The following is a 144179-nucleotide window of genomic DNA, read 5'->3' on the forward strand; positions in this document are numbered from 1 at the left end:
AGCTCCAGGCTGAATTAGCTTTGACAGTGTTTCTGCTCTTGTGGAATCCCTGCTTCACAAGAGTATCTTCCAATGTAGCTTGTTAAAAGAGCACAAATGCTTAAAATTCCCTCAGGGGAAGCAAGTCTTGAAGTGAGCCAGGCAGAGGTTTCCTGGGAGAGATGATGATTCAGTGCAACTTCTGCCACGCGTGCCTCCCCCGTGCACAATCAGAGCTGAGCGCCTCAGACTGGAGGTCAGACAATGTTTTTTTGGACCACCTGTCAAACTGAAATCTCAGATGTCCTACAGGAGAACAGGTGTTTCACGGGGTGGATCAAATTCTTTGTGTACAGCAATGCTAATAAATTGATCTTTATCAACATGCAATAATCTTCTTGAAGAGTAAGGCATTCATCGCCAGGAAACTTCACTGCTGCTAGGCTTCTCAAGCCTCCTACAGAGACACAGTGATTTGCTTCTCCACAACACATCCCAGGAGTGAAATGGATTCTTATTTACAGCTGGGGATTAGAAGTCATAGTATTTCTGATTTGCAGAGATCACTCCTCTTCGAGCTTAGCTTTGAGATGAAGGCAACTCCTTACCTTCTCTATGTTACAATGCCAGCAACAAATCATCCTCTTTGCATTTTATGTTGACCACATCTTCTCCATGGATGCCAGGCTCTACTATTTTACATTTTAGTAGCACTACACTGGAGAGCACAGGTTATAGAAAATAAACATTTCATATGCCCCATCAGAAAGTATAAAACTATCATAAACAGTTTTCTGAGTTTGTTTCTTAGCTGAACACGTTAAACAGTGCCACTACCTGAAAAGAAAACAGGTCTTTGTAAAGACTATGAGCAACACACTCTCAAAAGAACTCAAGAACAATAAAGCATATTGTTGAAAAATGTCTTAGTATTTTTCAGTAAGTATTGCTAGCTCCCATAAAAATAAGTAAAGGTGGGTTTTTTTTCCAAAACATACAATAATTAGCTTAAAAGAAGCCAATCATTTGTATTTATTCTCACATTTTTGCACTTCAGTCCAAATGGGGAGTTACTGCATGCATGAAAGCACAATGGGGCTTTTTTATACAGAGGGAAATAATTATTGATTTTTAAAAGCAATGCAGTAAGAAATATAACTAAAATCATCAGTGATCAGTGCATTAACAGGAAACCAGAGTATGATGACACAAGAAATGTCAGGACATATTCAACCTGGCAACCTTGTGTAGATCCAGGCCTGGAGGTTGGTGGCCCTGCCTGTGGCAGGGGGATTAGAGGTCAATGATCCTTGGAGTCCCTTCCAACCCAGACCAGTCTATGATTCTATGATTCTAACTGAAGAATAATATGCAACAGGGGTGTGGATGGAATGTGCACAGAAGGCCCATTTATCTTCTTATGATTACAATAATACAAACACAAAAATACAGTTTATCAAAGCCACATAACTTAAAACTGCTAATTCACAACACTGTGAAAGAGAGGTCTTCCTTGGGAAGAGGCTAGAAAAACAGTAGAGAGGTCTCAGCTTCCCTCCTAGTTTCCTTCCTTACTAGTTTGATGTTCAAATATCATATGGAAAAGCCATTTCCTCATACCGTTTTATTGACCCTCAACTATCTTGGTGTTCCAGTGGTACCTACCTAGTTAAGTCCATGGCACAGGGAAGAGCAGACAGTTCTGCCATTGCCACAGTCTCCCAGTGCCCAGGCAGGGCTCTTCCCAAAGTGCTGGGGTTACAAGGCTCAGGGCTTATTGTTAGTGGGTCATTCTCACTGCAGGATTTCATCTTGTGAATACAAACACTTCAGAACCACAGGGCCACGTACTGCCTATATGTTAATGTGGCATAACTCAAATGGAAAGTAAATCACAGCCCATAACAACTACCAGGTGCAGTCTGGTGCCATTTATGAACATGGTTCCCAAGTACTACACACAGCAACCGTCTTTCTGCAAACAGAGTACCAGCCACTAACAAATATTGACCAGTGCCAGCCCTCACAGGGTTATTGTACAGTCTGATAAGCAGCACTGATCCATTACAGAGCAAACAGATCCCTGTTTTCCTGGGGAGAGTAGATCACAATGTGAAGAATAAACACTGTGGTGAGTCACTTCCTGTGTTAGGGACAGGCAAATGTAGAGTCTAAAGGTTTAATGCTGTCAGAGTTTAGGGTGTGACTTTACTCAACAGCAGATCACAGAATGAGTTTGGAGTTCACACAGGAAGTGGACACTTCCGTGGTACTGTCTGAATCCTGCTGGCTCCTCCAGTGTCAGCGTCTGCATGTGCTGAGTCAGGAATCTGGGTTCAACAGCTACATTTCCATAATCCTTAACTGTGACAACTCACGCACTTCTCAAATATCCTCTGCATTTTATCCAGTGCAGATCATTATTGTTCCCATGCCAGCGAAGATAAGGTTAAATAAAGATATTAGTACAGAAAAAAAACCCAGAGCTTCATATTGCTTGAGTTTTTATATTCTCAAAATACAATTAGTGCTTGGTTAGGAGAGTTCCAATCTGACTACCGAAATTATGTCCAACAGGGACCTTACCTCACAGGGACTGTAGGTCCTGAAAACCAAACAGAAAATAAAGAACAACTGCATTGTTTGTTATTTTGGGATTTTTTAATAAAATACATATAATCCCACTTGAAAGCATGAATTTCCCTCCCTCTAGGAGCCCCTGTACATAAATCTTTTTATCTGACCAACCTACACTGGTAAAGTCCTGGAAAAGGAAAGGTGCAATACTTTGTATAGAAAAACATTGACTGGAACAGGATGAATCATCAGGTCACTGTATGTTAAGTTCTGTAAAATAATTCAGTAAGATATTCAAAAATGACTCCTTGGTTGTTGGTATCACCCCAGTGTCAGCAAAAGTCCTTCGCAGTGATTAAGCATCTTGCTACTGCGTTCCACTTCAGCTCCAGTGGTAAAGACAGCTACAGCGCTGCTTTTGGTTAACCACCACCCTGGGGATGGCACGTGGTCTCACACAAAACAGACTGAATACTGAGACCTCCCGTTTCTCAAGTAACGTTCTGTGGCAACTACTTGCCACTGCTCTTGTAAATACATGTATGTCAGTTGCTTCCTTAACATGCAGAAATGGTGGGTTAAACAAGGACTCCCGATGCTGTGCAGAGATCTGAGGAGTCTGTCCTGTCGCCTTTCTGAAGCGCCAGCATCAACATTTTCCCAGGGTGCCCAGCCCTGACTGAACATTTCTGGCAGCAGTGGGACAGACACATTCCCCATTTTATTTCTGACAGTATAAATGCTTTATTTCCTTTCACATGGCAGGCACATTTACAAACTATTAAGACATCCCCTGCTTTGCCCTGACCCATCTGCCTTCACTAAAAATGTCATTCCGTTTGTATTTTTTGCTGTGCCAAACAAATTCCTGTTGCTTCCTGGCATGAGGTCATTCCAGGCAAATACTGGTACGTCATCCCTCTCCCCTCCTGTCACCTGCCACTGCAGATTCATAGTCAGGATTCTGTACACAGACACCGACGGCGAATACTACTACTATTTGTCTGAGTCATATTCTCTGTGAAAATGGCAGAGCTTTTCAGCCAGTGGAAAGCAATCCATTTCAACAGCAGAGAGTTCCTCCAAATATCTTTATTACTACTGCTGCTTTCTTTAAAACAGTGCTTTAAAAAGTGTAAAAATAGGAATATTTTAAATAAATTACTCTAGTGTGTACCGTTTTCAATGTTCACGAGCTACAAGCTCTTAATAATTAAAAGGCATTTTATCAGCAGTTTCATTTTGTATCAGTGAGATACATTTCCCATTAGGGTAACAAAACCAACAACATTCACCGAGACAGTGATTACAATTTCCTACATTAACCCAACAGGGAAGAAGGCATTCAGCATCAAACAGCCCTGTCATTTCTCTCTCTAGAGGAATAACTTTCTAGATGCCTTACCAACAGTCAAGGCAAACTGCTGTAGAAAAAGAGCTTTATTTACACTGCAGAGAAATTAAGCCAAAAGTGAAGTAGCAGCATCTGTGTTAATAAGAAATGCGTTTGTAAAACACACGCTTATAAAAACGTGCAAACAAACAACAAATTCACAGGCTTTCTGAAAGCTTAGGGTATTAAGGCATTACAAAAGAGATGCCAGTAGTGCTGGCACTCACAAGTAAGTGTGGGTTTATTAGACTCAGTGCTTACGAGGGACATTTCCCCAGCCTTTTAACACTTGGCTTGAAAAGTAACTCTGCAAAATAGCCATTGGGTCCTATTAACCTGCAGGAGGAAGTGGGGAGCGGGAACCCAAACCTTCCCAACTCCACCTGAAATGTAATTAATGAGAGGCCCCAAGGTATCACAGACAAAAGCCTTTTTATATGGAAATTCCTCTGAAGAGAGACATGTAGAAACTTCCCAATTCAGCAGATAAAACAGCACATAAACTCATCCTGGCCTGTCCGACCAGCCTCCAGACACATCTCACGCCACCCTCAAGCAGCTTAACTGCAGAGAGGGAAGGTGTTCCTGGCTCCTCAGCTTTTCTTCATTTTAACAGTTTCCCTTAATGAGATGTAAAAATATTTGCAACATTTACACACCGGAGGAACACTCCAAAATTAAATCTACAGACTTATGGGCTTGGCTTAATAAGATAGTTTCTCACCCTGTTTATTTCTCCCAAACATGCAGCCAAACTGAGCTTTAAAAATACATTATACATTATAGGGTTTTTTTCAATACTAATGGAGGGGGGGAATCCCCAAAAGGAAGAAGTATGCATAATTACTATTAAAAAGTCCTTATAAATAAGCTAACACTTTTCAGAAGAAGTAACTAGAAGTCCATATTCTTAAAAGAGCCCTTGTTTAGTAGTGCCAAGCATACACAGGGGAGGTAAGTGTGAAGAGTCTCCTGTCTCCCTCATAGAAAACCTCTGGACCACAGGAAATAACACAAGTTTTATAAAATCCCAGAGGTATGAGTGAAAACACTTCAAATAAATCTGTAAGCCCTCAAAACGATTTTAAAGGACAACAGATGTTCTTCTCCACCCCCACCCCCCACCCCCCCCCATCACCCCCCAGCTTGTTCGAAGACTCATGTACTCCCCAGGAGAAGTAATTTATTTGCATTGATTAAAATGGGTATTCAGATCCAGACTCATACAAACAGAAACTGAGAGGAATAGCTGCATGAGAAACAACAAGCTGTGCCTCTTCTCTGCTTGCTGAAAAAATAAAGCCTCCCTGAACAAGGGAAGATAATGGAAAAATACAGACCTTTGAATATACCTTTTCTTCAGACTTAATATCTTTATAATGTAAAGCAGAACCCACAAAAAAAAAGTATTAAATATAGGCTGAAAACTGCTTTCAGAATAATTTTTTTTTTCTTTTGCTGTGTTTGTGTGATATGTGGCTGACATACCGGTGCCTTTGCTGATACGCTGCCAAAATAAAATATAATCATCATCATAAGTCCTGTCATTATAAGTCAATTCTGAAATTAAATCAGCAATTCAGATTCAACTTATTGCCAAGCGTCCTTAAGCAGGAGCCTTTCCCCCTAACCATCTCTGCCAGGAAGCATTCCTGTTAAATAAAAGCAATGGCAATAGAGGCCCAGACACGGCCATGAGAAACTGAAATGACACAGGGGCATCAAAATCCAAAGGCAGAACTTCCCAGCCTTTCCTCAAGTCTGTGAGCAGGTACTATGGCAGACACGATCCTAAGAATTGATTATTTTATTCACAGACTCATTAGGTAAAAACCATCAATAAAGCTGGGAGCCAGGATCGAAGTCCAGCCTAAGTCATTAGGTTAAAAAATAATTAGCTGTGATTCAGTGTTCCTTACTCCTTCCACACGCAATGCAGCTTTGCCAGAAGTGGTGAATGAATGCTCCTTGATGGTCCTTAGCAAAGACTAAGCCATGTGGCTCAGAGCCTCTCCTAGGTTTAGGAGCTAGGGATATTTATCTTCTCAGCAGAAGCCAGGCATAGAACAAGGTTCTTGCACCTTAGGGGTAGGGTGGTTTGCAGTACTTGCCCGACGATGAGATCTGGAAGGACAGGAGCAGCATCTGTGACTTGGGTACCACTCTTGGTATGGAGCTCATGTGCCAGTCCTGGGGTTAGTGATGCTCTGATAGCAGCTGTACACAGCTGGAATAAGTACAGAAATCCCCTCTCTATTGTCACCCAGTATCTTTGGTGCTTGAGCCTTTGCAAATCAGTTCTGTAGCCCACAGAGCCTCTCACAGCTCTTTCATCTCTCACCTAAGCAATAGAAGAGTCTTCTTTTCTCATTGCTCTCCTGCTGGTCTTCTCCCACATATATTCTCACACCCCAAAGCCCAATATTGTTATGGCTGGGTCTCTGGGATATTCCCACTGGCATAAGATTCACCCCTTCTTTACTCCCTTTTCCACCCTTGATGGCAGCCTTTGGTTTACAGTAACCACCTGAAGCTTACCAACCAACCAGCATGCAGTGCCTGCCTCAGAACAAAGCCAGTTCTAAGCAGCACAAACTGCATCACTAGCAGGAAAAACCCAACAAGGAGTTTAAGTACATCCTAGTGAAAACCACATACTTACTAAGGGAAAGATAAGAGAGGGGGGATTCATCTGCTGCATTGGGCCCAAGTGAGTCCAACTAATGTGAAGCAAGTTCAGATGTACGGGGGGGAATGGTTAGTATACTGAAGATGAGCTGCTTCTGCCATTTTTTAATAGAACTACAGAATGGTTTGGGATGGAAGGGACCTCAAAAAATCATCTAGCTGCAGCCCCTGCCACTAGACCAGGTTGCCCAAAGTTCCACATCGTTATTTCATCACCATGATCACCAGTCACAGCAAGTGAAATGCATTTAGTTTAAACCTAACATGAATTAGTAGAGAAGAACTGATTTGCAAACTACTTTCTTAAATTTCAAGTAAGAATCAAAAATTTTGTCCTTGTTATGAGAAAGTGAACACCTGAAGGACTGCACAAACCATTGTCTCAGGGGCTGAACTTTGCAATGACCTGAACACAGCATTAAAAGTTTTACAGCAAAATACTTCCCTGACACAACCAATTCTGTACCCTCTTTCAGTTTCAATTTCACCAAAACTGAAACTTGTGGAAGCCAGGAAATGCAGAGTGTAAAGACAGAGCCCAGATGCTCCCCACCCAAGAAGCCATGGGAGTTATCTGCAGGCACCACCCACTCTGGTCACTACACAAAGGGCCATGCTGTGAAAATGAAAAGGACTCTGGCAGTGATGCATGGCCACCTTGGGAATCTTGCTCTTCACATACATGGGAGGTAACCTGGACTGACATTCATCTCTGTCCCTGCTCCTGACTGCCTTCCCCATTCATTCTCTTCCTCTCCAGAACTTTGCAGCGTGTAACTGCAGCTTACCAGACCAGTTATTCTGTGCTGGTGGCCCCCCATCACAGCAATTTTTCAAGGAGTCTCCATTGCTCCTGAGCAAAGAGCACCTACCCATACAGGTCAGGAAATCCAGGTCCTATTGTTAGGATTACCATGTTCAGAAAAAACGTAGTAGTACACTAGGAAATATCAGAGAGATGAAAGTAAAATATTGGAGCTGAAAAGACCAAACAACACTGTGTGTCAAGTCTATAATCTGTATTTATAAGCTATGGGTAAATGCCACTCTCTCCTGCTCAACCTCTGTCTGATCCAACTACCACTACCCCCCTAATTCAACAATTTCCATCAGGGATTTTATGAACTACGATTTCAAATCTAGTCCTTAGAGTAGAATTCATTAATATGTATTTAACAGTGTAGAGTGTAATAAAAATAAAAAGAAGTATCTGTTTCTCTAACATTACGTAGCAATAACACTGCCAATGCCCTTCAGTTCCTTTGGAGAAGGTCTGGAAAGCATGTACTTTTTCACTCATGAGAATGAGGAAAGTAAAGCAAATATGTTCTCATTTTAAATCTGGTTTGACCACCACTATCCTGACATGCAGACTTGTCCTACCTACTCTCTACAATATATCCTCTTTTGGAAATGCCTGACCACTTTTAATCAATGAATCAGGCTTCACCCACTACATTGTGCAATCTCTCCACAAAACTGTTAATTAAATATGAATTTTCAGCATGGTTCAGAAACTGGATTTCATCATTATAAGCAATTTCTTAATAAAAACATTCAAAATAGTTCTGCAGGTGAAAGATTCAACAGAGCAAAACTGCAGTACTTAATTAAAAGGGGAAAAAAGTAAAAAGGAGTAAAAATAAAAGGACATTTGAAAGCAAATTTCATCGTTCAGCTAACCCAAGAAATAATGAGAATGAAAAGGGAAAACAACCAACCATGTATCTGCGTACTGATTGTTCACCCAGCCTCAACACAAACTGCATGTCACAGCCCTTCACAAACTTAACTAAATTAAAATAATAAATATCAAAGTTCAGAGAGAATCAGTCTTGCTAAAAAACTGTCAGAAATCCCAAGTTTTCCACTGAAATTGATGATTATACCATTCATACATATAATTTAAGATTATACTAGACATACATGTCAACAATCACAATATATAAAGCAGAAGTTAATAAATAATATCTGTAGAGATAAAACTCAATTAAAAACCTCAATAAGTTACCAATAAAATATGAAAGGGCAGAACACTAAGGCAGCTTTAATTTTTGTAAAATATATTAGACAGCTGAAAGGAATTGAGCATTGGTGTCAGTTCTACAGGCCTGGGATAATATGCCACTGAAAGCTGAACACTGATACGAGATCTCATGGGATGAGTGTTGTGGGTGAGGAGGTTGAGAGACTGACCTGAAGCAAAAAATTAGCAGTTTTGGACTATATAATGTACATGTTTACAAAATCACCTAAGCCTGAAATTCAACCCATAATTTGTGTGTAGCTTTCCCATGTAAATTCTGGGTACGTATTATTTAAATAGTCTTAATGTAATGTAAATGTATATGCACTTTTTATGCTGTATCACTTTACTAAGAAAAAAACCAACTACATACAAAATGATGAATAATTATTTGGACTACAAGGGAAATCTTGGTCCCACAGAGGACAACAGCAGAACTCCCTAGTATGGTTACATACTCAGTATGGTACAGTTAGGAGGTGTGTTTAAGATATCCATACTTGACTGTGTAAAAGAAAAAGCCTAAATGTCAACTCAAACATCTAATTGTAAATGGAAACTCATTCCCCGAAGGCATATTCTTACAATTCCACACACCAACTCAAAAATAATAAAGACTGCACAAGTATAAGGCAATGAAAAAACAAACCAGAAGGCCACGCAGCTTGAGGAGCAATTTTTTCTTTATTTCAAAAATATATCTTTACATTCAAACTCCAGTTGACTGCATAGTAATAGGAACACGCGCTCCTAAATTTAATTTATCTCAAACACGTGCATCCCGTGGCAAACTGAGCTCAGGCACAACATCTGCTTTCCAGTGAAGACCTTGGTTACCTAGTCTTCTGTCTGGGTCCATTATAATGCAAAGCAGTCAAGAAATAAGCCTCAGGGTCATGAAATCCATTCTCCACTAAACTGTGAATTGCCTCATCATCGAACATTATCCAGTAATGAATGGATTTGCTCATGATCCATCACAAGAACTCTTCGGAGGATTTGTGGATATTTTTTTTAATTTTCTTTTGAGATGAACACACCAAAGTGCTGCAATTACGTAACTGAATTTACTACTTAAAATTCTGCAGAACTTAAGGTCAACTTGGTAGCTAACCAAGTAAAAAGCTGAACCCAAACTGACAGAAATTAGAGCACTGCAAATGTCATTTCTTTAAGCAGGACTTGTGTCTCGGCACCCCTCTCTTCATTCTGCTTGGCTGGAGCAGATGCCTTTCATTCTTGACCTTAAAACAGGACACATGAAAAACGTACTTCATCTCTTCTTGCTTGATGTTGTTACAATTGAGCAGTTAAGTACTGTCTATCATCTTTTGCATACTTCAATCCATGACCAAACAGTGATTTGAAAAAACAGTAAATATCACAAACATAATTTAACCTGTGCTAAATTAGCTCCTAAGAAAGTTCTTAGACCTAAAGTATGGCATCCACATCATTAGGTAGCAGGACTCTTCTGCCTTGGTTGCACCAAAGGATCGCTTTCTGGTAAGTTTCAGCAATAAACCCTTCAAGCAGGAGGTACTGGCAGCCGTCTTACTATTTCCATAGCTACCTTTAGATAGGCTTTAGCCTGTAAAAACAGAAACATGTATTTAGAACCTTTCATTTTATATAAAAAGATGTATTTTACATCTCGTTAAGTATTTATTCTTTCACCCACCCTCAAAGAACAAGAAAAACAAACCCCAAAATGTTACAGTTCAGTTTAGCCAGTTTTGTGTTCAGGAAAAATGATGTGTTAATACATAAGTATTAGTTTACATTATTTAAAATACTGTAAAATTGAAGTTTGGTATTATTCTGAGAGTAGAACTTGACTGAACAATCTGTCTTAAACAGCAAATGGAATCAATATTCTTCTGGAGGAGAAGTGTTGAGAAGGAAGGACTAGAGAGTTCTAGTCCCACAGGTACTATTAACTACAAGCTTCCCTCACCCTGAAGACTGAGCTGCACCATGCACGTGATTGAGACAAAGAATCAAAGAAAACAACATTCAAAAAACATTTTTTTGAGATAATTAATTCATTGCAGACTAGACTACACTACAGAGTTTCATCTGTAGACATTAAAATTTAAAGTATTTTCAAAAAAAAAAAAGGGACATCTTTTCAAAAGACCTAAGTGGATGTTGGAAAGAACTACTTCTGTCACACCAGAATTCACACAGCAAAATCTCCCTCACGCCAACCTGTGGCATCTGGTCAGATACCATCAGCTGGAGGGTTAAAGAACACAGAACTGTAAGACTATCAGGGGTGACCCAAATAAACGTACTTCTTTTAACATCTCTAAAAGCATGACACAGCTAGAACTACGATCAGTCTAACATCAAGTATTCAGAGATTTCATGTCAAGAGTCATGTATAAAACATTGCCTAAGGTTCAACACAGAACAAACCACAAAATGAAACCAAATAATTCCTGTACCAAGCACAACAACTTGTAGTCGAAAGGGAACATGCCTTTCAGAAAGGTCTCCGATCTTGACACAAAGATTTTCAACTGAAAGAGTATCTCTCTGTGTAATATATATAATCTCTTGTACGTTGTTGCAGAGGCATATTACTTCCATTGTTAAAAATGTACACCTTATCTGTAATTTGAATTTGTCATGCTTCAATTTCCAGCTTGTGCATTGTGTTCTGTGTTTGTCTAGCACAATAGAAAACTCCCCTGCCATTCAGCTGGCTCCTACTCTGTTAGGCTGTAACCAAGCTACTTCATCTGCGCCAGTAAGTCTGTACAGAGTCCACAATGACATCCTTCCCTGTTCTACAACGAGAAATCCCCAGAATATTCCCTACTGCAGTGATGCCTCCTGCCTCCTGCAGCACACTTAGATGGCATTAACCTCCAATTAGACCTTGCATGCCTGATGAGCCTTTAAAACACCAAACAGGCTGACCAATGCCTGAGGCCAGAGCTTGGGGTGCAAGAAGAGAAGGTCTGTCTCTCACTTGGGCCACAAGCACCAGCTGTTGTTGGTCTGAACTTTTTGCAGGCCACGATACCCCTAATATGTCCTCTCTCTTCTACTTTCTGGCACTCCCAGCCTCAGCACCTTGTAGTGCTCACATCACTTTAAAACTAAAGACACATCCTTGTGTGAGTCTGTAAGGAATGCAGACACCAAGCTAGAACCGCTTTCTCCCGTACGCATGACGCTGTGGCAAGAACTATAAGAACTTAAGTCACAAGCATGAAATTCAAACTCCTCTTATGGGCATAACAGCTGTGTCCTTCCACGTACAACACCCACCACCACTTAGCTATTAATTCCCTGGGTGGTTCAGCTACTCCCCAGATAGCCACCTGCCTAGATGAGATAATGGACCAATGTGAAGTAAGGCGATTGACTGAAGTCAAGCTGCTGCTGTAGTTAAGTATTTGATTAATCGGTGTAGGAGGGCTCCAGGTGGGAATTCTGGAATATCTTGAAGAGTCTTGCAGGCAGCTCCCCCTTTGCAGAGACGAATTAATGTGTTTTAATGAGACAATGAACAACCTGTGTGGTAAATCTGGCCCCTTCTAGAGAGTGGCAAGGCTGTTCCTGCTTCAGACTTGATCAAGTTACACACAGAATATAAACAGACCATAGAAACCATTCCTGCAGGGGCAGAAATACTAACAGCAGAAATAATGTTTCTGTACATAGTGAAGACAGGAGGTGTTTTGTATATACATCAAGAGAAACACCAGCAATAGATCAAGCATATGCTGTAGCAGTCACACAGGACATGGACTAGCTGTGTTGTTACACACACAGCCAAACAGCACTTCAGGGAGTCTCATTCGATCCAGCCAAAGACACCCTCAGCAAGGGTCCTTGGATGACAGAGTTCTAGGAGGTTCCTGGTACAACTCCGTAGCCAGCATGCCAGTGTTAACTAGCCCCAGTGCTACCAGCAATCAGTCCCACATGCATACATCCTTTGTTTTCTTTTCCTAGATCACTACTTCCTATGCTGAACAGAGCAGTATCCCAGAAGTGTCCTTACAGAGCTCTACCTGTCTGACAAAAACAAATGCTTTGAGCCTTAGCTTTCTATCTTTGAACAAATCATTCATCTATGATCAGCAGTAACATACATCAACATCTGTAAAAGGTCTAAATGGAATCTCAGCTAATGTGAATACACCTTTCATTACACTAAAAAAACCCCCAACAAACACCCTACATACATGGAATGGTTTCTCCTACTCAAGATCTTTTCAATGTGGCATCTGTAGACAGACAGCATAGCTCAGTTCAGCTCTTTATCATCACTAAACAAAAGAAGATGGGTTGCAAATCAAAAGGCAAGGTGGAAAGCCAGAGGAGAAGGATAACTTCTTATTCATCATTCACAATCACTTTAATTTTAATATGATAAAAATGAACTATACTGACCAGATTTCCCATTTATGCCTTGGAAGCTGCACAGGAAGGGTTTAATAACTGTCTTTCTGAAAGCATTTATTTGCAGATGGACATCTTTGTATTTAACAGTAACATAACAGTTAGCTAGAAGCCAAACATTCTCCTTGCTTTGAGAGGATGAAGAAGAGGCGGGGTCTGAGAGCAGCACTGGGGAAGGGAAAGGTAGAGGTGGAATCTCATGTTCATAGATGAAAGAGCTGGATAATGGCCATGAGAGACTGTTTGCCTCTCAAACACTGGTACAAACACTGCCAGAAAAGACTGCTGCATTCTTTAAATCAGAAACCTTCTTAGGGCAGAAAGGGCATAGTAGATGATGAAGTGACTAATGACAGCATTAGATCTTGAAGTAAGAAATGGAGAACTTGTAATGAAGTTCATCAGGAAAAGGGCTGAAAAGTCCTGCTTGGCCTAAATAATCAGAACATCCTGATTCATTACTCTGTCATGGGATAATAGACATGAGGTAGATTTAAACTGCAGGTCTTTTTATTAGCTCATCTAATTAAGCCCTACGGTAATCCCAGAGAAATGTGAGCCCTTTGGTTATGGCACTTCATTCTTCTTAAAAGTCTTACCCATGAGGGAAGTATTTATCACTGCTATGATTGCTGCAAACTGACCATACAGGTCATAGCTGACTCTGCCCTGTTCTCATGGATTCAATTGTCTTGGCCTGACCTGCTTGTTTGCCCTTCACTGAAGTGCAGATCTTAGCCTGCAAACAGCTTACCACAGTGGCTTCCAGTATCTCATGCAATGACCAGACAAAAACAGAATACAATTTACCCATCAACAAAGTCAAAACAGGTAGGAGCCAGTATCACATTTGCCTCTACCCAAAGCACCACAAACAACTTCAGACCAGCAACTCAGAAAAGTATACTGATCCCATGACTTGGTTGCAGGCCAAGAACACCACAGAGTGTAAATTCCAGTACTAACATGCTTTCTAACTTTTATTTGGGATTGAAAGACTCCAAAACTATTAAGATCTAGCACAGCAATCCAAGGGAGAATCTATGCAAGCCCTGACTGTCTGGAATACGAAATGCTGTGGATGCTACTATAGCTGTAAAGAAGGATAAAGTATTTAAATCTGCTCAGCTGAGTTGTTAGAGGTTTATACTTTATTCATTGCTAAAGGAAACTAGCAACCACGAGAAATGAGCAACTAATCAAATAGTGACTATCACAAGGACAAACACTAGACTTTATTCCCATGCAGATGGTAGCTATGATAGGTGATAGCTTTTGTTCAAGCATTCTCTTTGCTCAACCACAGTTCATTTTCCAGTTCAATTATATTTTTAAACAGCTTTAATTTTTATGTAAATTGCTTGTTACTTCGACACATGCCTTGTGCATGCCTTGGGCTTCCCTAAGATGTCTGTATTTTGCAGTGGTCAAATCAGAAGGTCCTAAAAGCCCAATGATAAACCAAGGTTTAAACAAACTTCCACGTCAAATAAAAGCTTCTTGTCACCCAGAGACATTTTTGATTGCTGCAGGAGGCCCAGAAACTCTCCACTGTGTCTTCCTCTAGGCAGTTCTACCATAAGGTGCTTCTTTGCATACACTGGTAAGTCCAGCCCAGAAAGGGGATGGTCAACTCACAGATTACAATTTGAAATAGAGGAGACAGGCAAGTAAATTGTATGTTTCCTGAATCTAGTTTCCTAAAAAAAAATAATTCCTTAGAGCCCACAGGAAATTTCCTGTTAATCCTGTATATCAGCAGTTGCAAAAGCCAAACCATCCTGAGGTAGCCTCAGCTGGGAAACACTGTTAGCCCCAAGGTACCATTATGCATCTACATCACTCAGGTGCTATTATGTACATCAAAAAAGACATCCTGTCCTGAAAACGTGGTTAAGTAGAACAGTGCAATTCAAATGCAATATAGTGACATCCTTCACACAGACTCTCTCACCACTCAGCATTTTCTTTTAAGGGCACTGCATCCTGGAGAGACCACTCTTTAAAAGGAATTATAGACAACCGCTGACCAACAGCAAACATCATTTGCTACAACTACTTCACATTTTTCCTCCATTTCTCTCAAGCTTTAAACATTGTGCATTTCTACCCAGCTCACATTCTTTCAAAAAGTTCCATAAAAAAAGTAATTCTGAATACCAATTCCACCTGTTTCTTTGGATAATATGACAGTAAGGCCTGTAACGTTTCTAATTGAATTGAAAAGGGATTTTTAAACAGACTTGCTCTTCTCTGCTACGTCAGACATCTGATGCTTTGTGCCCCTGCTTTCCAGCTGACTGAGCTTTTTCTCTCCCCTTATGGATATGTCTGCAATTTACTGGTCACAAAATCCTTCACCAGTATATATGAAATCCAAAAGGAGGCTGAATAAATTTCATATTATTAAATGTGAACTAGACAGCAACAGAACCTCCCCCAAGAAGCACGTAGGGTTTCCATGTTTCTATCGTATGCTGGGCTTTATTGCAAGCTGGAGAGATGACATTAAGCATGTTTTTCAGCCACAGGTCCTGGCTTCCTTGCTCCAGGACAAGTTTTGGCTCTCCTCCTATCCAAGTCATAAAATGCCTCATCACACTGCATCCAAGTTTGTGCATACTTGCAAAAGGCCATGCAATGTGAGGATCTGGCACTCTAAGCAATACGTGATTCACCGGGCTTGCTCTCTTTCATTTTCTCCTTCCAAGGTTCTCAGTTATCTCCAGAAGGGTCTGGTAAATCCTCACTGTTGATTAAACTAAGAACTTATTACCTTCTTGTGGAGGATCTTAGATCACTCCCAGTTGCTGTGGTCTGTCTGCTCTTTCTGCCAGGCTAGCCCCTGCCAGTTGTGCTAACATGAAGAGTGTTTAAAAAAAAGATTCCCAATTTAAACAAGTAAGCTGACAGAAACACTAACTTGGACGTTATACCAAGAGCAAAACCATTTTACCAGCACCGTTTATTATTAGGGACTGTCTGAAGCTTCACCAGAAGAGAACCCTGACCATTAAATCTTCACATCCTTTAGCTATATAGTCATCCCTTTCTGCCAGTAGACAGGTCTTATGTATTCTGTGCTTTCCCTGAGGAAGAACTAAGTTCACACGTGCACAATTCTACAAGTAATTTTCTTTTTTCTGGAAAGGTTGGTTTGGTTGTTAGTAATTTCCTTGCCAGTTCTGAAAAGGAAACATCCCTTTACAACCAACTGCATGTAAGCTTTAAAATAACAAATTTAGACAAGTTTGTTTACACATTTTAAAATTCTAGCATAGAGTGACAGCTCTACTTTTATATACCAGCAAGGCACATTAAACTCCATTGCAGGTTTATAAGCAAAAAAAATGTATTATCTAAGATATCTTGGAAACACCCTTCTTTGTAGTCTTGAAAGTGCTTAGAAGGTGTGACAGCATGCTGGGTTTCTGAGAAGTCAATCCCCATCCTTATTCCCCACTGTTTGAATCAGCTAGGTATTATTTCAGACCTGTGATTCTGTATTTGATTTGTGTGTTCTAACAAAAACAGCACAGAATTTTGTATTAAAAAACCTTGTAAATTTAAGGGACAAGAGAAGAGATAGTTTCAGCAGCTCTATGCACATTGTTCTCAGTCTGAAAATTTGTGACTGTTGATGCATGAATAGCCACAACTTTAATTTATTTGAGAAACATGGTGATGGGTGTCATGTATTAAAGATTTGGATCTGACTTTATCTGACCTCTCCCACTATCAGTTATGTGCTAAGATTTTAATTTTTCTCTTAAAAGGTAAGAGAACAACAGTAATTTTCTGTCTTTCAAATGAGAAACATACTGAGGATAAAGGGAAATTATTTTCATTCTGTAGAGATTAGTGACACCTAAAAATACTCTTAATTCTCTGAGAATGATTCTCTCACAAACATAATGGCAAAGAAGAATATTAAAAGATTTCCCCAAAGTCACACATATTTGTCAATCTTTATTCTTCTTCATATTTAACTTAAGAGCCACAAATGGTGCTCATAACCCCTCCTTTCATTACCAAGAACATAGTCCAAGGAGGAACAGATGGCAACACAACAGACTTTCTTGTCTTTTTTAATTTTCGGAACACTGTCCTATATGTCTTAATTCTTAGATTGATAATCCTACAGGCTACAGACTCCTGGTTATTACAGATTTCAGATACTGTGAGCCTTCCTTCTTGGTTTACTCAGCTGTTCTGCTTCAACTTTGACCCAAGACATACATCTATTCAAACCTTCACACTGCCGATCAAGCTTCCCAGATAGGAACTACTGTATTGATTCTAATGATTCCCTTTCACAAGGATCTAGACTCACGATCAGTACCTTATTCACACAGCATCAGCACAGGCTTTCCCCTAGCCTAGCAAAAATACTGCATTCAATTAGAAATCAACAGGCCCTAGGGCTGCTGCTTCTTTTTCAAAACAAAATGATATAGGACAATTTTAAGACTGTCACTGTTGCTCCAGAATCCCAATCAGTATGTTAATAATACTAGATTATCCTCTTTTTTTTTTCTTCCTCTTTTAAAAGACTGGGAAGGAAATAAATATTCCAGCACGTGCCTAGCAATCACGATATTAGAAAGGTTACCTTATGTGCAAATTCTACCTTATCTCTAATCGATTCTATCATCTACTATCAGCATTAATAACTTTTTTTATGGTAATATCTAAGCAGCAGTGAAGAGTGAGGCTGTATCATGCCATACGCTGTGCAAACACAATGTAGCAGATAACAGCCTGCCCTACAGAGCCTGGCAGGCAAACTCCAGCAGAGGCACAATGGAAAATACTAGCCAGGAAGAATCTTATCCTATCAGTGTTAATGAAGTTTTATACATGCAACTGCTTTTCTTTACAGACTCCCTCATATTTGCATATTTGACTCCCATCACCTCAACAACTTTTCCTTTGGCAATAAAATGTTCTGGTAAAGGCACAGAAAAATCAGTTTCCCCATGTGTATAAATTGCTCTACTTCCTGCTGAAAACAACCCAGGTACTGACAATATACAGGTTTTGTTCCAAACATCTTTTGATAGGACTCTCTCATAGTTTCTAGGCTCAACTACCAAAGGGTACTCTGACAGTTTTAGAGGGCCCCCATTAGCTGCAAGGTCTCATGAGGCTTGAGACTGACCTTCCTCTTCTCAGCATGCCAGAACCTGGACCAAATCTTTGTTGTTCTGAATGATTCAGACTAATTAAACAAAACCAATCCCACAGAATCAGAACAGATGACCAGCAGCCCAAAATGAAGGGCCTGAGTTACTTGATGATACTTTCCTCTTTTTTCCCTAAGTCACATTCAGATACACATTTCTTCCCAAACAACAATAATAAGAAGTGCTCTCCATTCACTGTTGGGGGAAGGCTTGTTGTTGTTGTTGTTGTTGTTTTAAGTGAATTGCACCAAACTTACAGCATCACTTTGAGGCTGAGAGATCACAACTGGCTGTCCTGAATCACACGTCTCCCGTATATTAACATGCAGTGGAATGTCTCCTGTATCAAAAATACCAAGACACAATGTAAGTGAAGACCTAAAATTTCTTAAATGTTTCATTAAAATAGCCCTAAAGCAAATTGAAATCCAATTCCAGTTTGGTATATTCTTAGAATTATTTAATCTTTAAAAATTAGCATTTGAAATGAAAATTGGCTGCAGTAGTTTCTGTACATCCATAATGATTAATGCCAAACATATTTTTGATTTTTCATTCTATGAATAGGAAGGCCTATGCTTTGTAGTCATTTATTAGAGATGGCAATTTGCTTTTTTGCCTTGAATACACAAAAAAACCCTCAACAAACAGGGTGAGATACAAGTTATTTTGGGTACATAAAAATTTGTTTGAATATTAGGCAAATGCTCATCATGCAACTTACTGTTCCATCTATCTCCTCATTGTATATTCTTTTAAATGCTGTTTTAAGATTTTAATCACTGTTCAAAGACTTCTTTGAATACTTAATTTCCAAACAATAGCGTTTGTTATTGTCCTTATTAGGCCTTGGATCCAATTAAAAGGTAGATGACTATTCAGTTCCCTCTTCAACAGAAATCATCTTTATATTCTGCTTTTATAACAAGCAGGAAACTGTTAGAGGGGAAAGGAATGCTCTACAGGAGAATCATTCAGCAGCCCTATTCCATTCTGAAATACGGTTTTTTGGCACTAAAGAAAACTTGGAAGTTCCCATGTTTCATTCATTGCTGCATATATAATGATGAAGTTAACCAAAGGCTAACTTTCTTTTTTAATGGAAAAGAGAACTACGTTGCACTTCATGGATGGATGTAGACAGAACAGCCTGCCTTAATTCAGTCTGGACTCATCTCAGAAACTCGAGCAGTTTGAATCAGTGTAGCAACTTTTATTTAACCCAAATAAAGGCCAGTGTAAATTACTGACGTTCAATATAGTCAGAAAAAGCAAAACATTAAGAAAACTGTACGAAAATTGACACAGCTTAAGAGGTAAAAAAGCAGAACTGAAAGCAAGCAGGAACACAAACAAAACCCCAAACAAATAGTAAACACAACAGCTGGGGCTCCACAAATAACTAGCTGAATCTTTGGCAAACTTCAGTTTTGTTATTATGATGATTACAGTCCATTTCCTTCATATTTAATAGTTTCTTATTTGTTTTAGTCATGGATAAATGTCTTTAGGCATGAAAGTTGGGGGTTGGACCCGATGATCTCTCGAGGTTCCTTCCAACCCCTACAATTCTGTGATTCTGTGAAGTCTGTTTATTTATTAATCAAAAAATATTTAAGGGGTCTTTTGAAATTTTTTTTAACCTTAAATGTTCTTAATAATGGTGACTTACATCTCCTAGAATTTAGTTCCTACCACTATTTTATGCAAAAATTAATCTTTGTTTTTTCTCAAGGATGCTTTATTAATGAAAAAAATATTTCTCCACTATCAGCTTAATAACTGTCGCAGAGTATTACAAAAAGAACTGCTCAATTAAAAAATGTCAGCCTCTCTTCTTCCACATACTTACAAAGATGGTCTGGTACTACAGGAGCTTAACAGGACACGTATGAACAAAAGTGCAAATCAGAATACAAGGCAAAATGCAATCTTAGTTAAAAAAAAATCAAAAAGTTTTAAATTAAGCAGAAGCATAAAGACAGCAAAAGCACATGCACAGCTGTTTGGGTGATAAGGGTTTGAGGAAGTCAAAGTTTTTGTGCTATTCTTCAGTACAGAACATGATGGGAACTTGCCATCGTATGTCTGCCTCATACTAAAAATTACTGTTGACTACAAAGAAAAGTAATTCATGAGAATAATTTGAATTTATTATAGGAAGTAAAAACATAAATAATTTTAAAAATCTAAGAGTCATTGCTGATTCTATCAGCAGATAGTTTGAAAAGTTCAGAACTGCAAACATCAGGATGAACTGTACAGAAATTATCTTGGTATTATGTATATATATAGCAATGGTATAGTTTTCTGGTCATAGATATGGTCATTCAACTTAAAAAAGATAGCTAAATAGAGGAGTCTCAGAAACAAGGAAAGAAACAATCAGCAGTACAGTCTCTCTCTCAAACTTTGGCACACTTGCCTTTAGAGAACAATAAAGAAACAAGACAATCAAAAGTATATGCAATAATGAACTACCCTCAAAGGTGTACTGGCAACTGCACACTGTCTGCTGTCATAAACAAAAATAAAGGAGGTATTCAGTAATATAAAAGGCAGCCAATCCTCTTCCACCCTGTACACTGTTAGCTTGCAGAATTTGTCAGATGTTATCATGGAAACTAAAACATTGTTAGGTTTCACAAGAGGACTGGGCACTTAGTGAAACAACCAGAACAACCACAGGTGTTGCACAACAGAAGCAGAAAAAATTCAGGAATACTAATTTTAAATATATACATTTTGTATACATACATACAACACAAAATAAGTTCTCAAGGCTTTTAGGCAGAATCCAAATAACACGGGGATAAAGCTTCCATTTGGGATAGATTAACACAAAATCTATAAGCAGTGGACCTTATAATACCATATGGTATTATTATATAATGATCATCCCTGGAAGGAGGAGCATACTAATCAGAACAATGTAGTTCTAAATTTAACCCTTGAGGCATTATTCCTAATCTAAGTCTGGTCTTTCAGTGACAGTTTGAAGGTAAACTTCACTGTTTTCCTTCATACATCTCATCCATCCCCTGCTAAACCTATAAATGTCTCACATCAATCCTGATTAAACACCATCACACTCAGCTCCACCTTCTTAGGGAATAACAAAAACCATCTATGGGACCAATGGCATAGATCATCATTTGTGCCTGCACATCTAAATGCATATTTGATTCAACTGCTTGCAGAAGATTTGCATCCATCCACATAACCCAAGGCTGTAGAAGTCCCCTTGGGCTCTGATCACAACTCATTATATATTCAGAAAACTGAGAGATAGCCCAAAAGCATGTCTTTAATTATGTGTTGTCTTGCTATCTTAAATTTATGTCAGACCTTGATGTTTCTGTGTTGATCTTTCTAAGTGAGCTTCCTGGTTCTTTTTAATGAATTAGCTCTGGAAAATCATTGAGATAATTATAGCAATACATGGAAACACATCATTAGCACATGCAATTATCCCATTTACCAACTTAATTATGCTGTGTTATATTCTGTATTTTTTTTTACTGACAGCACAGGATGAAATATGCTTTTTCAAAATAGCAATGTATACTTTAAAGATCAATGTATACTTCAGCTTATAGGCATGCCAGGTTGTTTAATCATGGCTAATTTTTATTTTCAATAAGAAATAAATTTTCTTTTGAAACAACATTTTGCAACTCAGCATATTTATTATATCTCAACACTTACAAATCATCACAGTCTGCTTGCTTCCACACAAGAGTCAAGAAATCTTCACATGGGCGTAAACCCAACCACCCAGAGTTTAGGTCTGTTTTACATGACAAAATAGAATTCTGGGCTATTTGTAAAAATTGTATGATCAATAACAGTGAATTTCAGGTAACACAGCACATTGATCAAAATATTAATCAAAACAATTAATGTTGTGGATTGTTTAAAAATCAAAAGAGATTTAAGATGCAATTCAAGAACTATCATGTCCAGCCCATATCCCATTTACAAGAATAATTCTGATAAGGAACAGAGTTGTGACATTCAACTACTTATTAGTTCTATTATATCTGAAGGTGTTTCCCTCACGCATTCCATTAAATTTTTCTTCTAAAATAAAACCAGTTTGATACCCTTACCCAAAATATCCAATCCAAGGGTTTTTGCTAGATCTCTTACACCGTCAGCTCCAAAAATGTGTGTCTCGTGCTTACACTTAGGACACTGGAAAACACTCATATTTTGAACCAGTCCTAAAACCTGTTAAAGTAAGAGAAAATGATGTTTAAACCTAGGATTAAAGCATTGGTATTTCCATTATTCAACTCTGACAGCATAAAGAGATTGTCAACAAAGAATCAACAAGGAATACTCATTTATAACGAGAAGCAGTAGTAACATCAGACTCATTAACATCATTATCAACTCTTACTAATCATCTCAGCTGCACATTGTTTCAAGTTTTTTGCATTTATGCCACTTAAAGATTAACAAATTCATTTGTAACAAAAGTACTTCTTGCACGGGCCTGTATTTCCAAGAACTCTCCCTGGCAGTATTTCCTTTTCAAACTCCAAATACTGAAGGATTTTCATGTTGTGCTTTATAGTTTTGTCATTTGCAGTTTCAGCAAACACAAAATAAAAACATACCATTATGAGAAATGACACAATCAGAGACGCTTTTAAGGTATTTTTGCAAGTTATCCTGTAGGGAAATGTTTTCAAAAAGAACCAGGTTTGTTATGCTTCTGACGAGCAGAAACACATTTTGAAGATCAAACAAAAGAAATAATTGTGTGACACTAAGTGGCAAAAACTACAGCATAAAAATCTAACACACACATATTAGGTACCCTTCTGTTGATGCCAGGTGTTCAAGATCATCCTTACAAAACACTCCAGATTTGCCCAACCATGCACACAAAAATCTTCTTTCACAATGTATAATAGTGGTAATGATAGCATTGATCTTGCTTTATTCACCTAGTAAACAAAACCATTCATTGAGGCAGAGCAGAATTTTGTAAAGGTGGTGACAAAAGCATTCAAACACTATGGAATGAGAGCTTCTACCCATCTGCTGATCAACAGCAGACCTGTTTTAAGAGGTTCCGTGTTACAATATTTCACTTTAAGACATTTACGTTATCTAGCTATGTCACACACACTATAGCCAGGAATTAAAAATATGAACATATATTTTGCAGTACAAAAAGCTGTTATTTACTTTGTGGCATTTTGTACTATTAAATTTCCCCAAGCATTCTAGTTTTGTGTTCGAACAAACTGGTCTAGTTATTAGTGGAGTGACATCCGCTGTGCTAACAGAGCAAATCTAAAAGATACATCAGTGTTCAATGCAAACAACAATATTAAGTTATTGAATTAAGACTGAATGCACAACTTTTGGCACCAAAACTGAAAACACAACAGCATGTTATTTACAGTGTCTTAATAAAAACTTCCTTACAGCTAAGCTAAAAATGATCAAAAGTTGATCACCTTTTTCTTTTCTATGCCACCATAATACGCTTCACACTATTTTCTAAGAAGTCTTTCTTCACTTAAGTAAAGCTTTCAGAGGGTTTCACGCAAGGAGCATTTTAAGAAACAGTACAAATAACAAAGGGAAAGGTAGAAAGGGAAAGAGGAAGGGAAAAGGAGATTACACCACTAACCTTCCTCATGTTCTACTCTCTCCTGTGGACTGTCAAAGGAACAAGTTTCTATTTACTGGGACATTATTACAGGTAATTTTCTCATCCAGTTTTTACACTAAGAGAGACATGAAATACTACATGTCCAAGGGTACAAGGTGTAGGGATAGTAAAAATGGCTTTCTACAGTCACGGAGTTCTACTGATGACCTCTGAGTGGGAATTAACTTAAGGAATTTTCCTTAAATTAATGTCAAGATTTTTCAATGTGTTGGTAAACTGGAGAACACTGGAAGGAGTATAATGTGACAAAAGAAAACCAGTATTTAACTAGGATACATGGAAGCCATTTTCTGCAGCACAGAAAAAGAGACTTGATATTTCTACTTTAAATAAATTAATCTATCTTCAGCTATCTTGGGGTTTGAACTTTTTGTTCTCCTCAAGGCAGTCATACAACATTCATGACTCAGCAAATTCACAATCAAAGAAAAAAGTGACGTAGCTTACTACTGTTTTGTGAATAGTTAAGGACTATTACAGCTGTTTTGTTAATTCTTTGAAAACCTAAACCAAATAAATCCTTCTGCCACAGCGAGTGCCAATGCTGAGATCCAGCTGTATCCTCAATGCTGTATCAGCTTTAGAGGTTTTATTCACAGTCTTCTCATTTTTTTTCATTTCAACAAATCTTAATAAAAGGAAGTGACATTTCAGCATCACACAATGATTTTTATTTTTTCAGTGTTGTTTCTATCTGTCAGCCAATTAACAGTGAATAGCTATTAATATATATTCTTCTAGAATATGGAACTCAATTCTTAAGTTGCCAATTACAAACACCAGTTGAACACAGAACCCGTGCGAACATACACAACTGTACTACTGAGCTGTATTTTTAACATGCATATTTCTGCAGGTATATTTACAGAAGGAAGATAGTTCACTATGATCTTCAGAGCTTTTAAATCTACAGACAAAGAAGTGAGTCTTGTAAATGAAGTCAGCAATAACTCTCATTTCCCTGCTCAAATAATCTGGAATAGCTTCAAAGCAGCTGTTACTGTCTACACAAACTATCCCCTAAGTATGTGTGAAACCTATTCTAGTCCTTAGTCAGCTCCTTTCCATGAACACTTCTCAGCAAACCTGGCTCAGAGTGACATGCAAACCAGTTTGGTGACATGCACCCCAACACAGGAGCTGATCTTCAGTAGCAGAGGAGAGGATAGTTACAATGCACAGAACAGCATTTCATTTACTCTAATCATTAGTTTAAGTGGTGAGGAGACATCTATCATGAAGTAACAGGAAAATAAGAACCCTTTCATTATTAATTACCTGCACATACACACCGTCTCTGAATGTTTACATATTTCTCATGCTTAGTTAACCTTTTGCTTATCCAACAAACCATGCAGAAATTCAAATATACTACCTTCTAAGTTAAAGAAAATACAGTGATAAAATGAAAGCCCTCTGCCCTTGCACAAGGAGGTAATTCCTGAGAAACCCAGGTAAATTGTTCACTGTACATAAGGAGAGATGGTACTGAGGTCCGATGCCAACCTGACAGGGACTGATGTAATCAGGGTTACAGCTCCACAGTCTACCATCAATTTCCTACACAACCACCACTCAGTCATTTGACATTTCAGTGCTTCAAGTAAACCTTTTGTCTTACAATGAGCAATTTTTGGCTCTAACTTCTGCTCCCAATATGAAGCAATAATCTCGGCTGGGTACTCCGAAGGCTACGGAAATACTAGTCAGTACACAGCCAAACAAACAATTTACTACATCTCAGAAGGAAATACATAGCTGAGTTTACATAAGCAGGTTTTTTAAGCCTATAAAATCTACAAGATAACCTTCCAATTCAAGGAAACTATCAGAAAACTTGCATGTCTAACTAAACCCCTATCTTTTTCTTTTGGGGATAAGATTGATAAGATAAACCATACTGAGCTAAAATCTACTTCTGCAAGTGTAAACAGGCAATTTTTTTCCTGAATACTCAAACTTACTCCCTTTTTTCAGGTCACCTGCCCAGAGCAAGCCTCTGGGATGCATGAAAGCAATCATCATACTCACATAATGAGCAAGAATCTTGAAAATTGTTGTGATAGGAGTCGGCAACAATTTGCAAACTCCTTCCTTACCAGGTTTGCTCCATTGCACAAGAGATGTCACTACTCTTCTAATGACTACATCCTACGACTGAAAATAAGACTTGAGCATTGCAATCCCGGTTCTAACACTGAATCTCATTGCCAGCTTTTCAGGAGTTCCTTCAATCTCTTAAATTTCAATGCAGGAAAGGACAAACACACACTGTGATAATACTACATATGTCATTTGAGGCTTTGTTAACTAATGACTGTGTGGGTGAGGGGAAGGTATATGTATGCCTGTATGTAACAAGGAGACACCCCTGTTCATTAAATATAAGCATGCATACTGTTTTGGGCTAGCATGACCAGGCTCTGGGGGGATGGTGAGAGAGGGTGGAGGGGGGTCTGCAGGGGTGGCTTCTGTAAGAAGCTGCTAGAAGCTTCCTCTATATCTGTACCAGCTGGTTCCAGGATGGACCCACTGCTGGCCATGGCTAAGCCCACCAGCAACAAAGACCTGCAACCCGTGGGAAGAAATCACATTGAAGAAGTTTGTGAAGGACTATCTCCTGTGAGAGGGACCCTACACTAGAGCAGAGGATGAGTGTGAGGAGTCCTCCCCCTGAGGAGGAAGAAGCAGCTGAGACAACCTGTGATAAACTGATCACAAATCCCATTGTTTTAAGATTTGGTTTCATTTCATTTGGTTTCATCCTACTCTGCTTTGATTGGGTAATCAATAAGATTTTTTTTTTTTTTTAAATTGGGTCTGAGTTGCCCATGACAGTAATTGGTGAGTGATCTCTCCCTGTCCTTGTCTCGACCCATGAGTCTTTTCCTCCATTTCTCTCCCCTGGCCAGATGAGGAGGGGAGTGACAGAGCAGCTTTGGTCTGGCCTCCAGTCAGGGTCAACCCATCACACACACTCACAAGACTGAGCTCAGCAACCTATAGACACTCTGCTTCTTTGAAAAGTAGACTCTTTGCAAGTGCTTTTTGTAAAGATTAAAGATTGTAAAAATTATATTTTGAAAGATCTGCCAATTATACAAGCAGGACTCGTAATTGCAACAAAGTCCCACAGATCCCACCTCTTTGATGTAAACCCCAGGTTTGAAGTTGTCCATCAAAAATCACATCACTAGCTTTTCTTCAGATCCTCAGATTTAGTTGGCACTTAGAAATATAATACATGGGCAGGTAATTTCTCATTTAACCAAAAGGGAAATTCAGCAAAGTACTATCTTGAAAATAATATTTTTGCTTAATTCTAGCAAACCCAAATATAAAATCAAATCAAGACATTCCAAAACTTACTCTTCTCTTACATCTATTTGGGTTTCTAGTAGCAAATGATAAACGCTGCTACTTTTATTTAGGTGCAAATATGCTTACAGAATAGCTAACAGTAAGGAACTTATCAATGTATTTCATTTGTTAACCTACTCTGTAAATTAAAACAAAAAGGGAAAGCAGTCACTTCAAGGTTCCTGTTGCAGTTTTTAAATTAACAAAGCTCTAGCTACGAAAGAAATATCCTTTCTTAATAAAGAGTAGAAGTGATCTTCACATAGGTAAGCATGAAAACATCTTTTTTGAAGTACTGTAAATGGCTTTTTTCTTTACTGTTTAAGATGAAGAAGTATTTCAGTTTATATTTTCTCATCAACTGCACATTTCAAATGAAAAATGAATCTCTTCATGAACATACTCTAGAGTATAACATTCAGTTACTTAGCAACTTGTAGCACACAGAAAATACTGAGTCAAAGATGTCACCCTGTTTAATATTTTCTCCCAATCCATATGAGTATTGTGGATATTTTTAAATTTTGCATTTCTCAAACAAGCACACTATCATGTAAACTATAAACCTCATGAGAAACAAGTGAAATAGACAGCCTTCTACTTGGCATAATAGTCATGGAGCCCTGCAAATGGCAAAGTGACAATTAGGTACATGTATATCTTCCCCCAAAACTTTAATTTCCTTCCTAAAATGTACATATATATGATTTTACCACATTTCAAGAAGTTTTAGATTTTAAGCACCAATACAGACAGTGCTGAAAAGGAGGTACATAATAAGAATGCAATTGAAAAGCACACATTAAGACACTGTTTAACACTCTGATCTATTCCAGATGACTAAACAAACGGATTTAAAATAAATCAAGTAATATAATGACCTCAGCCTGAGAAAATTCTTTCCTTTCTTTTAAAGCAAGCCTCTGATACAGATATAAGATGAATTCCAATCCAGTTTTGTTTTTCTTAAAACCAAGAATTTGTGAAATTACTAAATGGTTTGTTCACCTATTTCAGGTTGGGTTGGGTTTTTTTGAGGGCATGGAGGAGAGGTGTTTGGATTTGGGTTTTTTTTACATTATGGAAAACAGTCTACTGGTATTTTTAATGTAGGGGCTTACAGGTACATGGACTTTTCTAAACATTTCAGCTCCTTTGCGTGCATCCAGTAAAGCCACATCTTGTGGAGTAGAGATGATCACAGCTCCTGGAAAAAGAAAATACGAAATACCAATAAAATGTGTGTTATTAATAATATTGTTAAAATATTTTGACTATTTAGCATATGCTAGTAAATTCAAAGTAGTCTCTTATTTATAGGTTTGTTTTGTGTAGGGTTTCTTTTAATTTGAAGAAGAAAATGATGCTAGCATTTTATTGTGCAATGAACCACAATCACTGAGGTATGATATGGAGTGACAGAAATAATTTAGGTTTTTTCATCATAAGATTTTTCTATGTAGAAACCATTTTTATTTTCTAAATGAGAAAACTGATCTAGTTGCCACATGGCCATGGACAGAAGAAAACACTGTCCACATGCTGACACGTTGCAAAGGCAGTATTCTGGGAATATCTCCACAGTAACTGTTCCATGCCATAATTACATTTGAAGGCTTTTGATTTAACAATGAGCCTAGCCCTAAAGTGAAGAGGCAGCTGCCTGTACATAATCAGACCATTGCTTTCTGAGCCTCCTACATTTTGATACAACCATTGACAGGCAGAATCTTCAAACATGTTACACTAGACAGAACATCAGTGTGTTTGTATGAATGATACCAAAAATAAGAGGTCAACTCATTCACACTTGCACTAGGTTTAGAAAGAAGTACTCCCAAGACTTATTAAACATATGAAACAGCTAGATCTCTGACAAAGACTGGATTCTAAAGTAAGACTACAGGTTACTGTCCTATACTACCTTATATTACTTCTTGATTAATACAGCCTGCAAAATCAATATAGACATTATAATATTCCACATCACTCCACAAAGAACACCTCTCTGCATATGCTGAGGGGTTTCAAGTATTATTTCTTTGAAGTTTGCACCAACACTGCTGATGCTCACCCCTATTTTCAAAAAATGCAATGTAAAAAGAGGACATTACTGGTCAATTGCTTAGCTCTGATTTTACAGGGACCATCCAGTTCTCAAAAGCATCTTTTATAAAAACATCTCTGCAGAGTCATGGTAAGACAATCTCAGACAAGAAATCAATGTCAAACTTCATACTAATAGCAATCACAACAGACTAGTTTAGATGTATGGGACAGTTTCCTTCTGGGCCTGCAGTTCAACCCTCAGCAAAGGAATTGCTGGGGAGGTTTCCAGGGCCGTACAACACTGGCATCGTCAGCACAGGCCGGAGCACCCGGAGCCTTGGTGTCCCAAAGCACTGCCAGCTCTGGCACTGCTGGGAGCAGGGAGCCCTGTCCCTCACAGCTGCCCCACACCGTCCGCCGGCGGCCGGGTGGCAACGTGCCTGCCTGAGAGCCAGCCGTTTCCAAACACTGTCTGACAGCATGTTTGAATGTTTTCAACCAGCGTTCTTAACCTCTAATTTGCGAAAGAAAAATACAATCTGGTACCTCGCTCCTGAAAAGCTGCCAATCTCTGCCTTACATAATATTAGACACAAGTCCAAAAACCGAACGGCGTATGTAATGTACTAAGCAAATGTGACTTCCCTATTGTTCACTAAAACTCTGGCATCCAAATGATTTGCTATTTTCCCCTATGGCACTGCAAAGTATAAGGTGGAAGCCTCTCAGTTATATCCAAGTCACCTTAGCTCCTTGTTTCACTCAAGCTGACATTGACGTGGAGGGCTAATTCCCCAAAATGAATGCACCCTTCCTTTAAAAGCACAAATGAATCATTTAGACTCAATGCCCTCACGTTTTTTCCATGTTTGTAAAATAAAGGTATTTCCATACTTGGACAAAACGCTTAACAACTGCTTTGTTTTCAAAGTTGGAAGTTTGTGTCTTATATGTATACACTCAGGTTAGTTGCTTCACATTTTTGTTCGCACTTTGAAGATGCTGGCAGAGCATTCCCTGGATCTTCAAGTAGAAGCTACTGTGCAGTCAACAAAACTGATGTCTACATTTTCTGGGCCATTATTAAATTTTTTAAGAGTCAAATAATTAGCATGGCCTAAAGGGCAGAGGCTGTACACCCACTAGGACTACAAGCAGCTTATTCAAGAGATACCTTTGACTAACAAATTATGCTGCTAGAGAACCTCACCCAAAGGGAAAAAACTAAAACACCACAAAGGTCCAATGGCACATTTCAGAGTTTAGGCTGCTGCAGACACCAACTCCCTGTATGAATAACTCCAACTTCTGAAAAAACACAAGTTAAAATTATGCTCATGGACAACTTGCATGGCTTCTTCCACAGAATGAAAGCCAACATGCTCAAGACACTGCTGCTGAGGGTGTGAGAGATGTGTCTCTCCTATCTTCCTTTTCACTCTGAGCTGGATTACAGAAAAAATTTATTCATAGACAGCTTGTTCTGAACTATACCAACACCCTTTAAAATAAGTATCTTTTTCTTTGGTGTATCTGCTAGTCCAGCAAACCCAACCTGAAGTTCAAGAATTCAAATTATTAGCAGCATTATTTCCTTTACTGGCAACCAAATACGGCAAATGAGAGTTTTCACAGTGCTCCCCTCCCTGTATAAATTTGCATATGTTTAGTTCAGAAAGTGATTCAAATGATGAGCAAGAAAGAACACAGCCCACACTTTCTTGGCTATCTTGGCTCTACATGGTTAACAGGAATATGAAGCAGTAAAGAGTTATTTTGATCAATAAAGTAATGAAATATGACTGAATTCATGCACACAACACGTCTTGAAGCAAGATGTGCAATGTTTACACAAGCCTCTGTCTGAATGAGGCAAACTAAGGCTGACAAATTGAACAGAGAAGTTGCAGAAACTATAATGTATCACAGCGCACGTTAAAATACACTACAAATTCTGTGTTTGCAGTCGTGTGCAGAAGAATAATTTCTGTGCCTTAAGCATACTAAGGATATCTAAATTGGGCACATTTAGGTTTAACTGACATATCTACTTATTCATGCATTCCGTTTATTTTTGTGACTTCACCATATTTCAGTTGACAAAAAGCTGATGCATGTTGCATTAGTAAAAATTATGCTAACGATATTTTTAATCCTCAGCATGCATAATACATAAAGCCAGAAGTAACAGTAGCCTGTAACCCTCAAGTCTGCCTTTCTTTTTTAACCCCAAGTACTTAATCCTCAGTGAGAGAAAGGTATGCCTACAACAGCACATTAGTACTCACTCTTCTGGTGGACTGGTGTTCAGGAAATTACAAGCAGTGAAACAGCCTGTAATTTCTGTGTATAGAAAATATCACCTCCACTCACTGCATCATTAAGGTCTACATTAGGTGCTCTGTGTTGCAAGGTATAAGGTGGAATCTCTCTAAGTCTTAGCTATAGTCAATTTGTACCCAAGTGAAAAACAGGCAGGTCTAAAAAGCATCTGATAAGCCATCACTTTAGAAGGTCTACCTTAGGATGAGAAGGATCTCTTTTTTTTTCCCTGCAGTGACTTCAAAGGCAGTCTTCAGAGCCTGGCTATGTGCATCTCATCCAGACAGATGACTAAGGGCCTTTCCATACACAAGTATTAGACTGTGGCTTCTATCTCCCTGATTCTTATTAACCTAGCAAACGATGCCACCCCAAAACCTGTGAAGTGTAACTGATGAGAAAGACTGACAAATACAATTCTGCATTTTTCTAATAATTGCATCTGCTGATTGCCAGGCACTGAATGCTCTTGCAAGGAACCACACTGAGCCCTCAGTGCAGTGGTGGATGGTCTGGTCTGATCTGACCATGCCACTCATGCACTTTTTGCTACATTTTCCACTACACCAATTTCAAACTTCTAGGTGCAACTTCCATGTTATAAATAGCCTGGTGAATCTGAGCCTCCTCTATTGTGGATCTCTTCAGATTCCTCACCTTCTGATAAAATTCTTGTTACTTCACAGGTAAAAGGTGCCTGTAATTACAGATACAGTTTGCACTTGAAGATGCAAGAACAAAGACTTCTGTCACCTGCTAGAATTTCAGCTGGTGGCGATTACAGATACATTAACATTAACAAATGTCCACCTCCTTGGATAAACCTTGTAAAGAAGTTCCTTCAGCTTTTGTGCGTGACATCTCATTAGAACTAGCAACTTAAAAGAATCACTATTGTGATTTTCCCTTAAAGGATCCTTACTTGAGATTTGGAATATAGCTCAGACCTGTTCCAAAGGCTGGATTCTGACTGTGTCACACCTCCAGCCTGCTCGCTATCATCTTCTTAGAGGAATCTTTCAACAGTCACTCAAGCAGTGTATGTTTCCAACAGCAATACATCCTCTTCTGCCCATGATCTGGTGTGTAATTAGACTGGGGCCCTACTGACTTGCGCACATGAAAAGGGAATGTAAATCTTAGAGCAAGGTTCTTCCTCCTGGCAAGAGGAACTTGTCAGTGAAACTACTGAGTAGAGCAGTATCACAAGCTAGATAAAGCTGTCACCCTGAAGTTGCCCCCATCGAACTGAACAGTAAGTATTATAATATCCATTTCACATGGAGAAAGATTGGGGGAAAGACAACTCTCACTGTGTTAAAATGTTTGGGTCTGGTCATGGCAAGCTGAATGCCCATGTCACACCAATGCAATTTATGATGCAATACTTGTTTAGCAAAGTGAAAACACTGAAGACATTTGTAGTAACATCTGGGAACAAACATTATTTATAAAGTATAGACATAAAATAAAAAGCTGGTCTCTCACAGACACTGCCACTTTCCACTGTTCCGTAGCTATCTGAATTAGCATTTTTCTGCTCTACTCTGTTCCACCTCCTGCTTTCAAGGGCATTTGCCAATCATGTTCAGATTATAATGAGCATTGTACTAGGCAAGAGCAAAGTCCAAATACTCTCTTTTGACAAATGTATATGATTTTTCTTTTCTTTTTTTTCTTTTTTATTTTTTTTAAAGTAAGAGGTCCTAATCTAAAGAGAACTGGGTAAAAGAGTGATTCTACTACACAAAAAAGACAACACAGACTACTTCAATCACCTCCAAAAACCATTCTGGTTAGGTTTTTTAAAAAAATTTTTTCCCCAGAGGTGGGGTGGTAAGGGGCAGATTTAAACCTTTATTTTTTTCATAAGAAGTAGCTAGAGAAGAGAATGCAGTAACATTATTCATATGGATTTCTCTCATCTTTTGCAATTGTCAGTTGAAGATTATGCTCGTTTATTCTTCCTATTCAGAATAGCTGCTCAAAAAAAATAGAGGCAATTGCAGCTAATCTAGTACTTAACATAGACTTAGCCACTGTTGCCAGACCTCAGAGAACCTCAGTTTTCAAAGCCTTTATACTTCATGGCATTTTCCCCAGTACTGGGAAACTGTTTTTCAGGAATGATAAAATTTAAAGAATTTGCACTGAATACACTATCACTTCAGCTGGGACAGGCAATCTGTGTTAAATCAATCTCCATGAGCCAAGAGTTAAATTTAAATTTATATTGAAACAGTGTGCAGCATTAATGTGTAAACTCATATTGTATTTTGTCTCTAAATTAAGTTTACGGAGTCTACTGAGTCTGACACATCATAATGAAGTACCAGGAGTGTCCAAAGCTAAAATAATCCTGGTGATAATGTGCATTTGTCAACTATGTTTTTTCTGACATCAGAAGCAAACTATTTCAGCAAACAAATTATATTTGGATGAATACAAATAACTATTTAAAAATCCCCATTGGCATGACTTTTTTGTTGCTCAATCTATCCTAAACCTATGCCCCTTGCCTTTCCTGCAGTTATTTAGAATATCAAAATACAGCAAGAAAGAGTAAATCTACATAGAAGTCTGATATTAAAAATATTTGCTGTTCTGAAATAGATCAAGTAAATCTTACTATTATCCACATGACTTCCATAAAATGTCTTCAAAAATTTACTGCAGAAACTAATAATATACCTCCCCCAAGAAGAAAGCGAGCTCAGAAAAGGAGAAAAAGATTGTATATTATTGTTAAACTACAAGGAAAGAAGATCAGACGCCTCAACAACTGTGATTTGCATCAAAGTAAGAGTTATTCAACAAGGGGCAAACACACACTTACACAAAGAGCAATCACAGAATACAGATACACCTCTAATCTTAAACTGCATGCTACACACAACTTGTATAACAGCACTGGGAGTTTTTTTGATCATTTATCTTCAGAAAAGACAAGAGAACACCACCATACCTACTCAGCTTGCAATTTTGGTTTATTTAAAAATACACCTTTATCTCACAAATCACAATTCTTTTTCACAGTAATTCATGCATAGTTTTATAAAACATCAACTGAATTTTCTTTTTAAAAAACTGGTTTGAAATTCTCTTTTTTCTGTTTTTAATGCTCATCTCTGAGCAGACAGCGTACTCACCGCCTGGAACTTCCTGTTCTTGGGCATTATTATACATGGAGGGAGGATCTGGTTCTCCCAAGTCCCACACACTGCTATAAAACAGTTGTGTACAAGGCTGCACACTGGTCTGTGTGGTACTAACATAAATATGAAAAAAGAGTTTGGTTCACCAGTTTGGTATGTTGTGTTTCATTCATAATTGTAAAATGCCAAGTGTCTTCAAATTGGTGGCATCCCTCTATTCTTTCTTCTTCAGTGAAGAATAAAGTCAGTACAGAAAGAAATATACTTTTTGTTTTTTATTTAAACCTAGCTATCAAAACACTGCCTTCAAAAGAAACCCTATCAATTACAACTCTCTGAAAATTTGTATTTGAAGTAACAAAACCCCCTTTGGTAAATATTTCAGGAAACATTTGGTAATGCCTTTGGTAAAGGCATTCAGGAAATAATTAACATCTACATATTACTGACATGCAATTGCTGGGAAAAAGTACACCACATATAGGATAAGGCAATAAAAAGATGGTTGGAACTCTCTACTATATTGATTTTAAATCGAAAAGGTGATGACAGTCATTCCCTTTATGACTAGCAATGGTGGTACTTCTGTTTTTTATAGAACTTAAGAAAATCATAAAAATAGCATCCATATTCCTTTCACTTCACTTATATTGACTAATTGCCCTTTCTGGTTCTCATTATCAGCCTTTTTAGAGCTTACAATAATAAGATGATAATAATAATGATAATACATGCTTTGTGTGAAAGAAAACAAAAATGTTCCTTCCAAAAGGTGTGAAAATTAAGAGCACTGAGACAAAACATAAAGTCTTATAGGTCTCCTGTATAAGCACAGCTTAGTCCAATGTACGCTTCTGTAATTATTAGAAGATTGTTCAGTAGGACGTGAAATTATTTGGTTGTCTCAGTCCACTTCCCACTGGGCAGGTGTGTATTTCTAATGGTTTTCAACGCCGTGGCATCTCGATATCCAAATTAAAGAGCAATATGACAAAGTGTAACAAATTCCAGTATTAACCTGGAGTCAGTTCTGTCAATTGAGACAGAGTGTCAGTCTCTACAGCTGTCAAGCTGTCACACTTCACTAACATGGACTTCAGTCTAACAGAGAAAGGGCAGTAGACAGCCTAATTTATTTAATGGTCAGCCCCCACAATGCAGCTTCTCCATGAGGAAGAAACTTGTGCAGAGCTCTGGAACTGCTTCTCCAACACAGACACCCTTGCTGCTGCCCACACAATTTACGGTTGCTTTATCCAAATAATTGAACAAATAGACACACTTAGATTTCTAAATTTAGCAAGTGGACAATTCAAAAGAACCCCAATCCTTATTCTTCATACAAGCATTTTTTTTTACTATATCTTTATAGTTGGAGAACGTGTAAGGATGCTTCAAACTTTCCCAAGCCTGTACATTCAATACGCAATAAAGAATAGACCCATTTGTGGACACCTAATGCAAAGATGAAACAGAAGAACAAAACAGGAGTAAAGAAGTAGAACTATGTACAAACTAGGGAACAACAGATCATAAACAAGGTTTTCTCCTCCAGACTGACCCTAGGTTTCTATTTGCAAAGACAACTTAAAACTGAAGAGACAGATGGCAGTTGAACAAAATATATATCACGTTTTCAAGCTACGGTATCATTTCTCGTCTACTGGTTTGTTGAAGAACAACTGCAACATGAGAAAAGCTATGGATGATTAAAGAGTAATATGCTAAATAATAGGCATCTCAGTCTAAAAGGACTAAGGATAATAGAAGAAAAAATTAAAATCACAGTAGTTTCCTTTTTCGTCTTCTTTTAAAGAAGAAAAAGTACCCACACAAAACTGTCACTCCAGCTGAAGTTCTTTGAAGATGATATTCTTTTTAACAGCAACCAGAATTACAATACATGTTTTGTTGTGTTGCTTTTACCCATTAGGTATTGCTCTAATCTCTTCTTGACTCAATAAGATTATGGTATGTGTGTGCAGGATTATAAAAAAAATAAAAAAAGGTTCTAAAATTAAAACCCAACACCATTTTGCACATCTATCAGCCCCTCTCTTATTGTCAGATATTGCAAACCCATCTCAAACAAAAACACCTCTACCAATGCTCTTTCCAACAGTCCCAGAAAAATCTGTGAGCAGCCGGTAAGAATGTGTGTGCTGCTTTTGTAAATTTAGAGACATAATAAAAATTTTCTACACTGCCTATCCCTAAGAAGCCACAGATAAATAAAGAAGAAACCGTAATGCAAATGCTGTATCTCACATATGCATGCATGCAAATCAAAGTACAACTTTAATGCAAACTAGATAATGCACTTCTAAATGTACTTAACTAAGATATATATGCTGTCTCTGAGGAAAAAGGGAGAAATTATGCCAGTGATACCATGACCGTCCATGACATCCTCAAAGGATAATTAAAAAAAAGGAGGAAACTAGAGAGTGAACACAATGGCTTAACACCAAATACTTTCTGTAAAAGACAACACACAGCTTAGAAACATGAATTGCAAATGAAGATGGAGGCCACAAAACCAGCAGAATTCTGTAGACAGCCTCAAAGACATCATCGTTGATATTTGTAACACTATCTTCTCTACCCTTGAACGGAACAAGGTTGAAGAAAATAAAAGCATGCTAAACAGGGCTATGGACTGTCAAAGAGACAGAAACCAAGTAGCAAGAGTAAAAGAAGCAAGCAGGGTTCAAGCTGTATTACACAAAAGGAAGCGCTTCCATTGAGAATGAAAAATGCCCACTGTACACGACAGAAAATTATAAAACACTAAAATTCATCGATCCAGTAAGAACACAGGGAATTACAAATCTTATCACCCCTTGTCTGCCATGCTTGTCTTCATCAAAAGCACAATACACTTATCTTTTTACACTGCAAGAGTCAACCTCAACATACTCAATGAAACCAACTAATAAGAGAGACAAATGTAAAGTGATGCTATCTCTCCTAATTTTATGAAGTTAGAATTGACAAAGTAATAAGCTGAACTGAGCAACCGTGGTAACACTGTGAAGCCATTTCAGAATTCAAATCCAAATGCTGTCTTCAGTTAGGAAGCTGTAAGAGTCCATGTTTGTACAAATAATAAAAAAAATAAATAAATGCCAGAAAGTCACGGTGAAGAGTTTACTGAGAAACGTGGGCAAGAACTTATCCCCTTTTATGGCATATTTAGACAATCTGCATTTCCTCTTCTTGTCTCAAACCTGTTTTGTTTTAAAATTAACATCTTGTCTACTTTGACTTGCCTCAAAACCTGATTCAACAGGCATGAGAACCACAGGTTTCTGATAATCATATGAAAAACTGATGAAATTAATGAATAAAAATCTTTTACTTTCAATTCTCTGCTTTGTTACACCTACACAAGGACATTACTGTCCTTATCAAGAAAATCCAGCTTTTGTTTTTTTAACTTGTTTTCCTTTTGTTAAAGTCTATTACTTTTTAAGAACAGGTAACTATTATGAAAAAAAACTCACTGAGGTTTCCATTTGCTGACATAATGTGTCAGTTAAAAAGATCTCATGACCTTCCACAAAGGAACCTCAGTAAAACTAGAAGAAATACAGGATTAAAGTACTTTCTTCCATCACTTCTCTGTCTCAGAGGACCCAGTGCACCAAGAGCACAACCAGTAACACTTCTGAAGCCAGCACTGAATTCTGTGGAAAAAGGGCACAATAATCTGTTGAATATCAAGGGTCTAATGATCTCTTCTATGTTAAACTAGGAAATTTAGATGAATAGCAATTTTCAGACCCCACCAATTCTTTTAAAAAAAATCCATGAAGATAAAGGCAGACCTTTTTAATTTCATAATTTTAATACAAGATTTAATGTGACATTCTACCTTAACAAAAACTTCCATTCCACTGTCATGCTTCACCTCATTGCTTAAAACCCTGGAAGCAAAAGCCCTCTTGCTTTGCTACCTACTAAGAAAATTCAAGAAAATGGTTATGAATCATGGTTTGCTTTTCCTTGTATGCTCCAGGTCACAGATAAGCTAAGGCACTAGAAGCTTGGTTATTAAGCTGGTGGTTATTAACTGTTTTGGGGCAATAGTGTTACGACTGAGTAAGCACATGCCTTAATATTTGAGATTTCTATGTCAAAAGATTTCAATTTTTCTGAACTTGACAGCATGGAAATTCATGAAATACCACCACACAGCTTTAATAGTTATTTTAACTATTTGACAAAATTTTTGCCTTGCATATATAGGAGTAACTGTGGTCATCATGTACAACTAGAACTGAGAGAGGACTGTGTTAAAGAAGAGATACAAGGTACTGTTTGATTGTTAAAAGGCTCCTTTCATTCCTGCAGACTTCACTGTGCTTCAAGAGTGATGACGGTTTTGCTGTGAAACCAAGACATATATCCCAAAATCTGTCAGCTCTATTGCCTTTATATACAGCTACATCTGTAATGCCCACCAGTTTTTTCTACCTAGACCTGTAGCTAACTCTTTCATCCTATGAGCTTTTAGAGAGACACAATTCTTTATTCATTAAACTTATCAGGCAGTCTGGGAAGAGTTCTAAATGCAAGTGAAATAGTTCTACAAATGGACTACTTAGAGGCTTCAGTTCAGTGTGTTACTGCCACCAAAAAGCAGAGAGAAAGGAGAGCTGGAGGGAACCAGGGCCTGCTAGTGCATGAGTCGGTCTGCACTCAGAAAAGAATGAGAGCAGTAAAAGATGCTAGCTTGGGTTTGTTTATCAATGTTTATCTGATATCCCCAAAAAGTGGAGCAAGTAGTCCCACTGATTCCTTAATAATTCAGAATCACAGAATTTTTGTTTGGAAAAATTCTCTAGAGACCATCTACTGACACCACTAGATAGGGCCAGAAGGGACTTTTTCTAGTACAATCTGCACAACTGCCAAGGATGGAGATCCCATGGACTCTGGGCAATGTCTCTCAGTGCTGCACCGCCTGGCTAATGAAGAGCCACAACAATTAATAAATTATTCCTGGAACTGTAAGGATTGCTTTGTCTCTTTAACCACTGAATTCCTAACATAGACCGTGTTTGCTATTGACAACAGCTCTTGTTGAAGTCTGTCAGACAGGTAACGAGCCCTTAACAGGCTAGCAGATCCCATGAGACACTCTGCATTCTTTCAGAAGCAGTATTTCTAACTCCTGCTGAAACCAATGAAATTAGAGGGCAGCCTGCATACATCAAGATTGATCTGTCAAAGTTTAAATCCCCTACAAAAACTCAAATACATAAAATGAGAGGAAAATGAATGCATTAATGTATTGCACTGCTGCAGAGTTTATCTGAATAAATGTTGTGCATTGATGGTATTGTCAGTGTCTAATTCAAAAGCAAGCAGAAAGGCAAACTTTTATTGTATTAGTTTTACTATGCAGTAGGTACAGACAAATAAAATACTTTCTACTACTAACTTGACCAGATTTTGGCATGACTGCCCTTCCTTCAGAAGCACCACTACACTTGAATTCTTGATCTTTTCAAAACTTAGCTTTAAGGAGAGTAACACAATCATAATGCTAATGTTAAAAAAAATCATTGATAGTATTTTTCATCAGCACATGACTGAGAGTTTCTTAGTGTGTTACAAAGACAATAAAAAAGAATTAATGACTGGCATTTTAAAATAAAGATTTTTCTAAAGCTACCAGGCTTAACTAACTACAAATCTCTGAAACAGTCGTGAAACACAGGTACCTGCAATTGGAATGTTCTGAGAGACTGACAGCTGTACATCTCCAGTCCCAGGTGGCATGTCAATCACGAGATAGTCCAGTTTACCCCAGTCAACCTAGAAGATGACAAAATGCATGTTGGAGGTTTTAAGTGTTTTTATTTAGTGCACTTTGTACTTTATTGCAGTCCTTGTTTCCTATAATGTAAAACAAGTGAACCAAGGACCCCTCAAAAGAATGATACTGAGATACACTTTTAGTCACACTTTCTGTACAGGATCAAGACATTATTTTTGCAAGAGATACATTCTTTGCTGATCACTCAAAACTATGAGCACAACTTTATTATTCACTTCATGAGTATAATCCTTATTGAATTCTTTCTGCCCCAAAAAAGCAGCAATAACTTAAGACTTTAACTTTGCAGCTGCTTAATCTCAGCTTAGAAGCAAATGATGGTTAAAATTCAGGCTAAAATTCCAAGTTTTGTTCAACAAATACAGCTTTGGAATTGTTCCCATTAGAAATTTCAAACCAATATTGCTTGCTTCTTACCACTTCCTTGATACCACATATAAACCTTTATTGTTGTTACAAAGTTAGAATTATTTGTACTAAAGTTTTTCTAAGAAAAAGAGCTGTTAGGAAGAAAAACAAAACAAAACAAAACTAATTTGTTAAACCAAAATTACCAGGTCTAATTATACAAACTTACCACGTACAGAAGACATCATACAATAAAAAAGTTTATTGGTTGCTAGGCAGCAAATGAGAGTGAACATTAAAGGTGTTAGGCTCAAATATGAGAATACTGTGATTATTTATGTTCTTTACTAGGACAGATTTCCAGGGAAGACAAATAACTCACACTCTAAAGCACTGTGTACTGCAAGAAATGTTCTCTTCATGAAAACAGAAGTGGTCTTAGGCCTACTCTCTATAATGTTGCTGTTCTAAGCAGAGGTAGCTGCCTTGGTGAAAGTCTCCATGTATGAACTTTAAAGTAAAACAAATTTATAAATAGCTTACTGCTTCAAAAACCTACAAAGCAATTGTTGCTGGAGAAGTTACTTTCAGAATTTACCATGTATAGTAGAACAGCAGAATGGGTACAGAAATCAGAGAGCACCAGAGCTTTCTTCCTCAGTAACTGACCTCATAACAACAGAAAGAACTTCCAGCATGTACTTTCTCAATTGTCCTATGAGTAATGATTTTTATTAAAGTTATAAACCTCAGAAAACAGAAGTTAATAATGGAATCTTAAGCACATGGTGAATCTCTGGGTAAATCTCATTGCTAGGCAACAAGAAAAATACTCTGTTAACACATAGTGCAATTAAATTATAACACTTTACTTAAATTATGGCACTGAAACCATCTTATTTCATGTATTTCCTTCAATTTTTGTGGATTGAAAAAAAAGAAGAGCTGCCTTTACCAAACGAATTGTGCTCCACGATGATACTTACTAATCTGAGCATAGAAAAATGGGAGAAGTTACACCATCCCAGTAGCAATGGACAGGTTGTGCTGCTGCTGTGCAAAGTAGGAGGAATAAAGGCTTTTGTCACACCAGCACAGAGAAAGCAACAGTGAAGGTGTCTCGGTGCACAAACATGCGAGAACTACCCTCCACACAGGCCTCTCTGAGTTATGCCAGTGCTGTGGTGCTGACTAGTAGAAGCCAGATGGCAAACTAGATGAGAAAACTGTTCCTCATTAAAACTAACCTTGGTTTTTGTTTTAGATGTATACTCTGATAATTATCCTCACAATTTTATACTCTTTTATTTATAACTGGGGGTGAGAACAGAGACCCACACCACAATGACATTGCTAAAAGTGCTGAAAAGAACTGAGGTTGTGTTTTTGTCCAGTAGTGAGTGGTGTCCTCAAAACAGATGGATTTGCTCAGACTTAAATTGGGGAACTCTGCACTTCATCCCATTTCTACAGGCAGACTTCCTCATATCCCCTACTATTCCACAAGAAGTAGATTATGAACACTGTGGAGTTCAGTTGCTCCTCCATCACCCTCTCACAGGACTACAGAATCAGAATGACAGTCTTATTAAACAAATTCTTGACTGTAATTTGTGAGGTATAACAAGAAGTGGACACATTGTTTATGGGAGGAGAAATCCCAAGTCTGTTACTAAATTTCAGCAAAGGAGAAAAAAAAATGGGGGGGGAAGACATTTTTAATTAAATTTGGAAGTTGAACATACAATCAGAGGAGTGGCTTTCTGAAATCTGCTATTGCCATTCATTCAACATTATTAAAATTGGAGGTATAATCAGGCTGTGATATAAAACACTAATTTGAATGCAAATCCTGTTTATATACAACAATTTACCAAATCAGGACCACTAGTCCTCATGTTCTCAATCAGTTCTGAGAAGTGTGTCTGTATGCAAATGTAGCTGCATACAAGTAAATGAGCTCAGATTAACAGCACATTAGAGTAAACGAGTTCCCTTTGCAAGCAACAAGCGGACAGCAGTTACAAAAACCTGCTTTGCAGCATCTGAAATCAGTCAGCACCTTTGCTTGCACAGAAGTGTTAATATCTTTGCCCCTCTAATATATATAGTGTGTAAAACATTTCAAACCATAGAAATGTAATTGCACTTTCCTTAAGTATAGCATTCATCTTTTTTAAAAAAGGTTTAACGTGACATTTATTGTTAAGCAATGTAATTAAGTGCCACGTGCTTCTGTGTATCTTCCCTTGCTCAGAAACACCATGAATGCTCTCTATGTAAATTACTTTAATCAATCACACTGTTTATGTGACAATTCATAATCAAAATACCAGATATGCATTTTGAGTAAGGGTTCCAAATCGTAAGTTAAACCCAAGGTAAATCCATAGAGCTATAGATGGCATTTCTGCTGAGGAATTAAGTCTGAGCATCCTCTGTGCATGAGGCAGAAATGAGAGAACACTGCACAAAAGAGGGATAGCTACTTGTGTTTTTGAAGTAATCCTGGTGTTTGGTAAATAACAGAAGATATTATTTCTTTGCTCTTATTAAGAGGAATACACGCAGAGTTTCAATCAAGTGGCACTGCAGGTGCAGTCTTGGCAGTAGCCAGCCAAACTCTGAGCACCAGTATCAGAAAGGTAACAAGAGCTCCAATGCAGGCAGCTTAGGGTCTGTTCCCACCCGATTCCCCTCCTCTTAACTACTGTGGGGTATATACAGGTGATTCAACAGGGGCAAAGTGTATGTATATAACTGTTCACATATATTTACATATGTTAGTGCAAGATAAAACAATTATTTTAAAAGATTCCTTGAAAAATTAGTAAGATTCTTCCTAAACATACGCAGATATTGTGAATAAACAAGTAGCTTCATGAAATAAGAAAACATATAATTTAGGAGTTGTATAATGAAAGATGACATTTCAATATTAATTTTTACCAATACTTGATTAAAAAAAAGGAGACATTCCCCAGACATAAACCAGAAGATTCAGTCCCTATGGAAACTTTCTATCTAGTAGAGATACAGCTACTTGCATCATAGCAGGATATTCCATAGTGCTTAATGTAAAATGACACTCTCTGAACCAAGATGACTACCCCCTTGACTTGTCCTCTGATGCTTAACCAGTATCACAGCCCTGCAATCTAACACCACAAAAAACAGATGCACTGCAACAGTTCAAATTCCCTCTAAGGTATTCCTGAGCAGACTGTTCTGCCAAGTTCGAGAAAAATTGAAGTGAAGCATACGAAGTTTACTCCAAAGATTTCCATAAAGAGAAAGAATTTTTCCTATTCTTTCTCAATATAGACTGAGTAACTTATTTCTAAAAGAGCCTAGGAAGCAAGCCAGAGTCCTGTTCATTTCAACAACCAAAACAGAAACTGGCTGGCTCCCCACTCATGGCTTTTAATAATATTAAGAACTGAAGGCAAATACAGCAGCCTAAAGTGTCTGTCACCTTCATTCATATAACCTGCAAAACTAAACAGCTCCCAGAAGATGACAATGAAGAGGTTATTCTGTACAGGGTGTTACAGGAAACGGAGGGGAGGCACTCAACACCAGGCTCCTACGGACATTTGGAAAGCCCAGTCAGTGTTGTGTTAGCCTGCAGGAAGATGACCACACAGCTACAGTGCAGAGTTTGGGTACAGTCTCTGGGGGTGACTGAAAAGGAATACCTCTGTGCATTCCCAGCACAACTGATGGCGACTGGATCAGCACTACCGCATACAAAAGACTACCACTAGGTTAAGTTGTTACTCCAACGAGCTTTTGTCAGCCAAGATTGCCACTTCTCTGGGATTCAAAGCACTTATTCCCTAAAAGATGGCAGTTTGAGAAGCAAACTTTTATTATACAATCAGTCTTGAGACTGATTGCTTACTGTTGAATCACAGTCTGCACAACATAATTTGCAGAAACTTTTTTCCTTGTTGTATGATATTGAACTCTCTGTATTTCACCTGCTGAATAACCACATCTGGAAAAGAAATAAGGAACAAAAGTTCCTATTCCTTTGTCTTTTAGCAATAAAATTATGCACAAAAGTAAAGTACTTTTTTACAAAAAGATAAACAATTCAGTAGAAAGTGGGCTAGCATCACATCACCTAATTAAACTAATCACCAGGTCAATGCAGTTATACTATGCACACTATAAATTGTCTTTGACCTCTCCCTACTCGTGCACAAATATGTGCATGTATATGCATTGTTCAGCTATCAACCCAAGGCAAGCAGCACATTTTTATGGCAGTATCACCAGGACCCAGTTTAAGTTCATACCATTTATATATGCTATCTGATTCAGATTTTCCCCACAATAACAGAAGGAAATATTACAAGTGTTGGCAACAAATATCAATAGCAAGAAACTTATTAAGCCCACTCCGCATATGTATTTTAGCCTGTATTTCTGTAATGATGTTAAAAGCTGATATATAGTTTAAGATTGAATGCTTAAGCTATGCAACAGAAAGCAGGGCTCCTAATTCTCTTCAGAAGTTACTTCACTTCCTTATGCTTCAGCTCATATTCTGGTACAATAAGAAAATGAATAAAAATTAATAAATTCCTTATTGGGGTACCAACAGGCTAACAGTGGCACCATTTCATGAACATCATCAAGTCACTGATTTTAAATTGGTACTTAACCAAAAAATCATTAGATTAAAAAGCACAGAAAATTCTGTTTAAGTACAATGTATAATGTTTAAGTACAATGTAGAATGCTTTTTGGTACAGGAAAGGGAATTGCTACTGAGGCCTTCAGAAAAAGGATCACATAAGAAAATAACATGATAGATGTTATTCAAGTCACTTAAAATGCTGCTGAAGAAAACCCTCCAATATTACCACAAATTGTACAATATAAAAACTGGAATAGAATCAATTAGATGTAGACTGCTGAACTGAGGCCAAAAGACAGTAAAATCTGAATATAGGACTTGGGTTTTCCCTGGTGAGATGTTAGATCTCAAAGTAGCCTTGAGGTGAAACATGAGGTGAAATGTTCAATAAGAAAATGTAATATTTTTTTTAAAGCTACTGGATTTTCACAAATATTGACAAAAATACATCCTCCAAACTTTCCATAGTTAAAATTCACAAGTATTTCTAACCCAATCACTTAATTCAAAACAGTCTGCCCTTGCTAATGACACCAGCAACAGAGAGTCTGCTTGAATTACCCTTGGAGCAAAAGAATCAATAGTCCCACCAAGAAGTTGCAGCAAGGCTGCACAAAATATAGAACTGTCTGGTCTACAGGAAGATTTAAGAGCTTGAGCATTAACAAAGGACATAAGCAAGACCACACGGGACAGCAAGCAGAGCACATGACTGACTTGCTGGATTGTCAATGATGGGACTGTAACTGTGAAGTTGGTATAGGTTCCTTGTTCAAAGAATCACCTTTGGGCCAGAAAAGAGTAAGAATAACTGCAGGTAGGTCACCCTTATGAAGAATGGAACACAGAAGGAGTATTAAAGACACGGACAAGATGTAAAAATGAAAATAAATACAATTTCAAAAGTCTACACATTTTGCAGTTGCACACATGATATTCCCACAATTTAAAGATGAGCTGAATTCTTTTTCCTGGAATAGTGTTTACTATGAATCAAACAGCAGATAATCTGTGCAAGCATTGCATATAGATTGCCAAAATAATTGCTGTGCCCACAGAGCCGTGCTTTTGCATTCACCAGTGCCCTGAGTTATGAATCTGCAACAGTAAATTAGAAGTATTACTTGTATTCTAAACCCAATTAAAATAATTTGCTGCAGGTCCTGATACCCTGAGTTTCAGTGATCTCTAGTGATTACTGCCAAGCAAGGGACAGTCGTCATATTTTCAATTGCTTCCTAGATATTTGTTTAGTTCCAATTCTTACTTAATGGGTTTTATACAGAAAAAAACCTGTTTACATCCAGCAGAAAAAGTACTTAAAATGGGCACCTTCTTCAGTTGCATAATTGGAACTGTAATCCAATGGCATCGTTCTCCCAGGAGAACATATTCCTTCTTTTAAAGGATACTGTTGATGAGAGCAAAACACTGTAAGAGGAGAAACATCCGCAGCAGCTTCATAAATAGTACAGAAAAGTGTGGTGGGGTTCTGTTTAGGGGAGGGCTAGAACAGATACTCATCTCTGCTACCTTAAGAGCAATTACTTTACGCTTGTGTCAATCACTTGGTATGTGAGAAATAATCACTTTCTACAAAGAATGCAGGCACAAAACCCACAGCTCTTCCTAGATATCTGCAGTTATTTCCGGGAGCAAGAGAGATACAGGAGCATGGTTTAAGTCTGCCAACAATGGTCAGAATGCAAATTGGATTATTAAAACAATCCATAACCCTGTGCAATCAGTTTAACATACATTAATGCAGTGTTAATTATAAAAAGCTGTTTGTATGGTTATATTAATAGCTTATCTACTAACTAAAATTAGTGTGCAATGCTAAACAGGCATGGGGAGGTTGCACTTTCGTTTTGATCAAAAATATAAAGTGTTGAAGATAAGAGGAAAAAAAAAATCCACCTAAGAAAAGCACCTTTGGTGAGCTCTACCTATGCATTCAGAAACAACCCTAAAAATTATCCCAAGGCTCTTGAGTACTCAGGAAGGGAAATACCAAAATCTCCATCGAGCACCCAGTTTCAACCAGAAGCCCACTGCAGAGCCATTAATGACACAGACATCTGTGAGACAGGAGCAAGTCTGACAGACCCAGCCCAGCAGCCAGGCTCTTCGTGCGCCTGCCGGTGAGAACACGGAACAGAAAGCTGAGCGCTTGCAGCAGCCAAAGGAAAACAAAACTGAACCAACAAAAACACCCACAAAACCCCTGTGGTTCTGCTGTTGTAATTACAGCTGTTTAATATCATAAAATAGACGTATGAGAGAACACATCCATGAATTGGAAGATGTGAGTTTCAATTTCTCAGGCAGGTAGCATTCACCTGTACAACCAAGGATGCAAGAGCCATAGAGGAATCTGGGGCCTTATACAAGGCCAGCAGCTGAGGTATTAACCTGGAAAGCTGAAACTTCAGATTAACTGAATTTCCTACACAGCACCAGCCATGCTCCCCCTTCACATGCCTATAGTCCTGCCCCCAGGAATCTTGCATCCCTACATGTAAAACAGAAGATTTTGACTGCTGTATGTTATTTCAGGGCACTCTCCTGGGCAGTTGGAAACACAGGCTTAAATGACAAATTGAGAAAATAAGTGAACTTGCAGCTCCCATGCCCTGACCATGGAAACTTCCCAGGCTGTTATTATGAACAGAGAATAAGCCTGTCAAGCTAAATTGAAAGAAAGGTCTTGGCACCTAGCAGAAGGTGCTTGACTTTGGCTCTCAATCTTGCTCTACTGAGCAGTCTGATACAGGCTACAGTTAAGTGCTGAAATACAGGACAAAGCCAGAATGTGACACTCATCCCACAGGCTTTTCCTTATAGCCCCCTTGCTCAGTATGGTCAGTATTGTTCATTTCCAGCCAGCAAACCAACTGACTTTGGGTTAGATCATATATTTCCACTTATTCCACACGAAGCTCTAAACTTCAGCATTCTAAGATACTGCACCTATTGTGTTAGGCTAACCTCTCAGTACCACTGAGAACGACAAGTGACATATTCCCACCATCCCAGGCATGCAGTGGCTCCAGCCTAGGCTTTGGCTTAAACTTTCCATTCCTGCAGGCAGGGTGCTGAACTCCTGGGCACCTCAATGTTCAGCACAGCAATACCCATGTCCCCTTTTGCATCTAACCTACAGCATCTAGAATCAAAGAACAGACGCACTTAGTGGAGAAAAATAGTGGCATTAGGTGTGTTCTATTGTTTGAAAAGCTGCATGTAAATAATGGAAGCTTCATTGAGAAAAGAAAGTTCCTCTATCACCCGTATTCTTGTTTAGCAAACACTTCAGAACATACTTAAATTGCCAGCTTTTCCCAAGAATGGAGCTGGATGCCATTTAGGGACAAAGTTAACTTTGTTGCACAGAAACTTTAAACCTAAAACTAGGTTCCTTTAAAAGCTCAAGGGTAAAAAGAAAAAAAAAAAAAGAAAACAAAAAAAAAAGAAAAAAGAAGGGAAAAAATCAGTTCTAGCCCCAGTGCAGCCATTTTGAGACATGATGAGCTCTCTGCCATTTCTTCCTGTCTAGTCAACAAGCCCAGCAAAACAGTTGCATGTTTTGCATTTGTTTTGTTTTATGCAAAGGAGGGCAGACACATGCATACCTGTGTAATCTGTGGGAGAGATGAGACTACTGGAAGCAGAGCAAAGGAAACACTCACAGCCTGTTCCCACAGCAGCAGTAGCTGCACAGTCAGAACCATGACAGCTGAGGAACCAGGCCAAGAAATGTTTGCTGTAAATACGTTCTCACTATGTTGTTAGGCTTTTTTTTTCCTCCTTTTTTTTTTAAATCTTCAAAGTCAGTTAAAATACATTTGCTGAAAACGCTTCCAGTTCAGCAGTAAGTTGTTGGCTAATGTTTTTGTTTTCTTCTGGCTTTCCTAACACTTCTTTCTATGATTGTCAATTCCTTTCAGACACTATAATCCCTTTTCATATCAGCTGCTAACGCAAGCCAATAAAGCAACAGGGATCCATATAGATCCTGCTTCCTTCATTAAGGGAAGAAAGGCAACAAAACAGGTTTTGTAGCTTCAGCCAGAAACAAAAATAAAGAATCAAGCCCATATTTTTTTTCAATCACACCCATCCCAAAACACAGAGGAGCACTTCAGTCAAAAGGGTGATGGTGGGAATAACTGGACTCCATGGGGAGTTAAGCAGGGGGGCAGAGGGGTAGAAAGAAGGAGCTTTCTGTCAATCTCCCATACTTTTGGCTGCAGTACATCTCTGAATCTATGTTTAGCTTCTCAACTCCAGGAAGTACAATAATTCCCTCTCAATATGTACACACCAACTGGGACTGGTTAAGGCAGTTCTCTCTGGACAGACAGGACCTTTCAAGGTGATTATTAGCATTTGAGCAAATTAGTGATGATTATACAAATTCCTGTAACAGGCTTTTCTAAATATCAACATCACAACTAGAGCATGGTGTAGAAATTAGCATCAAGACTTCCATTGATTTCAGTGGGCTCTGGGTGAGAAGAGATTACTTTATTTGTCCTCTAGCCTTAGCAAAGCAAGTGTAACAAAAAATTAATACCACCTTTTTTTAAACCAAGTTATTTTGTAAGATATGAGCAGGTCACCTGCTCGTACATGAAAGGACTTCCTTAATTTCAGCAAGAAAATGAAGGATGCCAATTAACCTCCCTTGCTTTAAATGAAAGCTTATTCAAGATTTAAGAAAAAAAAAAATCTCACAAGCATTCAGAGTTATTGTTTACTGCCTGCCAGCTGTAGATGCAGGCTTAGCAGCATATCAAAGTGCAGACTTAGCACTGCAGTTTGGCCACTATTCATTACGAAGTGTTTTTTCCTCTTTTCAAAATATGTCAATAGTAGAACTTGAACTTTCTAAATAGAACAAATACAGAATATCAATGATCTTATGTGTAGGGATGAAATGTTTCCATCTTTTCATTTTCATATCTCAAAAAATGAAAAAAAAAACCAAAACCCAAACCCAACCAACCCCAAAACACAAAAGCATCCCAACTCCCTAAAGATACAACTGCTCCCAGGCTTCTGAAGAACAGTGACGTCTCAGCTTGCCTTTTTTTGGGTATATTTTCAAAACTGTAAAGAGGCAGACTTTGTGCTGAACTAACAATCTCTATACAAACATCAGACTAAGATAACTCAAACCAGAAAAATAAAACAGAAGAAATAGTTTGTCATTACTGAAATAGTGGCAAATTTTTCACTGTAGTGACACCTGGTGAGACTACTGTATTTTAGAACTGTGCACTGCAAAGTATAAACACATATTTGTACACGGATAAATATTGTGAAGCACAAGTCAATTTTGAAATTAGCAAACGTTGTGAAATAGAAGATACTGCCAAAGCACAAAATATAGAGAAACAACATTAATATGCATTGAGCATATACACTCCAGGTACTATCCTGCTGATAAACGGATGAGTGTGCACTGACTCTTAAATGTGTATTAAAAGGCAAAAAGGTAAAAGTTTGAATAAAGTTACTAAGAGCTATTCATGTTTCTGATACCTTTGCTACAATTTCTCATTGCAGCATCTCAGCCTTGTCCTGTCTTGAAAATGTACTGCAGTAATGCAAGTTAAATGCCTTCAATGGTAATCTCTTGATAGAGTGCCCTTCCTAAACAACAACAACAAAATGTTAAAAATAAAATCCACACTCAAAAAAATTAAAAAATCTTCTGGATTCACTGCAGTGCTTTTTCTTCACTTGCTCTTTACATTTACAATAAGAATAATTTCCATCACTGACTCACTATTACTATTCTGGGGATCCTTTCAATTCATTCAAAATATAGCTACCAAAAAAAATCAGAGCCATCAGCTTGTTATTGTCATTTTCTTCCTGACCCAATACATGTCATTCTCTTCCATATACCCTTTCAGCGCTCCCTCTCATCCACCAATACGCTCTCAGTAATTTTATACTGATGAGACAGCTTTTTGCCCACACTAATAATAATTTCATCTTTGAGCAAGCCCCCCAATGGCATTTCCCACATAAGTGATGAAACACAGCAAAACTGGAACTCTATGCCAATTTGCTCAAACCATGGATCTGAAGGATAAGAAGTTTTTGCTACCTTCAAAATCTACCTCGCTCCTAAGACAGTAACCAAAGAGTATGAAGGTAAATCCAGGAGGGGGAAGTAACCTCTCAGACAGTACCCCTGGAATTTCCCCATCCCTAGAGGTGTTCAAGGCCAGGTTGAATGGGGCCCTGGGCAGCCCTGTGTAGATCCAGGCCTGGAGGTTGGTGTCCCTGCCTGTGTCGGGGGTTGGAGCTCTATGATCCTTGGGGTCCCTTCCAACCCAGACCATTCTATGATTCTATGATTCTATGACAAGTGACATATTCCCACCATCACAGGCATGCAGTGGTTCCAGCCTAGGCTTTGGCTTAACTTTCCATTCCTGCAGGCAGGGTAACTACCTCTTACACACTGCAATATTCAGCACAGCAATACCCCATGTCCCCTTTTGCATCGAACCTACAGCAGCTAGAATGAAAGAACAGACTCCTTTATTAGTGGTAAAGAATAGCAGGTGTCTACTGTAGCCTGTATTTTGAAATTTTTCATGTAAATTAGTACCACCAGTACTCCTGTGTATCAAACACTTAAAACCACTTCAGCTAGCCTTCAAATCCATGTCTCCAAAATCTATTCCTGAACCCATCCCTGCTTGCCTTTCTTCTAGAAGACTTGGACATAGAAGATTTATTTTATACATGTAACTTCTTATGTCTTTTGCGGCCATGGTTGATTTGTTCTTTGTCCAGTTTTAGATTGTAAAATATCCAGAGCAGACACCTATAGGAAGACAAGACAAAAAAAAAAAAAGAAAAAAGAAACCAACCTAGAAAAAACTATGGTTCTCCATGAACCTATGGTTCTCTGTGCACAACAAAGAAGGGTTGGATGCCTTAAACTGAGTTTCATTAAGGTCTGCATCCTAGAGTGTAACCTATTAAAGCTAAAGTATAAAATTACCTTAAGTCTCTAGCACAACCTTATTTATGGCACTGCCACTTAATTCGAAGATTCCTGAGAGCACATCAACATACACAAGCCCAGAATTCCCATTTTTAAACCTCTCCTAGATCACGGTACTTCTATCAAAGTAAGAGGTTTCTAAATTTTTTTTTGATAGTTAATATTACGGTTGGTCATTCAAGAGACAAGGCTTATTGGGGTTCAACTTCTAAGTCACTGCCTACATGGATCCCATCAGCACCTCAAGCCTAAAGCAGCTGGGCAAACAAATGGAAAAGTTACCAAGAAAAGTCATTATGTTGTAACTTGCTGCTTTGATTGCAAGAATTAATTGTATATTCATCCATGTAATAGAGCTAGCATGACGGTCATTAGGGCACTCATTTTAGGGAGACACCTGCATTTCAGTTTAGGTTTTGGCTGAATGCTCTAACCAGTGATTTCTGTGAAAGACCAAGCCATTTCCTCTGCTTTGAGCTATAGATGTTAATGGAGTTGTACACCAATAATCTAATAGGCTGTGAAATACCAATTTTAAAGCTAATTCCAGATTCACAGAACAACTTCCATCTGAAGGGATGTAGGGAGGTTACCCTCCTGGTCCACTGGAGCTCAAAGCAGGACCAACACAGAGCAGGTTACTCAGTCTTGCCCAGCTGAGTTCTGAATACCTCTCCAAAAACAAAGATTTTAAAGTCTCTCCAGGCAACTTGTTTTGATGTGTGAGGACTTTCGCTGCAAAAACCCCTAACCAAACAAAACCCTCTACCCCCTCACATTTCTTATTAATAATTTCTTACTCCATACATTACCTCTTGTGCTACCAACTATGCACATCCAGGAAGCACCTACCTACATCTTCTCTGTATATAGCCATTAGGCAGTTGAAGACACCTGTTCACATCTCCCTTTAACCTTCTCAAAACAAACAAACAAAGAAACCCAAACCAGTTCTCTCAAGTGTTTCTTCACATATTACATGCTTCTTGCTTGAGAAAATATATCTGCAAGGTAGCATGTATCATACATCTGCAAAGACATTAAGGTTGTGATGAATATCAGGGGTGGTGAATGTCAGTGATGCATTTACATTAATCTCAGGCATTTTTTAAAACAGATTTTATATTATTGACACATACATGCATTTGGGAACATGACACAGAAAATATATTGTGCTCAATGGAAAATAGTATTAAAATTTATTTCATAAATATGAAAAAGTATCAAAGGAAGTTTAAATTTACTTGGAAGTTGTAAATACTAGCTTTTATATTTCTGTGCATCTCTCAAAGTGCTAACTCACCACAGTGCTGAGCACTGTATGAACACAGAAAGGAATTTCCATGGTCTCAAAAAAGTAAGGCAGAACACAATATGTGGACACAAACAGAAGCCAAAGAACTGCTCTTAACAAACCATACTAATCAATCAGGCAGATGGCTCAGCATGTAGTACCTAACTACCTAACTGACAATGTTCTTTGTTGTGTATCCCTTCCAAAACAAATACACATCATTCCTTCTAATTTGGAATGGTTCCCCCTAGTTTCTCCATTGTTCTGCTTCTAAGATACCTATTTATGCATACAGGCAAACGAGACAGTATAAAACTGTGAAGATTTATACGCTGAAGTGCTTAAGAGATTTAGCACAGCGTGCTGTAAGTACACGTGATAAATGAGAGTGGACTGATGCCTACAGACACCATATACAGGCCATTCAGTTGCACAGAACAGACACAGTAAAACAGTCGATGGCAGCACGGGAGCTGTTTTACCAGGTGTAAATACATTTACTTTCAATACTTTATCTATTTTCCTTGTCTTCCCACATGCAGCATTAAGGTGTACCTAACCAAACCACACTTAAAGATAAATTGTCTCCGAATTCACATGTGCATCCACTCTGATTAAAATGGTGGAAAGGAGAATACCAGTAACTACATATAAACTTCTCAAACAGTAGCAACTACCCATAATAATTTACCAACTAATCTAATTCGAACAAAAATAGTATTGAACATCTATGATCTCCTCTAATAGAGATGGGCCACTTCAGGCAATGACCAAAACCCCACAACAATAAAGCCTTTCCAAGAATGAAATTCTGTTTCCAAGCCAAATGTTAAATATTACTTTTTACTGTTGTGTTCATGGAGGCTTTGGAACATCCCAGACTTCACAACCCACAGCCTTCTCAACACTTCAAAACCAAATTTATCCATCTGCCTTTATCTTCCCTATTCCTAATAGCACATGATACTCTATAACTAATTATGTATGATAATTATCAGAGAACTATGCTATAAAAAAGGTTTGAGTACATTATGTATATTCACACATTCACACTCTACTATATAAATACTACCACGGTTACCTCTGGCATGTGCTGGTTTTGAAGCAGTTCTTTTCTCATAGAGGACAGTTTCAGAGGGAAAATAGCACCCATCATCTTTAGCCAAACTTTTAAAATTACATACAATTCTGATAATCACATAAACTGAGGGCTTTTGAAACTGCTTTTAAAGGACAAGACTGGGTCTTCAGACTAGAGCCCCTATTCAGCCTTGGGTTCTACTAATAAAATAATTTTGCTCATCCTTCTGCTGAATTTATGGTTTTCATCCTGAATCTAGAGGGAATAAAGCCTGTGCATGCTTCAAAGTGCAAGGCCCCATTTCCTTTGGCTCACATGTAACTGCTCTGCATGGGAAGTTTTATAAAACTTGCTTTCTGTTAATTTCCCTGTATTCTTTCCTTTCAAATTATATCCCTCCCAGTGAAAATTTGTTATATTTTCATTTTCTTTTAATACATATCTTTTATAAAATAGAGGCACTACAGTAATGCTAAAAGAAGCATCAAGAACAAGACAGAGGCATTACAATTAGATAATAAATAAGAAGAGCATTTTAGGGACTCACTAGAATTGAGCCACTCCAGAAAAGCTTCATCGACTTTCTGGGAAAATGTGCTCCTCCTTATCAGGTACATCTAAGGAACCTTTAGAGCTCACAATACACCTAACAGCACTGAAGCTCTACTTCACAGCCATACGACACCAAGGATGCTGCCAACGTACAAAATGTTCCAGATACTCTAGAGGTGCACGATAAGGAAGAAATACAAGAGCCTTGCCAGGTAAGATCTAACTGGCCTGCAAAAACAAAGGTTAAAATGTCACATCAGGGTAAGAAATCCTGTTAAGGATGTTAATCAACCAGGGATCTCTGCTTTGAAAATGGGCTGGTTCTGAGGGGACTGCATGCATTGCTGACATCTATAATTCATGCTGTGAAGGTAACACTTGCTTCTATTAGCAATACAACTTTATCTATTGATATGACAAAGATATAAGGAGAACACTACGTGCTGAAATATGCACTTGTATTTTACTTGTAGTCCCTTTTTTTTTTAATAGAAAAGCTGACCTGTCTGCTGGCACATTGATAATTTTTTTCCTCTGCTGGTGTTTCAACTTGATAACACACATCAAACAAGACAGAGATCAAGATCAGCGTGAAAGCAACATTGACTGTCCATTGTATTAAACTTTTTACTTATTACTGCTGAAACAAGAAACCCCCTGAACTGTCATGATATCTTCAAACAGAAATGAGAACATGCTAGGAAAGTAACCATACAGACTGTATGGGAGAGTGGTGATGACCATTTAAAAACCTTGTTTCTAAAACACTTTAAACCAGCCAAGATGTTTTGCTTGCCTTTAAAAAAAAAATAAATCTTTGTATTTCTAAGGTTCCTAGCTGTCTGCTTTATATTTATTTCAACAGCTTTTCAGAGACATTACTGTTCAAAAAATCATCTTTACTGTACTCAGTCTAAAGATTAATTCAAAGTCACTCCCATAACACATACTCCAAGATGATGCATTTTGAGGCAGCTGGTTAATCCGAACCAACTACTGTGCCACAGAGTCCAGATTGAGAGTAAAGGAAGAAGCATTGAATGCGACTACACAAAAAAGTAGGCAGCTTCTGAAGTCTATACTAGGTGAAAACTGTAGAAAAGGCATAGCACTACAGACAACACTGAAGAACTATCAAAATCTCTTTACTTGGGCTTTAACAACAGCTTCAGAGAATAGATCTTTTGAAAAACTGAACTAAACATAGAAAGACTCTCTTCTAAACAAGCTTCAAAGGAAGTGTTAACAGAGGTAAAATAATTTTTACACTAAGATAACTGTGGCAGGGAAATATGTAAGTGTAAATGGGACTATAGTACAGCTGGTTCCACGTACAAAGAGGTCACTTCTCAGTCACTTATCAAGCAGGTTAACTTCTGGTAATTTCCAGGCATGTAAACTAGAGATATTTAACTGAAAGGGTTACGAGTATGTTTACACAGAATCAAATGTTCCATTACTGTTTGTAATTCATTTTTCCTACAGGTGAAAAGTAATTGCCGTAAGCATTTTGTTTTCTTTCAATAACTTATCATCATCCCTTTCCTTTTTTTCTATTGAGCACTATTTTTTATTAAAGTAGGGCACATCGTAGAATCAACATGCTATATATTTTCATTCACATAGTGATTTGATACACATGCAAAATATGCAACACAGTATACTAAACTGTTAGTTCTATTTTGTATTAGAAGGAACATTTTTTTCTAACTCTGTTTAAGGCAAATGATATGGTACGTTCCAGAAAACCATCCTTGCTCATGAGATAGATTATCAGAGGAAGACCAAGCACTAATTTTAGTCTTCAGTATTTTTTCCTGTTATCTACCAGTCTGCCACACAAGAACAAAGGTAGCTTGTCAGACACGTGGCTGGATTTAAAAGGTAGTGATTTCTCTGAAAAGTGATGTACATCCTGGCCATACACAAGAGACAAAAATGTGGTTGACTCCAGACAGTGCTGAAAATCCATTAATCCACCAAAGTAGTAAAACCGGAAAAGGGCAAATATACAAGTATTGCAAAGAGTGAGGTTATGTGCATTAAGTATTGGAGAAAGCACTTAATGCATATATTTAACAAATGCATTTTCCAAAGTAAGAATTCCATAAATACAAGAAAGTTGCAAGTGTAAGAGAAGCACTTAAATACTCCTTAAAGGCACATACCAGTTATAAGTTAACAAAACCCCATTAATGAATTTGGGAACTAAACCTTTCAATGCTTTATTGGAGTATCTTAAGCATGATAAACTCTGGAAAAGATTTGTTCATATGGAAGACAAACAAACAAACAAAAAGCACCCAAAGTTCTTCAAGAGAGTGAACACCTAGTCTTGATGTTCTTAAAAGAAACAAAATGCCCCTCCACCATCTAACAACAAACACAATTATAAAATACCACCAGTGTTTTTAATACAAAGTCTAGGAAACTCTGTTTTCTAGCCACCTGACTCAATTATTTTAAGAACTTCTTGTTTTATCAGCTTTCCTGAATGCACACAAGCTTCTTATACTTACATTATACTATAAATCTACATTAGGGAGCTAACTTGCATCATTTATATGTAGCTATATAGTTAAAGCAGCTGTTTCTTAAGAACATAGTTTAAGAAGGTTAAATACAAGCAGAAGTATTTTACTCTTGCAAGTAACTTTATCCTGTCCAACAAGAGGTTATAGCTAAGACCAACCAGAACAGAGAAAGAGAAAACGGAAACATTTCAGAGCCCCCAACAGATCACCAAATTATTTTTAATATAAAACAGAATGATAATATCTTTAAAAACATCACTGCATGACACAGTCCTATCTGGATTATGCGTCCAAGGCTATAACACCATTGGTTCTGCAGTTAACCCCTTCCTGAGACTGATTAGTATCCATGTCAGAAGGGACATTACTGGTTATTAGGCCAAAATAGCATGTGTTAGTCTGGAAAATTCATTATTTTCTAAAAACCACTTGTACATCAGATGGAACCTGCTGTTTCTCGCTGTGATCTGTGAGCTTCTTTCTTCAAAAAAGGAGATGCAAACAACTTTTTCTAGCACTGATTTAAGACTACCCTCGTCATCAAGCAGGAGCAAAATGCTTGTGAGGAAAAGAAATTTAGCTGTAGAGCCCTACTCTTTCAGTATTCAGGTTCCACCGTCAGGCAAATTGCTGATGCCCTGAGCATTAATGGGCTCTGTCTCGTTCCTAAAGCATGGCCAGCCAGCATGTAACTGCTTTGCTGGTTGCTAGGGAGCAACTAGCTCATTACACGGCATCACCCGCATCCTCCACAAGGATGCTGGCACATGCTTCCCATCTGGGGATACTAGTGATTGAAGTAACGGCACTGGAGTGCCTGCCAGTCGTCAGTCTCCCAGGGTGGAGCACGCCGATACAGCAGATACTAACTTCAGCTTTACCTTCACGGTTTTAGGCTCTAGTCTTTGTGACCCTGGGCAGCACAGTGCAACACACACAGAGGTCAGAACAGCCTTCCACAGCTATTGGCATGGATATTCCTTATTTTTAGAGGCCAAATCCAAACAAGGATGTTCTTCCTGAAATTTTGGCAGACACATGGTTTGTCTGACATGGGCAATGACTGCCACTTCTCTGAAGTCTGTGCTAGTGAAGAATTCAGTAAAAATGGGAAAGCACTGGGGGGAAGGGTAGAAATCTTCTTTTCAGGCATTAAGGGAGCACAAGATTTGGAGGCATTTAGAGAAGACATACAGAAACCTAGTCATCTCCAAGCGGTATACGTTTAAATCCCTGGAATGGATGTCACCCATTAACAATCTGGGTCACTTCAAAGTCTAAACATGCAACCTTAATGCATTTTTTCAGCTGTTTGTCTCATTAGCACTTCACAGATCTATTCACAATAAGAGGGGAAGAAAAAAAAAAAAAAAGCCTGTCAAGAAATAAAAAGCTACCCAGCTTCCATATGCCAGGAAATTTATTAGCTAACAATCTATCTGCATTACAGAGAGATGGTATCTAATGATTTTCATGTACCTGTCATATGTCAAACGCCATCCAAGAATTCTTGGCGCTGGTGAATTAACAAGCACGTAAGGGAATACAGCTGTAGATACGCATACATACCTATATATTCAACCCACAAGCAACTTCCAAATGCCTTTTTAACAATTGCATAAAGAAACATAAAAAGGAATAAGGAGGAAGGCAGATCAGGGTGATTCACTCTTCAAATGCACAAAACAAGAGCTCTGCTTGAAGGGGATGGGTAAATGCAAGAAGTGTCCATGTTCCTTCTTGCCTCAAGTTAAGATTAAATCCTTAAGAATTTAAGACGACTGAAAGAAATGCTCACCTCTAATATAAGAATTAATCTCATGGACATTCCTGTATCAGTTAAATGCATTTTTATGCAGTTAGCTTGAAACACAAATGTTTACTTAAGTCCTTACCTGTTTCAACAATTTCTCAACAGCTGACATTACCATGAGCCCTCTCCACACAACTGGGGCAGTCTCTTCTATCAAGAAACCCATAGACATACTGAAACAAGGAAGCAGAACTTTAAGCTTTCCATTATAATACCAAGTACATCTATAAAGAAGCTTGATTTCAATTAAAACATATGCTCACCATGCGATTCCATAATTCTTAAGGGGCCTCATTAGATTTTCTAAAACAGAAGCAAACAAGAGTGTGGTTGGTTTGGGTTTTTTTTTTGGGGGGGTGGGGGAGGGCAGAAGTTGGGTTTGAGTTTTTAGGCTTTTCCAAAGAAATACACAATTTCTTCCCTTTTATGAGCAGTTTTCCCTCTCTGTTAAAAGCATTTTTCTATTTTTTCCCCTTCATCCCTTCCATATATGTATACATTTATACACTGTACTGAAGAACCTGGGCCACTTTTTCTTCAGCTGTTACATTTTACTGATACCATTCATCTTATTCCCAGAATAACAATGTATTTGCCCACAATATAACCTCACTTTGTGCTGCTGAAACCAACTTCAACTATTTGTATGAAATCCCTGTGCTGCGAGGCATAAATCCCCTACTAGGCTGCCTTCTACTTCTGAAATACTTCCCTAGATGCCATGTCATTTACAGCAGACCAGAATCAAAGTCCTACAACACAGTCATTCCCATGAACAAACACACCAGTGTTTTGGGGAATTCTTCTCCTTGTATCAAGTCCGCTTTAGAACCCCAAAGGAGAGGCACCAAATAAAGCCACCCCTGAACTACAATGCTGCCAACAGCTCCAAGTAAGAAGTCCTGAATTTCTTCAGACTGGCAAAAATCTGCAGGACTTCGAAATTTCCTGTAGAAAAAGAAGCTGCTTATTTGAACATTGCAGAGGTAACATCCATGTCACGCTCTATATTGCTGTTTTCCAGTGTCAAGAAAAAATGGGGGGGGGGGGGGGGGGGAGATATTGTAATTCTTCTGGTGGCAAAGGGGCAAGCAAGAAGAAAGTAAACAACAAAAAGAGCACATTCAAAACAAAACAATACTAAAGCCAAAACCTCATCTTTAGAGTCTCTGCCATTTGAATCCACACTTTATCTCAAAATGGTGCACAGAGAACACAGAACAAAGAAGAAAAGGACTTTTATTTCGTCTAGTTGGTTTATTTTAACAGCATGCAAAACAGCAAAAACCAGAAAGAATAGTTTGAGCAAAAAAAAGAAAAAAATTATAATATGTATTTTGACAGAAAACTTTGATGCACCCAAAGTACAATATATAGTGAGAGTAAAATAAAAACAATGAGAATATAATGCAACACATTCAAAGCTGAACTCCAAATTCAGACAAAATAACACCCAAGAGCACGTAAATTAAACAGCTAAACTCTACAGATGAAAGCTTTCAGGCAATCAAGTAAGTGGGCATTCAAGCCATGTAATTTTGTAGAAATATGGCTGAAAATAAATTGATGTTTTGGTTTACAAAACAAAAAGAACAAAATAGGAAGCTAAACAAATCACTTGCATGACTACTGTGTTCAGGAATGAGTATGGAACTGTGACTGGAAACAGGATGGGCTTGGACTGATGCACTACACCAGCATAATACACCTCTTCACTACTTCTGCAGCTCCTGTCAGGGCTTAGTCAGGGCGTATTTTGGTGGCATTATACTGTCTAACTGCATCCTAGGAATCAGTGTCTTACTTCTCCCCTCCTGCAGTAATTTTTTAAAGATGTTGATGACATCTGTATGTCAGCCTAGAGCCATCTCTCGGCGCTGCTTTCGTGTCCGTGCAAACAGCATACGTACCGCCACAAGTAGTAACACTGTTAGCAGTCTTGAGAAAATCTACTACATATTTACACATGAGAGGGTTTAAAAAAGAAATGGGAGTGGGGGGAAGTATCTACAACAGCATGTATCACCTCAATTCAAGGTCTGCTTCATTTCTACCACGAAATAGTTAGATTTTAAGAAAAAAAAAGACGAAACAAAACCAAAAAGGGAAGGACAATCCTTGACCACTCAGTACACGAGGGCCAGGGTAAGAATGATTTCAAAATACATGCATCTTTTTCAAAGTTCACCAAAATACTACACTGCTACTCAGTTCAATCCAAGTGCTCGATAGTGTGTCAAATACCCAGAGGCTGACATCTCAACATCCGCTCCCCACATGGATGGTTTCGTCTGTCTAGAGCCCAACGTAGTAATTTCATGGAACATACATTCCTTCAGAGATCTCCCTCCCCTCCACCTCAGTGGGTAGAACAGGAGAATTGCTGTGAGTACACAAACACTGACCTACAGAGTAGTCAAAGGGGCGCCTCTGTTGTTAAAATGTGTGAACTGTTTATTTCTCAATGGTAAGAGTTTCATTTTATGAAAACTGGATCTTATTTTCTTTGGTTAACAACAAGGACTATAAATAGCTCCAAGCAGCAAGATTTAATCAAATTTATACAATGCACAAGAACAATTCACAACCTGCTGTATATTCTGGCTATAATGTTCTGCATATTCTCAAAGTAATAGAAAACACTGCAGAGCACCCCACTGTTTGCCTACTGCTACAAAGCATTCTTAAGGCTATCTCAAATCTGAAGTGCTTCAGCAGGCTCTGGTAATCACCCTTGTCTCATCAAAAGCAACAGGCATTCTTCCTCCTTTGCCCTGGGTCTCCTGAAGATTTTCTAAAACATAACATGTAAAGAAGATTTAGCTTAATGAGATCTCAGTAACATATCTAATTCCCATAGCTTTCAGAGTAGAATTAACACTTCCTTCTCTGTTACCAGATGCCTACCACAGAGCTTCAAAACTCCAACACACAGCAAAACAGATTTCTTAAAATTGCAACACACAGCAATACTGTAACACCAACACTGAGATCAATAAAGTACCCTTTTTTACAACTTTTCAGTAAGTTTGATGGTCATAAATAAAAAGATGCTGCGTTTTCTCTGAACATCTAAAATCAGATTAGTAAGATCAACAGAGCACCAATGGAATGTCAATAAAATGCCTTTTCTGATAGGATGTACACAGGACACTGGAAAAGGCTGACAAATGCAAATTCCTGACAGCATTACAGCAGATTGCTGATTAAAATTAGAGTTCCAGGTCTGGTGTAAAGGCTGGATTGTTACTCATGTGGGGAAGAATGATACTGAAGTCATTTGGATAGATTTTCTGCATTTTGTAATTACTTTTTTAAAAAGAAACCATTTTCTCCCATAAAAATCAAGCCTTGCAGGCTATCCTAATGAGGTAACTGAGTTACTCCATTCTGTTTCTCCAGACAGACACAACTGTCCAATGGTGGCCACAGGTTAGTGCAGCACAGAAAGGATGTACAGAGCTATATGCACTGTTTGTCTGGGATAGTTAATTTCCCTCACAGGAGCTGGCAGGGGCCTGTGGTTTGGGTTTGTGCTGAACACAGCATTCATAACACAGGGATGTTTCTGTCACTGTGAGCAGTGCTTACACAGAACCAAGGCCTTTGCTGCTTCTTATACCACCCCACCAGTTAGGATGCTGGGGGTGCACAACAAGCTGGGAGAGAACACAACCAGGACAGCTGAGCTGACTCCAACTGACCAAAGAGATATTCCACACCATATGACATCATGCCTAACATATAAAGCTTGGGGGAGATGTTACAGTGATTGTGCTTGTCTTCCCAAGTAACCACTACATGTGATGGTGCCCTGCTTTCCTGGAGATGGCTGGACATGGGAAGTGGTGAGTGAATTCCTTGTTTTGCTTTGCCTGTGCACGTGGCTTCTGCTTTACCTATTGAACTGCCTTCATCTCAGCCCAGGAGCTTTCTCACTTTTACTCTTCCAAATCTCTCCCTCATCCTGCTGGAGGGGAGTGAAGAAGTGGTTGCGTGGTACTCAGTTGCCCACCAGGGTTAAGCCACAAGGTGGCATTTCAATTCTTGGTTTAGTTTTCAGAAGAGGTCTGCTGACTTATACATTAGAGCCAGCAAAGGCTAACATTCAGACTTAACTCATCACACAAGTAAAGATCGTTATTCCAGAGGATTGTGATGTTCTACTACACCTCCTTAGGAGGCATCATGCCGTTAAAAGAAAAGCAAAGGTACCTTATAATTATCAATTATGAGTATAGCAGATCATGCAACTCCCTAGCAAATCTATTTTGAGCTCACTGACTGAGCAAAGACTAATGCAGAGGAGTTGCTCTGAGTTTTCAAGTATCTGAAATAAGAGGTAGGTTGGGGGTTTTTACCATTACAAAGGCAAAAAAAAAATTCCAAACATGAGATAAGAACACTAGAAAGAAGCTCAGATTTTCCTCCCTGTACTCAGCTATTTTGGGAATCTGCCACTATGGTAGATCAGACTTGCTAGAATTATTATTTTACTAAATGTTTGTCTAAAAACAAAACAAAAAAACCAAAACAAAAAAAAACCAAAAAAACCCCACAACTTAGGAGTTGAAGTCATCATCCTGTCGTACCATGACTTTGGTCACCAAGCACGAAAATAGCACTTTTAAGTTGTTCTAAGATGGAACATCGATAGTTAAATCTATCAAAAAGTAGAACGATTGTACAATTTTCTAGTTAAATAGTTCCTATTGACATTTGCATATCCATTTCCAAATGTTTTCAAACACTAACAATGCAGAAGCATTTGCCAGCACAGACACCAGCCCAAGCTCCAGGCTATGCTCTGAATGCATCTGTTTCCTTATTCTTAATTTTTATACAAGCCCCATTTCTGTAACACTCATGCACACAAAATGAACAAACATTTCTACCTAAAAAATTGCTACTGAGGTGGGGAATTACTTTCTCATGTTACAGATGAGGGAATCAAGACCTAGACTGTGAAACTTGCTCTAGGAAATTAAAAAATCCTGTGGATTTTTAGACCTATGATGTGTTCCCCAAGGTCTGAGGCTCTAACAGAGCCATGGCTCTACTTACAGGATCTCCAATGTTGGAAAGCATGTAATGCACAAATGATAAATATCTAGGAGATGTAAACACTTTAGGTACATCACTAGAGTTAAGTATTTTCCCTTGAAATGCCTAAATATCTGTGAGAATTAAAGTTTTTAAATGTTAACTGACACACAAACAGCAGAAAAAGCCTTAGAAAGTTACTCTAAAGTTACACTATGTATTGTCTATAATACCTAAGCCCCCCAAGTCATATATAAGCATCTCACATTTAAGTATTAAAGCAGTAGCTTTAAAAGTGTATTTCTAAATAGCTCTTAAGTATTCCTTCATATTTCATAGTGTGTTATTTAAATAAAACCTATACTGTAACTCCTCTGCACACACGTATCAAACTTTGAGCAAACTGATAGTTGTTCACAAAAATCACAGACTGGTTTGGGTTGGAAGGGACCTTAAAGATCACCTAGTTCCAAGCCCCCTGTCATGGGCAGGGACACCTTCCACTAGACCAGGTTGCCCAAAGCCCCATCCAACCTGGCCTTGAACACTGCCAGGGAGGGGCATCTACAACCTCTCTGTTGCAGTGCCTCACCGCCTTCATCATAAAAGACATCTTCCTTATATCTAGCATAAATCTACCCCCTTCATCTTAAGGCCATTACCCCATGTCCTATCACTCATTGCCCTTGTAAACAGCCCCTCTCCAGCTTTCCTGCAGGCCCCTTTAGGTACTGGAAGGCTGCTAGAAGTTCTCCCTGGAGCCTTCTCTTCTCCAGACTAAGCAAGCCAACTCTCAGCCTGTCTTCACATGAGAGGTGCTCCAGCCCTCTGGTCATCTTTGTGGCCTTCTGTTGGACTCACTCCAACAGGTCAATGTCCTCCTTCTCCAGAGGTGGATGCAGTACTCCAGGTGGGAGTATGTAGTTCATACAAAAGCTAAAGGTTCTGTTCCTGATTGCACAGCTCATTATTAGCTGAGGTTTTCAAGACAAATTGCTATTTTCCACCTTCTCACATCCCAGTGACATATCACAGCCACCGCACTAGTCAGAGAGACACTAGGATAGCCTGTGGATTCCAATATACAAAAAAAGATTATCTGAGACAAACTCAATTAATGGGCCATACACACAGACAAGCTGAAACGGATTTTCAGCATGGTCACTTGTAAAATCATCTTTTGCATAATCTCGTTTTTAATCATGTCCAATTTCATGCTGCAGTGACTACAGAATACTCTATTACAATCTAAGGTAGGACTCCCAACTTACACAGCACCTTCTGTTAATCACAGAAAACAGTAATTCTCATATGGTTCTTCCTCTGAAGAAATAACTTAGTTGTTGCTTATTTTGAAAGTCACCTCCCAAGATCAATGTTCTGTGATGGGAGGATCCAAGTTCTGGTCAAGAACACACAGGGTTCAGACAATACAGGGTTTCCAGCAACAGGAAGGGGAAAGAAGGAAGTGGAGATAGGACAGGAAGAGTAACAAAAAGGCTGGGCTTTACTGGTGAAAATACTAATTTCTCCTGCCACTCTGGATGCCTTAGGGAGCTCATATTGCACTGGGCTAGCAGACTTGACAGAGGACATATGGGAGAGCCATACCTTCTAAAGGGGCAGCTAGACACCATACGCCATACTTCAGCATGTTTAAAGGAGTACTTGTTTCCTAAGCAGAGACAAGTGAATTCCACACACAGTCCAGTAAAGAGGAATGTTGGGGGTGGGGGGGATGGGATGGATGAGGACAAATCGCAACAGGGCCTCAGGGCATCCCACAAGGAAACAGAGACACACCAATCTATGTCAGAAGGGAAAGGATGCCTTCACTAAAAGGTTAGCCAGAGTCACGAATCTTAAACCATTGTTTTAACTGTAATTGTTGTTTTAACTGCTTATGCCAGAAGCCCAGAATATTCTATGGCAAGTGACAGACTAATTGAGACTTCAAGCTTGATTTCACACTGTGTTATAAGTTTATTTGCAGGATTGCCCCAGAAATACTGCAATTTGTATTTTAAGCTTGAAGAGCTCCACACAAGGAAGGCTGTTATTTCCCATTACACCCCACACTAACAATGTTATCTAACCACAAAGACGTCACAAATACTTAAACCACAGCAGAGCAGCAATGAGACTTGAAGATTCAATGCTCACAGTTCAACTTTACGAAACAAATGCATACAGAAATGTGCCTTTTTCCAAAAGATTTGCTTTTCATATCTAGTCAGCCTACCAATCCCATTATCTGAGTAGGTTTTCCACTGCTTTCCTCCTGACAGACTGCAGAGAAAACAAAGCTCTGTAAAAGCTTTTTCATTAACAGAACGGTTTTGCAGATATGACTTCATCAGTCCTACCTAAAAGCAAAAGAGCTAATTGCTTGCTAGAAGACTACACTTGAAATCAAGTCTGGAACAAGTAAACAGCACAGTGATTTAGTCATACCTTTGTTATATAGCCCTGCAGACTTCATAGCTTTCAGAATAGTAACACAGGACTAGTTTTAAGTATCTTGCCACTAGTCATCACAAATGGCATACAATTGCTAAAATAATCCACATTTTGAATAGCCCTTAGATCCCTATGAAGACAAAAAAGTTTATTTATAGTGGAACAAAAGTTTTGCAAGACTAATTTGGACAGGTTCTTTGAGGTCATGATACCTATGAGGAATTCAGTAGAATCATGTAACACTCAATTCATGGTTTTTGTCCTGACCCACAAAACATCTGGGAAGGCTGGTGTTATCCATGCATTGACTTGCTTCTGTGAGAGTGGGACTGTCTGGGTCAGACATATACAGTAAAGCAAACCAGGGAGAACCAGGAACCCAAGGGGCAGATACTCTCCAAGCATTACCTTCCATTCAACACCTAACTAAAACACATTCCAATTAACTAGGGACTTTCATTGCTTTCAAAGCAAAACTATGGAACTCAATACACTGGAGTCAATTCAGCCTTTTTAGGGTCAATGTTGTAATCAAGACCCAAAGAAAGTAATGTAAATGATAATATATGGCAGAAAATAAACTGTTCAAATCATTATGTGCAATTAAAAAAGAAAAGCAGCTGGATACTCATCCTATCTTCCTTACTTTTTGTAATTGTATGCATGAATTTATATATAATGAAGAATAAAATTTTAATAAATTAACTGTCTAGAGGTGTTGTCTTCTTAAACAGTGGCTAACAACTGCATGCCTATAAGTAATTCCTTGTAGAGTTGGGTATCCTCCATCTTCTTTCCCTTCTAAGTAAAGGTCATAATTTTTTTCCACAAGTGAACTCAACAATAGCTGAATTAATCCAGTTTGAGGGCAATAGTCAAGGTCCAGAGTAAAATATTTAACACCTGAGTATTCTTCTAATCTTTAATTACCTCATCACATATAAAAGAGCCTCCAAAATATAAACCCCAACTAATTACAACATTCTGAATTACTGTTTTGTCACATGTAAAATACATGGGACTACTGTATTTCAGCCATCCAGACAAAATGAGATGTCTCCAAAAGTAAAACACAGGGTTGAAGTTCAGACTTCTTCCAAATCAGAACCAGTACAGCATATCATTAGACCACATGCAATCTAAAAATCGCTTGCTCACGTATCAAGAGGGAATGGCAGTTACTAATACCACTTTTTTTAAAGAATCAAATTTCATTTTCATTCAAATTAATTGTGATGTAAGTCCACATTGTGATATGATATAATAATGTGGTATAATAAAGAAATAACTCTGAAAATACAAGCTGTATCTTTAAAATTAAATCCTTATGTAAGATCAAGAAACATCTTCATGGTTACCTGACTAACTACCCTATTTCCGTAACATTTTTTTGTATTTAACTAGTTCACTCCAAATTTTCTATTTATAACTGCCAAATGGATGGACCACAATCCCCTGAGGCAGCTATTTCCAGCAGGCATCTTTAAACAGTCACCAGAGATTCTATTTTGAATTATCATTTTCTGTTAGGAGATTCTGCTGTCACAGTCTTAAGTGTAGCAGACACGTAAATCTGTGCTGGTGAAAAAAATGCAAGAGTCCATTTCTGTCTTTAGAAGTTTCTCAGTGATTTCATTTCTACAGCTCCTACAATGTTATTAACTCACAACTACTGCTGGCTTTGTCCCAGAAATTACTTTTTATTCCAAATTTTGAAAACAGACGCCCACTACTGATCTTTGGAATATACTACTTTATTAAGAAATAAAAAGACACTGTGGATATCATAAAATGGAAACAAAGCTTTGAAGTATTAAGAGAGTACTCAACTGTCATAAAGGAAAAAAGCCCACCAAAACCTTCATAAAAATTTAAATTAAGTGAAGAAATGTTATATTTATCTGGCAAAATGGCAATACATTTTTTTTGCAATATAATGGCTTTTCCTCTCTGCCAGCTAGTTTAAATGGTATATTTTTTTAAAAGGAAAAAAATAATTTTGCAGTTCACTAAGCCAGAAAACGTCTTTTAAGTAAATTATTTAGGGAAAGAATACAAGCAATGCTTTTGTTACTTGTGTTATAAGCACTGCTCTGTGCCTATACTGTAACTGATGTTACGGTTTATTCCATAGTTAGATAATCCTCCATTAGCTAATTAAATTCAGTTGTAAACTTATTAACCAATACTTCCCTAACATTTTAGTTAAAGTATTATGAATGACACCCTATTAAATCTTAGCAGACTTTCTGGTGTACTACAGTTTGCAAAAATAAATGAATGGAGTATCTTCCATTTATACAGACTTTCTCCTCACTATGAGCTCCTAATACATTTTGAAAACTTAAATTATAGCATAACATTAATAACATCTATTCAGAAGTAATAATTGTTTCATGGATTTATTTTGTATGGTACTGAACTTAACCAATCCCTTTTCAACTACTACACATGAAGAAAGACATACAAATCGAAGAGTGCTCAGCACCTCCCAGGATTACTGTACAGATTCATTTTTAAATCCAAACCTCACAATGAATACAGACTTTAAGCATTATTTTTGATTGCTGTGCTATTTTTTTTCTTTAATTGACTGCACAGTTTTGTTTGAACTGCCAGGGTTTGATCAATCACTATAAAAAAATATTTTTTCAGAATTTGTGTTTTATTCTTGAAAATGTGGTAAGAAATCAGAAAATAATGTTAAACCTCATTATACCAAAATGTAAGAGCCATACATATTTTTATATCTATACATGTATAGTTACACCTATATATACACACTCCCCATAGAAATACACCTATGATGGATCACTTCCTCACAAGCTTATCCTATGTCACACATTAATGGAATCCTTGAAGCTCACAATGAAAGCTTCCTATGCCCTCCAAATTCCTATTTTCACAATGAAATATCAGCTAATTTACCAGCAATTTCATTGTTGTTATTCTGCAGCTTCATCAACTCATGAGTTAAAAGAGCAGAATTCCTGAAATGCAGATTCTATCCTGTTATCATTCATGCTGAATTACTACATGAGTTTCTCAGTAGACTTGTGATGAGCTTTTGAAATACACACATTCATTTTCTGTCAGTTAAAAAATAAGGTATCAAATCCTGCTAGTATTTGCTTGTACGTTCCACAGAGAAGCAGAAAGCATATTTTAGTGATAAAAATGATAGTGCTTGCAAGTCAACAGCAGCAACTTAAATTCAGGGAAATCCTCAAGTTTCTTTCTATTACATTGAATTCCATATTTTTAACAACACTCAGAACATAGTAAAACAAAAACTTATAGTGAATTCTCAGCTGTATACCCAAAATATCTACAGTCACTGAAACTGATACACAAACAAAACTGAGCTGTACTACTGCCTGACTGAATAAACTCTTAAGTTCTGGTATTCCAAGCAAGTTAATTTGTATAGCCATGTGAAATAGACTGGGCAGCTTGCTTATTTGTGGCTCATGACAGATTTCAATTTGGTATGGACTGATAAAATACATAGCAAAATATATAAAAAAATTCAAAGTTACCTAATCAATTTTTCAGACAGTGAGAAAAATTGTCCAATTTTTACCTCATTTGCTTTGGAAAGGAAAAAGGCACTGTCAGAAAAAGGAAAAGAAGAGATACGAAGAACACCACAGCGCAGTCCCTTCTGTGTTCATATTACATAATGCACTTGAAATGCAACTTTAATAGCAAAAAAAAAAAATAAAATCTGTGACAGGAAAACACAGCCTGCATCACACACACCCTCAACAGGGTCCAAAGTACAAAAGAATGCAAATTTATATCAGGAAGCCAAACTCTACTGATGTCATATGAGAGGGTTCAGTTATATATCACACAACAGAATCAGCCTTTGACTTCAAAAAATAAAACAGAAAGCCAACAAATAAAAACAAATACTACTCTTCTCTCTTAGAAATTAATCTAAAAAGAAAAATCTGTGTATCTGTATGTATAGTTGCCTGTATAAGTTAATGCAGTGCATCTGTATGTGGAAAAACATTACTTTATGTAGAGTACAGGGTATAAGCATTAGGAGACAGAATTTTAATTAAAGAAGAAATTCTAAGTTTGTCACATTAATTTTTTTGGAGGCTAATGTTGCAAGCTCAATAACCACCCTTTAAAGATACTGGCAGTTTTTTATTTTGCACGCCTTACACCAAGTGAGAATGTGTAGAACAGCCACCAACACAGCACCACAGACATGCACCAACTAAGATCAGTTACAAACAGACATATGACAACAGCTGAGTAGATGTAGAGGGCTGGAGCAGCTCTACTATGAAGACAGGCTGAGAGTACCTGGTTGTTCAGGTTGCTCAGCCAGCAGAGGAGAAGGCTCTAGGGAGATCTTATTGAGGCCCTTCAGTACCTACAACCTAAGAAAGCCGGTGAAAACTTTTTAGCAGTACCCATTGTGTGAGGACAAGGGGTAATAGTTTAAATTTAAAAGAGGGTATATTCAGACTACACATAAGGAAGAAATGTTTTACAACAAGGGTGTTGAAACACTAGAACAGGTTGCCCAGAGAGGTGGCAGACGCCCCATCCCTGGAAACATTCAAGGTCAGCTTGGAAAGGGTTTTAAGCAACCTGGTCTAGTTCAAGATGTCCCCGCTCACTGCAAAGTGGCTGGACTAGATGACCTTTAAAGGTCCCTGCCAACCCAAACTATTCTGATTCTGTGATAAATAAAGAGAATGGCATAAAAGGAAGTGGAAGGAATATTTAACTTCCCTTCTACCTAGCAATTATTGCCTGTGGCAGATGCACCCACCTTGAAGCCCACAGGAAAACATTCCCCTTGCAGTTTGAATGGCAGTGGCCATTTCAGCTGACTGATGCAAAGCTGAAATCTTCAGCCAATGGGAGGCCTACATGATCATCTGTCACCACAGGTCATATTTGAATTGGGTGTAAATGCAGTCCTGCAAGAGCCATTTTGAGTCGGTCTCCCTCAGAACAGTGGGTCTGCCGTCAAAGGCTCTGTCCATGGCTTGGGACGCCACCTATGGTTCGTCTTCTGTACAGACTGACACACCTCATCTTACATGGGTGAGAGGTTATGCACGTTTTGGGTCATCAACCACAGACATTAGGAGCTCTTATGTCAGTGGTGTAGTACTAACATCCCAGTGGGACATCTTGAACCTGTGGATTGGTAATGTCCACTGAAGCCTCGGAGCGACTTCAGTCAGAATAAAGTTCACTTCGTTTTTTTTCTTCCATTTCATGAAATCTCATTTTTTATTTTGTTAACTGGCCTGGCTTGGTTTGTGAGGTTCTATGACACTGCCCACAAACATCAATGGGCATTTACAGGTGATTACCTCACTGAAGCCCTTTTATGTCCTATTGATCCATCCCTGTCACCAAGAATTGCCAGTTTGTACTTTCCTCAGCAGGATCCTAGTACTTTTTAATGTCTAGGCCAGGTGTCACAGCAGGGGACTGTTTTTTCTGTGGTTACACACTTTCAATTTACAAGCACAGAATGGGCAAAAGAAAGCATTAAAGGAATTCTATCACTTCAGTGTCCCTACCACCCAAAAAAAAAGCACACTCCCTTGCACTGAAACAAGGCACAAACAGGGTATCAGGATAACACCATCCTTCGGTTTTGCCCATGGTTGGCCTGGGTGAAAAGGTTTCTGAGTTTCTAAAAGGTAAACAGACTTGATGTAACCTTTCTACTTTAGATCTTCCTTATTTCTTTCCAGACTCTCCTACCCGAATTTCGTTTTCCCTGGAGCAGAATCTTTCCTAGTAGAAATAAAATTAGGGGTTCTGTCTACTGTCTTTACCTTCTGTGCAGTAACCACAACTTCAAATAAAAATGCCTGCTGCATTTAGCCAGACACACCCATTTCAATGACATTTTATAAAAGTTACTGTAATGATCCTTCTCATATTGCCTAGATTAGTGTGGGTTTTTTCCTTTAGCCTAGTGGTTTGTTGTGTTTTGGGTTATTTTTTTAAATTTAGAGGTCTTCTATATTTGGATCCTATATAGCAAGTTTTAAACTACTGACAATAACATCCCTTTCCTACCTACCCTTTCCACCATGTCTATTAATAATGCATGAGACTCTCAAAGTCTGCTAATCAACATTAAAAAAAGGCACCCTGAATATGGTCCCAGTTGTACAATCTAGCTTTGAAAGCAACTTTACTAAAAAAAAAAAATTAAAAAAATAATATACACACACACAAAGTCTTCATCTTCTGTTTGTGTCCCTTCTGTGCCACACCCAGGAAGCACCAATGAGTGGTCCATGCTCATCCCTGAACACGGCAGCAAGAAAAATCACTTCCACTTACTTGGTGTTAATTCCGGGTTTCCTCTTAAATTCATCATCTTTGGAATTGAAGGTCCATATATGTCCACATCAAGTAAACCAACTTCTTTTGTCTGTGTAGGGAACAAATAAATAGAAATAAAAATACGATTTTGATTTTCCTCTCTCTCTCTAAACTGCAACTGAAGCATTAAATGCAATGTCTGTACAAGCTGAGCCAGACATCTTCACAAAATCTAGATTTTCAATAAACAGAATCTTCACTTGCACTTTTTCTTGCTTACAATGTATAATGTTTATTAATACAAAGTCTGTACAATACAAAGTCTAAACATTGCTCTTGCTACTCCCCGTACATTTATTTTAACTTTTTTAAAAGGTATCCTATTGTAAAAGGAAAAAAATTCTCAATGTTTGTAAATATATTCAAAATTAATGCAATTTGAATTACAACAGTGACTACAAGGAATGTGACAAGCATAAAAAAAACCCATATTTTTATCTTGCATTTGAGTTGCCAGAGTAGACTTCTCCAGACATCTTGAAAATACTTAAATGCAAGTCTCCAAAGCCAGTTAGACAGGCATAACATTTTTAATCAAATGCAATTACACAAAATAATGCTAAAAAATGGGTTTATTCAACTACATATGGTACAGCAGGCAATAAACTTTAAATAAGAATTATTTCAACTATGTAGTCTAGACTTCCAAGATTCATTTCTACATTTTTTTTTATAGATATACATACATATTTTGTGGAAATTAAACTATTTTTCCTACAGATGGCAAGACAGACTACCAATTACCAAGTTCTATAAATTAGTGGTAAAAGAGCAAGCCCTTTAAAGTGCTGAACGTCAAGTTTCTCTAATATAAAAAGCTAACTGCATTCAACGTTTTGCAAAATTGGAAGCAAGTATGTTTAAGGGCTTGTTTCAAAGGTTAAGGCAGCAGCAGGAGCTTTTCCAACAATGCTGAATCAGACCTTCACTGTTAGTGTTTCAAAATAAATGCTTTGTTTTTTGGAGGAAGCTTTCACAATTTGGTATCATATATTAAGCCATGTTTTTACCACAGTTTTGATGGGAAAGATGGAAAGACAAAAGCTCAGTGATCAGATTTCTTGTTGGAAGAAGAGTATAGTACGGCTTCTAATGCACGTGTACAGCATCTCCACCTTAGAGCAGGATTTCTAAACACAAAGTATATTCTGTGGTACCCCAAAGAGTTTGTTTGGGATTTTTTTTTAAAACAGAAGTGGACTTGGATTAAAACCAAGGTATTCAGGCCAATACTTTTAAATAAATATACTAGATCATAGAAGCCTAGATGCCTGAGTTTACTACAACATTGCTGTGGTTTAGCCTCACCCAGCAGCTGACCAACCTGCGGCCACTCACTCACTCCCCCACCACCACAGTGGGATAGGGATGAGAATGGGAAGACAAAGGTAAAATGTGAGGGTTGGGATACAGACAGTTTACCAGAACAGCAGAGGGAGAGGAAAACAACTATACTAATAAAAGAATGTAGAAAGCTAATACACAATGAGATATGCCCACCACCCAAACACAACACCCAGCCTGTTCCCAAGCAGCAATTCCCCCCTTCCTGACCAGTTCCCCCCTTATATACTGAGCATGACAACATCCCTTTGGCTAGTTTGGGTCGACTGTACTGGTTGTGTCTCCTCACAGCTTCTTATGAAAATTACCTCTATCCCAGCCATAAGCCAGGACAAACATAGGTACTAATTTGGGCTTGGAGGGTTTGCTTTTCGGCGCAGGTTGCTTTGCTTTTTCCTTCTCTTCATTTAAGCTGTTGATCATGAACTCTGAAGATACACTTAACAGCTGAGAAACTCAAAGTGTGAAAGTTACCTGATAGTAGCCACTAGCATCTTAAAATTTTACAAGTGAGAAGCAAAAAAAAGCATTATCATACATGACCTACTATCTACTTTGAAAAATAAGTTTTTACAACAAAAATTAACCAAATTTGCATTGTTACTCAATAAACATTTTTATTAAACAAAGCATATGTAATTACACAATTATTTCAGAAATTTAATATTTCTTTTTAACACCTTATAAAAGATACTATAAAAAAGTTCAGGAATTACTCCAACAAATTATTCTACTTCTTGCCTACTGTATGAAAGCTGCAGTTTCAAAAAGATTGAAAAGACCCTTTTTTATGTTAGATTTCAAAGACATCAACAACCGTGTTAGAGCTTCTTTGTACTGGTACAAAATGCATATTTTAAGAGATTAGAAAGAATCGTGACTCATCCCTTTTATCTGTGTCAGCACCTAATCAAACCCATCAAAACATCATCTAAGGGTTCTGCCATGTAATTACTTCTCAAATGAAAGTAAATATTTGCAGAAAACCTACAGAGTTTTTTAAACCTGACAGACAACCTTTCCCTCAACTTTTGAAGAGTTTCCCCCAACAAGTATCATGACTATCCACTGACTGACTAACTACAAGGATCTTACAACTCGCTACAGTTTTGTTTTCAGCCTAAAAGGACTGAAGATTTATGATGATCTAAATTAATTTGATTGACTTCATGGCCTCCTGGGTATAGTCAGATCTTCACCACCACCAGCCACTTGTTCCTAGGAATCAGAAGGAGTGTATCTACAAGTATATCAAATTTCCGGAAACAAAGAATAAACTCATGCAACGCTGGACAAAATCTCTCTCAATTATCTAGGAGCAAGTTTAGCTACTACTCCAAACTACAAAGCTCATCTTTGTTTCCAGCTAATATAATAATTCATAGAATTCATAGAATTATAGGGGTTGGAAGGGACCTCGAGAGATCATCGGGTCCAACCCCCCTGCCAAAGTAGGCTCCTTAGGACATAAACTTGATTATACTTTAAAAATATCTTAGGGATTTCCTCAAAATTAAGAAAGATGCCTGTTTCCAAGTTGCACTGCTTTCATTCACATGTATGGTTCAATGAAACAGTTGTCATCAAACAGAAAAATAATTTAACAGATTCTCCAGTTTCTACAACTTTTGTTAATGACAGAACAAATGTTCTTATAGACATGGGCTTTCTACAGATTACAAGAAAATGGTCTTGTGTAAAATCTTTAAATCACTGGTAGAACCTCACTACCTGAGGTAGGGTTTTTTCCTTCACCAAGCAATTCAACAAGTTAGGGGGAAAAAAAGAGTTTACAGTGCCTAATAGTAGCAGTTTATACAGAAAGAACTGACCCAATAAGTTAAGGTTTTGAGTTTTGTTTCTTCCCACTGTCCCCAACATGTGCAGTATGTAGGCATCCCCAGAATACTAGTAACAACCCTTTATTCAATGTTTAATTATCTTGGAAAAGCATTACGGCAACTATCAAGGCATCTTTTAATACAGGCACAGCACAGTCCAGATCATCTCTTCCAGCATTTACAATATTTTAAACCCCATGAGACCAAATAATTTTTATACACCTGGATGCTATCATAGAATTAATCAGAACTACCAACACCAGATGCTTGTCATGCTGAGTGAAGTTTCATTCAGATGCATGAGTTATAACAATAACAAAAAATTAAATTAAATTTTAATAAATTGTGTTTTTACCCTTATAACCCACATCTTATTTAAATCAACACATCTTTAAAACTAATCTAAAAAAAACCCCATGCATAACACTAGGTAAGAAAAAAAAAAAAGAACATCTAGGCAGAAGAAACAGACTATAGGAGATCACAAGCAGAGCCAAGATGACAAGCTAACAAAAATTTAAAAAGAAAAGGAAAAAAAAAAGCTTTGAAGTTCCTGTAATGTCCCCTTGACATTATTTTCATATGAATTTACATTTCATACCAAAGCTGAATCATTTCTTTTCTTAAATAATATTAGGGTTATGCAGACAGAAAGGCAACACTCAAAAGCACACACAAGCGTGTCAGAGTTCCCCAGCTTCTATGTGTTTTTCAGAACGCGCCACTTACCACAGCTACAACCACCTGTGGCACTCTGCAGGAAAACGATACAGATAATACAACTCTACCAACTTCTTGTGGCTACATTTCCCCATGACAATATTTCTACCCTGTGCTATCAACAATCAGCATTCCATTTCTCCAGCTAGCACAGGAATAGCCAATGAGAACAGCTGCTCCCATGTTAACACTTGTGGTTTTCCTTCCACCTGACAAGATGCGGAAGAAACTTTGAATCAATCTTCAAGTTTACTACACTTGGAATATACTTTTTAGAAACCTGTACCTTTTTGTTGTCTAAGTAAGTTCTGTGTCCATTTCTGGGCTCCCCAGTTCAAGAAAGAAAAGGAACTATAGGAGCTATAAAGATAAGGGGACTGGAGCATCTCTCTTATGAGGAAAGGCTAAGAGAACTGGGTCTGTTTACCCTGGAGAAGAGAGGACATCTCATCAACATGTCTTAATAGTTAAAGGGTGGATGTCTAGAGGAGGGGGCCAGACTCTTCAGTGGTGCCTGAATCTACCTGAACGTGATGCTGTACAACCTGATCTAGATGATCCTTGTTGGACTGGATGACTTCCAGAGGTCCTTTCCAACCCCACCATTCAGTGATTCTGTAACAGCTTAAAATAGAACTGACAGATGTAATAATTGCCATATGATTTAATCACATACTTCCACTGACACTGGACATATGGCAAGCTGCTTTGAAAAAACATACTGAACTAATACATGCAGAATTATCAACCTCTTCAGTAAGATCTTTATCAATACTCCACAGGGCAGAGAAAATACAAAATTAGAAATAAATACACTGCTGGCACATGAAAACATCTAAGTACTCTCTTAGTCTATGCAGCATGAAGTCTCTAAACACTTATGGATGTTCGTATTTACCTTCTCATCAATGCTTTGAAGGTTTCCCCCCCCCTCTAGCTAAGTGTTCTCTAGCATAGGCTAACTACTTGCTAGGATTTGCTCTTTCTGCACTACTGATGCCAGCTGGCTGGTGTCATCTGATCACTGGTGAGCACAAGATCACACCCCTAAAAAAAAATTAGGAAAAAAAAAAACCCAGAATAAAGGACTGCAGTGAAGAACTGTAACTCCTCTTAGACCTGCCTGAAGATTTCTGACACATATTCAGCATAAAGTACACCTATATAATTATTGCCTCCCTTACCCTAGTGAAACAGTTTTCACTTCAAGGAAGAAACTTCTCTCACCTACACCAGGAAATGAAAACAAGTTTTCACAGTCATCAGGTACAGATTCATATTCACAACAAAACCAAATGCTACATCACTAATGAAAGTATTTTTGCATATTACACTGAAAGATCAGAATCCTACAGCTTCATTTTGTTCAGTGTACAAGTTCCAGGCATAGATAATCTCACTCAAAAAGACCCTTTCCTTTAACTTCTCTGGAAAGATTCTTAGCATAATTAAAGTTCAGTTTAGCCTCTGAACTTGCCCACTGCCTTGTAAGCAATAGACATTTGCATCAAGCTCTGAACATAACTGTAACAAATCCCTTTGTGGGAAAAAGTAAAATAAAGCTGTTGAAGGTCATATTAGACATAGTCCCTTTATATACTGGCTAAGACAAATTTTGCAGTAAATTTTGAATCCTCTGCTTTTCCTTACACCAATTCTAAATTATTCACCCTAGCAAGGTGAGTTTTTCTATACTTGGTCTTTGTACAGATGACATAGGTCCATGCTATTGACAAAAGCATAGGCCCCTAAAATCATTTAGGTTGGCAAAGACCTTTAAGACCATCAAGTCCAACCATAACCTAGCACAGCCAAGTCCACCACTAAGTCATGTCCCTAAACACCACATCTATGCATCTTTTAAATACATTCATGTATACTGACTCAACCACTTTCCTGGATAGCCTGTCCAATGACTGATAACCCTTTCAGTGAAGAAATTTTTCCTAGTATCCAATCTAAACCTTCCCAAAACAACTTGAGGCCATTTCCAATTGCTTGTTTCTTGGAAGAAGAGACCAACACCCAGCTGGCCCAAAAATGAACACAGTATTTGAGGTGTGGCCTCACCATTGCCAAGCACAAGGGGCTGGTCTCTTCCCTAGTACTGCTGGCCACACCTTTTCTGTTGGCCTTCTTGGCCACCTGGACACACTGCTGGCTCATACTCAGCTGGCTGTCAACCAATACCTCCAGGTCCTTTCCCACAGTGCAGCTTTCCAGCCACCCTTCTTAAGCCTGTAGCATTGCATGGGGATGTTGTGACAAGACCAAGCACAGGACCTGACACTCAGCCTTGCTGAACCTCCTACAGTTGGCCTAGGCACATCGATCCAGCATAATTATAATAAATGACATATACCTTTTCTCCTGCTAACTATTTTAACAGACACTTAAGACTTGTTTAGTCTTTTCAATACACTTTCTTTACATAGGTTTCCTTTTCTGTCTTTCAGGTAATGTTAAGTATGAAATCAATTACACTTTCCAGTAACAGACTTGTCAACCAAATGTAACCAGTCCTGTTCATATACCACAGAGGAATCCCACACACATGCTTCTGTGGTTTGTAGAGAAACTGGTGATATTCACTGATTTCTTCCGAGTTGCAAAATGCTTTATGGAGGAACTAGCCTGATAAAAGACTTCCTGCCAACAGAAAGAAGGGAAAGAAAAAGAAAAAGGAAAAAATATCAGCTCACAAAAAGCTGCTATAAATAGCTGTTAATCAACACAGCCTACGTGCCTGCTAAACATCCAGAGACTCTTTGACAGCATTCATTTCATTTTTGCTCATCTTTTCAGAGATTTTTTCCATATTTGGTAGGGCATATGTATCCCCTCTGGACATTAGCAAATGATATTTTACTTTGAAGTAAACTCTGCAGACCACCAGAATTCCCTGATGTTCAGCCTGGGAAGGATGGAGGCACAGGTTAATGATCTATCATTCTATACAGTGAAGGATTCCCTACATTAGGAGTGCTCCCAATATTCAGCAGCTACAGCCCATTCCTAAAACAGAAATTCCAGCTTTGCTAAGTGAAGATGCCAGATATTTTTAAAGCTGGTGCTCTTAATCCACCACCAGGACTCTCAATTTACCCTTTTAATGTCATTAAGGACTTAGAGGTAATCTCAAACTGCAAGCAGACATGTCTATAGGACAAAAAGGAACTGAAAAACAGGATAGGCTCTAGATTCCTCATTTGACACACTGAATAGCCATTTTTTTAATCCCTAATTCTCTAACTCTTTCAGATGCACAATATTTAAGTCACTGTAAATTGGATTAAAGCCAAGAGTACCACCAGATTGCTCACTCTCCATCCTAGAAATGCAGGCTTGTTTTAAACACTCATTCTTCTACTGGTTTCAAAGCCCTTTTCCTTCATATGAATATCTTCTGGTTTTCTATCAGCTACAGAACTTCTCTCTGGCACTATTTTCCACAGCAGTCTGCAGTAGCTCCTAGTCAGGTTTCCAAAAAATCAGATAACAGCAATTCAACCTTGTTTGATCTTCTTATAGATTATGTATCCTACTGAAAAAAAGAATTTCAATACAGCGTTACCCTAAAAATAAATTGCCAAAATCCAAAACAGAATCCCAAACATGTCTACAAGTTGCCTCACTGCTTTCACAGCATGCCAAATTATTATAAACACGGTCCACTTTTCATATCAGTGTCTCTGACAGCTGCACGAGGCTACCAATGACCTGAAGACTCAGGATGCTGGTAATGCATTACTTCAAAGAAAAGAAAAAAAAAGGTAGACATTTTTATTTTCCTCAAATTAAGCACACAGCAATTTATTGAAACATAGCAGGTGACCTATGTTTGGAAGAAATTAGTTTCACTCATTTTTTACTTTAAAAAGATTAAGAATTTTTAAGTTTTATTCATTCATTTTCTCAGCTGATCTAGAAGCTGAGCTGTCATTGTAAGATAACCCCAATCAATTCTACGTGGCATCTCCAGCTTTACTGACACTTTTTAGCATTAAGAAACAAGCATGAACATCTTATCTACAGCAATTAAAGTCTTCTGATTCTCTAAGCAACAAAGGTAAAGATGCCTAGAAATCAAACCCTAATAATTAGGAAAGCTGCATAGGAAGAGGACAAAACAGGTCAAAACTTGCCTTCATGCTATAATTATTCAGTGAAGTCCATTATTGTCTATACATTCTACTAGATTTGCGTGTTGTTCCCCACACACAGATTTTTTTTCTTACCAGAAATGTATGTACATTGTGATGTCATGCAGCAAGCAAATATTACCCTACAGGCAAGTTTAATTACAGGAGCCAGCTATTTGAAAAAAGCTGGAATGTAAAGAAAAAGGATGTTTGGATTTTGAACATTTTTTAAAATTAATCAGCATTCTTTCATGAAATGCACATTTTGAAGTAATGAAAATTAATAGTGAATTCCCATGAAGACTCTGATAACAGTCATATAACATCTGTACTATAACTTGCTCTATATTTGTGAGAACCCTTGCTCGTGTGTAGCAGGCAGATATCCACACAAGTTTCCCTCTTTTTAGAAAAAAAATTGTAAAAATCCATATTGAGACATTTTCACTGTGATACTGTTCAGGCAGAGTGGTTTTCATTTGGCTCATTATAAACTCTGCCCAGCTTTATTTACATTATGAGATGGTGCATTTGGCACTTCACTCCCGAGGTTCGATGAAATACAGTTGGGGCAAAGGGCTGGTCTTGGCCGCCGGACTCGCCCTGTTCCCTCTGCCTCCCTCCATACAGAAACAGGGATGGTCTTACATTGGAAATCCTACGTTGCTCAGCAACCAGTGGGTTTGCTTGGGAAAACAAAGGCCACTCCTCAAGATAAAATCACCCCTGATGCATTTGAAATTTTGGTCCTGGTGTGCTTGACCCCTGACACAGAGTTAGGCGAGCACAATTAAAAGTGATGTCTTCAATCACGTGCCCTCCTTTACTGCAGGCAGAAGCCACTTGCTTATGCAGTAATTTGTTCCATATGGTTTTACTTCTTCCTCATCTGTCCTTCAGAACACGAGAAACATTTCATCCTATAGTGAAAAATGTAAATCTTCCTGGAAAGAAAAGGAGAGTCAAAGGAAATCTGACTGGGGAGCTTGCCTCATAGTGACAGCACAAGCATGCAGCCTCCCAACTGGATTTGTGCCATCCTTAGTCATGCACAGCTGGTGTTTGCTGACTAAAACACTCTGTTCATAAACAAGCAATCTCTATCCTATTATTGCTGCCATCTATTAATTCAACTTGTTTCTACTATAATAAATCGACTCTGGCCGGGCAGCTTTCATAAATAGTCATTCTGGTCTGAATATGAATCGTCCTGGCACAAAACCCAAAAATTCTTCCCAAGTGCTCCTAGGGGAGCACAACTGACTGCTGGTACATCAAAGGAATGAAAAGAATCAGCTGTCAAACTAAGCAAGTAATTAAAAATAGGACACAAGGGTAAAACTTGAAGTTATTTCTTAACACAAAAAGAACACTGTATAGATTTATAGGTCTTGATACAGGCACAAGAGCTTTTATAATTCTTAACTAATCCATCTACAACAGGTAACCCAGGGTACCAAAAGCCTAATATTGCAGACAGGGATAAGAGGCTGCCCTGCTCGCTTCCCTGGCTTTGCATCAAAAAAGTGCAGAACAAAACTCCCAAAAAAACCCTACTTTGCCTTGGATGTGGTATCTAGGCATCTAAATTAAATCCTGTCTTGAATTATTTACTCTGTAACCATGAGGTAAAAATATGCCAAACAGCCTGAGCACCAGCATGCAAGACCAACTCCTGAATTCTAATCTCAACTATGCCAACACCACTGTGTGCCAATGACAATATCCAAAGCTCTGATGAAGCCTTAACACTTAAAAGCATCATTATAATAACTGAAACATCTTCCATATTAAAAAAAAATTAAAATCTCTCTATGGAAATAGTTGGGGTTGGGTTTGGTTTTCTTAGTTACAGAAAGTAGACTTTTAAAAGATAGAAGGAAGCTTTCTTCTACGCAGAGCACAAAAAATTCCTTTATGCTTTGACTGTTAATCTTCCTCTGGCTTATAACACTATCAAACAACAATAAGATGTGACAGCTGTTACTGAAAGCAGCAAGAATCTACTCTAACCCAATCTCCCCTGAAAGCATCTTCCACAGATCTCCTTCACCAGAAAACCACTGTTCTCAATAGTCTGTGACCTGTATAACACCGAAAGAAACAGAAGACAACATTACTTTTAGTCATTTAGCTCCAGTACATGACCTGCTTTGAAAAATCTAGTTATAAACATTGAACTTGTAACAAACTGCATCTAGGGAAAGAAGTACAGACCTTTATTGTCATGGTGTCCTATCTTTATTCATGAGTCCTTTCTTTCTTCCTTTAAACAGTGCATCAAGTTCAACCATCAGTTTCTATAAGCCTGTACTTGGCTTGTGAGAGACATAAGGGCTGTAATGAAGTTGTGGGAGGATGCTGAAGTTTTACTATACTAACAGAATCATTACTGCTTTATCAGGAACAGATGAACTTAAGATAACAATGAAGGGAAATGAAATAGGGGGAAGGCAATGCACAATCAGCAGTTACTAAAGGTAAAATGAAGATGATCATGGCTGCCTATCTGAGACCACAGAAATTCACTACCAACTTAGCAGGAATTACCAACAGACTCTGGAAAACAGGCTCCTCACTTATTTCACCATAAAATAATGAAGACTGTAATGATCCCTACAATTCAGAGCACTGGGCAATCCTAGCCTGGACCAAGGTCCCAGAGATATTAATTTCATAATCCTTACTTACAAAAACTAGCAAACTGAAATCAATGGGAGTACACAAATTAACACATCAGCAAATTCAAGACGAAAGGTTAAACAAAAACATGACATGACATCATTACCTTAAAAAAAAGAAGTCTCAAGGCATGAACAAAGAAGACAGTTCAGTTTATACAATCCATTGTAATTTCATATTTTCTAACCTGTAACTACATCAATGCACAATTTCACCACGCAGCAGCTTGTTAAATTGTGACCACCAGTTCATGCAAGTCACAGCGACTTCATCAATTTCAGCTGCTCTTCATTGATTAACATCCATCAGACACTGGTCTCCAACGTTACAACACCACATAATAGTAACATCAGTCACAACTGGCACATTCTATGTTTGCTCAACTTTCTTGGCTCAATTTCATTTAAAATGATTTTTCAGTCCCTGATTTTCAAATACCGTGCAAATAACCTGTTCCATCATTCTAGGCTGTGGTTTCTCTTATTTGTGTGCTTTACAAGTGCTTTAATGTACTACTGAAATCACATCACGTTTCAAGCCAGATGTTTAACTCCTAATGAAAGGGTATAATCCCACAATTTGTGCATTTCAGAATTACTAAGAGCTGCTTTACCTAAATATAAATTTAGACAATGCAAAAAACTGCGTGTTTGGAAAGTATCAGGCACAATCCTGTAAAAGCTGGTACAAAAAGTTATGTGCAATTAGTTGACACTGTTTCCATGGAGCTACTCAATGACCATGCCACAACACAGATCACATTGCAGGATCACATTTGTTTTGTAAAAGTATTGCAGCAAAAGCCATGTTTTAAAGTTAATTAGAAGGAACCATTCAAGCAGTTTTGCTTTTCAAGATGACAGATTCTCCTCTGAAATCAAATTACTCCAGCAGCCTATTTAAAACACAGAATTAAAAACTGTGAAATATCAAGTTCAGATGCCATTACAAACAATTTGTATTTCGTAAAACAGATTTAAAAATACTCTCTTCCTATGAAGTATGGTGGACTTTATTGATTTTTATAAAATCTTCTACAAAATTCCTACACGAAGTGTGCAGATTGCATGTAAAACCCATTCCTTCTACTAGTCTTCTTTCACTCATCTTTTACAAGAAAAGGATTCTACATTTACCAGATTAAAACACTTGAGGATACGTTGTTCTTAATTAATGCTTTATGAGTACAAAACCTACATTATACACTGCCACACAGGAAGTGAAGCTTGCTTCTCAGTTTAGCTCTATGGCAATAAACATGCACAATGGAACTACTCCCAGTTTATAGCAGCACGTGGCCATAAGGAAGACCTGTTTGTTTTACACTTGAATGATTCCCACTGTCTATTTATAGTTCAAGTAAATGTTTGAAGAATATCAAACTGGACAATGATATTTTGCCACTCAAAAACATAACTCTTTTCAGTTTCCCCTCAGTACATATAAAGTATATACGTTAATTTCTCTGAGAGAAGTAAATCTTCAGAATTATAAAAAATGTTTTGGAGACCATCCAGAACTTACTCCTATTTTTTTCCAAGTCAGTGCTCTGAAGTGATAATAGAATTCAATTATTTATTACATGTCTCCAACCTGCACAAACATTCTCTACTATGTCTACACATCCTTTCAGAATCGCAGTTGAACTCAGAGCACACAAGGAAAAGGACACAGCCAAAACCAGATGAAAGATGAGAGCTACTAAGTCATTCATGGTACTGATAATATACAAAACAAACCAATATAAAGTCAGTAGTCCATGAAAACAAATAAAGAAATTAATTGTTGGGCTAAATACTTAGATTTAATGTATGTGATTGTCCCCAGCAGTAAGAATTTTATTTATGACTCACACCCTTGTTTCACATTAAGACTAATAATTGGACGTTCACCTACCGGATCATTTGCTGCTAGGGCAAGGGCTGTATTTACTGCAAGAAAGAAAAAGAAAAAATATTAAGCGCAAGAAAACTTAATTCCTGAATACTGAGAATGTTATCATGACATCAGGACAAAGTTAATCACAGAATCACAGGGGTTGGAAGGGACCTCCAGAGAACATCGGGTCCAACCCCCCTGCCAAAGCAGCTCCCCAGCTCATATTGCACAGGGCGGCGTCCAGACGGGGCTGGAATATCTCCAGAGAAGGAGACTCCACACCCCCTGGGCAGCCTGTCCCAGGGCTCCCTCACCCTCACTGGGTAGAAAGTTCTTCCCCATGTTGGTGCAGAACTTCCTGTGCTCCAACTTGCAGCCATTGCCCCTTGTCCTGTCTCCACAGACCACTGAAAAGGGGCTGCCCATTTCCCCTGCATCCCATACTTAAGATATTTATAAACATTAATAAGGTCCCCCCTTAGTCTTCTTTTCTCTGGGCTGAACAGTCCCAGCTCACTCAGCCTTTCCTCATAGAGGAGATGCTCCAGGCCCTTAATCATCTTTGTAGCCCTTCTCTGGACTCTCTCCAGGAGATCCCTGTCTTTTTTATACCAGGGAGCCCAGAACTGGACACAATACTCCAGGTGGGGCCTGACCAGGGCAGAGTAGAGGAGAAGGATCATCTCCTTCGACCTGGCACCAGGGCACACTGCTGGCTCATGGCCAACCTGCCATGTCTCAAACTTAATAATTGCATTCATCATCTTGGTTCTTAGCTTCTTGCACCTCTTACTAATTTAAGTGGCAGCAGGACACACATTTCAGTCTGTGTTTGCTAACAGACTAACAAACTCGAGCTAATCCACAAAAACTTGCAAATTCTCAGTTTCTAGAAGACACTGCAAAATAAAAGTAAAATCTAGAGTATTTTGCTAAAGGATAACATTAAGAAAAAAAAATTGAAGTATCCACATGACTTTTGAGAAGTGGACGCAGTACCATGAAACTAAAATAACCCTACCATAGGTAACCTTCACAACAACCTCTAGTGAACCTTCTAAGAAGTAGACATTAGGTAAGTATTACTTAAACTACTAAAGTACAGCAGTCAGAATGATGACTAGGTCTCTTTTTTTATTTCTTCTGATATGTTACAAATGAGTATTTTCTGGAAGAAGCATCTGTAACAACTGAAGAAACAGAAAAATGGCGTGAAGCCATTAAAAAGACTGAGAGTTTAATTTTTACATTTCCATCAATATTTAACTCCCATAACTAAAAAGCACAGGGAAGAAATACTATGTTTTAATGGCTCACCAGCTTTTATTATCTTGGAAGACCTAGAAGCTTCCAGCATAACCAAATAGTAACTGGTACAATCCAAGGAGCAACATGTTTTAAAAGAAAACAAAAAGCAAACAACCAAAAGCATGCAGAAAAAAAAAACCCAACCCTGACACACACACAACTCTTTCTTGGGTGGCATTTTTTGCTTTTTTTACACATTGTAGCGTGTCGGTCCATAAAGCCTTTTAAGAATGACAACCTCTGATCAGCCTTGTGCTACTGGTAGAGTACGAAGGTACAGAGAACAAGCTGGGGAGCAGATTCTCAGCTTAAATAATTTAGTATTGAGAAGATAAGGGGGTTTTTAAACCAAATGGTGAGGAGGTTAACAAGGAAAATTTTACAGCTCTCCCCAAGAAGCACACAGCCTTTGTTTACTCCTAAACTGATAAAGCATACAGATTTTATTCTTCAGTTTGCTATTTAAACGGATGTTTGATTAACTGTTCCCTGAATCAATCAGAATAAAATTCATCTTCAGAAACTTGGAGGCCAATCTACAGAAGAAAAAACAAGCAAATGATTGATAAATAAGAGGGGAAAAAAATTAAAATCAACTGCAGCTCATGTCTGAAGAGACACAAAGGAAACAGCAAATTACTCCACACGCTGCTTTAAAGCCACTTTCTATATCTCTCCTTCCTGTAGTGTTACATGTGAAATTCTCCTTCCTATATTATCATCCTTCCAATTATCATGTGTGAAAATTCGAGTATGATCCCAATGCTTCTTCAATTAAGGATATTTAACCACTGAAGGGAAAAAAAAGGAGACAGTGGGAATAATATAGTAGGAAAACCTGAGGTTTTTAGCAGGATATCTAGCTGGACACCTGATGTTCTCTGTTGAATCCCAGCTGATTGTTGCATCCTATTGTCTTTGTATTACTGTCAGTTCCAATAGTGCATAGAGATGCAGCACAGGATCTAAAGTGACCCTAAACATTCATGTTAGTAAATTCCTATAAACAGGACTGCATGAGAGCAGGGCAGATGCATTACAGAAGTTCTTTTTTTTTTTAAATTATTTTTAAAACTTCCCAGCAGACTCCCAAGAAAAGTCAACATGGTGTCTCTGTCCATGCTGAACCAGATGAACAGTATCAAGACTGATGCATAGGGAGACTGGAGTTAGTCTTCCAGAAGTTAGTACAAGACAAAACTTCTTGACCCAAAGTCATACAGGTACAAAGCCAGCTGAGTACATCTACATCTCTGACATGGTTAACCCTCATCATTAATAGAACACCTATAGATAACCAAGATGAACTCTCCACGAAAGATAACTTTCAATACTTACACCTCAACGTAAGTGGTATTTAGAAATAGAATAAATGGGTTTTGAGTATTTTTCAGAATATTTTAACACATGTAGTAGGCCCAGGATAAATTAAAAAAAAAAAGAGTTATGTTGATCCTAGAAAGGAACTGTGAATAAATACTGTTACTACCTTTGCCAAAGCCTGGACCTGTATCTGGGTTCATCAGGTGAACAAATGGATTTTGGCCCCTACCTTTAAAGAGTGAGTTTCAACAACAGTACATCCTACATGCAAAATAAAAGCATGCAGGAGAAAAAAAATTAACATGACTGATAAATTCAGGAAACAGTCAAATGTATCAGGTCTCCTGAATAATAATGAGAAATCTCAGTCCCTTCATCTTTGCTAAAAATGTTTGAAGACCAACATAGCTGGTAGTATCAGAAGTTTTATTTTCTTCAAACTGTATGATTTACAAAAAGAGAGAAAGAACATCAGCCATTAATTTTATTCCACTTTCACAGATGAAAATTGTAAGCTAAACCCACCCAAAATAACTTTAAACAACTCACACAAAAAAGAACTCAACATTGGCCAGATGGAGTAAATACAACAGAATGTTGGTAAAAGACAGAAACTTGACAAGATAGGAAACATAAGAAAAAAAAATAAACAAACACTTACACTAAGCAAACACCAACAAGAAATAACTGAAATATTCAAACATGCTTTGAAAAATATTCATCCTATAACACAATTTCTTCTTTTAATCATTGACTACATTGATTTCAGAAGACTAAAGAGTGCTAGAAGCAACACAGAACACAATATGAAAGCTATATGCAATAAACAGAAAGTGATATTCAACAGAAATACAAAGACAGGTAAAGGAATGCATACCCACTTGTCCTGAAATGGTGATCTAGAGCAACTGAAACAAACGTGCTCGTGGAAGGAATATGAAGAGCCCTGACAGCCCTTCAGAGGGATGCAGACAGTAAGACTGATTGTATTTTCTGGGTGCTTTAGGAATTAGAGGTACATAGCACCTTCCTCCCTTTTCAACTCCTGATCTCACAATCAGTCAGTAGAGTTTGTCATCATATTCCCCACAAACCTCCATCACAAAGAATGTAATTTTAAGTACATACTTCAGCAATGATGCCATGCAATACTTAGATTCGTACATGTTATCTGACCTTCAGTTGTTCACCTGAACCATGAAATTCATTCTCATTTTAATAAACAAGAATCTAGATTCCTCTTTCCAATATTATAAATGAATGCATTTATTAACAAATGGCTGCCCAATACAGCAACACCTGAATGGCTCACTGACATTTCAACTCTCTTAATTAACGATTGTTGAACCCTTATTTTTTATTTTTAAAAGGATGGGTATGAACTCCCAGCTGTTTGTTATTTATACATGTATCATACTTAACGTACAAATTACATACTTACACCAGTTAGTGGAACTTAAGTTCGCGTATTTGTTTGCAGGCATGAGAAGGATAATCTAAATTTACAGTTCAATTTATGTTCAGTTTGTAAATCTGTTGATTTACAAACAGATATTTGGTGTTTTCAGTAACCTGAAACAACCAGCCTATGAATTATAATCATCAACCAAAAGGTATAACATTAAGAAACACAAGTGTTTATTGTTTTGCATGTCTCTGTACAGGAATGTGTATCCTACATATAGGATACTATGTATATGTGTATCCTATGTACAGAAAAAGTACTTTCAAAAAAATTTCTTAATTACTAGGATATCATCACACTTGTCTGTTCTAGTAGTTATTGACAGGCAGTCCTTTTCAAGCGTGGCTCAAATACAAACCACAAAATGAGAAAGTAAGAGCTACATCAATGCACTATTCATGGTAAACAGAGATGAACAGCAGACAACACTCAACTAAAGGATGACACTTTTCCTAACCTAGATGCTAAAGAAGAGATTTTCAAAAAACATGTTTTTAAGCAAATTTCTAACACTTACATCTTTGCAAAGAGGTTTTACCTTCAGTGCCATCTTCGCTTAAGTTCAAGCAAATTTCTGCACTATTGGTAACCCATGTACTATCTGGTTCTACCACCTAGGAACGGCACAGTTAGAGAAAAATCAATTCAAAACTCAATGGTGAGGCTAAGACAAGAAGTCAAGGTGCTTCACAAGGCTCTGATCAATTTATAACTGCTGTTTCATCTCTTTTTTATGAAATGCCTACACAAGTAGTTGAGAAAATTTGACAGAAACCTAAATATTAGCATCCTCTACTGACCACACAACTATGCCGACATAGTACAGAAGAGCACCGTACAGGCACACCTATGCCACTATGGAACATAGTACCATAGTATATGGATCAGTACCACTGCACCCACATAAAATGCCCTCTACCTCAAGCTTATACAGCCTCTTAGGAAAGCAGACTGGCCCAAGACATCACTACGCTATTACAAAGATATTATTTCAAAGCTGTCTGCTCAACTTGCACCTCATTTAAAGCCAAGGCCTCTGTACCTGTATAGATTCTCAATGGCTGCCACAAGACTTGACAGAGGAGAAGGGCTCTCCTACTTAACAGGACTCAATTACCAGGTAATGACACAAGTGCCCAAATATTCCTTACAAAGTATTACATAATGCACAAAGGAAACGATAAAGTAAGAACAACAATCTTACCTGCTGTTGTTGATTTTCCAACGCCTCCTTTTCCAGAAGCGAAGACCACCACCTGCTTAACTCCTTCTATGGGCTTCTGTTTCGGCAGCCCACGTGACAGGATCTGAGCACGTTTGTCCCTTAGAACTTCATCCCTGGAGCTAGAGGACTAACAAAAAAAAAATCCCAGAAAACAGGGAAATGCATATGCACCGACCTGCAGATTTTACAGAGAAAGCTGACAGGGAAGAACCCACCTGGACACTGTGGCATTTTGACTGCTGGTACATACAATATGTTTTGCCCACAGTTCTCTCCCCGAGGGAGCTTACTTGACTGGCAGGAACGGGGCCTGCTTCAAATACTCCAGCGGGTATTTTGTTCAGGCACACAGCTCAAAAAAGATAGAGCTCAACACATTTAAAGAGGGCTTTTGTTAAAATAAACCCAAACACCACTTAAAAAGTTGGAAGCTTTAAGAAACGGGCCAGGCCTAGTGAGTGGTCTAGCAGGAAAAATGCAGGTAACGGCAAGGGAAGGGAAGCCCTAGGTGCTGGGGGGCTGGTGGAGCACAGGCAGCTTTCCAGAACACTGTCCCTCCCCGAGCCGTGTCGGAGGCAGCTGGGCAAGTGCCGGGAGCAGGTCTGGCTTCCCTGTTAGTTCTGAGCAAGAGGCACACGGCGGCTTCTCTGCATCTGCGGGCCCTAGCAGCAGGACGGATGCACTACCAGGCAGCGGCCGGCATCTCGACGGACACTGTCCCAACATCTACCTGGTTGCCCGATTTTACCACCACAGGCGGTGAGCGACCGCTCGCTCCTTCCACGGTATCGACTTAGGTCGAGGCAAAAACCCCAGCAGACTCATCATCCCCTGCACGGAGGGGCTGGCTGCCCCGGACCTCCCCTCGCTGTTAACGCGGCTGTATCGCCACACCACAGAGCAACTGCTGGAGCCAGGACACGTCCCGCCTGAGCACCCGAGCAGGTCTAGGCCACGGCAGCCCTCCGGCTTCCCACCCCAAGCACACAGCTCCATCCTCCGCGGCGGCGGGCACGGCCACCCGGCTCCCCGCCCGCCTCGGGGCGGACCCGGCGAAGGGCGGAGAGCTCACGCTTCACTCACCGCGGAGTCGGCAAACGGAGCGGCGCAAGCGACGAGTCCCCAGCCTGAGTCGCGCCACGGCGCCGTTTTACCTCTCCCGCCACCGACAGAGAAGCGAACAGCGCGCAGCACCCGACGCCAGGCAAGAGCACCCATAATCTCCACCTCCCCCGCCCCGGGCGCGCTGAGATGGCGCCGTCTCGCCGCGCCTCAGCCCGCCCCCTACGCCGCGACGGGCCTCTTTCTGCTCGGGCGGTTACCGGTGTCCCGGCTGCTGCACAGTCCGGGTCGCCCGGAGACGCGGCGACGGGGCTGAGGCTGAGGCTGGGCAGACCCAGCAGGTCCCGGGGAGAGCTTACAGGAGGTGGATGATATTGCGCTGAGGGAAGCGTTGCGGCTGCAGACCTTGGTGGAACAGACAGAGGCCTTCCGGGGTACAGTGCCGAGTGGTGGCACTGTGAAGCAGCAGTACGAAAAAACAGCTGCTTGCCGCTGTCTCGAAGAAAAGTGGCCCCAAAAGGAAAATACGGGGTGACCGTAAGCAGTACAAATTGGTTTGGGGTTATGCCTCCTGTCGGTGTGCTTGAGCCCACTTGGATGCCGTTCTGGCTTTCCCTGGGGCGCTCCTTCAGCATGCCAGTGCCTTTGGAATTCTCTTCTTCACCCACAAAATGTTCGGCAAGTCCTGGGTTCCTCCTTGGCATGTGTGCTCTGCACATACAATAAATACATTCCATTTAATCATTTGGGTCATTAATTTGAAAAACAAAGAGACCTGGAGCCAGGACAAATGCCACCTGGTATATTTATTTAATCATACTAAGGAGCTGGTAATTGTCACAGTTACAGTTCTAGTTTTCCTGCCAGTTTACACACAGTCCATACAAGTTCCATCAGAAACACGTTTCTGTTTCTTATGGTATGTAGGATTTGTTTAAAGCTTGAAGACAGATGTCATCTACTGCTTCTCTCCCACCTACAAGGGGTTGTAACCATATTGGGGAAGCAAATTAGATCAGTTTGGCATGATTTACTCTTGATAGTTCCATGAATAGTTTTTATTCATCTAAGTAGTAAAATAGAAGTAATTCAGATCTTGGTGTTTTCAGGCTGTTGTGCTTTTGCGTAGCTGGGTTCTGGTGGAGAAGGGAGGGCTGCAGGGGGGGGCTGCAAGAAACAGCCAGAAGCTCTCTGCAGGCCCAACAGAGCAAACACCAGCCGGCTCTAAGCTGGAGTTCTTGTTGACCAAGGCTAAGCCCATCAGTGGTGGTCACAGCACCTCAGGGAATCCCATTTTGAAGAAAAAAAAAAATGCAAGCAGACACTTTTTGCCAACAGAGAAGGGAGTGAGAATATGTAAGAACGTGTGCAGATACCAAGGCCAGTGAAGGGTGAGGGAGGGGAGGAGGCACCCCAGGTGCCAGAGAAAGATGCCCCTGCAGCCCATGGAGAAACCCATGGTGGAGCAGGTGTACCCCCACAGCCCATGGAAAAGGATGAGACCCCACTTGCACCCATGGAGAGGCCCTGCACTGGAGCAGGTGGAGACATACAGGAGATGCTGTGACCCACATTGGAGCAAGCCTCTGCCAGCACCTGCAGCCCATGGAGAGACAGACACAGAGATGAGCAAGAGAGAGAGATCCACGAAGGAGCAGATATGCTGGGTGAGGGACTTGTGACTCTGTGGAGGACCAGGCTGGAGCAGTCTGGGCTCAAGAGACTGAGAGACATTCTATGATTTTATGACTGCACCTCATAGACGTGACCCATGCTGGGGCAGCTGGTGAAGAGCTGAAGCCCTGTGGGAAAGGACTCACACTGGAGACATTTGTGGATGATTGTCTCCCCTGTGTGGGACCTCACACTGCAGCAAAGGAAGGGTGTGAGGAATGACCCTCCAGCTACAAAGGAAAACAACCAGTGAGAAACTGACTGAAATCCCATTCCCCTATTCTCTGCCCCTCCCTATGCCACAATTTGTGGGGGGAAGAAGGGAGCAAAATCATGACTAAAGTGAAGTCTGCTAAGAAGGGAGGGTTGGGGGGAGATTCTTTAAGATCTGGTCACACTTCTCATTATCCGACTCTGGTTTCACTGGGTGTGCAGTGCAGTTTAATAAATTAGAGTTTTCTTCCCTTTATTCTGTGTTGAGTCTATTTTGCCCGTGATGCTGATTGCAGGATGATCTCTCCCTGTCCTTATCTCGACTCCTAAGCCTTCCAATATATATTTTCTCCCCTGTTCAACTGAGAAGGGCAGTAATAGAGCGACTTCAGTGGGCATTTGGCCTCCAGCCAGGGACAAAACAACACCCAGGGCATTAGTTTTCAAAGATGAAATAAAGTGTATATAGTGTCCTTTGTTGATGTCGGTAGTAATACATAATCAATCAGATGATTTTACATCACTTTAAAGCATTATTCTAACAAGCATTTCCTTTCCTGCACAGTGAGCAGAATTTTTACCACTATTTTAAATGTTTTTTTTAAACCTGTAGTATTAAAAAACACTAACCAAACATTTTGCTGAAAGCACCATTTTCAAAGCCTTATTCCAGTGCTCACCTACTACACAAAAATCAAACCCATAAAAATGTTGGGGTTTTGCTGTCCTGTAAGTCATTCTCATTCAGCCTATGTTTTATTTTGCATATAATCATAGAATCTTAGGGGTTGGAAGGGACCTCCAGAGATCATTGGGTCCAACCCCCCTGCCAAAGCAGCTCCCCAGCTCATATTGCACAGGACGGCATCCAGACGGGTCTTGAATATCTCCAGAGAAGGAGACTCCACACCCCCTGGGCAGCCTGTCCCAGGGCTCCCTCACCCTCACTGGGGAAAAGTTCTTCCCCATGTTGGTGCGGAACTTCCTGTGCTCCAACTTGCAGCCATTGCCCCTTGTCCTGTCTCCACAGACCACTGAAAAGGGGCTGGCCAGTTCCCCTGCATCCCATGCTTAAGATATTTATAAACATTAATAAGGTCCCCCCCTTAGTCTTCTTTTCTCTGGGCTGAACAGTCCCAGCTCACTCAGCCTTTCCTCATAGGGGAGATGCTCCAGGCCCGTAATCATCTTTGTAGCCCTCCTTTGGACTCTCTCCAGGAGATAGCTATCACAGACACTTGAAGAGGCCCGTTTCCCAATATGCAAAACAATACTGAAAACAAATGACCACTTAATTTTGAAACTGTAATATATATCTGCCTCAAGGGCCTTTTTTTTCGCTGCCTCAGGGAAACCACGCTACCTTTTGCCTTGCAAGAACTGGGCATAATTGCTTTTCCTACTTTGAGCAGATGGAGGCAGTGTGAAAGTGCTCAATACTGTGCATCTCACAGAAATGAAATCCATCCTGCTGGGTCACCGGTAGGCACACAGTTCAGAAATCCATTGCTGCAAAGTCTATACAAAGAAACTAAAATGGAAAAAAAAATTCCATTGTATACTTTTTTTTGGTTCTGAGAACAGCACTAACACCAACTACAACAACCCTCGCAAATATTTTTGTGGGTTTGGGTTTTTTTGTAAAGCTGATCTAGTATGAAATAAAACTGGTGTTTAGAACAGTAAGCTGAACTAGTTTTCCAAACTAGCACCTAAGAAAGAACAATTTTCAATACATTTAATAATTTATTTTAGTATTGTTTTGGAAACAGTACAGGAGCTAATCTGGCAATAGGTTGTATTGAATGTGAATATGAAAAGTACAATTTGGCTATTAGGGATTATATTTTCTCAGCAAAAAAGCAGACATTTTCAAAATAATATATTAATAGTGGAATACATTGATTGCTGTTTGACTGAGTAATATTCCACTATCTCAACTAATTGTGAAGGCAGTTTAATGGATTATGCACTTCTCATAATTGCTTTTTGTTTCCTATTTAAATTTGAACATTTGAAAATATTGGTCTAAGTTGTTTGCCTGACATGTCATTGCAGCCCACATACAGTGATAAAATACGAGTCTAGGAAAATGCAACCAAAAACTAACAAAAATTTTACTGCCAGGCTTCAGTCTTTATGGAAACTACAGGCAATCTCTGCATCTTTCAGAAAATTCCACGCTGGACTTTTCAATAGTTCAACAAAATGAAAAAGATAATATTTAATTTTAATGCAAATTGATAACATTTTCTATAAGCAAGTATAAGAAAATGTTTCAAAGACTTTATATTACCATTCAGCCTGAACACTAACATGATTAAAAACATAATTGATTTTTGTCTGAAATTAGATTGTCTTGTATTTAAATGTATTCTTTCTCCACCCAAAATCAATTAAGGGTATCCAGGTATAGCTGGGAGAGATTTGTGGCCAAATTACTCGAAATTTTTAAAATTAATTAACATTTGAAAAAATACTTGGTATATAATTTTATTGATTTGTGTTTAATAAGAAGTAAGCAGCTAAAAAAAAATGTATACTGTCTATCAAGGCTGTAAGCTTTCGAGGCTGATGGAGCCCTGTGTTAGCATTCTCATTTCTGCATGTCTGCATAGTACTGTATTAATAATACAGCAAGCTATGGGCATGCTGCAAACTCTTACTCACATGAGCCATTCATTCTGATTACAATTTTAACTAGAAGTTTTATTATGGAAAGGCTATATCAATATTCTCCAATACTAAGGGGTCATGGTAGCTTTATGACCAGGCCTGTAATCTTTGATTGCAGAGGTATACCATAGCATGCAGGGGTCACTGAATTGATCATCGAACTGGTTGCCATCACTGGCTGGTCAGCCAGTCCTGGCACATTTAAGGTACATAAGATTAGCAAGTTGGTTTGGTTTTTTGTTGTGTTTTTTTTTCCCCCATTTTGTGACAATTACTTGGTTCATGAAGGAAAGATGCCTAAGATAGCTAAATTTTCGGCCCATTATCAGAGCTCATGTGATGGAAAATGAGACTGATGTTATATGATTAAGAAATATAGATGAAGAAATTATGCTATAATCTTCCATATATACTTATATACTAAAATAAGATACAATGCCCTAAAAAATTGTTATGGAAGTTGTTGCACTTCTGGAGAAGGCAGGAAAACTTGCACTATGATTGCCTTTTAAATGTCGGAGTCTCTGCTTCTAGCTGAGCCTCAGACCGCTGAAGAGCAAGGAGTACACCCAGGATCATCACAATCCCTTTCTTCCATACTATCTTAAACTGGAGAAGTTGTTCTCAAGCTTTTTCAAAGCTAAAGCTAATTTGAGGAACTTCTGGTGCTCTTACCCAACAACTCTGGTGCAGGAGGGAGCCTTGCTGCTCTGCCCTCATTTCTGAGCCTCAGGCTCATTAGTGTTATCCCTTGGCTCAGCATCTCAGGATGGCTGCCACCTCCTCCCTTTGGCAGCTTCAAGAACAAGCCAGAGCTGCTCTCTTAGCTCTTGCCAGAGATCATTCTCCTCTGGGGCTGACAAACTAGACCAGGCTACAAAATAAACCAAGCCAAAACACTTTCTGGTTGCTGTACTTAGTGCTGAGACAGGAGGTCTGGTCCTGCACAGACCAGCATCAGCTTGGCAGAGCTCAGGCACATGGGCTCGGTGTTGTACCTGGGAATAACAGGCTCCATGCAGCCGGATCAGTAAAGCACACCTCTAAAACACATACGTAGGGTATTTCAGGCAAGAGAGGAGAAAACAACTTGCAAGTGTGTTTGAGGAGGGTCTCACACCTCTCTGCCATTCATGAATTTCTCTTACCTCTTTTTCCTGCTAGGCTTAGATACCAAAGTAAATCTGGCCCAAGATATTCTATTCAGATTCTATCAGATTCTGATTTCAAATATCCATATAGAACAAGTGAGGTTTACCTGTGTTTTCACATGGAATATCACCTTAAGAAGCAAACTTTGTTCATTATATATGGCAATCCTTAAAACTGCAACATCTTAACAACCACAGTGAAAGCACATAAGAAACAATAACAATGTATTCAGTTTTCTTTATTATGTGTATTAATATTGTCAATAAATGTAACACCACGAAAGTGGCTTCATCCTATGCTAATACTTTGCCAACTGTTAAACTGAGGAAGAAACTGTCTCCTTTAGTTCTGTTTTGCTAAATGAGGAAGGAGATCTGGCAGAATTGAGTCCAATTTAGTATATATATTGCTTTCATTTGGACATTTTAATCAGTGCAGTCTTTCACAGTCAAGAAGAGATGAAAACCTTATTTAAATTATTGCTAGGTTCTTCTGAAGTCAGTCATCAAGTTCTTCAGGTTAATATTGCTTACTATAGTAACAGTCACATCACAGTGAAGATGCAGTTGACATTAAAGCAATTTTTCCAGCCTTAAGCAAGTGCTGAAGAAAAGAGATTTATTATTTTCAATATGCCCTTCAGTAATAAAGCCACATGGTTTTTCTTAGGTACCTGATATATAGATATTCCTAGTTTTAATGGAATTAACACCAATTAACAGTATTTCCATACTTGAAGAAAAGAGAAAAACAAAGGGTTTTATTTTTTTAAAGTATTTCCAATCTTTGCCATATAATTTACAAACATTGAAGGATAACTGGCATTTTATAACTTTTTTTCCCCATTAATGGAGATAAAATGCAATGATAAGAGTCCCAGGGGCAGAAAGAGACATTGTACAAATACTGTGAAGGAAAGTATATTCTTTATGGTTTTACATTGAGCCAGAGGCAGATCCAGGAATATAATCTGGAGTTCCTGATTTCTAATCTCCTGTACTGAATTATTTCTATTACTGATTTATGGGGAAGGAGAAAAAAAATAAAAAGAAGAAGAAGAAAAGAATGCCTCAGATTCTTAATTACACTAACTTCTTCTAACATCAACCAAGAGTGCTCCTTTGGGTGTAATAGAGGCAGCTCCAGGTACAGACAGCAAAGATAGGTGTGTTTATAACTTACCTATTTTCTCCTTTATAGGAAGCTTAGACCAAGGAATGATCAGCCTGAAGTGGAGCACCATTGAAGTTTAACTTTTACAAGACACTAAGTTCCTCCTGAACTACAGACTTTATGTTTGCTTTCTTTTCCATCCCAGCTCCCTGGGCATGAGGAGAAGAGGGACAGAGCTCATAGCTCTCTACAACGAAGTAACTAGCCTTCTCATTGTAGTAGGTTCAGAAGAAGATTGTTTTCAGTTGAATTCTTCATGAAAGATTTTGCCTATAGATCTTGAAAGTAAGGTCTAAAAAACAGCTCTATCATAGAAATAGATGTTATTTACATTCTTCTAACTCCTGCCTCTAAAGGACTGCATTGTACTTTTTAAAATATGAGTTTAAAGAAACTTTGACATGAGAAAATATAATGGTTATATTACAGGAAATGGAACAACTATTGATAGAAAATGCAATATGTTTTTTATGCTAAGCAACTCCTGAGCTCAGCAGTTGGCTTATCAGCTCACAGTTAGGATTTATGAGGAGTTTTGCAAAGCTGGGTGGTATCATGCCCCCTTCCTCCTGAGAATGGGCACTGGTCTATCTTGACTGCTCAACCAGGACTAGGATTTTTCTGTTAGTTAGTCTTGGCTAAGGGTATGTCAAGAACCATCAAATGTAAAAATGAGTTGCAGAGTCCAAGAATATTTTCTGCAATGTATTAACTTCCTAGAACAGATGTAGCCTAGAGGTTCACCTGAAGGCGAGCTGAGTCATTCTCTAAGCTTGAGAGTGCATTAACAGGAGCTGAAACACCACATATTTGTGATGGAATTTATTTGTGAACATCAAAATAAAGGGTTTTTAAATCTTGACATGGCCCTCATTCATACTGTCTCTATCAAGACACAATTAATTTTTGTCCTATGGGCAAGAGAGGATGCAGGGAATGATTAAAGATCTGTAATCAATATTAACATATCCCAGGTTACACAGTAATTGTTTTACTGGTTATTCAAAAAAATGTAAGCCTCCAGCAGTTCTAAGAATTATCTGTGAATAAAAGATCTTCTAGAAAAAGTTATACCAAATACCATTTTTCTATTCTGTTAGAACATCAAATATTGAAGATAAAGTATTTTGCTTCCACTCTGCACCAACTATTTAGCATCTATAGTAAAAAAAAAAAAAAAAAAAAAAGAAACTGTGACCCTTTGGCAGCTTAAAAAAAATCCCCAGCAAAGATTATGTGAAAAATTCCTTTTCATCATTGCAGTACTTCTGAGATATCAAATAAGAAATAATATCACCCCAAATGTGTGCAGAAACATGCATTAAAAAAATTTGTGCTTTAAGGAAGTGTGAAAATTAAATATTAAAGAAAACTCTTGACACTGGTAGCTCTTTGAAACGTGGTATGCCACACTGGAAGTCATAGCAGGAAGCCACATTATTTTTTGACACATGGCCCTTTATCTTATTTGACTTCATGAATATTCATTAGAATTTACACCCTTCTATTATTTAGCTAGCTGCATTCAACATCTGCTTTTTCGACTGCAAGACCCAAAGGAAAACAAGATCATCTTCTATTTAAGTTGGTTAAAACCATGAAAGGTTTATATATGCACTATTCTATTAACTGAAACAAACCATCAAAAACTAATGGCTGATGGACAAGTTTTACAGTTGCCATTTGTTCTAAGGGGATGAGTTTCCAAAATAGAATTTTAAGAAAATCCTATAGACCAACATTACTGGACCTGTGTATGGTGCTGTGTTACAGCAAAGCGAGACGCCCATTTATGTTGTAATCCAATGATTTGGGGAATAAAATGCCAAAATCTGTCAACCTTGCTTGGCTCATTGAGCTCTAGCAATCTTCTTGAGCTATGCCACAAAAGAGGTTGCAGTGTTCTAGGAACAACGGCTCCAGTAACTGATAAATGACAGACCAAGCATATAATTAATGCCTCCTCAAACTTATCCGGTTTTATCATGACAAATAGCACTTGGGATGACTTCAGAAGTTTGCTATTCAGAGAATTTCCTAATGACCCATCATTTGTGTGCATGCTTTCCCTGCTATCTAAGGATCAGTATGCCTGGGGGTGGGAGGGAATAAAAAATATAGGAGCTGTGACTCAAGGAGACAGCTTTTGGCCTGCAGCTGTGCTAGCTTTTATTTTTAAAGTCATTCATGTAAATGTAAATAATGACATGCAGCCTGATGATACCTGCACATTCAACAGTAAGACAGTAACTGGAGGCAAGTAATCCTCCAGGTACATGGAGAATAAATGACCTTTCCTGGCAGAACCTACAGCCCGTGGAGAGAGAGGCCCACACACCAGAGCCTTGCTGGGGGAACTTGTGACTTTGTGGGGGACCAGGCTAGAGCAGTCTGGGCCTGAGAGGCAGCACCCCACAGAAGTGACCCATGCTGGGGAAGTTGTTGAAGAACTGAAGGCCCATGGGAAAGACTTGTGTAGGTAAAGTTGTCTCCTGTGCATGGGAACTCACGCTGGAGTGAGGAAGAGTGTGCAGAATCTGCTGGGTTGCTGACATCAGGCAAAACTTGGAAGTGTAAGTCTGTAACACTCGAAGCATCCCATGGGTCTCAGCTGCTGGGTTGCACCCCTGTCAGGGTGGGGGGACGAGTGTCTGGGACAGGCTGGACTCAGAATGCTAAGGGGTTTGAACACCATCCTCACAGGATGTGTACAGAAAGTCAGAAAAGGCCAGTGATGCTCACAGTGAGCTTTCCCAAACAGCAGCCCTGTGCCAGTCTGTAGCCAAGAGGCACGTGCCACCCAGCAAAACTAGGTGGTCACAACAGTGAGTCTAAGAGCTTTACTAACCTCATAAGCATGTAATTGGCGAGTAGATGAAAAGCAGTGAAGTATGAATAATAGGCAATGAAACCACACAAGATTTCAATGTCAGACTTACTGTGAACAGACTGATAAAAGTAGCGGATTTACCTGCGCTTCAGAGACTAAACGCTTCAAAAAGTGCTGGTGCATCTGAAGGTGGGAATACCAGCAGCCACACAAGTTCAGGAGGAAGGGAACAATGTCACAGTGGACACCTTCCTTTAACACTCCCCCATTAGATGAGTTATGGTATTCCGTCAGGAAGGTGTGGCAGTGATGCTGTTTTCCGTGGTTCCTGCTTCAGTTAACAAACCTGATGGGAAGTCCCATCTCATCTCTCACTTCTAAGCCTTCCTGTTATTTTTTCATATGCATTAACACAAAGTTCTCTGGCTTAGGCCTCTTATGTCTTGAAGTTTCTTCAGGTAGCTCTTCCTACCTCTGCAGAGTTAAACTGCTCCTTACACCAGCTTACTTACCATAGAAGCATACTGAGTGTGAGTAGGGAAGGCCTTTTTGAGATTAAAGACAAGGTATTGAATATTGTGGAACTCTTCCTGATGGGGTTCAGCTATAGGAAGGTAGGCTGCATTGGCCAAGAACGTGGTGGGACAGGAGCAGGGAGGTCTTCCTTGCTCAGCTCTCTTTGTCTGTCATAGACTGTCCAGCCAGTATCTTCACCTCTATGCTTTTGCTTTTCTATTCCTGTAACTCATGAGCCCTCTAAGGGAACAGGCTATGCAGAGACTAAGGATTACCAATTACTGGAAAAGCCTCTATGGTATCATGATTTTGTCTAGTTGTAAAAGACTCCACTTACTGGCTGGTTCTTCACACTGTGCATAGAGATTCTGAGGGAAAGCAGCAAATGCTCTGTCTGAATAGTCAGTGGCTGGGATGGAGGGTTCAGGGAACGTGCCTTCCAAACAGCTTTTTGAAAACCAGCCTATGCCCTTTCAGGAGCAGACCAAGGAGGAGCAATCAGCATCCCTTCCTCTCATCACGCTTGCTCAACACTAGCTTGCAACCCGCTGTATTCTCAGGGGTATTATGCAGGGACTCACCTGCATCCAGCAGATAGCTGCCAGACTGGGGAAGAAATCTCCCATGTCTAAGTCCTGCTTTGTCTTTTCAGGGCCACTGCCTCATGTTTTGTGTGAGATGCCATGGGGCACAGGCTGTTTCTGCCCTCTTCTTTGCTGTCTGTGTTAAGTGTGGCTCAAAGGAGCAGCCTGTAACCAAACAGCCTGGCACTGGCACGGGCAGCAGCCCAGCCTACAGGAAGCTACTCTTTGAGCACCTTCAAGGAAGGTGCTTGCTTGCTTTTCTAAGCCTGGATCACCTCCAGGGGTGAACTGATGCTTGGTTGCCACCCCAGAACCACTTGCACTGCACAGAAGGAAGTACCTTTTGCTTTCAAGTCAGGCCCCTTAGGGCATGTGTGTTCCTTTAGGTGTAGTGTCCACCCAGACATTCAACCCTGCCCAAGATGCTTCAAAGTCTCTCCATTATCATAGAATCATAGAATGGCATGGGTTGGAAGGGACCCCAAGGATCCCTTCAGGTACTGGAAAGCTGCAATGAGGTCCCCCCCGCAGCCTTCTCTTCTCCAGGCTGAACAAGTCCAGCTCTTTCAGCCTCTCTTCCTAGGGGAGGTGAGGTGCTCCAGCCCTCTAATCATCTTCGTGGCCCTCTTCTGAACCCTCTCCAACAGCTCTATATCTTTCTTGTATTGGGGGCCCCAGATCTGGACACAGTACTCCAGATGGGGCCTGACAAGGGCAGAGTAGAGGGACAACCACCTCCCTGTCCCTGCTGGCCAGCAGTATAGCGCTCAACCATGACATCCATAAAGTAGAATTTGTCCACTTTGCAGGTGTGAAAATGTGCTTTGGTTAGTGCTTAGACACTGTGTCATTTAGAGTGAAATGCACTAACTTGCTTTGCTAAGCAGTATCTTTGAACAAGAGCTGAAAGGCTGATGAAGATGAAACATGGTGCCCCAGCTCCTGCAAGAGTTGGAGTAGAGTTGCCAGAGAGGCCAGAAGTCAGCAAAAGCTAGGGGAAAGGTAAAGGCAGCAGGGGGACATGGCAACCACCCACCCGACTCAAGGATGCTCAAGGATGTCAAGGTGCATGTATGCTAATTTGACTGATCATAAGCCAAGAAAGGAGTGTTTGTGTTTTAACAATTCTAAGGGGAAAAAAAGTGTTTGTCGTACTGATGTAAGATGAGAAAAACTAGGTCAGAAGACATGGACGAAGATGTTCGGCTATCAGTGAGGAGGAAAATGAATTTACTGGTCCTGTTTCTGGAAAAACTAGGAGACAGAAAGCCATACCACAGCTCCTTTAAGACAGGCTGTAGGACCAAACGGAGCCCCAGGGTATGTTCTGACTTCCTACACTGAAACAGGCAGTTGGGTCTTACCGGAATAATCCAAATGGAATGCATAGCACAGCTAAGACTGTAATGATGACTCATGATCATAATTGGAGAGATATTCAGGCCCTTTTTGAATATTTGTTAACCCATGAGGAAAGGAAGACAGTTTTAGAAAAAGCTAGGGAAGGATTGTATCAGAAGCACAGAGGAGTGCCTGCCACTGACATTTATCTCCCAAAGGAAGATCCTGGATGAGATCCTAATGCAGATAAAAGATTATGGGGAATAGAAGAATACCAAGAACTAATTCCTTGTGGAATCCAAAAGGGAGTGGAAAAGCCCAAAAATGTATCTAAAGTATATGAAATGAGGTGGGAAGACAAAGACACCCTGTCTGCTTTTTATGAAAGATTGTGTGAAGAAGCTTGAAAATGGACAGATTTGGATCTGGAGGATGCTAGCTAGAACTGTGAGGTTGTTCAATATGTTGTTTATTGGTCAATTGGCATCAGACATTAGAAGGCAACTCCAAAAGGCAGATGGTGCAGATTGAATGCCAACTTCACAATCAATGCCGATTGCATCCAGAGTATTTACTAAGAGGGAAGAGGTGAAAGAAAAGAAGTGAGGGTGAGCAAAATTGCAGGCTGCTTTGCTGGCTGCCCTGGCAGAAAGAGGGGGAAGAAGAGGTGTATGAGGAGGATTCCAAGGCCAAGACAGGTGTTCTAGAGTTAGCAGAGGAAGCTGCTCTGCAATTTCTTTAACAATTCAGTGTGCCTATGGTAAGCAGGTGGGTCATTGGAAAAGGGAATGTCCATGTCTTTGGAATACCTGAGTAGAAGAGAAAGAGGAAACTGTTGGGGTAATGGCAGAGGTTAGATTAGATTGCAGGAGACCAGAGGAATCTCTTAAAGCTTCCCCAGATGATCCTCTTGTTCCAGTCAAGTTGCGGAATGAAACGATTTTGATTGATAGTGGGGCCACTTGTTGTGCATTAAGTAGCTGTAAGGGACCATTAGGTAAGACTAAGATAAGTGTTGTTGGCACTGCAGGAAAAAAACCTTTGAGGCCATTTTTACAGCCTATGGAACTTGCAATTGGTGATACTAAACAGACACAGAAATTTCTCTCTATGCCAGAATTCCCTTTGCCGTTACTTGGATGGGATTTACTCTGTAAGTTAAATGCACAATTAACCTTCTCTGAATATTCTGTTCAGTTACATATTCCCTCAGAAAATGTGTGGAGAGCTCAGATATGCCTGTTGACTGAGAAGAATCCTATGGAACAGAAGTAAATTCCTGGTGAAGTACTGGATGCTCTAATACACTGTAGTCATCAGGAACACCAGGACAAGCCAAGAATGTGACTCCAGTAAAGATTCAACTGAAACCAGGAGCCCAGACGGTAAGAAAGAAACAATATCCTATTAAATTGTACGAGGATGAACCTGCAAGTCAAGAGTGAGGAAGAACAAAGAGAAAGAGGTGAAATGCATGCCCTACCCAGCAGGCTGGCTGTCACACAGCAAGGACAGGCAAGGGTGTGCAGAGGGAACATTGTGCACCCATTCCAGGATGGATCTGGGAGTCAGGCTGAGCCATCTTGCTGCTTAAGACTGCCTCTCTGTATGCTGGTGGCCTCGGCTCAGAGGGCTGTCTAATAAAATGTATGGCCTTACACCGCACCCATGTTCTTTTTTATATCAATGACTTGGCTGATCCACAGTTAGAACAACTCTGCTACTGTAACAAAGTTAACCAGCACTTACCTGTCAGTCAGCAGCCGCTGGGCGGGCTTTGGAATGCAGGAAGCACTGCATCCTGAAGAAACAGTTCCCAAATAATCCCGTGCAAAGATCTCCAGAAACTGAAAGAGATAGTGTGGATGGGAACACACATGCCAGGTGCACAAGCAGCACTCGGGACTGTTTGAGCAAGTGCAACTTTGGTGGTCACGACTTGGTGCAGCATTGCCATGAGCCTGTAGCCAAACCCACCCTTTTGCACGGGCTGCTCACAGGGCCGTGAGCGAATCCACTGGGGGTAAAGCGGCATTTTTCCCTGATTGACATGGCAGAGTTTTGCTTCCCCATGCCTGTAGTTACGAGGATATCTTCTCAAAGGCTCATGGGAAAATTCACATCATAGCGCTGAAGGGGTGGGCGGGCGCGTAGGAGCCTTGGCAGGTGTTGATGGCTTCCTTTGGTTTCTATGGGTTTTGGGGTTCCTTGGTTCTTTTCCTTTGTCTGATGTTACAGCGTTCATATAGAGATAGTCTGTGGTGCTTGTGTGGCATGAATAACTCTCCCCCCAAACTAAGTAAGCAGAGGAGACTAGAAGGAAATTGAAAATCCCTCAAAGAAGCAGCCACTCCCCAAAAAAGAACAATAAACAGAATGAAACATACAAAGATTTATTAAGGAAAAATAATGAAGAAAACTATGCCAATATTATCGGGGGTACTAAAAGATTTGAATTTACTGTTAAGATTCAAGACCCAGGTTGGCAGGATGTGGATGCATCATTGGGTGAGCGCCTAGTGAGTCAGTGAAGGGAAAGAGAGATGAGTGGCAGTGTAAGTGCCCCTCCTAAGGAAACCAACCCCTCCTAAAGGATCAGTAAAATGTGGCTTTAGATAGATTGCCCGATATAGGGCAAGAGCGTGATAATTAAATAAATATCCCCGATAGCAAAAAGGCTTTGCAGCAACATTGGATCCTGTATTGAGGGGTCAACATTAGATTCATCCACAGTGCCAAGGTACGTCAGCCCTTAATACACATGACACATCGGAAGGGGATTAAACCCAGTAACAAATCTAAAAGAACCAGAAGATGGGTTGGATGGAATGTTTTATTAAAAAGCACATGTGGGATTGCGCATCTTCCACTTCAGCTGGGAACACCTGGAATAACTGAATTAATTTGACATGCAGTAACAAAATGGAACCAAGACGGGGCCTGGAGTTGGGGGAGCATGTTGCTTCAACAATGAGAAATTGGTAATGAAGTCATTTGGGACAACAGCGAGTGGCAGGTGTCAAGCAATGGACATGGAGAGGGACTCAGAATTCCCTGCAGGAGACACTATCATTGAAAACAACACATTGCCCCTTGATAAGCTCTACCTGGAATGTGCACAGGAACAATCCTGTTCACCATAATTCAATAAGGCTACACAAGGCAGCTGAGCACAGTACTCCTCATGCCAGCAGGGCAGTGGGAAAATGCCTAGGGCTGCTGGCTGGATAGTCCGGTCGAGTGTTACTGCCAAAAGCCTGCTTCTCCTCAGCTGTGCACACCAACCCAGTTGCACCACACAGGCAAAGTCAACTTGGCCCTCTACCCTACCCCTAACTTGAACCTGTCCACCACGGCACTGACAAGCGTCCAAAACCTACCTACAAACCGGCCAAACCTCAGCCTTTGCTCCAACCTGCTCTCCTAGACAAGCTCTCACAAAAGCTCCTCACCTGCAAGAACACTCCGACATCAAACACCTGCCCCAAAGCCTCCACAAGAACACTCCAGCATCAACCAGCTCCTGCGGGAACAAACTCACCGTCACCTCAAGCTTCTGCCCTACACTACCTGCTGACAAACACACACTAGCCTCACCAAAGCCAAGCATTGCAACAGCCAGGGCAAAGTTAACATCGCCTGTGCAGCGCAACCTCGTGGGTGTGAGTTAAGGCGGGGCGGGCTGGGAAGGTGCAGTGGACACCCGAGGGTTTGAAATGGCATTTTATTGGGGGTGGGTGGCATTGGGGGTCTGGGCTCTCCCTGGGAGAAGTGTATAAGCAGAGGCTGTTTCAAGGCCAGACGGGAAGGCTTCTCCAAGTCGCTGAAGCGCAGAGTAACAGTTTTTCTTGGGGTTCTGGCACAGGAACTCCTTCTCCACTTGCTTTTCTATCCAACCGGGTGCTGCTGGGGGAACACAGAGAGAGGGGCAGATTTAGGACAGGATTAACAACCCGCACATCCCTGCCGCAAGCACAGGTAACCCAACGCCGTGCACAGCCTGAGCGGCCTGAGAAGGTTTATGCCACTCTATGCCCCCGCTAGAAACCTGGCAATTTACAGAATCGTACAGCAAATATTTCTTGAGGAGGCACCCAAACTGTTCTTGTTCTCTTCCAGGCAGAGCCTGTGCAAGAAGACTGCAAATAATCTGGCACCGAGCAGGATGGTAAAAAACAACATCTTGAGATTCAGGGAAAGGACCAGCGAATGTTTCTCCTCATCAGCTCACGCGTTTCCACCTTAGCAGAACCGCCTGCAGTCTTGAACAGGAAAGGTGAAGCTTAGACGAAGAAGTCCCAACCCTCTGAACCTGGGGAAGAAAGGGAACAAAGCATGAGACTGAGCATGAAGTCAGACACTGGTGATACGGAGGAAACAGCATAAAAAGGGATAAGAAAGCTTCCTTAGAAAGCTCTCAAAGCCTGCCTGGTAAGGGAAAAGAAAGCGGAACCGCAGAGGAAAAGGGAAAGGACAAAAAGGGGGAAAGGAAAGGGAAGGCAAAAGGAAAGGGAAGGGAAAAACTTTTTTAAAGAGAGGTGTCTGTGCTACAGAGAGGAACTTCTCACTCCACAACTAATCACCTTACCTGCTCTTCTTCTTGAAAGGAATGATGACCAAGATCCTCTTCGTTCTTCCTCACTCTCGACTCGCAGGTCTATCCCCTTCCTCTTCTTACTTCATCCATCTTGACTCGACAGCCTAGGGAAAGAAAAGAACACCAAAATAAATAGAAAAGGGAAAAAACAAGAAAAAAGAAAATGAGAAAACAGCTCTCTGTACCAGGGAGAGGTTTTCCTCACCGAGGAGGACAGCAACTTACCTCTGCTTTCTTCATTAATGACAGGTAAACCCTCCTCCTCCCTCGGCTTTCTTCCCCACTCTTCATTTGCACAGACATCCTCTTCTTCTTCTACTTCCTCAATCTTGACTCGCAGGTCCATCCTCTTCCTCTTCTGTCTTCATCCATCTGGACTCGCAGGTCCATCCTCTTCTTTCTTCTTCCAACTTGACTCGCAGGTCCATCCTCTTCCTCTTCTGTCTTCATCCATCTTGACTCGCTGGTCCATTGTCTTCCTCTTCTGTATTCATCAGTCTTCACTCGCAGGTCCATCCTCTTCTTTCTTCTTCCATCTTGACTCGCTGCTTCATGGTCTTCCTCTTCTGTCTTCATCCGTCTTGACTCGCAGGTCCATCCTCTTCCTCTTCTGTCTTCATCTATCTTGACTCGCAGGTCCATCCTCTTCTGTCTTCATCTATCTTGACTCGCAGGTCCATCCTTTTCCTCTTCTGTCTTCATCCATCTTGACTCGCAGGTCCATCCTCTTCCTCTTCTGTCTTCATCCATCTTGACTCGCAGGTCCATCCTCTTCCTCTTCTGTCTTCATCCATCTTGACTCGCAGGTCCATCCTCTTCTCTCTTCGTCCATCTTGAATGGCAAGTCCATCCTCTTCTTTCTTCACTCATCTTGACTCACAGGTCCATCCTCTTCCTCCAATGCCTTCATCCATTTTGAATCTCTGGTCCATGGTCTTCCTCTTCTGTCTTCACCCATCTTGACTCGCGGGTCCATCCTCTTCCTCTTCTGTCTTCACCAATCTTGACTCGCATCCTCTTCCTCTTCTGTCTTCATCCGTCTTGACTCGCAGGTCAATGGTCTTCCTCTTCTGTCTTCATCCGTCTTGACTCGCAGGTCCATCCTCTTCCTCTTCTGTCTTCATCCATCTTGACTCGCAGGTCCATCCTCTTCCTCTTCTGTCTTCATACAGCTTGACTCGCAGGTCCATCCTCTTCCTCTTCTGTCTTCATCCATCTTGACTCGCAGGTCCATCCTCTTCTCTCTTCGTCCATCTTGAATGGCAAGTCCATCCTCTTCTTTCTTCACTCATCTTGACTCACAGGTCCATCCTCTTCCTCCAATGCCTTCATCCATTTTGAATCTCTGGTCCATGGTCTTCCTCTTCTGTCTTCACCCATCTTGACTCGCAGGTCCATCCTCTTCCTCTTCTGTCTTCACCCATCTTGACTCGCATCCTCTTCATCTTCGGTCTTCATCCGTCTTGACTCGCAGGTCCATCCTCTTCCTCTTCTGTCTTCATCCGTCTTGACTCTCAGGTCCATCCTCTTCTGTCTTCATCCGTCTTGACTCGCAGGTCCATCCTCTTCCTCTTCTGTCTTCATCCATCTTGACTCGCAGGTCCATTGTCTTCCTCTTCTGTCTTCATTCATCTTGACTCGCAGGTCCATCCTCTTCTCTCTTCGTCCATCTTGAATGGCAAGTCCATCCTCTTCTTTCTTCACTCATCTTGACTCGCAGGTCCATCCTCTTCCTCCAATGCCTTCATCCATTTTGAATCTCTGGTCCCTGGTCTTCCTCTTCTGTCTTCATCCATCTTGACTCGCAGGTCCATCCTCTTTCTCCTCTTTCTTCATCCATCTTCACTCACTCGTCTAGGCAAGGAAAGAACACAACCATAAGTACAAAAGTTTAAAAAAAAAAAAAAAGAAACATCACAAAACAAAAATTAGGGTCTGTGTGCCAAGGAGATGTCGTTCTCTCTTGGCAGCTCACCAACTTACCTCTGCTTTCTTCGTAATGTGCAGGTCCACCCTCTCCTCCCTCTTCTGTCTTCCTCCATCTTGGCTCGCAGGGCTGGGAAAAGAAAAGAACACCAAAATTAATAGAAAGGAGGAAAAAGAAAACCAAATCATCACGTCTCGGTGCCAGGGAGATGTATTTCTCGCTTCACAGCTCACCAACTTACCTCTGCCTTCTTTGTTATTTGCAGGTCCGCCCTCCTCCTCCCTCTACTTTCTTCGTCCGTTCTCACTTGTGCGTCCACCTTCTTCTTCTTTTGTCCTTCGCTCTCTTGGCTCAAGGTTCCAGCATCACTGTCCTTTTTTGCGTTCTCCTCCAGAAGCTTCTCCACCCAATGAAGGGACAGACACATGGCTGAGTGAGCTGTTGAACCCCCACGCCACTACTGCCAGGTGGGTGCTGAGTTCAGGCTCCGAGACCTCCTTGCACCCCACGGCACGGCCACCTTTACCCCGGTCCTGGATCTCCACGCAGGCCTCCGCTCCGCTATTGACCCGTCGAGGCAGCAGAGCTTCCTGGCACACTGCTCACAAAGCAGTTATCAGGTGAACCCCTGTTTGATGTCTTCTATATGGTATAGCCAAGACCGGGCATTTCCAGAATCCGTAGCTGTGCTTTGGTAGTTGTGGACGGTCGCTCTTGCGTTGTGTCATTTCACAAGCCAAGCACAGTGCTCCTCACGCCAGCAGGGCAGTGGGAAAATGTCTAGGGCTGCTGGCTGGATAGTCCGGTCGAGTGTTACTGCCAAAAGCCTGCTTCTCCTCAGCTGTGCACACCAACCCAGTTGCACCACACAGGCAAAGTCAACTTGGCCCTCTACCCTACCCCTAACTTGAACCTGTCCACCACGGCACTGACAAGCGTCCAAAACCTACCTACAAACCGGCCAAACCTCAGCCTTTGCTCCAACCTGCTCTCCTAGACAAGCTCTCATAAAAGCTCCTCACCTGCAAGAACACTCCAACATCAAACACCTGCCCCAAAGCCTCCACAAGAACACTCCAGCATCAACCAGCTCCTGCGGGAACAAACTCACCGTCACCTCAAGCTTCTGCCCTACACTACCTGCTGACAAACACACACTAGCCTCACCAAAGCCAAGCATTGCAACAGCCAGGGCAAAGTTAACATCGCCTGTGCAGCGCAACCTCGTGGGTGTGAGTTAAGGCAGGGGCGGGCTGGGAAGGTGCAGTGGACACCCGAGGGTTTGAAATGGCATTTTATTGGGGGTGGGTGGCATTGGGGGTCTGGGCTCTCCCTGGGAGAAGTGTATAAGCAGAGGCTGTTTCAAGGCCAGACGGGAAGGCTTCTCCAAGTCGCTGAAGCGCAGAGTAACAGTTTTTCTTGGGGTTCTGGCACAGGAACTCCTTCTCCACTTGCTTTTCTATCCAACCGGGTGCTGCTGGGGGAACACAGAGAGAGGGGCAGATTTAGGACAGGATTAACAACCCGCACATCCCTGCCGCAAGCACAGGTAACCCAACGCCGTGCACAGCCTGAGCGGCCTGAGAAGGTTTATGCCACTCTATGCCCCCGCTAGAAACCTGGCAATTTACAGAATCGTACAGCAAATATTTCTTGAGGAGGCACCCAAACTGTTCTTGTCCTCTTCCAGGCAGAGCCTGTGCAAGAAGACTGCAAATAATCTGGCACCGAGCAGGATGGTAAAAAACAACATCTTGAGATTCAGGGAAAGGACCAGCGAATGTTTCTCCTCATCAGCTCACGCGTTTCCACCTTAGCAGAACCGCCTGCAGTCTTGAACAGGAAAGGTGAAGCTTAGACGAAGAAGTCCCAACCCTCTGAACCTGGGGAAGAAAGGGAACAAAGCATGAGACTGAGCATGAAGTCAGACACTGGTGATACGGAGGAAACAGCATAAAAAGGGATAAGAAAGCTTCCTTAGAAAGCTCTCAAAGCCTGCCTGGTAAGGGAAAAGAAAGCGGAACCGCAGAGGAAAAGGGAAAGGACAAAAAGGGGGAAAGGAAAGGGAAGGCAAAAGGAAAGGGAAGGGAAAAACTTTTTTAAAGAGAGGTGTCTGTGCTACAGAGAGGAACTTCTCACTCCACAACTAATCACCTTACCTGCTCTTCTTCTTGAAAGGAATGATGACCAAGATCCTCTTCGTTCTTCCTCACTCTCGACTCGCAGGTCTATCCCCTTCCTCTTCTTACTTCATCCATCTTGACTCGACAGCCTAGGGAAAGAAAAGAACACCAAAATAAATAGAAAAGGGAAAAAACAAGAAAAAAGAAAATGAGAAAACAGCTCTCTGTACCAGGGAGAGGTTTTCCTCACCGAGGAGGACAGCAACTTACCTCTACTTTCTTCATTAATGACAGGTAAACCCTCTTCCTCCCTCGGCTCTCTTCCCCACTCTTCATTTGCACAGACATCCTCTTCTTCTTCTTCCTTCCTCAATCTTGACTCGCAGGTCCATCCTCTTCCTCTTCTGTCTTCATCCATCTTGACTCGCAGGTCCCTCCTCTTCTTTCTTCTTCCAACTTGACTCGCAGGTCCATCCTCTTCTGTCTTCATCCATCTTGACTCGCTGGTCCATGGTCTTCCTCTTCTTTCTTATTCCATCTTGACTCGCAGGTCCATCCTCTTCTGTCTTCATCCATCTTGACTCGCAGGTCCATCCTCTTCTGTCTTCATCTGTCTTGACTCGCAGGTACATCCTCTTCCTCTTCTGTCTTCATAAAGCTTGACTCGCAGGTCCATCCTCTTCCTCTTCTGTCTTCATCCATCTTGACTCGCAGGTCCATCCTCTTCTTTCTTCTTCCAACTTGACTCGCAGGTCCATCCTCTTCCTCTTCTGTCTTCATCCATCTTGACTCGCAGGTCCATCCTCTTCCTCTTCTGTCTTCATCAGTCTTGACTCGCAGGTCCATCCTCTTCTTTCTTCTTCCATCTTGACTCGCTGGTCCATCCTCTTCCTCTTCTGTCTTCATCCGTCTTGACTCGCAGGTCCATCCTCTTCCTCTTCTGTCTTCACCCATCTTGACTCGCAGGTCCATCCTCTTCCTCTTCTGTCTTCATCCATCTTGACTCGCAGGTCCATATTCTTCTGTCTTCATCTACCTTGACTCGCAGGTCCATCCTCTTCCTCTTCTGTCTTCATCCATCTTGACTCGCAGGTCCATCCTCTTCCTCTTCTGTCTTCATACAGCTTGACTCGCAGGTCCATCCTCTTCCTCTTCTGTCTTCATCCATCTTGACTCGCAGGTCCATCCTCTTCTGTCTTCATCCATCTTGACTCGCTGGTCCATGGTCTTCCTCTTCTTTCTTCATCCATCTTGACTCGCAGGTCCATCCTCTTCTGTCTTCACTCATCTTGACTCGCAGGTCCATCCTCTTCTGTCTTCATCCATCTTGACTCGCAGGTCCATCCTCTTCCTCTTCTGTCTTCATAAAGCTTGACTCGCAGGTCCATCCTCTTCCTCTTCCGCCTTCATCCATCTTGACTCGCAGGTCCATCCTCTTCTTTCTTCTTCCAACTTGACTCGCAGGTCCATCCTCTTCCTCTTCTGTCTTCATCCATCTTGACTCGCAGGTCCATCCTCTTCCTCTTCTGTCTTCATCAGTCTTGACTCGCAGGTCCATCCTCTTCTTTCCTCTTCCATCTTGACTCGCTGGTCCATCCTCTTCCTCTTCTGTCTTCATCCGTCTTGACTCGCAGGTCCATCCTCTTCCTCTTCTGTCTTCACCCATCTTGACTCGCAGGTCCATCCTCTTCCTCTTCTGTCTTCATCCATCTTGACTCGCAGGTCCATATTCTTCTGTCTTCATCTACCTTGACTCGCAGGTCCATCCTCTTCCTCTTCTGTCTTCATCCATCTTGACTCGCAGGTCCATCCTCTTCCTCTTCTGTCTTCATACAGCTTGACTCGCAGGTCCATCCTCTTCCTCTTCTGTCTTCATCCATCTTGACTCGCAGGTCCATCCTCTTCTGTCTTCATAAAGCTTGACTCGCAGGTCCATCCTCTTCCTCTTCTGTCTTCACCCATCTTGACTCGCAGGTCCATCCTCTTCTGTCTTCATCCATCTTGACTCGCTGGTCCATGGTCTTCCTCTTCTATCTTCATCTGTCATGACTCTCTGGTCCATCCTCTTTTTTCTTCATCCATCTTGACTCGCAGGTCCATCCTATTCCTCTTCTGTCTTCATCCGTCTTGACTCGCAGGTCCATCCTCTTCCTCTTCTGTCTTCATCCGTCTTGACTCGCAGGTCCAACCTCTTCATCTTCTGTCTTCATCCGTCTTGACTCGCAGGTCCATCCTCTTCCTCTTCTGTCTTCATCCATCTTGACTCGCATCCTCTTCATCTTCTGTCTTCATCCGTCTTGACTCGAAGGTCCATCCTCTTCTTTCTTCTTCCAACTTGACTCGCAGGTCCATCCTCTTCCTCTTCTGTCTTCATCCATCTTGACTCGCTGGTCCATGGTCTTCCTCTTCTGTCTTCATCAGTCTTGACTCGCAGGTCCATCCTCTTCTTTCTTCTTCCATCTTGACTCGCTGGTCCATCCTCTTCCTCTTCTGTCTTCATCCGTCTTGACTCGCAGGTCCATCCTCTTCCTCTTCTGTCTTCACCCATCTTGACTCGCAGGTCCATCCTCTTCCTCTTCTGTCTTCATACAGCTTGACTCGCAGGTCCATCCTCTTCCTCTTCTGTCTTCATCCATCTTGACTCGCAGGTCCATCCTCTTCTGTCTTCATCTATCTTGACTCGCAGGTCCATCCTCTTCCTCTTCTGTCTTCATCCATTTTGACTCGCAGGTCCATCCTCTTCTTTCTTCATCCATCTTGACTCGCAGGTCCATCCTCTTCCGCCTTCATCCATCTTGACTCGCAGGTCCATCCTCTTCCTCTTCTGTCTTCATCCATCTTGACTCGCAGGTCCATCCTCTTCCTCTTCTGTCTTCATCCATCTTGACTCGCAGGTCCATGGTCTTCCTCTTCTGTCTTCATTCATCTTGACTCGCAGGTCCATCCTCTTCTCTCTTCGTCCATCTTGAATGGCAAGTCCATCCTCTTCTTTCTTCACTCATCTTGACTCGCAGGTCCATCCTCTTCCTCCAATGCCTTCATCCATTTTGAATCTCTGGTCCATGGTCTTCCTCTTCTGTCTTCATCCATCTTGACTCGCAGGTCCATCCTCTTTCTCCTCTTTCTTCATCCATCTTCACTCACTCGTCTAGGCAAGGAAAGAACACAACCATAAGTACAAAAGTTTAAAAAAAAAAAAAAAAGAAACATCACAAAACAAAAATTAGGGTCTGTGTGCCAAGGAGATGTCGTTCTCTCTTGGCAGCTCACCAACTTACCTCTGCTTTCTTCGTAATGTGCAGGTCCACCCTCTCCTCCCTCTTCTGTCTTCCTCCATCTTGGCTCGCAGGGCTGGGAAAAGAAAAGAACACCAAAATTAATAGAAAGGAGGAAAAAGAAAACCAAATCATCACGTCTCGGTGCCAGGGAGATGTATTTCTCGCTTCACAGCTCACCAACTTACCTCTGCCTTCTTTGTTATTTGCAGGTCCGCCCTCCTCCTCCCTCTACTTTCTTCGTCCGTTCTCACTTGTGCGTCCACCTTCTTCTTCTTTTGTCCTTCGCTCTCTTGGCTCAAGGTTCCAGCACCACTGTCCTTTTTTGCGTTCTCCTCCAGAAGCTTCTCCACCCAATGAAGGGACAGACACATGGCTGAGTGAGCTGTTGAACCCCCACGCCACTACTGCCAGGTGGGTGCTGAGTTCAGGCTCCGAGACCTCCTTGCACCCCACGGCACGGCCACCTTTACCCCGGTCCTGGATCTCCACGCAGGCCTCCGCTCCGCTATTGACCCGTCGAGGCAGCAGAGCTTCCTGGCACACTGCTCACAAAGCAGTTATCAGGTGAACCCCTGTTTGATGTCTTCTATATGGTATAGCCAAGACCGGGCATTTCCAGAATCCGTAGCTGTGCTTTGGTAGTTGTGGACGGTCGCTCTTGTGTTGTGTCATTTCACAAGCCAAGCACAGTGCTCCTCACGCCAGCAGGGCAGTGGGAAAATGTCTAGGGCTGCTGGCTGGATAGTCCGGTCGAGTGTTACTGCCAAAGCCTGCTTCTCCTCAGCTGTGCACACCAACCCAGTTGCACCACACAGGCAAAGTCAACTTGGCCCTCTACCCTACCCCTAACTTGAACCTGTCCACCACGGCACTGACAAGCGTCCAAAACCTACCTACAAACCGGCCAAACCTCAGCCTTTGCTCCAACCTGCTCTCCTAGACAAGCTCTCACAAAAGCTCCTCACCTGCAAGAACACTCCGACATCAAACACCTGCCCCAAAGCCTCCACAAGAACACTCCAGCATCAACCAGCTCCTGCGGGAACAAACTCACCGTCACCTCAAGCTTCTGCCCTACACTACCTGCTGACAAACACACACTAGCCTCACCAAAGCCAAGCATTGCAACAGCCAGGGCAAAGTTAACATCGCCTGTGCAGCGCAACCTCGTGGGTGTGAGTTAAGGCAGGGGCGGGCTGGGAAGGTGCAGTGGACACCCGAGGGTTTGAAATGGCATTTTATTGGGGGTGGGTGGCATTGGGGGTCTGGGCTCTCCCTGGGAGAAGTGTATAAGCAGAGGCTGTTTCAAGGCCAGACGGGAAGGCTTCTCCAAGTCGCTGAAGCGCAGAGTAACAGTTTTTCTTGGGGTTCTGGCACAGGAACTCCTTCTCCACTTGCTTTTCTATCCAACCGGGTGCTGCTGGGGGAACACAGAGAGAGGGGCAGATTTAGGACAGGATTAACAACCCGCACATCCCTGCCGCAAGCACAGGTAACCCAACGCCGTGCACAGCCTGAGCGGCCTGAGAAGGTTTATGCCACTCTATGCCCCCGCTAGAAACCTGGCAATTTACAGAATCGTACAGCAAATATTTCTTGAGGAGGCACCCAAACTGTTCTTGTTCTCTTCCAGGCAGAGCCTGTGCAAGAAGACTGCAAATAATCTGGCACCGAGCAGGATGGTAAAAAACAACATCTTGAGATTCAGGGAAAGGACCAGCGAATGTTTCTCCTCATCAGCTCACGCGTTTCCACCTTAGCAGAACCGCCTGCAGTCTTGAACAGGAAAGGTGAAGCTTAGACGAAGAAGTCCCAACCCTCTGAACCTGGGGAAGAAAGGGAACAAAGCATGAGACTGAGCAGAAAGTCAGACACTGGTGATACGGAGGAAACAGCATAAAAAGGGATAAGAAAGCTTCCTTAGAAAGCTCTCAAAGCCTGCCTGGTAAGGGAAAAGAAAGCGGAACCGCAGAGGAAAAGGGAAAGGACAAAAAGGGGGAAAGGAAAGGGAAGGCAAAAGGAAAGGGAAGGGAAAAACTTTTTTAAAGAGAGGTGTCTGTGCTACAGAGAGGAACTTCTCACTCCACAACTAATCACCTTACCTGCTCTTTCTTCTTGAAAGGAATGATGACCAAGATCCTCTTCGTTCTTCCTCACTCTCGACTCGCAGGTCTATCCCCTTCCTCTTCTTACTTCATCCATCTTGACTCGACAGCCTAGGGAAAGAAAAGAACACCAAAATAAATAGAAAAGGGAAAAAACAAGAAAAAAGAAAATGAGAAAACAGCTCTCTGTACCAGGGAGAGGTTTTCCTCACCGAGGAGGACAGCAACTTACCTCTACTTTCTTCATTAATGACAGGTAAACCCTCTTCCTCCCTCGGCTCTCTTCCCCACTCTTCATTTGCACAGACATCCTCTTCTTCTTCTTCCTTCCTCAATCTTGACTCGCAGGTCCATCCTCTTCCTCTTCTGTCTTCATCCATCTTGACTCGCAGGTCCATCCTCTTCTTTCTTCTTCCAACTTGACTCGCAGGTCCATCCTCTTCCTCTTCTGTCTTCATCCATCTTGACTCGCAGGTCCATCCTCTTCCTCTTCTGTCTTCATCCATCTTGACTCGCTGGTCCATCCTCTTCTTTCTTCTTCCATCTTGACTCGCTGCTTCATGGTCTTCCTCTTCTGTCTTCATCCGTCTTGACTCGCAGGTCCATCCTCTTCCTCTTCTGTCTTCATCCATCTTGACTCGCAGGTCCATCCTCTTCCTCTTCTGTCTTCATCCATCTTGACTCGCAGGTCCATCTTCTTCTGTCTTCATCTATCTTGACTCACAGGTCCATCCTCTTCCTCTTCTGTCTTCATCCATCTTGACTCGCAGGTCCATCCTCTTCCTCTTCTGTCTTCATACAGCTTGACTCGCAGGTCCATCCTCTTCCTCTTCTGTCTTCATCCATCTTGACTCGCAGGTCCATCCTCTTCTGTCTTCATCTATCTTGACTCGCAGGTCCATCCTCTTCCTCTTCTGTCTTCATCCATCTTGACTCGCAGGTCCATCCTCTTCTGTCTTCATCCATCTTGACTCGCTGGTCCATGGTCTTCCTCTTCTATCTTCATCTCTCATGACTCGCTGGTCCATCCTCTTTTTTCTTCATCCATCTTGACTCGCAGGTCCATCCTCTTCTGTCTTCATCCATCTTGACTCGCAGGTCCATCCTATTCCTCTTCTGTCTTAATCCATCTTGACTCGCAGGTCCATCCTCTTCCTCTTCTGTCTTCATCCGTCTTGACTCGCAGGTCCATCCTCTTCATCTTCTGTCTTCATCCGTCTTGACTCGCAGGTCCATCCTCTTCCTCTTCTGTCTTCATCCATCTTGACTCGCATCCTCTTCATCTTCTGTCTTCATCCATCTTGACTCGCAGGTCCATCCTCTTCTTTCTTCTTCCAACTTGACTCGCAGGTCCATCCTCTTCCTCTTCTGTCTTCATCCATCTTGACTCGCAGGTCCATCCTCTTCCTCTTCTGTCTTCATCCATCTTGACTCGCTGGTCCATCCTCTTCTTTCTTCTTCCATCTTGACTCGCTGGTCCATGGTCTTCCTCTTCTATCTTCATCTGTCATGACTCGCTGGTCCATCCTCTTTTTTCTTCATCCATCTTGACTCGCAGGTCCATCCTCTTCTGTCTTCATCCATCTTGACTCGCAGGTCCATCCTCTTCCTCTTCTGTCTTCATCCGTCTTGACTCGCAGGTACATCCTCTTCATCTTCTGTCTTCATCCGTCTTGACTCGCAGGTCCATCCTCTTCCTCTTCTGTCTTCATCCATCTTGACTCGCATCCTCTTCATCTTCTGTCTTCATCCGTCTTGACTCGAAGGTCAGTCCTCTTCTTTCTTCTTCCAACTTGACTCGCAGGTCCATCCTCTTCCTCTTCTGTCTTCATCCATCTTGACTCGCTGGTCCATGGTCTTCCTCTTCTGTCTTCATCAGTCTTGACTCGCAGGTCCATCCTCTTCTTTCTTCTTCCATCTTGACTCGCTGGTCCATCCTCTTCCTCTTCTGTCTTCATCCATCTTGACTCGCAGGTCCATCCTCTTCTGTCTTCATCTATCTTGACTCGCAGGTCCATCCTCTTCCTCTTCTGTCTTCATCCATCTTGACTCGCAGGTCCATCCTCTTCTGTCTTCATCCATCTTGACTCGCAGGTCCATGGTCTTCCTCTTCTATCTTCATCCATTTTGACTCGCACGTCCATGCTCTTCTGTCTTCACTCATCTTGACTCGCAGGTCCATCCTCTTCCTCTTCTGTCTTCATAAAGCTTGACTCGCAGGTCCATCCTCTTCCTCTTCTGTCTTCATCCATCTTGACTCGCAGGTCCATCCTCTTCTGTCTTCATCCATCTTGACTCGCAGGTCCATCCTCTTCCTCTTCTGTCTTCATCCATCTTGACTCGCAGGTCCATCCTCTTCCTCTTCTGTCTTCATCCATCTTGACTCGCATCCTCTTTATCTTCTGTCTTCATCCATCTTGACTCGCAGGTCCATCTTCTTCCTCTTCTGTCTTCATCCAACTTGACTCGCAGGTCCATCCTCTTCTGTCTTCATCCGTCTTGACTCGCAGGTCCATCCTCTTCCTCTTCTGTCTTCATCCATCTTGACTCGCAGGTCCATCCTCTTCCTCTTCTATCTTCATCCATCTTGACTCGCAAGTCCATCCTCTTCCTCTTCTGTCTTCATCCATTTTGACTCGGAGGTCCATCCTCTTCCTCTTCCGCCTTCATACAGCTTGACTCGCAGGTCCATCCTCTTCCTCTTCTGTCTTCATCCATCTTGACTCGCAGGTCCATCCTCTTCTGTATTCATCTATCTTGAATCGCAGGTCCATCCTCTTCCTCTTCTGTCTTCATCCATCTTGACTCGCATCCTCTTCATCTTCTGTCTTCATCCGTCTTGACTCGCAGGTCCATGGTCTTCCTCTTCTGTCTTCATCCATCTTGACTCGCAGGTCCATCCTCTTCTATCTTCATCCATCTTGACTCGCTGGTCCATCCTCTTCATCTTCTGTCTTCATCCATCTTGAGTCGCAGGTCCATCCTCTTCTTTCTTCATCCATCTTGACTCGCTGGTCCATGGTCTTCCTCTTCTGTCTTCATCCATCTTGACTCGCAGGTCCATCCTCTTTCTCCTCTTTCTTCATCCATCTTCACTCACTCGTCTAGGCAAGGAAAGAACACAACCATAAGTACAAAAGTTTAAAAAAAAAAAAAAGAAACATCAGAAAACAAAAATTAGGGTCTGTGTGCCAAGGAGATGTAGTTCTCTCTTGGCAGCTCACCAACTTACCTCTGCTTTCTTCGTAATGTGCAGGTACACCCTCTCCTCCCTCTTCTGTCTTCCTCCATCTTGGCTCGCAGGGCTGGGAAAAGAAAAGAACACCAAAATTAATAGAAAGGAGGAAAAAGAAAACCAAATCATCACGTCTCGGTGCCAGGGAGATGTATTTCTCGCTTCACAGCTCACCAACTTACCTCTGCCTTCTTTGTTATTTGCAGGTCCGCCCTCCTCCTCCCTCTACTTTCTTCGTCCGTTCTCACTTGTGCGTCCACCTTCTTCTTCTTTTGTCCTTCGCTCTCTTGGCTCAAGGTTCCAGCATCACTGTCCTTTTTTGCGTTCTCCTCCAGAAGCTTCTCCACCCAATGAAGGGACAGACACATGGCTGAGTGAGCTGTTGAACCCCCACGCCACTACTGCCAGGTGGGTGCTGAGTTCAGGCTCCGAGACCTCCTTGCACTCCACGGCACGGCCACCTTTACCCCGGTCCTGGATCTCCACGCAGGCCTCCGCTCCGCTATTGACCCGTCGAGGCAGCAGAGCTTCCTGGCACACTGCTCACAAAGCAGTTATCAGGTGAACCCCTGTTTGATGTCTTCTATATGGTATAGCCAAGACCGGGCATTTCCAGAATCCGTAGCTGTGCTTTGGTAGTTGTGGACGGTCGCTCTTGCGTTGTGTCATTTCACAAGCCAAGCACAGTGCTCCTCACGCCAGCAGGGCAGTGGGAAAATGTCTAGGGCTGCTGGCTGGATAGTCCGGTCGAGTGTTACTGCCAAAGCCTGCTTCTCCTCAGCTGTGCACACCAACCCAGTTGCACCACACAGGCAAAGTCAACTTGGCCCTCTACCCTACCCCTAACTTGAACCTGTCCACCACGGCACTGACAAGCGTCCAAAACCTACCTACAAACCGGCCAAACCTCAGCCTTTGCTCCAACCTGCTCTCCTAGACAAGCTCTCACAAAAGCTCCTCACCTGCAAGAACACTCCGACATCAAACACCTGCCCCAAAGCCTCCACAAGAACACTCCAGCATCAACCAGCTCCTGCGGGAACAAACTCACCGTCACCTCAAGCTTCTGCCCTACACTACCTGCTGACAAACACACACTAGCCTCACCAAAGCCAAGCATTGCAACAGCCAGGGCAAAGTTAACATCGCCTGTGCAGCGCAACCTCGTGGGTGTGAGTTAAGGCAGGGGCGGGCTGGGAAGGTGCAGTGGACACCCGAGGGTTTGAAATGGCATTTTATTGGGGATGGGTGGCATTGGGGGTCTGGGCTCTCCCTGGGAGAAGTGTATAAGCAGAGGCTGTTTCAAGGCCAGACGGGAAGGCTTCTCCAAGTCGCTGAAGCGCAGAGTAACAGTTTTTCTTGGGGTTCTGGCACAGGAACTCCTTCTCCACTTGCTTTTCTATCCAACCGGGTGCTGCTGGGGGAACACAGAGAGAGGGGCAGATTTAGGACAGGATTAACAACCCGCACATCCCTGCCGCAAGCACAGGTAACCCAACGCCGTGCACAGCCTGAGCGGCCTGAGAAGGTTTATGCCACTCTATGCCCCCGCTAGAAACCTGGCAATTTACAGAATCGTACAGCAAATATTTCTTGAGGAGGCACCCAAACTGTTCTTGTTCTCTTCCAGGCAGAGCCTGTGCAAGAAGACTGCAAATAATCTGGCACCGAGCAGGATGGTAAAAAACAACATCTTGAGATTCAGGGAAAGGACCAGCGAATGTTTCTCCTCATCAGCTCACGCGTTTCCACCTTAGCAGAACCGCCTGCAGTCTTGAACAGGAAAGGTGAAGCTTAGACGAAGAAGTCCCAACCCTCTGAACCTGGGGAAGAAAGGGAACAAAGCATGAGACTGAGCAGAAAGTCAGACACTGGTGATACGGAGGAAACAGCATAAAAAGGGATAAGAAAGCTTCCTTAGAAAGCTCTCAAAGCCTGCCTGGTAAGGGAAAAGAAAGCGGAACCGCAGAGGAAAAGGGAAAGGACAAAAAGGGGGAAAGGAAAGGAAAGGCAAAAGGAAAGGGAAGGGAAAAACTTTTTTAAAGAGAGGTGTCTGTGCTACAGAGAGGAACTTCTCACTCCACAACTAATCACCTTACCTGCTCTTTCTTCTTGAAAGGAATGATGACCAAGATCCTCTTCGTTCTTCCTCACTCTCGACTCGCAGGTCTATCCCCTTCCTCTTCTTACTTCATCCATCTTGACTCGACAGCCTAGGGAAAGAAAAGAACACCAAAATAAATAGAAAAGGGAAAAAACAAGAAAAAAGAAAATGAGAAAACAGCTCTCTGTACCAGGGAGAGGTTTTCCTCACCGAGGAGGACAGCAACTTACCTCTGCTTTCTTCATTAATGACAGGTAAACCCTCTTCCTCCCTCGGCTTTCTTCCCCACTCTTCATTTGCACAGACATCCTCTTCTTCTTCTTCCTTCCTCAAACTTGACTCGCAGGTCCATCCTCTTCCTCTTCTGTCTTCATCCATCTTGACTCGCAGGTCCATCCACTTCTTTCTTCTTCCAACTTGACTCGCAGGTCCATCCTCTTCCTCTTCTGTCTTCATCCATCTTGACTCGCTGGTCCATGGTCTTCCTCTTCTGTCTTCATCAGTCTTGACTCGCAGGTCCATCCTCTTCCTCTTCTGTCTTCATCCATCTTGACTCGCAGGTCCATCCTCTTCCTCTTCTGTCTTCATCCATCTTGACTCGTTGGTCCATCCTCTTCTGTCTTCATTTATCTTGACTCGCAGGTCCATCCTCTTCCTCTTCTGTCTTCATCCATCTTGACTCGCAGGTCCATCCTCTTCCTCTTCTGTGTTCATAAAGCTTGACTCGCAGGTCCATCCTCTTCCTCTTCTGTCTTCATCCATCTTGACTCGCAGGTCCATCCTCTTCTGTCTTCATCTATCTTGACTCGCAGGTCCATCCTCTTCCTCTTCTGTCTTCATCCATCTTGACTCGCAGGTCCATCCTCTTCTGTCTTCATCCATCTTGACTCGCTGGTCCATGGTCTTCCTCTTCTATCTTCATCCGTCTTGACTCGCTGGTCCATCCTCTTCTTTCTTCATCCATCTTGACTCGCAGGTCCATCCTCTTCTGTCTTCATCCATCTTGACTCGCAGGTCCATCCTCTTCCTCTTCTGTCTTCATCCGTCTTGACTCGCAGGTCCATCCTCTTCCTCTTCTGTCTTCATCCGTCTTGACTCGCAGGTCCATCCTCTTCCTCTTCTGTCTTCACCCATCTTGACTCGCAGGTCCATCCTCTTCCTCTTCTGTCTTCATCCATCTTGACTCGCATCCTCTTCATCTTCTGTCTTCATCCGTCTTGACTCGAAGGTCCATGGTCTTCCTCTTCTGTCTTCATGCATCTTGACTCGCAGGCCCATCCTCTTCCTCTTCTGTCTTCATCCATCTTGACTCGCAGGTCCATCCTCTTCTGTCTTCATCTGTCTTGACTCGCTGGTCCATGGTCTTCCTCTTCTATCTTCATCCAGCTTGACTCGCAGGTCCATCCTCTTCTTTCTTCATCCATCTTGACTCGCAGGTCCATCCTCTTCTGTCTTCACTCATCTTGACTCGCAGGTCCATCCTCTTCTGTCTTCATCTGTCTTGACTCGCAGGTCCATCCTCTTCCTCTTCTGTCTTCATAAAGCTTGACTCGCAGGTCCATCCTCTTCCTCTTCTGTCTTCATCCATCTTGACTCGCAGGTCCATCCTCTTCCTCTTCTGTCTTCATCCAACTTGACTCGCAGGTCCATCCTCTTCTGTCTTCATCCGTCTTCACTCGCAGGTCCATCCTCTTCCTCTTCTGTCTTCATCCATCTTGACTCGCAGGTCCATCCTCTTCCTCTTCTGTCTTCATCCATCTTGACTCGCAGGTCCATCCTCTTCCTCTTCTGTCTTCATCCATCTTGACTCGCAGGTCCATCCTCTTCTGTCTTCATCTATCTTGACTCGCAGGTCCATCCTCTTCCTCTTCTGTCTTCATCCATCTAGACTCGCACGTCCATCCTCTTCTGTCTTCATCTGTCTTGACTCGCAGGTCCATCCTCTTCCTCTTCTGTCTTCATCCATTTTGACTCGCAGGTCCATCCTCTTCTTTCTTCATCCATCTTGACTCGCAGGTCCATCCTCTTCCGCCTTCATACAGCTTGACTCGCAGGTCCATCCTCTTCCTCTTCTGTCTTCATCCATCTTGACTCGCAGGTCCATCCTCTTCTGTCTTCATCTATCTTGACTCGCAGGTCCATCCTCTTCCTCTTCTGTCTTCATCCATCTTGACTCGCAGGTCCATCCTCTTCTGTCTTCATCTATCTTGTCTCGCAGGTCCATCCTCTTCCTCTTCTGTCTTCATCCATTTTGACTCGCAGGTCCATCCTCTTCTTTCTTCATCCATCTTGACTCGCAGGTCCATCCTCTTCCGCCTTCATACAGCTTGACTCGCAGGTCCATCCTCTTCCTCTTCTGTCTTCATCCATCTTGACTCGCAGGTCCATCCTCTTCCTCTTCTGTCTTCATCCATCTTGACTCGCAGGTCCATGGTCTTCCTCTTCTGTCTTCATTCATCTTGACTCGCAGGTCCATCCTCTTCTCTCTTCGTCCATCTTGAATGGCAAGTCCATCCTCTTCTTTCTTCACTCATCTTGACTCGCAGGTCCATCCTCTTCCTCCAATGCCTTCATCCATTTTGAATCTCTGGTCCATGGTCTTCCTCTTCTGTCTTCATCCATCTTGACTCGCAGGTCCATCCTCTTTCTCCTCTTTCTTCATCCATCTTCACTCACTCGTCTAGGCAAGGAAAGAACACAACCATAAGTACAAAAGTTTAAAAAAAAAAAAAAAGAAACATCACAAAACAAAAATTAGGGTCTGTGTGCCAAGGAGATGTCGTTCTCTCTTGGCAGCTCACCAACTTACCTCTGCTTTCTTCGTAATGTGCAGGTCCACCCTCTCCTCCCTCTTCTGTCTTCCTCCATCTTGGCTCGCAGGGCTGGGAAAAGAAAAGAACACCAAAATTAATAGAAAGGAGGAAAAAGAAAACCAAATCATCACGTCTCGGTGCCAGGGAGATGTATTTCTCGCTTCACAGCTCACCAACTTACCTCTGCCTTCTTTGTTATTTGCAGGTCCGCCCTCCTCCTCCCTCTACTTTCTTCGTCCGTTCTCACTTGTGCGTCCACCTTCTTCTTCTTTTGTCCTTCGCTCTCTTGGCTCAAGGTTCCAGCATCACTGTCCTTTTTTGCGTTCTCCTCCAGAAGCTTCTCCACCCAATGAAGGGACAGACACATGGCTGAGTGAGCTGTTGAACCCCCACGCCACTACTGCCAGGTGGGTGCTGAGTTCAGGCTCCGAGACCTCCTTGCACCCCACGGCACGGCCACCTTTACCCCGGTCCTGGATCTCCACGCAGGCCTCCGCTCCGCTATTGACCCGTCGAGGCAGCAGAGCTTCCTGGCACACTGCTCACAAAGCAGTTATCAGGTGAACCCCTGTTTGATGTCTTCTATATGGTATAGCCAAGACCGGGCATTTCCAGAATCCGTAGCTGTGCTTTGGTAGTTGTGGACGGTCGCTCTTGCGTTGTGTCATTTCACAAGCCAAGCACAGTGCTCCTCACGCCAGCAGGGCAGTGGGAAAATGTCTAGGGCTGCTGGCTGGATAGTCCGGTCGAGTGTTACTGCCAAAGCCTGCTTCTCCTCAGCTGTGCACACCAACCCAGTTGCACCACACAGGCAAAGTCAACTTGGCCCTCTACCCTACCCCTAACTTGAACCTGTCCACCACGGCACTGACAAGCGTCCAAAACCTACCTACAAACCGGCCAAACCTCAGCCTTTGCTCCAACCTGCTCTCCTAGACAAGCTCTCACAAAAGCTCCTCACCTGCAAGAACACTCCGACATCAAACACCTGCCCCAAAGCCTCCACAAGAACACTCCAGCATCAACCAGCTCCTGCGGGAACAAACTCACCGTCACCTCAAGCTTCTGCCCTACACTACCTGCTGACAAACACACACTAGCCTCACCAAAGCCAAGCATTGCAACAGCCAGGGCAAAGTTAACATCGCCTGTGCAGCGCAACCTCGTGGGTGTGAGTTAAGGCAGGGGCGGGCTGGGAAGGTGCAGTGGACACCCGAGGGTTTGAAATGGCATTTTATTGGGGGTGGGTGGCATTGGGGGTCTGGGCTCTCCCTGGGAGAAGTGTATAAGCAGAGGCTGTTTCAAGGCCAGACGGGAAGGCTTCTCCAAGTCGCTGAAGCGCAGAGTAACAGTTTTTCTTGGGGTTCTGGCACAGGAACTCCTTCTCCACTTGCTTTTCTATCCAACCGGGTGCTGCTGGGGGAACACAGAGAGAGGGGCAGATTTAGGACAGGATTAACAACCCGCACATCCCTGCCGCAAGCACAGGTAACCCAACGCCGTGCACAGCCTGAGCGGCCTGAGAAGGTTTATGCCACTCTATGCCCCCGCTAGAAACCTGGCAATTTACAGAATCGTACAGCAAATATTTCTTGAGGAGGCACCCAAACTGTTCTTGTTCTCTTCCAGGCAGAGCCTGTGCAAGAAGACTGCAAATAATCTGGCACCGAGCAGGATGGTAAAAAACAACATCTTGAGATTCAGGGAAAGGACCAGCGAATGTTTCTCCTCATCAGCTCACGCGTTTCCACCTTAGCAGAACCGCCTGCAGTCTTGAACAGGAAAGGTGAAGCTTAGACGAAGAAGTCCCAACCCTCTGAACCTGGGGAAGAAAGGGAACAAAGCATGAGACTGAGCAGAAAGTCAGACACTGGTGATACGGAGGAAACAGCATAAAAAGGGATAAGAAAGCTTCCTTAGAAAGCTCTCAAAGCCTGCCTGGTAAGGGAAAAGAAAGCGGAACCGCAGAGGAAAAGGGAAAGGACAAAAAGGGGGAAAGGAAAGGAAAGGCAAAAGGAAAGGGAAGGGAAAAACTTTTTTAAAGAGAGGTGTCTGTGCTACAGAGAGGAACTTCTCACTCCACAACTAATCACCTTACCTGCTCTTTCTTCTTGAAAGGAATGATGACCAAGATCCTCTTCGTTCTTCCTCACTCTCGACTCGCAGGTCTATCCCCTTCCTCTTCTTACTTCATCCATCTTGACTCGACAGCCTAGGGAAAGAAAAGAACACCAAAATAAATAGAAAAGGGAAAAAACAAGAAAAAAGAAAATGAGAAAACAGCTCTCTGTACCAGGGAGAGGTTTTCCTCACCGAGGAGGACAGCAACTTACCTCTGCTTTCTTCATTAATGACAGGTAAACCCTCTTCCTCCCTCGGCTTTCTTCCCCACTCTTCATTTGCACAGACATCCTCTTCTTCTTCTTCCTTCCTCAAACTTGACTCGCAGGTCCATCCTCTTCCTCTTCTGTCTTCATCCATCTTGACTCGCAGGTCCATCCACTTCTTTCTTCTTCCAACTTGACTCGCAGGTCCATCCTCTTCCTCTTCTGTCTTCATCCATCTTGACTCGCTGGTCCATCCTCTTCCTCTTCTTTCTTCATCCATCTTGACTCGCAGGTCCATCCTCTTCTGTCTTCATCCATCTTGACTCGCAGGTCCATCCTCTTCCTCTTCTGTCTTCATCCGTCTTGACTCGCAGGTCCATCCTCTTCCTCTTCTGTCTTCATCCGTCTTGACTCGCAGGTCCATCCTCTTCCTCTTCTGTCTTCACCCATCTTGACTCGCAGGTCCATCCTCTTCCTCTTCTGTCTTCATCCATCTTGACTCGCATCCTCTTCATCTTCTGTCTTCATCCGTCTTGACTCGAAGGTCCATGGTCTTCCTCTTCTGTCTTCATGCATCTTGACTCGCAGGCCCATCCTCTTCCTCTTCTGTCTTCATCCATCTTGACTCGCAGGTCCATCCTCTTCTGTCTTCATCCATCTTGACTCGCAGGTCCATGGTCTTCCTCTTCTATCTTCATCCATTTTGACTCGCAGGTCCATCCCCTTCTTTCTTCATCCATCTTGACTCGCAGGTCCATCCTCTTCTGTCTTCACTCATCTTGACTCGCAGGTCCATCCTCTTCTGTCTTCATCTGTCTTGACTCGCAGGTCCATCCTCTTCCTCTTCTGTCTTCATCCATCTTGACTCGCAGGTCCATCCTCTTCCTCTTCTGTCTTCATCCATCTTGACTCGCAGGTCCATCCTATTCCTCTTCTGTCTTCATCCAACTTGACTCGCAGGTCCATCCTCTTCTGTCTTCATCCGTCTTCACTCGCAGGTCCATCCTCTTCCTCTTCTGTCTTCATCCATCTTGACTCGCAGGTCCATCCTCTTCCTCTTCTGTCTTCATCCATCTTGACTCGCAGGTCCATCCTCTTCCTCTTCTGTCTTCATCCATCTTGACTCGCAGGTCCATCCTCTTCTGTCTTCATCTATCTTGACTCGCAGGTCCATCCTCTTCCTCTTCTGTCTTCATCCATCTTGACTCGCAGGTCCATCCTCTTCTGTCTTCATCTGTCTTGACTCGCAGGTCCATCCTCTTCCTCTTCTGTCTTCATCCATTTTGACTCGCAGGTCCATCCTCTTCTTTCTTCATCCATCTTGACTCGCAGGTCCATCCTCTTCCGCCTTCATACAGCTTGACTCGCAGGTCCATCCTCTTCCTCTTCTGTCTTCATCCATCTTGACTCGCAGGTCCATCCTCTTCTGTCTTCATCTATCTTGACTCGCAGGTCCATCCTCTTCCTCTTCTGTCTTCATCCATCTTGACTCGCAGGTCCATCCTCTTCTGTCTTCATCTATCTTGACTCGCAGGTCCATCCTCTTCCTCTTCTGTCTTCATCCATTTTGACTCGCAGGTCCATCCTCTTCTTTCTTCATCCATCTTGACTCGCAGGTCCATCCTCTTCCGCCTTCATACAGCTTGACTCGCAGGTCCATCCTCTTCCTCTTCTGTCTTCATCCATCTTGACTCGCAGGTCCATCCTCTTCCTCTTCTGTCTTCATCCATCTTGACTCGCAGGTCCATGGTCTTCCTCTTCTGTCTTCATTCATCTTGACTCGCAGGTCCATCCTCTTCTCTCTTCGTCCATCTTGAATGGCAAGTCCATCCTCTTCTTTCTTCACTCATCTTGACTCGCAGGTCCATCCTCTTCCTCCAATGCCTTCATCCATTTTGAATCTCTGGTCCATGGTCTTCCTCTTCTGTCTTCATCCATCTTGACTCGCAGGTCCATCCTCTTTCTCCTCTTTCTTCATCCATCTTCACTCACTCGTCTAGGCAAGGAAAGAACACAACCATAAGTACAAAAGTTTAAAAAAAAAAAAAAAGAAACATCACAAAACAAAAATTAGGGTCTGTGTGCCAAGGAGATGTCGTTCTCTCTTGGCAGCTCACCAACTTACCTCTGCTTTCTTCGTAATGTGCAGGTCCACCCTCTCCTCCCTCTTCTGTCTTCCTCCATCTTGGCTCGCAGGGCTGGGAAAAGAAAAGAACACCAAAATTAATAGAAAGGAGGAAAAAGGAAACCAAATCATCACGTCTCGGTGCCAGGGAGATGTATTTCTCGCTTCACAGCTCACCAACTTACCTCTGCCTTCTTTGTTATTTGCAGGTCCGCCCTCCTCCTCCCTCTACTTTCTTCGTCCGTTCTCACTTGTGCGTCCACCTTCTTCTTCTTTTGTCCTTCGCTCTCTTGGCTCAAGGTTCCAGCATCACTGTCCTTTTTTGCGTTCTCCTCCAGAAGCTTCTCCACCCAATGAAGGGACAGACACATGGCTGAGTGAGCTGTTGAACCCCCACGCCACTACTGCCAGGTGGGTGCTGAGTTCAGGCTCCGAGACCTCCTTGCACCCCACGGCACGGCCACCTTTACCCCGGTCCTGGATCTCCACGCAGGCCTCCGCTCCGCTATTGACCCGTCGAGGCAGCAGAGCTTCCTGGCACACTGCTCACAAAGCAGTTATCAGGTGAACCCCTGTTTGATGTCTTCTATATGGTATAGCCAAGACCGGGCATTTCCAGAATCCGTAGCTGTGCTTTGGTAGTTGTGGACGGTCGCTCTTGCGTTGTGTCATTTCACAAGCCAAGCACAGTGCTCCTCACGCCAGCAGGGCAGTGGGAAAATGTCTAGGGCTGCTGGCTGGATAGTCCGGTCGAGTGTTACTGCCAAAGCCTGCTTCTCCTCAGCTGTGCACACCAACCCAGTTGCACCACACAGGCAAAGTCAACTTGGCCCTCTACCCTACCCCTAACTTGAACCTGTCCACCACGGCACTGACAAGCGTCCAAAACCTACCTACAAACCGGCCAAACCTCAGCCTTTGCTCCAACCTGCTCTCCTAGACAAGCTCTCACAAAAGCTCCTCACCTGCAAGAACACTCCGACATCAAACACCTGCCCCAAAGCCTCCACAAGAACACTCCAGCATCAACCAGCTCCTGCGGGAACAAACTCACCGTCACCTCAAGCTTCTGCCCTACACTACCTGCTGACAAACACACACTAGCCTCACCAAAGCCAAGCATTGCAACAGCCAGGGCAAAGTTAACATCGCCTGTGCAGCGCAACCTCGTGGGTGTGAGTTAAGGCAGGGGCGGGCTGGGAAGGTGCAGTGGACACCCGAGGGTTTGAAATGGCATTTTATTGGGGGTGGGTGGCATTGGGGGTCTGGGCTCTCCCTGGGAGAAGTGTATAAGCAGAGGCTGTTTCAAGGCCAGACGGGAAGGCTTCTCCAAGTCGCTGAAGCGCAGAGTAACAGTTTTTCTTGGGGTTCTGGCACAGGAACTCCTTCTCCACTTGCTTTTCTATCCAACCGGGTGCTGCTGGGGGAACACAGAGAGAGGGGCAGATTTAGGACAGGATTAACAACCCGCACATCCCTGCCGCAAGCACAGGTAACCCAACGCCGTGCACAGCCTGAGCGGCCTGAGAAGGTTTATGCCACTCTATGCCCCCGCTAGAAACCTGGCAATTTACAGAATCGTACAGCAAATATTTCTTGAGGAGGCACCCAAACTGTTCTTGTTCTCTTCCAGGCAGAGCCTGTGCAAGAAGACTGCAAATAATCTGGCACCGAGCAGGATGGTAAAAAACAACATCTTGAGATTCAGGGAAAGGACCAGCGAATGTTTCTCCTCATCAGCTCACGCGTTTCCACCTTAGCAGAACCGCCTGCAGTCTTGAACAGGAAAGGTGAAGCTTAGACGAAGAAGTCCCAACCCTCTGAACCTGGGGAAGAAAGGGAACAAAGCATGAGACTGAGCAGAAAGTCAGACACTGGTGATACGGAGGAAACAGCATAAAAAGGGATAAGAAAGCTTCCTTAGAAAGCTCTCAAAGCCTGCCTGGTAAGGGAAAAGAAAGCGGAACCGCAGAGGAAAAGGGAAAGGACAAAAAGGGGGAAAGGAAAGGAAAGGCAAAAGGAAAGGGAAGGGAAAAACTTTTTTAAAGAGAGGTGTCTGTGCTACAGAGAGGAACTTCTCACTCCACAACTAATCACCTTACCTGCTCTTTCTTCTTGAAAGGAATGATGACCAAGATCCTCTTCGTTCTTCCTCACTCTCGACTCGCAGGTCTATCCCCTTCCTCTTCTTACTTCATCCATCTTGACTCGACAGCCTAGGGAAAGAAAAGAACACCAAAATAAATAGAAAAGGGAAAAAACAAGAAAAAAGAAAATGAGAAAACAGCTCTCTGTACCAGGGAGAGGTTTTCCTCACCGAGGAGGACAGCAACTTACCTCTGCTTTCTTCATTAATGACAGGTAAACCCTCTTCCTCCCTCAGCTTTCTTCCCCACTCTTCATTTGCACAGACATCCTCTTCTTCTTCTTCCTTCCTCAAACTTGACTCGCAGGTCCATCCTCTTCCTCTTCTGTCTTCATCCATCTTGACTCGCAGGTCCATCCACTTCTTTCTTCTTCCAACTTGACTCGCAGGTCCATCCTCTTCCTCTTCTGTCTTCATCCATCTTGACTCGCTGGTCCATGGTCTTCCTCTTCTGTCTTCATCAGTCTTGACTCGCAGGTCCATCCTCTTCTTTCTTCTTCCATCTTGACTCGCTGGTTCATGGTGTTCCTCTTCTGTCTTCATCCGTCTTGACTCGCAGGTCCATCCTCTTCCTCTTCTGTCTTCATCCATCTTGACTCGCAGGTCCATCCTCTTCCTCTTCTGTCTTCATCCATCTTGACTCGTTGGTCCATCCTCTTCTGTCTTCATCTATCTTGACTCGCAGGTCCATCCTCTTCATCTTCTGTCTTCATCCGTCTTGACTCGAAGGTCCATGGTCTTCCTCTTCTGTCTTCATAAAGCTTGACTCGCAGGTCCATCCTCTTCCTCTTCTGTCTTCATCCATCTTGACTCGCAGGTCCATCCTCTTCTGTCTTCATCTATCTTGACTCGCAGGTCCATCCTCTTCCTCTTCTGTCTTCATCCATCTTGACTCGCAGGTCCATCCTCTTCTGTCTTCATCCATCTTGACTCGCTGGTCCATGGTCTTCCTCTTCTATCTTCATCCGTCTTGACTCGCTGGTCCATCCTCTTCTTTCTTCATCCATCTTGACTCGCAGGTCCATCCTCTTCTGTCTTCATCCATCTTGACTCGCAGGTCCATCCTCTTCCTCTTCTGTCTTCATCCGTCTTGACTCGCAGGTCCATCCTCTTCCTCTTCTGTCTTCATCCATCTTGACTCGCAGGTCCATCCTCTTCCTCTTCTGTCTTCATCCATCTTGACTCGTTGGTCCATCCTCTTCTGTCTTCATCTATCTTGACTCGCAGGTCCATCCTCTTCCTCTTCTGTCTTCATCCATCTTGACTCGCAGGTCCATCCTCTTCCTCTTCTGTCTTCATAAAGCTTGACTCGCAGGTCCATCCTCTTCCGCTTCTGTCTTCATCCATCTTGACTCGCAGGTCCATCCTCTTCTGTCTTCATCTATCTTGACTCGCAGGTCCATCCTCTTCCTCTTCTGTCTTCATCCATCTTGACTCGCAGGTCCATCCTCTTCTGTCTTCATCCATCTTGACTCGCTGGTCCATGGTCTTCCTCTTCTATCTTCATCCGTCTTGACTCGCTGGTCCATCCTCTTCTTTCTTCATCCATCTTGACTCGCAGGTCCATCCTCTTCTGTCTTCATCCATCTTGACTCGCAGGTCCATCCTCTTCCTCTTCTGTCTTCATCCGTCTTGACTCGCAGGTCCATCCTCTTCCTCTTCTGTCTTCATCCGTCTTGACTCGCAGGTCCATCCTCTTCCTCTTCTGTCTTCACCCATCTTGACTCGCAGGTCCATCCTCTTCCTCTTCTGTCTTCATCCATCTTGACTCGCATCCTCTTCATCTTCTGTCTTCATCCGTCTTGACTCGAAGGTCCATGGTCTTCCTCTTCTGTCTTCATCCATTTTGACTCGCAGGTCCATCCTCTTCTTTCTTCATCCATCTTGACTCGCAGGTCCATCCTCTTCTGTCTTCATTCATCTTGACTCGCAGGTCCATCCTCTTCTGTCTTCATCCATCTTGACTCGCAGGTCCATCCTCTTCTGTCTTCATTCATCTTGACTCGCAGGTCCATCCTCTTCTGTCTTCATCTGTCTTGACTCGCAGGTACATCCTCTTCCTCTTCTGTCTTCATAAAGCTTGACTCGCAGGTCCATCCTCTTCCTCTTCTGTCTTCATCCATCTTGACTCGCAGGTCCATCCTCTTCCTCTTCTGTCTTCATCCAACTTGACTCACAGGTCCATCCTCTTCTGTCTTCATCCGTCTTGACTCGCAGGTCCATCCTCTTCCTCTTCTGTCTTCATACAGCTTGACTCGCAGGTCCATCCTCTTCTGTCTTCATCTATCTTGACTCGCAGGTCCATCCTCTTCCTCTTCTGTCTTCATCCGTCTTGACTCGCAGGTCCATCCTCTTCCTCTTCTGTCTTCATCCATCTTGACTCGCAGGTCCATCCTCTTCCTCTTCTGTCTTCATCCATCTTGACTCGCAGGTCCATCCTCTTCTTTCTTCATCTATCTTGACTCGCAGGTCCATCCTCTTCCTCTTCTGTCTTCATCCATCTTGACTCGCAGGTCCATCCTCTTCTGTCTTCATCTATCTTGACTCGCAGGTCCATCCTCTTCCTCTTCTGTCTTCATCCATTTTGACTCGCAGGTCCATCCTCTTCTTTCTTCATCCATCTTGACTCGCAGGTCCATCCTCTTCCGCCTTCATACAGCTTGACTCGCAGGTCCATCCTCTTCCTCTTCTGTCTTCATCCATCTTGACTCGCAGGTCCATCCTCTTCTGTCTTCATCTATCTTGACTCGCAGGTCCATCCTCTTCCTCTTCTGTCTTCATCCATCTTGACTCGCAGGTCCATCCTCTTCCTCTTCTGTCTTCATACAGCTTGACTCGCAGGTCCATCCTCTTCCTCTTCTGTCTTCATCCATCTTGACTCGCAGGTCCATCCTCTTCTGTCTTCATCTATCTTGACTCGCAGGTCCATCCTCTTCCTCTTCTGTCTTCATCCATTTTGACTCGCAGGTCCATCCTCTTCTTTCTTCATCCATCTTGACTCGCAGGTCCATCCTCTTCCGCCTTCATACAGCTTGACTCGCAGGTCCATCCTCTTCCTCTTCTGTCTTCATCCATCTTGACTCGCAGGTCCATCCTCTTCCTCTTCTGTCTTCATCCATCTTGACTCGCAGGTCCATGGTCTTCCTCTTCTGTCTTCATTCATCTTGACTCGCAGGTCCATCCTCTTCTCTCTTCGTCCATCTTGAATGGCAAGTCCATCCTCTTCTTTCTTCACTCATCTTGACTCGCAGGTCCATCCTCTTCCTCCAATGCCTTCATCCATTTTGAATCTCTGGTCCATGGTCTTCCTCTTCTGTCTTCATCCATCTTGACTCGCAGGTCCATCCTCTTTCTCCTCTTTCTTCATCCATCTTCACTCACTCGTCTAGGCAAGGAAAGAACACAACCATAAGTACAAAAGTTTAAAAAAAAAAAAAAAGAAACATCACAAAACAAAAATTAGGGTCTGTGTGCCAAGGAGATGTCGTTCTCTCTTGGCAGCTCACCAACTTACCTCTGCTTTCTTCGTAATGTGCAGGTCCACCCTCTCCTCCCTCTTCTGTCTTCCTCCATCTTGGCTCGCAGGGCTGGGAAAAGAAAAGAACACCAAAATTAATAGAAAGGAGGAAAAAGAAAACCAAATCATCACGTCTCGGTGCCAGGGAGATGTATTTCTCGCTTCACAGCTCACCAACTTACCTCTGCCTTCTTTGTTATTTGCAGGTCCGCCCTCCTCCTCCCTCTACTTTCTTCGTCCGTTCTCACTTGTGCGTCCACCTTCTTCTTCTTTTGTCCTTCGCTCTCTTGGCTCAAGGTTCCAGCATCACTGTCCTTTTTTGCATTCTCCTCCAGAAGCTTCTCCACCCAATGAAGGGACAGACACATGGCTGAGTGAGCTGTTGAACCCCCACGCCACTACTGCCAGGTGGGTGCTGAGTTCAGGCTCCGAGACCTCCTTGCACCCCACGGCACGGCCACCTTTACCCCGGTCCTGGATCTCCACGCAGGCCTCCGCTCCGCTATTGACCCGTCGAGGCAGCAGAGCTTCCTGGCACACTGCTCACAAAGCAGTTATCAGGTGAACCCCTGTTTGATGTCTTCTATATGGTATAGCCAAGACCGGGCATTTCCAGAATCCGTAGCTGTGCTTTGGTAGTTGTGGACGGTCGCTCTTGTGTTGTGTCATTTCACAAGCCAAGCACAGTGCTCCTCACGCCAGCAGGGCAGTGGGAAAATGTCTAGGGCTGCTGGCTGGATAGTCCGGTCGAGTGTTACTGCCAAAGCCTGCTTCTCCTCAGCTGTGCACACCAACCCAGTTGCACCACACAGGCAAAGTCAACTTGGCCCTCTACCCTACCCCTAACTTGAACCTGTCCACCACGGCACTGACAAGCGTCCAAAACCTACCTACAAACCGGCCAAACCTCAGCCTTTGCTCCAACCTGCTCTCCTAGACAAGCTCTCACAAAAGCTCCTCACCTGCAAGAACACTCCGACATCAAACACCTGCCCCAAAGCCTCCACAAGAACACTCCAGCATCAACCAGCTCCTGCGGGAACAAACTCACCGTCACCTCAAGCTTCTGCCCTACACTACCTGCTGACAAACACACACTAGCCTCACCAAAGCCAAGCATTGCAACAGCCAGGGCAAAGTTAACATCGCCTGTGCAGCGCAACCTCGTGGGTGTGAGTTAAGGCAGGGGCGGGCTGGGAAGGTGCAGTGGACACCCGAGGGTTTGAAATGGCATTTTATTGGGGGTGGGTGGCATTGGGGGTCTGGGCTTTCCCTGGGAGAAGTGTGTAAGCAGAGGCTGTTTCAAGGCCAGACGGGAAGGCTTCTCCAAGTCGCTGAAGCGCAGAGTAACAGTTTTTCTTGGGGTTCTGGCACAGGAACTCCTTCTCCACTTGCTTTTCTATCCAACCGGGTGCTGCTGGGGGAAGACAGAGAGAGGGGCAGATTTAGGACAGGATTAACAACCCGCACATCCTTTCCAGATATGGATCAGGTATTCTCTGAATCACCTTTTGATTTTTTGCTTTTTTTTTCAGGTTCCATGATGTGGTTCTGAAGAATACAGTAATAATTCTTCATCCATCCTTTATATTTTAAGATTTATTCTCAGCACCTTTGTTTTTTAAGGTGTCTCCTCATTTCCCTTTGAATCCGTACCTCAGGGAAATGAGTTTATGTACCTCAGCATTTCCTGCATGAGCCTTCCTGGTGTCATTGCGTGCTTGAGTTACCTCTCTTTCCTACTGAGGTCCTTCTGTATGTTATCCCTTTCCCAAGCTACTTCAGTTTTCCACTCAAATATGTCCTGATGCACTCCACCAGCCTTTTACCTCAGAATGTCCTGGCTAAAATAATGTTGGGACAATACCCTTCTCGAGGTACCTCAGGCTTTCCTCTTGAATGGCCGTTAGATGTCATCCCTCCATTAGGTACCTCAGCACCATCCGTTCCTCTTAGCGTTCCTTCTGAATCGTCGCCTCAGCATTTAGTATTGAATACCCGCCCCCTCGCGGTGCCGCCCGGCCCCTCCCCCCACCCCGAGCCACTTCAGACTTTCCCGCCAAGGCGACGCCCCCTGTCGTTCCCTACTCGAGGTATTTCAGCCCTTCCCTCACCGCTCCCCCAGCGCCGATCCTTGTCCCGAAGGTCCGCAGCAGTTACCGCTGAAGCTCCCGCGATGCCGTCCGGTCCGTCCGCGAGACACCTCAGACTTTCCCGCCGAGGCGGTCCCCGGTCCTTTCTCGGATCTGATGTCCCTCAGCATTTAACCGCTTAAAACGCCTCCCCGCCGTCCGTGGCATCGTCCACCACCCCCACCTCCCCCCCACCCCCCCCCCGTTATGCCTCAGACTTTCCAGCCGAGGCGGTCTTCGATTCTGTCCCCGCTCTGAGGTCCCTCAGCATTTACCGATTAAAACGTCGCGGCGCCGTCCATCCCGTCGTCGCCCCCCTCCCCACCTCGTTATGCCTCAGACTCTCCCGCCGATGCGGTCTCCGGTGCTGTCCCTTTTCTGAGGTCCCTCAGCATTTATCACTTAAAGCCCCGCGGCGCCGTCCGTCCCGTCGTCGCTCCCCTCCCCGCCCCGTTATGCCTCAGACTCTCCCGCCGATGCGGTCTCCGGTGCTGTCCCCTTTCTGAGGTCCCTCAGCATTTACCGATTAAAACGTCGCGGCGCCGTCCATCCCGTCGTCGCCCCCCTCCCCACCTCGTTATGCCTCAGACTCTCCCGCCGATGCGGTCTCCGGTGCTGTCCCTTTTCTGAGGTCCCTCAGCATTTATCACTTAAAGCCCCGCGGCACCGTCCGTCCCGTCGTCCCTCACCCGGAGATAGCTCAGCATCTGCTGCCGAAGCAGCTTCCAGTGCTACCCTCTCCTCGAGGTACCTCAGCATTTACTACAGAATCCCCTCGGCGCCGTCAGCCACCCCCACCCACAGTCACCGCAGACTTTCCCGCCAAGGCGATGGCCCTGCCGTTCCCCGCTTGAGGTACCTCAGCCCTACCCGCACCGCTCCCCCGGCGCCGACCCTCGCCCCGAAGGTCCACAGCATCTATTGCTGAAGCTCCCGCGATGCCGTCCGGTCCGTCCGCGAGACACCTCAGACTTTCCCGCCGAGGCGGTCTCCGGTGCTGTCCCCTTTCTGAGGTCCCTCAGCATTTACCGATTAAAACGTCGCGGTGCCGTCCATCCCGTCGTCGCCCCCCTCCCCGCCCCGTTATGCCTCAGACTCTCCCGCCGATGCGGTCTCCGGTGCTGTCCCGTCTCTCAGATCCCTCAGCATTTATCACTTAAAGCCCCGCGGCATCGTCCGTCCCGTCGTTGCCCCCCTCCCCGCCCCGTTATGCCTCAGACCCTCCCGCCGAGGCGGTCTCCGGTGCTGTCCCCTTTCTGAGGTCCCTCAGCATTTATCACTTAAAGCCCCGCGGCGCCGTCCGTCCCGTCGTCGGCGGCGACCCCCTCCCCTCACCCGGAGGTAGCTCAGCATCTGCTGCCGAAGCAGCTTCCCGTGCTACCTTCTCCTCGAGGTACCTCAGCATTTACCGCTGAATCCCCCCCCGGCACCGTCAGCTCCCCTCCCTTCGCCTCCTCTCCACCCCGAGGTACCTCAGACTTTCCCCCCAAGGCGTCCCCCCCTTGCCGTTCCCTACTCCGAGGTACCTCAGCCCTTGCCGCGCCGCTCCCCCGGCGCCCCGAAGGTCCGCAGCATTTACCGCTGAAGCCCACTCGGGGCCGTCCTCCGCCCCAAGGTACCTCCGCATTTACCGCTGAAGGTCCCCCGGTGCCCTTTCGTGTCGTCCCCGCTCCCCCATCTCCCCAGAGTTACCTCAGCGTCTCCTGCTGAAGCTCCTCCGTCCCGCCGCACTTCACAGCTCCTGCTGCCGCACGCCTGACGCCTCACGCAGCAGCACGCGCTACGAAGCCCGCGCAGCCCGCGCCTGTGGAACACGTTCCCGCCCAGCCCGCTGCACGAGCCAACCGCCGAGGAACCCCGTCACGCGCCGGCGGCGGCAATGCGCCCCGGCCCACGCGGGCAGAGGCAGCCAGGGGGCAGCCTGAGGCAGCCCGTGGACAGCCTAAGCCCGAGGGCTCCGTCCGTCCCCCGCACCCCGGCGTGAGGAAGGGAAATTTTCCCAGCACGGTGTATGAACAAAGATGTTTCTTCACTACATTTAATCTAAACCGAGTTTTGTCTGGCTAACTCAGTTTCAGCAGCCACGAGTGGATTTGCTCTGTGTTTGAAATGCTTGATGCCATGCTCACCCTAAGAACGTGCATAGGCTAAGATACCCAAGCACCTCATCAGAGACTTGTTGAGGAACCAACACAAAAGGTGAAAGCTGCTATCTGCAAACCACGAGGCAGGAGCAGTGTCAGTAAGCACCCCTACATGTCTCCAGTCCATCAAGATAGAACTGAGGAGGCGGAGAGGGATAGAAGCGCACCTCACACAAGCACAGATTGAAACCCGGCTATAGAAACATCCTACTTGCTAAGCGTTGTACAACTTCCTGACGTCCCTGTAAACATTTGTGTATTTCTAGAATACTATATATATATATACTGTTACTTGCTAAGTGTTGTACAATGTAGCAAGTTTCTGTAAACATTTGTACCTTCCCCAATGTGTGTTTACTGACACTTGTATATTTCCTAACACATTGGAAAGCTCTCTTGCTTTCACACCTGTGCGGTGGCCCTCCGTAGGACTTGGCTGCCTGGCTGCAAACTTACAGGGAACCAACTGCATGTGCAACTCCAGGGGAGCAGAAAGTGGGTGGAGGGGAATGGTGCGAGGTCCTTTACAAGACAAGGACCATTTTTCCTCTTTTCAGAATATAACAATTAAACATTCTGGTTCTGTTATTATTTGCACAACTAACATATTGCAAGATGTTTTCTTAAACTACATGTGCATATATGCGTGTGTGTGTGCATGTATACACCCCTCCACTACAATATTTTCAGCATGACAGTCCCAGTGTACTGAAGCAAATGGGGTCTTGGATGGGAACCTTTATGTCCCAGGGCTCCCACGGCTGCTCAGGGCCTTGAGCACCCCATGCCAGTGACCCTCCAGCAGCTGCACAGCCCCTGAAGGCCCAATTCCAGTAGGGCCTGTCCAGCCTTGGTGAGCCCTGATGTGACATCGTGGCAGTGCAAGAACCAGAATATAACTAACAGCTCTGATGCAGCAGCTCTGCAGCATGCATGCTCTGCGATCCTAGGAGCTGTCTGGGTGTTGTCCCAAAAGTGGAGTTATTACCCTATGTGCAGTACACCGATATACACACAGAACAGAGGTATGTGATTTATTCCCTGTCTGTGCAGAGATGGGTGCTGGGTGGCAATTCCTCAAAGCTAGCATACCACACGCAGGATTGACAACCTATTTATTGTGTTACAGGGTTAGAAAAACCCACCTAGATTTACATGAATCAGTCAGTAATTACCACATCTGATGTCATTTTCCCCTCTTTGAGACTGAGACTTCTTGTGGGTCTCACATGTCTCACTATTATAGCTACAACTGTCCTTTACAGACAACTAATACTGAACATGCTATTATAATATTGACCATCTTAGCAGAGTTAAATTAATTACTCTTCCTGAGGAGGTTCTATAATGATCCTCATGGAGAAAAAAAATCATTTTATACATATACAATCAAACCAATAGGTAGCTAAATTATTAATCCTAAAGAAAAAAAAAACCCAAAACAATTAGCTTTGTGAGCTATTTAGGCAAGCTCTTGTATCTCAAGGACAGTTCCTTCAGGTTTAACTTCTCCAGTTGGTGCAAAGGTCCATTCATCTTTATCAGGCCTTGGTGCCCTTTTTACCCCTGCATAACGAATCCAGGAACTAATTCCCTCTACCTTGGCCACAGTGTAAGTCTTCAACAGCACAGTATTGGGTCCTTTCCATTTCCTTTTTAGAAGTTTGTCTTTCCAGGTCCGTATGTAAACAGCATCTCTTGTTGGGATGGGTGAACTGGTGTATGCAAAGGAAGTGGAACCTTTTCATTTAGGTCTTTTAGGGAATGGGGGAATGGGGTTTCAGTTAGTTCCTCATGAGCTGTTTTCCTTCTTAGCTGGGGGGGCATTCCTCTCATTCTTTCCCTACTGCAGCATGGGGTCCCACCCACGGGAGATAGTCCTCCACGAACTTCTCTGTGAGTCCTTTCTGTCAGGGTGTCAGCTCCTCACCAATTGCCTCAGTGTGGCTCCCTTCCAAAGGGTGACGATCTTCAGGCCCAGACTGCTCCAGCCTGGTCCCCCACAGAGTCACAAGTCCTCCCTGCAAATCTGCTCCAGCGTGGGTCGGTCTCTGTTCAGTGATATTTTCTCCAGCTAATCAGCATTTCAACCAGCAATTCAGAGGCTGCAGAAAGAAGGTGGCTACTTAGGTCTTGAATCAGACTGAGAAACAGGCCAGAAAAACAAAAACAAAAAAAAAATCACTGTCACATTAAAGGCCAAAGAATTCTGGCAAAATATAAACCCCCTCGCATTTGTCCTTGGATAGCAAAGAGGCTGGGGGAAGCTGGGTTTATATTCTGGGTGATACTCTAATGGGCACTATAATTCCAATCACATTCAATATATTGAACAATTACAGATTCACTAACGAGGCACCTTCCATCTAGTTGCAGCCAATGGACTAGTATGGCCATACTTAAGGAATTTAGTCACATCTGATGAAAGCTCTCAGGACTAGAGTAATGAATGGTGCAGTTTACTAAAGCAACAGAAGTACAGGTTTCTTTTGGATTGCCAGTGATAAGCACACTGTCTGCAAAGCACATGCAAGAACCAAGAACACGGTAACAAAGCCGACTGC

At 41.8% G+C, this 144179-nt stretch overlaps 2 protein-coding genes and 3 long non-coding RNA genes across 5 annotated transcripts; all 5 read right to left on the bottom strand.

Moving 5' to 3' along the window:
* Positions 1–9334: 9334 nt before the first annotated feature.
* On the bottom strand, positions 9335–93039 carry NUBPL (NUBP iron-sulfur cluster assembly factor, mitochondrial; the record flags this gene model as incomplete). The annotated part of the gene is made up of 11 exons (XM_084263087.1): positions 9335–10254; positions 18529–18611; positions 22384–22504; positions 28448–28533; positions 40585–40678; positions 60089–60179; positions 60270–60309; positions 73852–73942; positions 86519–86553; positions 91801–91948; positions 92905–93039. The coding sequence occupies 11 exons, from the start codon at positions 93037–93039 to the stop codon at positions 10192–10194; spliced, it is 987 nt and encodes a 328-aa protein (XP_084119213.1). The 3' UTR covers positions 9335–10191.
* A 26079-nt stretch (positions 93040–119118) lies between these two features.
* On the bottom strand, positions 119119–119638 carry LOC311191251 (uncharacterized protein). Its single transcript, XM_084263362.1, has 2 exons — positions 119305–119638; positions 119119–119183 (listed from the first exon to the last, which is right to left on the bottom strand). The coding sequence occupies exons 1-2, from the start codon at positions 119594–119596 to the stop codon at positions 119140–119142; spliced, it is 336 nt and encodes a 111-aa protein (XP_084119488.1). The 5' UTR covers positions 119597–119638; the 3' UTR covers positions 119119–119139.
* A 4436-nt stretch (positions 119639–124074) lies between these two features.
* On the bottom strand, positions 124075–124757 carry LOC311191547. The gene is made up of 3 exons (XR_014617289.1): positions 124642–124757; positions 124407–124520; positions 124075–124130 (listed from the first exon to the last, which is right to left on the bottom strand). It is a non-coding gene; the product is annotated as an uncharacterized lncRNA (long non-coding RNA).
* A 4233-nt stretch (positions 124758–128990) lies between these two features.
* LOC311191750 lies at positions 128991–129673 on the bottom strand. Its single transcript, XR_014617303.1, has 3 exons — positions 129558–129673; positions 129323–129436; positions 128991–129046 (listed from the first exon to the last, which is right to left on the bottom strand). It is a non-coding gene; the product is annotated as an uncharacterized lncRNA (long non-coding RNA).
* Positions 129674–133446: 3773 nt separating this feature from the next.
* On the bottom strand, positions 133447–134035 carry LOC311191484. The gene is made up of 3 exons (XR_014617282.1): positions 134014–134035; positions 133779–133892; positions 133447–133502 (listed from the first exon to the last, which is right to left on the bottom strand). It is a non-coding gene; the product is annotated as an uncharacterized lncRNA (long non-coding RNA).
* Positions 134036–144179: the final 10144 nt, after the last annotated feature.

This window comes from Gallinula chloropus, assembly GCF_964237585.1.
Source record: "Gallinula chloropus genome assembly, chromosome: 4".
Classification (NCBI taxonomy): Eukaryota; Metazoa; Chordata; class Aves; order Gruiformes; family Rallidae; genus Gallinula; species Gallinula chloropus.

Coding starts and splice junctions, on each gene's coding strand:
- LOC311191251 (XM_084263362.1), bottom strand. CDS start 119,596: ATGGACCAGCGAGTCAAGATGGATGAAGACAGAAGAGGAAGAGGATGG. Junction 119,184..119,304: donor CATTAATGAAGAAAGTAGAG/GTAAGTTGCTGT, acceptor TTCTTTCCCTAG/GCTGTCGAGTCAAGATGGAT.